At 38.5% G+C, this 144,179-nt stretch overlaps 1 long non-coding RNA gene across 1 annotated transcript; it reads right to left on the bottom strand.

Annotated features, from left to right (window-relative positions):
- Positions 1–37,655: 37,655 nt before the first annotated feature.
- Positions 37,656–96,126, bottom strand: LOC131411189 (uncharacterized). The gene is made up of 3 exons (XR_009221516.1): positions 96,040–96,126; positions 61,037–61,088; positions 37,656–37,877 (listed from the first exon to the last, which is right to left on the bottom strand). It is a non-coding gene; the product is annotated as an uncharacterized LOC131411189 (long non-coding RNA).
- Positions 96,127–144,179: the final 48,053 nt, after the last annotated feature.

The raw sequence follows: 144,179 nt of genomic DNA, 5'->3' as shown, positions 1-144,179 counted from the left end.
CAGTGGCTGCAGCAAGCAGCAGGAGGAAGTGGCAGGGGTGCAACCAGCAGGATCTTGCAGGTGCATAATTATGAGAGCAAGAGAAAGCCAATGCAGATTTTTTTTTTTTGAGGACGATTGGCTCTGTGCTAACATCTGTTGCCAATCTTCCACTTTTTCCTTTTTCTCCCCAAAGCCCCAGTACACAGTTGTGTATCATAGCTGTAGAGTTGTAGCTCTTCTGTGTGGGACACCACCTCAGCATGGGCTGATGAGCAGTGAGTACGTCCACGCCCAGGATCCAAACCAGTGAACCCTAGGCCCCCAAATCAGAATGCAGGAACTTAACTGCTATGCCACCATGCCAGTCCTGCCAATGCAGATTTTTAAATAGGTGTGTATGAGTGTGATGTCTGTGAAAACACTTAACTGCCTGGCTGATGCGTGGAGACTAGATTGGATGGACACTAGAATGCAAGTAGCTGGAACGGTTAGGAAACCATCGCAATAGTCAGGCAAGTGGCATGAATCAGGATGAAAAACGAAGATGGGAGGAGTGATGAATAGTCTAGGACAGGGATTGCAAACACCGGTTTTCCTAAATAAAGTTTTATTGGAACACAGCGACACCCACAAGCTTACTGATTGTCTGTGGTTGCTTTTGCCTACAAAGGCAGAGCTGAGTATTTGTAATGGAGACCATGAAGCCTGCAGAGGCTAAAATATTTACTGTCTGACCTTTTACAAAAAAAGTTCATCAACTTCTTATGTCAGAGGTTAAACTGATATGACTTACATACAGATTGGGTGTGGGAGGTGAAAGAGGAGAGTTTCTGCGTTATTGACGGTATCCACTTAGATGAGACCCTGGTTTGGAGGAGGCAGAAGAGTGGTGGTGTTGAGACAAGACCATGAGTTAACTGCTTTCTAAGGTAGGTTTGAACTGACTTTGAGACATCTCAGGGGCAATGGTCAAGTAAATATGTGGGTATGGAGATCTGAGGAAATATTCATAGACCCCCATATCCTTCCTAGTTGGTGCTCAAGGACATATTTATTGATACATTGGACTAAATCCTATGGCAAAAATATTTCATTTAAGCCCTGTTTTTAAACTCATATTTGTATTCAAATTAATGGAAAAGACAATGCCAGAAACATTGGTTGAAAATACGTGTGTGAGAGATGGAGTGTACATGTATGTATGTTGATATAGATCCATTTGCAATTATTGAAAGACATTAATATTTTAATTCAGCTTACTTCAATTCTTGGTCACAATCTAAACTTCGCAGCCAAAGAGTAGCAAATTCATATTTTAACCTTTTCTCAAATTTGAGAAATATGAGATCTATATTTTGTTATTTATGAGATTCAATCTTAACGGGTCAGAAACGAATGTCAGTACGAACTGATAGAGGTTACTGTTTATCCAAGCTTTGTCAAAGAAACAAGTGAATGGCAGTGACGTTTCTCCTTCTAGTTAACTGCTTGAGATTTCAACTCCTCTTCACATTGCTTCTCAAGGTCAGAATGGGAAACCTACTCAGCATACAAAATTGGGATAGTGAAACCAATGGCTTCACTTGCTTGAGTTATAAGATTCATAAACTTCATTAGATGTGTGGTCAGTGATCAACAAATGCCCTTCTCTCTTGGCCCTAAAATAACCATGTCTCTGATCAAACATTTCCACCATAAGGTTCCTGGTATCTGGCTCCCCAGACAGGAACTCAGCTGAAAACATACTCTGAGATTTGCATCTGTTTTGTGCTTACTGTCTCTAAACTAAGCAACCTGCATCCTCTCTCCTCTCTCTTCCCAGACAAAGAGAATGACACATAGCCCTCTGGTTTATTGCTCACCATTGTACTTACCAGCATTTGGTACAGTCTATATTTTACTTCTTTTGTTTAGTGTCTGTCTCTTCCTGCTAAAATGGAAGCTACCCAACAGTAGAGATTTTTGTCTTTTTTGTTCTTTCCGGTATCTAGAACAGTGCTTGGATTATAATAGAAACTCAGTAAATATTTGTTGAATCGATGAATGGATAAGCAATGGTCACTTGAGATTCAAACTTCATAAAAATCTGTATCAGTCTGATCAACATTCAATCATCATCAACTCTCTCTGAACTGGGCAGGTTTTCCAAAAAACCACGATTCATTGCTACTTAGTATGGAACACTTGAAAATGAACTGCAGTGTCAGTGAGATGGCTTGCAAGTGATCCTAAGCCTAGTAATTCTGTATTGAGCTGCAAGATTCCTAACCTTCATTATCAGTTTAGTAATCAGCTTACTACTTCCTTCTCATCTTCCTGAACTGCTCAATATCCCCACCCCTGGCCCCATGAATCTGGAGAGTGGCTGGAAATAAACTTGGCAGTTTATGAGCCAACATATAAGTTGTAGTTTCTAAACTAAGCTGGTGAACTGGTAGCAGGTTAGCGTACAGCTTGAATCCAGAAATCTCTTGGCTGAAACATAGAGTTGGGCAATGAAAGAGCAACCTTCACCTTCACCCAGGGTTGGAGTCATTGAAAAAAGGAGTTTTTAGACGTCCACTTTTTGATCACACAGATGAATTCTGAGCTCTTTTTGGGAGGTATTAAGGAGGAAGAATGGTAGAGAGGAGTTTGTATGTGCTGGTCAACAATGGGGGTACACCCTGCCCATGTATGCCCTGCTCTGAGACACATCCTCACCACTACTCCAAGGGACAGGCCTTCTGAACTTTGAGTAATCACCAGACTCAAGCTGGGCTGCTCATATTCTCTTTCCTTTGAATTTCTCTTCGGGATTTCATCAATGCTAGTCCCTGCAGGATGTTCTCCGGGAGGACATATAATGAGAGGACCTTTTCTTTGTCATGCACATAGAAAAGCTGAATGAGCTGTTTTGCAGGGAAAGAGGAGAAGAGAAGAATCTGAATGTAGAGAAGCAAGAATGAGAGAGCATGTAGTCCCAGAGAGATAAAGAGAAGAAATGCATTCCTTTTGAGGCCTATATTAGCCAGTGTCGTTTTGTTTGCAAGTGACCGAAACCCAACTCAAACTTGCATAAGCAGAAAAGGAAATGTATTTATTTTGTGCAACCTGAAAGCCCAAAAGTGATGCTCCAGACACAACTTGATAGAGAGACTCAAACTGTGTTGTCAGGATTCTTTCTTTTTCCCAGACTCGGTCTCATTCTATGTATTGGCTTCATTCTCTCCCCCTGCAGAGTTCTCTCTACACGGCAGAAAAGACAGCTGCTTGCAGTCTTTCAACTCTATGAGCCACAGGGCAAGACATTTCATCTCCAGTTCCAAACTGAACAATCAAGATGAAAATCCATTTTGAGTCACATGCTTGTTTCTCAACCAACCCTCGTAGCCAGGTGAATGGCCTGTGATAATTGGCTGGACTTGAGTGTTGTATCCCTTCTCCCTGGGGAGCAACAGCTCTGGCAGCCCTTTCAAGCTCCTGATTGTAGTGGTGATGAATAGTTTCCCATAGGAAGAGTAGGGGAGGTGCTAGACAAACAAAAACTAGCGTATCTCCATGATGCCTTCGCTCATTCTCACCTGGATTTCTGCCACCCAGTCTCTTAGCCTATTTTCTTACTTCTTTATGGGTAGGTCATTCTTTACCTAAAATGCAATTGCAAGGGTCTTTACAAGAGGGAAGCAGAAGGGTCAGATAGGAAGAGGCAATGTGACAACAGAAGCAGAGTTGGAATGATGTGATCAGGAGCCAAGAATGCCAGCAGCCTCTAGAAGGTGGAAGAAGCAAGGAATGGATTCTCTCTTGGAGCTTCCAGAAGGAACTAGTGCTGCTGACATCTTGATTTTAGCCCTGTCTCATTTCAGATTGTTGACCTTCAGAGTTGTAAGATAATAAATTTGTGTTGTTTTAAGCCGCTAAGTTTGTGGTAATTTGTCACAGTAGGAATAGGAAATTGATATAACTCTAATAGCTGTTTATTATACTTTGAATAAATTCCAAATTCCTTACCCTTGCTGACAAGGCTTATGTTACTGGCTCTTTCCCTCTTCTCATTCCATGTAACTCCACTCTCCCAATTCCCTGTCCTCTCATCCTGTATTGTTCAAAATGGTAGCCATGAGCCATTTGTGGCTACTAAGTGCTTGAAGTATGGCTAGTGCAACTGAGGAACTGAATTTTTAAATCAAATTAAATTTTAATTAATTTACATTTTAATTTAAACACTGAAGCAGTATAAAATATTTTTTCCTTTAAACATAACTTTATTGTTTTGGCAGGATTACATTTTACTTTATCTATTGAAAATTTAGCATCCAAATGGAGATGTGTTTTAAGTATAAAATGCACGCTGGATTTTGAAGACAGTATAAAAAATGTGAAATATCTCATTAATAATTTTTATATTGATTATATGTTGAAAAGAAAGGATAACATATTGGGTATGCTAGGCTAAATGAAATATGTTAAAGTTAATTTCATCTGTTCCTTTTTGCTTTTTTTGGATGTGGCAACTAGAAAAGTTAAAAATTACATATGGGGCTCACATCATGTGTCTATTGGACAGCGGGCTCTAGTCTCCCGGCTTTTGACTCATTCCTTCAGCTTGCAAAGCCATTCCCCTAGATTTTGCAGGACTCACAGCTCCAGCCTCTTTCAGTTCATTTAGATTTCAGTGCCAATGTCACCTGTTCACGAAATCTTTCCTCAACGCAAAGATTCCCCTGCTCTCTTCCTCCTACAAATTCCAGGACTTCTATTTTATTTTACTTTGTATAATGCATACTTATTTATCTTGTTCATAGCATCTATTGGCATTTGACATTCTTATTTATTTGTTTTTGTGTTTATCGTCTATCTCCCCCAACTGGAATGCACGCCCATGGGAACAGGGTCTCTGCTGGTCTCTTTCACCCTTAGGCTCCAGCATGCAGAAGGATGCCTGGCAAATTTCAGGTACGCAATCATTTCCTGTCAAGACCCCGTTGTACTTCCCACTGTTGAGTTCCCAGTGATTCCTCTGGATGCTTTGAAGTAAAAGTCCCTTGTTTTGCTTGAGCAAGTTTGAAAGGATTTCTATGACCAGCAACCAAAGGGGCTCTGACTGAGGCAGCGGCTGCACGGAGCGAAGAAGTTGCTTCCCTCCGTTTTCGCAGTTGGAGCAGTTTTGCAGTCCATTTCAAATATAAACATGTAAATCAGGCAAATGATGAGGGAAAAGAGAGTAATAACTGGCCTCTTTTCCTTTCTGTCTCTCCAAAAGGGTAGGTAAGAAACGGTTTCACTTTATTCTTATTTTTTCTTTAATGAATTAAGAGTTTGCTTTAACAAGTTTTCCTCTAGACTTCTGGATGAAGTAACTTTGAAAGAAAACTGAATTTGGGAAGGAGATGAAGTGCAGCCGAAGCTTCTAAATCTACTTGCAGCAACTTGAATGGCTTCTTGCGTTTTTAGTGAGATTGCTCGTTTCCTTTTATTAGTTAACATTGCTGCTGTTATTCACACAGCTGTTAATAGCGTATTTTTTCCTCATGTTATTTTTGTTTTTTCCAATTCTGTTTGTCTGGGCAAATTTGGATGCTGACAGTTTATGTACAGCCTGAGATTTAAATGTGGAGTTGTCAGTTATTAAAAGCTACAGAAATAACAGTTCATCCTCTTAAGATAGAGTGTTCTGGGTGCAATTTTTTGAAAACAGGACTTGAATGACACAGCGACATAAGCAACTTAGACTTTATATTATTAGTCAGAAGGTGGATCTATTCTCGCTGTACTTCTAATTTAAAGATAAAGTAGATTGCAAAGATAGGCCTCCTTTATGATGATATCTTCAATTATGGAAGGAAATTCTTTGGTTTTCCAATTTACATATTTTACCCTAATTTTACATTTTCTCCACTATTCTTTTATCTTCCTATCTTTTCTTTTCTTACTCCCAGTGCTCAACATACAGAAGGTAGAAGAGGAGAAAATCTATTTGGCACGAGAACACCAGGAACTGACCTATACGGCAGATTTAGATTGACATCTCTTTAGCGATAAGCAGCAGAAAGTGAACAACTATTTTTTTTTTAACTTTGACAAGTGATTCAATTTCACTTGCAGAAAATAAATAGCCATGCAGTCAAGAAATTTTCATGCCCCCTTTTTCTCTGGGCATGAATAACTGGGTTTTGTGGGAAGAGATACAATTAATAAGAACCAGAGTTTTTGAGGAGGTGTCTACACTGCCCCAGCTGAGAAATCTGACAATTATTCCTTCAGATTGAACTTTATGGAGGACCACTCTATGCCTGATGAAATTCATAGATTGTGACTATCCACCTTACATTGAATTTCTTCCCTCATCCCCCTCTGCATAGGCTGCATCCTGTATCCTATAGGATATATGTAGTCACCTATGTATTTCGACAAAAATTTCTACTGTGAAAGACAAAAAGCGTAGGATAATCAAGGAACTCATTTTATTCAGCTTATTGCAATAGGGAGAATGTCATCAATGAGGAACATCTCAAAGAAAAGGAAAGGGGACTCAAGTCAGTCGTATAGAATCAAGTAAACAAGGGCATCATCCAGAGTATTATGGGAGTCATTGAGGAAGGATGGAGATGAGTCTTATCTGAGTCACTGAGGAAGGGTGAAGATGAGTCTTAGCTCAGAATAGGTGGGGGCAGAGTGGTCCTTGGAGGTTAGCTTTTTCTCAGAACCCAAAAGATAGGGAGGATTTTTCAACTGTTGCTGCTTTCTGGAAACACAGGGCACAGGCAAAATTCAACACTGTCAGTCCTCCCTTTTGTTCAAGATGAATGAATATAATTTGTTGCTGAACATCTCAGAGGTGATCAAAAACAGGGTCTGAGAAATCATGTCTTGAGGATTCTTGTTTTCCATTTCTCCAAACCAAGCCGAACCATCAGTTGAGAGGTAATAGCAAAGGTCAGGTGTTTTAGAGTCCCGGAGATCAGGCGACTTAAAAGATGAATGCCTAAAATGAAAAAGAAAAATATTAATATAAAAGCTTGTATTCCAGTAAAGAGCCAGGAATTAAATCCTGAGGGTAACCAGTCCAGTGAATTTCAAGAGGTCTATGGAGGAAAATCTGGTTATGCAGTTATGAGATTCTTCATGTTCTTGAGCTAGGATGTTGATGCTCTGGGTGATGTTGTCCACAGTATTGGTTACCTCTTGCACAAATGCATGCATGATTGGACTTCCTTAACAGTCCAGAGAGTAGCCTGTCCAGGGAGAATTCTGGTCCTTGCATGGTTGGCTGCGATGAGTCCTTTGAAGTTTATATCAAGTCCTGGGGCTTCAGCTTGCAGGGCTTCTTGAGGTTTTGGAGTCTGATAGGAATCTGGGCAGTCAGATTTTAGTTCTTGGTGATGCTGAGTGGGAGGGAGGAAAAATTGGAAACACTGATATGGAGAACTGTAGCCAGATATTGAAGGAAACTGTAAGAATCGAAGATTTGGTAAGGAGTGACAATTCAAGCAAGGCAAAAGGTTCCAGTCCAATTTACAGGTAGTACCAACAGAGACAAGCTTTCTATAAATCATTAATCTGTTTATAGAAATCATCAAACGATCAGGCCATGAAGCTAAAGAAAGTCAGTACCTGAAATCAAGTACTCAAAAAGAATAAAAATCACAACCTTACTTTGTTGTCAAGGGACAGGGTCCAGAGCACAGAATCAGGAATTGGACTCATTGTTGGGTCTCCAATCACCAACCAGGAAAGGACTGCCCTTGTTACCTAGCTGAAGTAAGCAGGAATCTGAAGATGAGGTCCAATCCTACCCAAGGCACAGCCCCAAACTGTGAAAGACAAAATACACAGGACAAATAAGAAGATGATTCTATTTGGGCTATTGCAATAGGGAGGACAATCTCAAAGAAAAGGAAGTGAGTTTAGGGTTTTATAGAGGCAGGTAAACAGGAGAATCATCAGGGAGCCTTCTAGGGGTCATGATGAAGGATGGAGATGTATCTTATCTGAGAGGAAACTTAGAGGTGATTGTTGTCTCAGAATATGCGAGAGCAGGGTAGTCCTTTGTGGTTAGCCATTTCTCAGAACACAAAAGAGTGGGGGGGATTTCTCAGCCATCATCTCTACTTTGGGGAGCTCAGATTCAGATCAAGTTCAGCATTGTCTCCATTTTGCAAAGAGCTGTTTCAACGTTATACTGACAGGGACATAAACGTGAATACCTAGGGAACAAACAGCTGGTGTGTGGTTGACTAGGGATATTACTTAGTTGACTTTCTCTAACGTTATCAAGCTTTTTCTTGGACTCTTTTCCTGACCAGGTTCGTACCTAAGGAGGCAACCAATTCTCATCTGAGCCACCTCTGTTACAAAGTTTGCCTTTTTTTCCCTCTGAATTTTTAAAATAACTTTTATCTACATGTCACTTCTAACCAAGGGGAAACATACAATATTAGACCATAGAAATATTACCAATCTGATGTTAGAAAGTACCAAATTTAGTTAGAAAACTATGATTTAATCCTATTTTTAAAATACGTACTGGAACTTTAGAGAAGAGAGTTAGGAACCAAATTGAAATTGCTAGCAAAATGTTAGCAATTTGGATTAATTAGCAAAAAGGTAATTTACAATTAATGAAAATTCTGAATGAGAGAATACAGTATTTAAAAGAAACTGGTTTATTTCTTTCTACCACATTCTGTAACTCAAATTTACTACGGGAACTTGCCTAGAAGATCATCTTAGGAGACCTACTTTAATAAGAATTACTTATAATTAGCATAACAATTTCATATGCAAATGATACTTCTAAAGTACTTTAAATTTACTCCTAAGTACTTTACACATTCCCATTTGCAGTCTTATTTACACCTTTAATTTGAGCTTTCTATGAAGAATGACTTGCCTAATGAAGAGTCAACTTTAAGCCAGCTCCACAAACTCTGAATTAGCAAACCCAAACCAATGAGATTTTACTTCACATATGTTAAAGAGTTCTATATATAACAAAAATACTGATTCCTAGTGATATATTGTTATACTAAACGTCTACTCATATTTAAATTCTGTAGCATTTATATATACATGATTTATTATAGGTTGGGAAAGAAACTAAGTTATTGCAAGTAATTGGATGTGAAAGGCTTTAAAATTCATACTGTAACTGCCTGTACTATATACCATATATCTTCATCTGGTACTTTTAAAGAAATGGCACTTTTGAAGACTATTTTCAGAAAATAGTTCTTCAATGCCCAAAATCTTAGTTCCTATGTAGAATCACTAGGAGAAAACTGTAACCAACACCACATTAATAGGTCTTTAAAACAAACACAAACTAAAATGAAAAAGTACATATTTCTCCAAACTTACATCTAAAGAGTGAAAGAATATGCAAAATAGCTTCTAATTTTAGCTACCTGGGACACTATATCTTTAATTTACCTCTGAGAGAAAATGCTTTGGACTGCTTTGAATTTTTAGAATGTTTTTCCATTTGGCAAGCATCATGGGCCACAATTTTAAAATCTGATTCCTTTTCAATGTACCTTTTGCAGTTTCCAGCTCTCCCATTTATCTCTAGGGACTTACAGGCTGTGTTTACGTTATGCCGAAGAGCTGAAGCAAGAGTGAAATTCCAATTCATCCCCCAGATGTTTCCAAACTCCATGTAGCCATATTTGGAATTGTATATAGAAAATATCCCTATAATTTATTAATTTTTCTTCCGCACCTGGATGTTTTGGCATCAAGTCACTTTCTGTCTGGCAACTCCTGGGAATTTCATATTAAGGCCTGGAATAGGGATTCCTTGCTAATCAGTCTGCTTTAATCTTGAAGTCCAGCCAGGTTGGTGGGGGGTGGTGGTGGTGAGGGAGGGAGGTGGCTAGACATTCTCCCAGTGCCCAATGCTTGTAACTTGGGGATTTTTTCCGGAAGAGTGGGGATCCAAACACCAGGATCAGTGAAAGTGTGGTTACTGCTCCTGAATAGCTGGTGACCAGTGAAAGAGAAAGCTAATTTGCCCTTCATTCCTTAAAAATAAAATGTATATGTGTATATATACGTATATGTATATATATGTGGGTGTGTGCGTGTATACATATACCTATGGTGTTACTTTGTCATCAGAATAAAAAAAGTTTTTCTTCTAAAAAGAAGATAATAGGGCCGGCCCTGTGGCTTAGCGGTTAAGTGCGCACGCTCCGCCACTGGTGGCCTGGGTTCGGATCCCGGGCGCGCACCGATGCACTGCTTCTCCGGCCATGCTGAGGCCACGTCCCACATACAGCAACCAGAAGGATGTGCAACTATGACGTACAACTATCTGCTGGGGCTTTGGGGAGAAAAAGGGAAAAAAAAAAAAAAAGGAGGAGGATTGGCAATAGATGTTAGCTCAGAGCCGGTCTTCCTCAGCAAAAAGAGGAGGATTAGCATGGATGTTAGCTCAGGGCTGATCTTCCTCACAAAAAAAAAAAAATAAAATAAATGAAGTCGGATGTGGTTAGTTAAAAAAAATAAATAAATTAAAAAAATGAAAAGAAGATAATAGAGCTGGAAGCTCTCTTTAGAGGAAATTTCAGTCTGTTTCCGTTCTTTCACAGAGGAGTAAACTAAGCCTAAGACAAGTGGAGTGACTTGTCTAAGTGGCGGAGTGAACCAAAAAGGAACTGAGACCAGAACCCAGGTCTAAATAAGCAGTGCATTGAATGCCTATGCCAGTGTTAGATTTCTTTATGTTGCCTCTGGAAAAACCTATTAGGATGAAAAGGGCTTTTATTATGTTAAATGCCAAATTATATTAGGATAATTCTCATATTGAAATAGGGTGAGAAAATTTTCATTTTGTTTAAATTATACAAACACTGGCATTTTTAGGCCTGAATCAAATCATTCTTTCAGATTGTCACATGTAATTTACACTGGGGTCACATGGAAGCTAAGAGGAATGTAGCCTCTGAGCCTCAGTTTCTCCTGGTAAACAAGAAGACGAATACTGTCCTCAGAGAATGGATGTGTGCATGAACCAAATCTGTGTAAAGTACCTGCTCTGTGCTTGGCACATAGAGTTGTTTTTGTGTGTGTGTGTGAGGAAGACCAGCTCTGAGCTAACGTCCATTGCCAATCTTCCTCTTTTTGCTGAGAAGGATTACCTCTGAGCTAACATCTGTGCCCATCTTCCTCTATTTTGTATATGGGACACTGCCACAGCATGGCTTGACAAGCAGTGCACAGGTACTTGCCCGGGATCCAAACCTGCGAACGCCAGGCCACCAGAGGGGTGCGTGAACTTAACTGCTACGCCACAGGGCCGGCCCCAGTAAGTGTTTAATAAGTAGTTTCAATGATGATCATGACCTGAAAATTCCACACCAGAAGGGAAGGTGATGTTTCCTTGAACATCTAGATCGAAGACAAAAGCATAGGCTATCAATCTTCCACAATAGCAAACTATGCAGAATCACACAGATTTGCTGAACAATGTGTCCCATCTGGAGGAAACCAGCTCATGAATTGTAGGAGAAGATGCTGTGGTCAAAAAAACACAGAAATGTAAGCTCAACTGAGATAAAGAAATTGATTTTATAATGCTGGGGGTGGCAGAGAAGAAAGAGGTGAGGTTTTTTTTAATGTACAAGGTTAATATTCAAAACAGCTTTGATAGACCCAGAGAGACCAAAAAAAAAAAAAAAAAAGAAGCAAATCACACCAAACAATCTAATCTAAACCAACCCACCAAAAGTTTTGTTCTGGGGTGGAAATATATCACATATCACTAACAATGGTGTTGGTTTGGAAATTGAGCACCTATGTCAACTCACACTGTACAAATATGTGCAAATATGTGTAATCATTGAATCCTAAGCTTGTTTTACCATCTCTTTTAGCTTCATCTTCCTGAGCAGCAGACCTACTGATTGTCTTTTATGAGAAAGTTTAAAAAAACTCCCTTCTAGGTGACGTGATTAAATGTCTACTCAGGGCTGAGGAGACTTTTTGTTAAAAGGTCTCATCTCTTCTATGAGCTTATGTAGCAGACACTTGACATTTAGAAGGGATATATCTTGAGACCATTGCAAATACAATTTCAGCCAAAAATTACAGTGAAGTACCACTGAAAAAATTTAAGGAACTCCTTTGCATCCTTAGTAAGAGTTTTGGCATTTGTGTAAAACGAAGTGTAAAGACAATTAAGAGATATTAAGACACTTATTCATGAATGGAGGGACAAGCTCTTGAACACTAAGCTTGCTATACATGAATTTCAAATTAGTACCTGTATTAGTTATCTATTGCTGTGTAACAAATCATCACAAACATAGAAGCTGAAAACAACACAACTTTATTATCTCATAGTTTCAGGCTACAATCAAGGTGTCAGCCAGAGTTGGGTTCTCAGCTGGAGGCTCAACTAGGGACAGTCTGCTTTCCTGCTCGAGATTGTGGGCAGATTCATTTTCTTGTGGTTGTAGGACTGAGCGCTTCATTTTTTTTGGCTGGCTGTCAGCTGGAGGCCACCCTCAGAAATTGCAGGATCCCTGCAGTTCCTTGTCACATGGGCTTCCCCAACATGCCACTTACTTTATGGCAGTGTGCTTCTTAGACAATGCCAGCAATAGAGAGAGACACACATTCCAACAAAGACAGGCACTACAATCTTATGTAATCATGTACATGTAATCACACACAGCCTGTCAACTTTGCTATATCCCATTGGTTAGAAGCAAGTCACATTCCTGTCCACATTCAAGGGGAGGGGATTGCACAAAAGCATGAATAACCAGAGTGTGAGGATGATGGGGGCCACCGTAAGAGTCTACCCACCACAGTATATCTGCACAGTTACAAGTACTAAGGATTATGGTATTTGAGTTGTCTCTTGAATAGTCAAAATTGCCAACATTAATTCTATAAATACCAAAGGCCTTCTGTATTTGCCTAATTGTAAGAGTTCCGACCTTATAAAATCAATCAACCAATTTTTCTTGATTGATTGGCAGCCCTGCCCTCATGGAACTTTAAACTACTGGCCTCCTTATAGGCACATCCCAGATACTCAGTTATGCTTGCTCACTCTTTTCTTCAAGATACTGTAGCAAAAGAGAATTTTCTGCCTGCTTCTCTTACTTGCCTTTCATATTCCTGTCATTCTCTCCCCCATCTCTGATGGGAGAAGGGGTCCAAAGGCTGGGATTTTCTCAGCTTAATCGTGCATTGAAATAATGCTATGAGAGAAGGTCAACATTAGTGTGAGAAGGTATAAGCTTTGATACTCATTTTCCTCACTGTCTATTCAAGTCCCTGGGAATGTGGAGGGATGCAACATGCTAATGGGATGGTGAGTTATAAAAGATGGAGGGAGATCAAAGAGAGGAGAATAACTTATGGTTACCCACGGGAGTTGGAAGCTGGCTGATCTGATATGTGACTTGAGAAGGAAAGTAATGACCTGCCTTATACTTTCCTTAGGACCTGTTAATAATAGATGAATTTGGCCTACATGTCTCTTAGGTACGTGGGCAGGAGTAAAGTTTACAATTCTAATTTCCCCAAGTGAATGTGGATAAGGACTCTTTCACTCTCAAAGGAATAAAGAAAATTTGAACATGACATAGTTAGAGTTTCACTGTAGATGATTCTAGAACATTCTTCAGGATGAGAGAAAACTCAGCCTTGTTATGAATTATTTTAATGTCCTCTCAGGATAGAAAAGATTTCTTGAGAGAAACTCTCACAGCAGAGGAAAGGTAAACTGTTTACATTTGCTCCTTGCCCTGCTCCCTTTGAGTTGAGCGCAGAGAGTACTATCTTGTTAGCAAAAACAAATGAAAGGGGTGCTTTCTTGTCTCAGTCCGTAGGGATTTATGCAGGCAACCCGTATTAGTGTTAATGGGTGTTAGACGTGTAAAACCCAGCCCTTCAACATGATAATACATAATATACCCCTTAATTTTTAATTCACTCGGGTCTCAATTTTAAAGCATTTTCTTGTAGTTTGTCCTAATTATAATCATTTTTAATGACAGCTTAAAAATTTCATCCAACTGTCTTATCACATACGGTACTTAATTTCTCAAGTGAACAGTTTTACTGTACACCATTCTGGGAATTTTAAGAACTAAAACATAAAAGGAGAGAAAGTCCTTTGTATGGTGAAACTAGATGCTAATTGTTCTAATATACATAAAGAGACCAAAGCAGTTTCTTGAAGCGCGGGGCTGGCCTTCCTGCAGAAGCTTCTCCAACCCCTTTCAAGGGAGATTCGCAGAAGCCCAGGGGAAAGGAGAAGAAAAGGATTTTTTTCCCGTTTTGCTGGGTTCTGCCAAAAATCAGAACTGGGATTGAATATTCATTGTTGTATTCTACATGTTGAATAGACAGTCCTTGTTTGCTTAGACCAAAGTGGAAACTACCCAGCCAGAAAGAATAACGAGCTGGCTACCTTAGCCATACCATCCTTGGACCAGGTTATGTGTTAGGTTGTTTGAGGCACAATGAATTTTCTAACATCTGCTTGCAACTCTTTGGGAGAGTTGACTTCCTGGTATGTTATCTAGCTTATTGGCACCGAGAAAAACACAATGGGTCACAGAGTTGTTATACTGCTTAGTTGTAATTAATCATGGCCACATGTAGGATCTAGGCGGGTTAGAAACACACACACACACACACACACACATTTTTAAACTGGCAAGAGACACTTGGGGTGCAGTTTCTTCTCCATCTTCAGCGGTGTTAATGCCTTGGAACATGGCTTTATCCATGATCATGATCTCCTGGGTACTTTTTCCCACTGCCCTTAGCAGTCCGACCTTCAATCTTTCCCTAAGATCCTGCCTCAGGACCTTTGACTGTGTTGTTCCCTCCACCAGTTGCTCTCTTCCCCCACAAATTGAGATCTCTGCTCAAAATGCAGCCCTTCGAGAGGCTCTCCCTGACTATGCTTTTTGTACCCATCTCCCCAGTCATTTTTTACGGCCTTACCTGGTTTTTATTTTTCTATTTTCTATTTTCTATTTTCTATTACCACCTGAAATTATCTTATATATTGTAAAAGGAAAATCGTCCACTTTCAGCAGCAATTGCTGAGTGCTGTGTTTCATCACAGCTGAAGCCCTATGATGTCATGTTGAGTGGCCTTGACTCACCAGCCCCAAGTGAGACCTGGTCCAACACTCTTTCCTGATCACCAACAACAGGGCTTGTTTTAACCACATCTGCACAGACCTGTGGACTCATGGGTCTTAACTAGAGTGCTAGTGTTCAGTCCTTAGTTTGCATAACCACCACGAACTGCCTTTTCTGGTACTTAAAACCCCCTGACTTGCCTTCCTCAGTGAACTAGTCAATGAATTTCGTCACTGATGTATATGCCCTTCCTTAGCAAATAAATAAATTGAATTTTTAAAAATTTTATTTTACCTTACTTATTTGTCCTCTCTGATGATCTTTGTATTACTTGTCAATAGCTTTCCATTTGCTTATTTACTGTGCTTCTTCCACAGAATATAAGCTCCTTGAAAGCAGGCATTTTACTGATCTACTTACTGCTGTGTTTAGAACAGCGCCTGGCATACAACGGATGCTCAGTGAGTCTCTGTTGGATTATTTTGCTAGATGAATAGCAGATTGTCCTTATCTTTGGTCTCAGCTGATATGCACTGACTGACCAGAGCAATTCAACAAGACTGATGGCTATTTCTAGAGTACAAAGCAACTGAGAGCTGAGAAGAGGGCTTGGGAAAGTTTATATTAGATTTTGGTATTATATAAATGACTTAATTGTTTGAATTTTCCATTTTTAATGTGATTTTTTTTGGGGGGATAAGTATAACATATGTACAGAAAAGTGCCAAATTGTCAATTTATCACGAATTTTCACAAAGTGAGCACATCTTGGAGATCAGCACCCAGATCAAGAAACAGAACATTACCGGGCCTCCAGAGCCTCTTACACTCCTTCTGGACCAGTCCACCTTGAGTAACCACAGTAATTGGAATGTTTTCCCCAGTGCAGATCAGTTACTTGGGGCATGATTTTACTGTCATTAGAACATACGGCCATTTAATGCACTAAATTAACTGTTGAGTTGGGAGGAAGCTTTGCATCCTCTGCTTTTTTTTTAGTGTTCTGGGAACTTCTGAGTTTTGTCATGTTTCAGTCACTTATTATTTTTGGAGAAGCTAAAAGTCTCCAATGAATGCCTACTGAGCCAGCAGATTTATGTACTTTGTCTGGTAGAGGCTGTAACATTTAGGTTTCTTCCCTTTCAGTTTACTTGGGTCACTCTGCAAGTGAGCACTAACTGGACTGGGAAAACTCACCTTTACTTGTTGTGATTAACACTGAGGACACATTTAAAAGAACAAAGGAGACACTTGAAAGTTGCGCCATTTACATGACTTAAACTGTGCCATAGAACAAGCTACACTCCGCACAATCTCTACACCATCTGTAAGGCAGGAGCTCATGACCTCTCGTGTGTATTGGGATCACCTGGCATGCCAGGTGGGGTGGGGTGCTGACTAAAAATGCACATTCCCATGAATCATTTCCAAAGACCCAAATTTAGTTGTTCTTGGGAGGGTAGGTTTTATTAAGAACCCGGTATGATTCTAAAGTAAAATGTTGTAAAGAGTGATTTGGGGACCGGTAACCTGGTTGCTCTGGTAGGACTTGGGTTGTGGTTAACATAAAAACAAAACAAAACAAAACAGAACAAATCAAAACAAAACCCAATAACAACAATAAAAAAAATTTTCCCCGGTAAATGCTTGTAACTCTTGTTGAACAGGCAATTTCCTTTTCCTGTAAGAGAAACAACCCTAATAATAGAGTTCCTACACACTCACACACAAATGTTTTCTATACACACACAAACATTTTCAAGCTTTCGTATAAACCACTCACCAGTGGGGAGTAACATGAGTTTGATCAGGAACTTCATATTGAAAGTGACATTTGAAGGAAAATCTGGCTGTGGTTTGACCCTCTATAGTTTGGGTACATCCAGATCTAATGTAACTATTGGGAAAAAGCAGCCTTTTCCTCCATCAGTTTACTCCTGCAGGGCTCCTGTTCCAGATGGCAGGAAGGCACAAACGCTATTTCCGTGCGTGTGCGGTCTGTCTTCACTTCCTTTTGGGAAAGGCCCAGGTTTTTCTGGGTGGTATGTGTAGAGTTCATGTTTGGCTGTGTGTGTCCGCAGTGCATTGTCCACCCGTACACTGATGGCCACGTTGACTCTCTCTGAAAGGGCTCTAGGATTTTCAGCTTAATGATCAGAGCCCAACATTTGCCCAAATAAGTTTACTCCAATCGTGTGCCAGATGGAATGAAGAATGCAGGCACAAACATTTCTCTCTCTCTCTCTCTCTTTTTTTTGGATGCATCTCTCCCATCTATGTGCATGTGCAGTCTGTTTTGACTTCTTTTTGAGAAAGGAACAGGTTTTCCCATGTATTTTATGTAGGGCCAATATTAAGACCAGTAGTGGTGCTCTCCCAATGGCACAGACTGGTCTTATGCTAGTACTAGCCACCCCGCAAGTGGCCCATGGTACGGTTCCAGGGGTGAAGGTGGGTGGCAGAGTGGGTGTAGTTTCTTCTTTGGCCAAGAATGCCGAGGGACTGGAATGGAAAGCCATCAGCCACCCCTGCAGGTGAGCTCATGACCACCAAGGCAGTGGGCAAGAAAGCTAATTGCCCTTCTCCAGTATGGCTGAGCCAAGGCATTCTGTGGTCCTCCAAGAGGAGGGGGAAGTTGCATCCATCGTAAATGCTGGAGGTTAAAAATCACCGCCAAATTAGTAGCTTCCAAATATCATTTTCAATAAAAACTTCATGCTAAAAAGCATGTTAAAACCCAATGGTTAGTGGTTTTTATGACGATGTTAAACCATTTGTACGCAGGCTCTACTGCCTCTGCTGTTTCCTTCTCCGAAGGAAGAAATTGGCTGCTCGTGCAGCGTTGGTGCGCTTTCACTGTTGCTATAAAATCAGCCCCCAGGAGAATTTTAAGTCTTCTTGAATTGCTTTTTAGCACAGACTAAGGAAGTAAAAGTTCTAAAACTGCCTGGTTACAGACAAATCACTTAAAAAGCCAGCTTTGTACTGGCAAAGTCATGCTACAGGAAATGTTTCAAAAGGCAGAATATAACAATATGAAAGCTAAGTATTGTTATTTATTTAACAAATGAAGCAGGCTGTCATTGAAAACTAAGAGCCTCCAGGAACTCTTTAAGGTCATGCGAAATGCCAGATCCTTGTTGTAACAGACGTCCTGCTATAATGTGTGATGATGTTTACACACGTATGTCTTGGCTGGTGGACTTGTTTATACACAGACACATAGGCACATATTCTCTATTCAATAAAAGTTCATTAATCCATTGCAAGTTGATTCAAAATAGTACCTTACGTGAAGCCATTCTCCAGATGGCAAGAATCATTGCATCTTTCAATGAAAAATACAGAATAATCTAGATTTAGTTTAATTCAAGTCTAACATACCGAGATTTAAACTAACCAGATTTAGTTGTGTGTTACATATACCCTGTGTACACAGTGTTTTTATAAAACGGAGTGAAGCCAAACCAAAAGAGTGACCATGGAAGGTCAGTGGCATTCTAGAGGTGGGGTACGTGACTTGATTGAATTCGTGTCATCTATTCCTCGGTGAACCCCTTTAGGACAGACACTGTGTGAATTCATCTTTCTATTCAAATTATATTTCTATTCAAATCTATTCCTTGTTCCCTGGCTCCATGGTGGTATTCTGCACCTAAAAGTGTTCAATAAACAATTTAATGTCAGAAAATTGATGTGGTTGTGTATTCTCAACTTCAACGGAAGGATGCTATTTCGTTTCATTCATTGGCCAAGAACACAAAGATCAGAATTAGAGAAATAATTCTATCCAACAAAATGAAAAATTTGGGCTGGTTTTAATTGATGAACGGTGAGACCCTCAGTCCAGGAACCCATTTAAAAGTGGTCCAATGTAAGCCACTGGGCACTTTGCCACATGCCGTGATGCTCCCTGGCTTACATGCAATGACCTTTGGGTTGGTCATCCACACGTATTCCAAACAACCTATTCTCCCCAAATGTAACAAAGAGCTAGGATTGTAAAATCTGGGGAAGACATTTGAGAAATGATAAACAACCCTGAGGATTTGAGTATTTATTCTAGGCTGCTTATGATGACATATTTTTATAACACTTGTCTGGGTGCCAGGTAATGGCAGGATGGAAAATCACATTCCCCAAATAAGTGAAGGGTGTGTCACCCTGAAATGCTTCCATCTCCAGCAAACTCTATTGATAGCCGAGAGAGTTTCAAGGTGCAAGAGAGATTTAATTCCTCTCAAAATGTCTTTTAAGAACCTTATGTTCAGAGAAGGCTTCTTTTTCTTCCTTTTTCTTTCTTTTTTTTTGACAGCCCGCTCTTAGTGTTTGCTAATTTGTGATCTTTAGAAATGTCTAATGTGTTTTCAGGCCTTCTGTGTACCTTTAGTGAGAAAGGTTTCTCTGCTTAATTAATTTGCCTTCTTTTTTTGTTTGCCAGACAGGGTCTTCTGTTAAAAATTTTTTTTTCCTCTAGGAAGCAAAGAAGGAATTGGAATAATTTTGCATCTCGGTTTTGGAACATTTTATTTGGGTAATTTGGGGATCAAGCTGATGAGAAGAGACGTATAAATCAGATTCCTCTCATTTTCTATCACTGTGTTTCATAGAATATTTTCTAGAAGGTTAACTTAGTCTTTTTTATTAAAGTATGACTTGAAATTGGCATTCCAGTAGGAACCCTGCATATCTTCTAAGCACATTGTTACTTCTCGTTGTAAAATAACCCAATGTAAAAGTTTCAAACACTATACAAATTGGGGATGCTTATTAAAATAGTCACCCAACATGCCTGTATGTTTTCCCCTCAAGCAATTGAATTTACACATGCAAGTTAAAAGCTGCCACAGAAAGAGAAACACAATTTGTGTAAAAACTGGGGCTGGGAAGTTGTTCCTCCTTACTGAAAATTAGAATTCTCCTAGCATGTGAAACTATAATGCCGACTTCACGCTGGTCAAGTAAGAGACCATTATTAGTGACAAGTAAAACCAGGAGATTTGCAATTATGACTTTGTTCAGTTAGGGGTTGAAAAGTGCAGACAATTTATGCCAAATACATCAGATTTCCTGCATTTCTTGATGTTATTAGTAGACTTGGCTTTCACATTTGCTGAAATTTGCATGAGGTATGCTGTAGCTCCAGGGAAGAGAGTCAAAACCATGTTTCAATGACGAAATCTAAACTCATAATCTCCAAAGAACATGGAAAACTGGTTTCTTTGGGGGCTGAGGAAAATCATTTGAGTGTTTCTTAGAGATGTCAGAGATGTAATACAGCAGAAGGCCATTTTCATTCCTCTTGAATGTCCAATATTGAGCATCTGAGGAAGACATGGAAGTGTTCCAGGATATATACAAGTGGACTGTATCATGGAATGCAACTTGTTGCAGTTGCACAAGGTCCTACGCTCAGAAGGGCCTACACTTTTTCTGATGCTCTGCTGTCTCCATCTTGAAATTTTAAATAATTTTATCTTTGAGCCTGTGTTTTGTAAATGAAGTCCGACTGGATGACAGACCGTGCCTGTGAACAGAGGAGATATGCGTAATACGTGTGTTCATCGTTCTTTGTCACCCCATTTGCATATAACCTTCAAGAAGCCCCTTGAACACAGAATTTTGGAGGATCCATGGTGTGTGGGAGTTCAGTGAGACTCAATATGAGTAGAAAGGAAGCAAGTTATGGAAGCTCTGAGTTCCATAAAGAATTCGTAGAATGTGAGCAAATCAAGAAGTGAAATAAAAATAGTAGAGTTAGTTTTGTGCAGTGTTTCTGCTATTCTGGTAAGAATGAAATACATACACATATAAGAGCTACAAAGTAGAAATTGTGTAATTTTGGTGATTCCATGTATGGGTTTTGTTCTTATATTTGCATTTAAAACTGGCACTGCACAATATAAAGATGAACCGTAAAAACCATGCTAATTTAAAGTTTTAACTTTACTTAGAATGATATTAAATGACAAACAAAAAACATTATAACAAGTTGAGAAAGAGAGAGCCATACCATGGAAGAAAGGAAAAAACCATATTTTAGTATCTTTAATGGCACTTTTCCTCTACTTTTTGAGCAAGAAGTCCTGCATTTTCATTTTGCACTGAGCCCTGCAAATTATGTATCTGGGGTTGATTAGGAAGACAGAAACCATGCTAGTTATTTCATTGGAGATAATTTAATATAGGGAATTGGATAAACAGGTATTGATGGGATAAAAAGAAAAAAGAGAACATGGCAGTAACTCAGATAGTAAATGCAGACAACAGTCACCCCTCCTATTGCAGAGAGAGCAGAGGGAGGTGCTGGGGTTATCAACACCTAGGAGCTCAGAGGAGGAGCTTTGTAGAGCTAGGGCCTACATGGCTAAGGAAAGAACAGTGACTGGCTGGTGCTGGTAACTCAAAAACTGAGAGAGCAGCCCCACAGAGCCAGGATTCAGACCTCTGAGGAGTGGACATTGCTTCTTGTGCTGGTACCTGTGATGGAGTGCAGTGAGGCTGGTTCTGGAAACTAGATCATCACTGCTGGAGCCAATTACTGTTGCAGGAACAGCACGTAGGGAAGGAGCAAGGTCCTTCTGCTGCCTTCTGCCTTCTGGTTTACTTTTAGTGCTCTCTATTGGCCAATCTAACAAGAATTCGGGTGGTAAAGGAGAAATATGGTTTGCAGAGTCCCAGTGCCAGCATCACAAAGCAGAGTATATAAGTGTGAGATTGCAGCAGAGAGACTCGCTTAATAAATTAACAATGTTGGGAACTCTGGAGTATTAATAACTTGTTACAAAAGCTGAGTTTTCACTGGTGACTACATACAAAGCTATGGGGTTCAAACTGAGAAGTTAGAGAAGTATACCATTCAAACAACACCCTATCTATGTTCAAGGTTGAACATATTGCTCATCTAGGCTCACCCATTTCCAGCCATGTCCAATTCCAGTGGTGACTTCCATTCTCTTCCATTCCTACCTCACGGCATTCCCAGGTCTGGAACGCTCTTCTCCAGACATTCCCATGACTACCTCCTCCCTCTTCAGGTCTCAGCCCAAATATTTCCCACTCAGAGAGGCCTTTCCTTACCTCAAATCCAAAATGCAGCCTTCCCTCACACCCTGAGGCACTCTTTACTTCATTGTACTCTTCGTCTTGGCAATTATCAGTATCTGAAAGGATCTGCTTCCTTGTTTGCTGTTTTCCCCACACTACAGTGTCAGCTCCATAGGAAGAGAGAGGTTGTCTAGCTGGTTCAGTGCCTAGAAGATGCCTGGCGTGTGATAGGTACTAAATAAAATATTTGTTTTTAACTCCAAGTGGGAAAGAGTCCTATAGCAAATATTTTCCATCGTTAATATTACTGTGTGCAAGCGTAGTGTATGGCTAGGAATACAGTACTGGGCTAAAGTGGTACTCATCGATTTTCTGACTATGGAACACTCTACTATCTTTTAAATATAGTAGAGAATTAATCATACTTAACTCGTTGAAACTTTCTACTTGAGGGGTTCCCAATGTGCATGTATGTGTTTATTTGTGGGTCCAGGCACACTTTTGAATTCTAGAGTTTTTAGTGACACAATTCAAGAGGTCAAAAGATTCAAACCTGTTTTCTGAACAACCCAAATGTCCATCAACTGAATAGATAAACAAAATGTGGTATATCATATAACGGAATATTATTTGGTCATGAAAAGGAAAGAAGTACTGATATATACTACGATATGGATGAACCTTGAAAAAATTATGCTAAGTTAAAGAAGCCAGTCACAGAAGACCACATATTATCTAATTCCATTTATGTGAAACATCTAGAATAGGCAAATATATAGAGACAGAAAGTAGATTCGTGGTTGCTAAGGGCCAGGGTGGTGGTGGTGTAGCGGTGTTGGTGGGATAGGGTAATGATAGCTAAGTACAGGATTTCTTTTTGAGGTGACGAAAATGTTCTAAAATTGACTGTGGTGTTGGGTGCACATATCTGTGAATATGCTAGAAACCACTGAATTGTATGCTTTACATAGGTAAATTGTATGATATGTGAATTATAACTCAATAAAGCTATAATTAAAAATAAATGTTTTCTGGTTCAAGATGGTGGATGAAACATAAAAATTTTATATTGTTTCCCACCCTCTATACCAGGGATGGACACACTTTAGCCCATGGACCAAATCCGGCCCAGTGACTGTTAGCCTGTTTTTGTTTTTTTTAAATAAAATTATATTGGAATGCAGCCATACTCATTTGTTTACATATTGTCTGTGGTGGCTTTCTCACTACAACATCAGAGTTGAATAGTTGTGACAGAGACTTCATTGCCCACAAAGCCTAAAACATTTGTTATCTGGCCCTTTAACAGAAAATGCCAGCCCCTCTTTTAGACGAAAAAGACAGGCAGACAAATAATAGCAACATTATTGAAAGAGCAGATACTTGTCATGCTAAGTGCTATGTAGCATATTAAAACAGAATATGTCGGAAATGGCCACCTGGAAAATTTCCAAAGAAAAGCCAACCTTGTTATGAGCATTTCTTTCTTTCTTTTGTCATTGTACTACTATTCCCTAAATCACTCGATTTCATTGACTATAAGATTCCACTAATTATAAAAAGCACTATTACTGTATGTATTACTAAGGAAGAAAGAAATGTTTTAATTAAAATATAACACAAGGCTTTCCCAGCACATGGAACTTGTATTTTACACTTGTTGGAAGAGCTCATTCAGATTCATTCCGGTGGAGTTTTATCATACATCATTCTTGCACGCACAGAGAAAGGTGGTCATGAGCTGTGGTAACATGCAGAGAGAAACCTCGTTGTGGGTAATTCTGGACAGCAGTCCGACCCTGGGCACTCTATTTCCTGCCTCTTTTCCGTTGCTTCTCTTGCTCTCTCCTTTGTTTCTCTCCATCTCTTTCCAACTGGTGCATCTGTCAGTCTCCTCTGCCCAGATGCTCCTTATCTTCCCTTCCTCTGATCAGCCCCTGAACACACTTCCTCTCTGTCCATTTCTTTCTGCTTCTTCTCACACATCATCCCCATCCCCCTTCTCATGGTGAGTACAAAAGACCTATGGGTAGTGATTATAAGATGCATCTTGATTTCAAGGAGGGTAAAATATGAAAAAAATGTGTGACTTGGAATCCATGAAGGATGGTTTTGGAAGTTTGTAAACAAGATGATGCAGAGTGGTTACAGTGCCAGAGTGCTAGCGTAGCCAGTGCTGTTTGGATTATAAATTGGGGAGATTTTGTATGTGTGTGTATTTTTTTGTTTGTATGCCTAGAGACATTCTTGTGTTCAGCCCCATAAGAAAAGAATCCTTTGAGCCCTTTGCTGGGGCAGGTTGTTGCAACTAAGACATGTGTGAATTGGTTCCTGCTGGAGGTCTAGTGGGTGGAGCCTTGTTTCTGAATTGCAGTTCCTGCTCTGACTGATAGGGGGCTCTGTAGTGACTTGCAGTCAGCCTGAACAATACCCTCTTTCCTCCACCTTCAATTTGCTCTCTAGCAGTGGTTCTCAAAGAGTAGGTCCCAGACCGGCAGTATCAGCATCACGTGGGAACTTGTTAGAAATGCAAGTTCTTGGGCCCAGTCCCAGACCTGCTGAATCAGCACCTCCAAGAGTGGTGTCCCTTAATTGGTGTTTTAACAAGTTCTCTAGGTAGAAGCTAAAGTTTGGGAACCACTTCTTTATAACCTATCTGGAGTGGAGATTGCTATCACCTTTATAGGTTTCCAGCCTGTAGGCCTTCATCTTCTGCCCCATTGGGATTAAGTGTGGCAGGAAGTGAAAATAAACCTAAGTTTTAAAAAATTCCTATCAGGTGAGACTTTGTTCTCTGTGGAGGGGACTGCTCAGTTAGCGGAAAGGGCCCTGTTCTTTTTGCATTGTTGGGAGTAGAAAACTTGCCTTCCCTGGGTGATGCGATAGAACATGACTGAACAGCGACTAGAGACTGGGCAGTCAGAGAAGCCCTCACTGAAGAGGTGACAGGTAAGTGGACTGTGAAGGCCAGAAAGGCATCAGCCTTTCTAAGATCAGGAGCAGTGTCTTTCTTCCTACCCTCTTCTGCATTTCAAATCATCCTTCGCATGGGTGACAAGTTAATACACTTAAAGCACCTATTTATTCATGCCACACTACTGTTCCAGAGATGAATACCGCTCCTGCCAGAGTGCATATCACTACCAGATTTAGTCTACATTTCTCCGTGGGCCACATGCTACCCATCCTTCCTATCCAAGCAGTATTTTTACTTCCATCTCAGGCTTTGCTCATGCGTTCATCCTGCCTGCATGTGCTTCTCTTCCTCACCACCAATTTGAAGGCTACTTACCTATTACTATGTCACTGTATTAAATAATCACATTAATCATGCTTCTTTTACAAAGCCTTTCTATATTACCATGATTTTCCCTTAATGTAAAATCTATTAGCATCTCTATACATTGTCCCCATTACACTATTTATACGTTGCTTTATAATTGTTGCCTTAAGTTGTAAGAAATGCTTACCCATATGTATGTAGGCATGTATACATCCATTTTTCTCCAGGTCTTTTTAAGATTCAGATCAGATTCAAGTTTTCACAGTCTACATAGTAGGTATTTAATGAATGTATATAAACTCAAATAGGAAAATGTGCCTTTAAGTGAGTATTCTAAAGAAATTATTTCCGGCAGAGTTACCACCTAATTCATTTTTTCTTGAGGGCAATTTGTGTTTGGTGTATCTAAAGAAACAACAGAGGTAGGGTTCAGAGGAATCGCAGAAAAACAGGAAGATGCCTGCTTGAGATGAAAGAGTTTCCGAAAGGGATCAGCAAAGTAGATTTTTCAGTATTAGTGATTTCATAAATGGGAATAAAGAAGAAAGGGGAGGAAGAAAAGCAAGAAAGATGAAAGAATGGATTACAAACAAAGTAGAATTTTTAAAAATAGACCTATGAATTAGGGGATTCAATATTTTAAAAAATAAGCACGATAGCCATAGTTTCCTTTTTTTTTTTTTAATTACATGTTTTGAATCTCTCAAAAGAAGAGATTTTGGAAGTTTTTGGAAGTTATCTACAACATAATTCCCCAAGAAGAAGGAAGATTTCCAAATCACCACATAAAAGGCAAAAATCAGGGTTGGGACACGTTCCAGACACCGGATGGCACACACACACACACACACACAAACATGATCTTAACAAGCTTTTGCAGCATCACTGTGCCCATTTCAGAGCAGTGTAAACAAAGCATCAAGCAACCCTCTCTGCCTTAGAAAGTGAAACAACGGCGAGCGGGCTGCAGCATAAGACAGTGGTTAAGAGTTTAGAGTCTGAAATCAGACTGCTGTTGAGTCTGACAGTGGGTGTCAAATATCTGCTCCACCCCTTACCAGCTGTCCGCTCTAGGCAACTTATGGGACTGCTCCTGGGCGTGAATTTAATAGTTTCTTTTAGGTTGTTGGGAAGATTAAAAGAGATAAAGCATGGGAAGCTCTTAGCGTAGGGTTTGGCAAGTAATAAACACTCAATAAATGCTAACTATCATACAAAGAAGAGGTCTTTTTGTCTAACCACCAGATGACATTTCCTTCCTTTTGGGTTCGCAGATTCCACACTCAAGTGATTATAAAGCTATTTGCTATCTCACAGTAAGGCCTGCTTTCACGTTTCAGTTTTATGAGTTTCCTGGCTATCTGAGTGCTAGGAAATCCTTCATTTGACCAATGCGCCAAACCCATTTCCCTGCTAACAAACAAACCAACAGTGTCCTGTTTAAAAACAACACAAAACAAAAGCCCGGGAACTAAGGCATTTTTACAGTCAAGAATAATGAGCACATCAAGAATGTGATTTCTGCCATAGTCCAAGTGGCCTTCAGGCAGGTGACACAGGGGCCATGATGGTATTAACTTCCTAAGAGTAGATAAGTCAGCGGGAGCTACTCAATCACTTGACAGAAGTCAATTCAGAAGGCATCCGAAATGCCTGGCTTTAAAGATAATCACGTTAGGAATCAAAAAGGAGTCTAATGTTTGAGTCATGCCTTTCAAATGCAACAAATCATTATACCTGTCAAGATTTATGGACAGATGTATTTATGTTGACGCTGGACCACTAATACTTTGACAAATGAGGGGCCTTGACATATACAACAGACTTGTCCAACACTATTTCCTGATTCAAAAAAAGGGATGAAGTAGTGCATCATGACAAGCTGACTAGGTGGGCTGGCACGGCTCTGGAGGGCATCTGCTGCCCTGGCCCCACCACTGCCCATTGCCCACTGCAGAAGGCCCAAACAGTGGTAAGCACAAAGGGCCCCTCTCACCAGTAAACAAGACTGGAAATGGCTGATAAGAAAGACTAATAAAGAATGGACTCTCATGGAGGTCACCCACCCACAGCAACGAGTCTGATTCCCTAGGTCTCAAAGGATTTGCGGCCCTCTGTGAAGGAAGTGAGGGCAATTTGATTAGCAGCTGAGAGTCTGAGTGGTGATGCTGCGGTGGCCTCAGCTTCTGAGTTTATTAAAGAGGCTAATTCCTATCAGTAAATTAAAGTCAGGGCTTGATTCATATTGAAATACCTGGAAGAAATTTGCTTTGGAAAAAAACAGTCTGTAAAGAGACAATTAGATTTATGAGCTATCATCAGGAATTTGATAAACTCACAACGGTCAAAAGGGACCTTAGATGAGATTCATTAATGTAACAGAATCCACAGTATTAATAAGAGGGAACTTTGCAGATGGAATTTTATTTCCACCTGCTTGTTTTTGGATGTTGTCCCCTGAATTTTTTAGCAACTCATACATCTTGCCTTAAGAAAGTCCAATTTCTAACAGTTTAGTCCTTAGATTAAAAGAAGGGATTTCTTTATTGTAGGACAACTCAACGTGCACCAAGGCTTGCAGAAGGAAATAAGAGCCTGGAATGTTGACAGTGAGCTTCTCCATGGGAAAAGAGATTGGATATTGGGTATTATTACAGATGGGGAGAACTTCGCACTATTGAATGAGAGGTCCCCATAAGGTACAACAGAGAGCTTGGGTGGAAAACAAGGGTTCAGCTAGTGATATCTCCATGCTTGTGCACAAATACACATACACCTTCTGAATTTAGCTGTGACTATGGAAAATAGAAGAATCAGATGTGTTCTGCAGGGTACAGACAACACTATATCAACATTCACTCATTCCAGAAATATTTATGAACACTCACTGTGCTCCAGATATCATGCTAAGCCCTGGAGATACACCAGTAGAATATTGCAGATAACATGCCTGCTCTCAGGAGCTTACATTCAAGTTGTGGGTAGGGTGAGGGGAAGGAGCATCAAACAATGAACATATAGGCAAATAAAAAGATAAGTGCTGTGTGAGACAGATGCTGTAAAGAAAATAAATACTTGTGGGATAGAGAGTAACACAGAGGAGGTAGCTACTCTAGGAAGGAAGCTTAAGGAAGAATTTATGAGAAGATGCCCGGGAAAAAAGATCCAAAGAAAGAGAATGGAATAACCATGCTAAAAGCTGACATGCTACAGAGTGGGGCCAGTGAGTTGAAAGTCAAAACAGACTGTAATTCCATAGTCAGTTTCTTCTAAGGTTAAAAAAATTTTTTTTTTCTACCATGCACCTAAGATTTATATGGAGATTAATGAAATGGTACCCACATAGTGCTTTGAATTCCTTGGAGGGAAGCAAAGCATTATTATTATTTTCTTTACTCATGTTATGAATTTATTAACTTTTAACTCCTATATTGAGGTAGGTATTTCACTGACAGCTGGGGTCTCATTTAGCTAACCAGGTGCCCATGTTAAACAAAGGTTATATTATTGTTGAAGTTATTATTAAAAAAAATAATAGCTCATGTTGAATACCAATAACAAAACCTAATTTCATATAACTCCAGCAGGCCACTTTAGTTATGGGGCATGGGTAGGTGTACTCAGTGATCATGTTTCTGATACTCAATGTTCTGTTTTCTTACCAGCTTTAAGGGGGTTTGAGATCTTGAGTGATTCCAGCCCAATTCATTCTGGATGATAGCTTTGCACAGTGGTCAAAACCGAAATTTTCTCCAGAATTTTAAGTTAATCTCTTGAGGAAGTGAGGGCTAGCACATTGACAGGGCAAAAGAAAAGAACCCAAATTAACTGGTCCTTAAGAAGTAATTAAACCTGGGAAATTTGGTTATAGGAGGAAGGCAGTTTTAGAATAGGCTTATGATTAAATTTAACAAAACATAATAAATGCAATAAGAATACACAGTAATATATTTTTCATAGCTCAGATGTGGACAAAATCAGAGGTAATATATTACCTGCGACTATTCTAATCTTCCCTCTGAAGGCCTTCCTCCTCCAAAATCAGATTGTACCAGGCATAAATTTCATACAGTTAGTTGTGAGCACCATCACTTAATAGTTGTTTTTTGAAAAAATTAGAGCCTGCAAACTGAATAATATGGCTTAAATGTGGCAATTGTATGCATAAATACTGGTTAATATCCATGTCACCCAGGGTAAAAAATATCCCTTAATATGGACTGTCACCTGTGGAGGATATAGTCATTGCTGTCAGTGCTTGTGTTTGTCGGTGAAATGCATTGTTAGAACCTGAAAATGAGTGTTCTCTGAGAGTCAGGAAATCAATATATAGTTGGAAGATGGCCATTACCAACAGCATTAACCCAAATAATAAGTCAAATGTGCAGAGGAAGAGTTTCCTCCAACTGAGTGATAAGTTGTGAATGCTTAAAAGAGTGAAGCATACTTATCTTTCTCTAGGTCCAGTCCCTTGCTCTCATATTCTATGCTCCCTTCCACCATAGAAGACATTAGTCTTGACTTAGTTGACTACCCAATTTTCATTCTCCTTTTCTTCTTTGTTAACAGAACCTTGATTTTGTTTGGGGTGACCATGTGCCTAGAAAAAATATCCAACTTCCCAGATTCTCTTGCAGCTAGGTTTGGCTGTGTGACTTGGTTCCAGTTAATGAGATGTAAGTGGAAATCTGTTGGATGGGGCTTCCTGAAAAGCTATTGTTTTTCTAAAGGCCAGACTCGATTTAAAATTTTAGCCAACTACCCATTGTCTTCTTACTCTTCTTTGCACCAGAAACATAGATGTGATGCCTGGAGATGGAGCAGACACACTGACAACACGAGGCATCAAGCATGACGATAAAAGCTAATTCACTAAAGATGGTGTAGGAGTTAGAAAGAGCCTGGGCCCTGCTGGCATTGCTTAGCAGCGATAACAATCCTGGATTGCCTACTTCCAGATTTGTTAACGCATTTTTAAGCCACAGTTGACCGAGCTCTCTGTTACTTACACACTATCCTGAAACACTCAGGTTGACCTTCAGCTTTCACTTCATTTGCAGAGCAGCACTCCCCCATTTCACTGTAAGTTTCCTGAGGGCAGGAGCAAAGCTTTCTGCATCTAAGTGTTCTCCATGGTGCCTAGTACAGGCTGATGATCTAGGGACTACTGAAGTAATTTTAGACTGTAAAAGGAATGAGAGAAATCTGAGGCTTCTTCTATACCAGTGATTCTTTTTTTTTTTTTTTTGTGAGGAAGATCAGCCCTGAGCTAACATCCATGCTAATCCTCTTCTTTTTGCTGAGGAAGACCTGCTCTGAGCTAACATCTATTGCCAATGCTCCTCCTTTTTTTCCCCAAAGCCCCAGTAGATAGTTGTATGTCATAGTTGCACATCCTTCTAGTTGCTGTATGTGGGACGTGGCCTTAGCATGGCCGGAGAAGCGGTGCGTCGGTGCGTGCCTGGCATCCGAACCCCGGGCCGCCAGCAGCGGAGCGTGCACACTTAACTGCTAAGCCACGGGGCCGGCCCCTATACCGGTGATTCTTAACCAGGATTGCATATTAGATTCACCACATGTGTATATATGTATAGAAATAAACACACAAACATATACAACATACCAACCTGGAGCTCATCTCCAAACATTCAGATTCAGAAGGTCTGAGATGGGATCCTGCCATCTGTATTAAAAAAAAACAACAACTCTATAGGTGAGATTAAAATCCTTTCTTCATACAATTGCCAGCAAATTTGGCTTTAACTTCATGTACTATACATATCCATCCATCTCTTCCTCTCAAATACTCTCTTCCAGAAATTTCTGCCATTCATGGGCTTCCTAAACTTTTCCGTAATATTTGAAACCTTAGTGGCAAGAAGTCTTCTCTCCACTCCCCCATTAATGAAACATGGTTTCTTGAAATACCCAGAGCCTTTTCTATTTTAGCTATTTGAGAGGAACACAAATTGGAACAAGCAAGAGTTAAATCATGGCTAGCTAATCTGGAGCATTTCCAATGAGAAAGCTTCAAGAATGTGTGTAGTAGGGAGTTATCACTATTGCAGCCCTTAGGTAATTAAAAATTTCAAGGTAGCTAAATAGTGGTTGTCTCTGGAAGGGTTAGGGTAGGGACATGGGGGCATCCAATCAGGTAGGGGCACTCTGGGGCTTCAGAGTGGGACTGTTTCTAAAAGGTGTCCATGGATACTTGCTATCTATATACCTTGTACATGCATTACAGATATGCTTGTGAGTAGGAAATATTTCATTAAAAATATTGAGCAGTTCAGGCAAAGGATATTGTAATTTTTCTTTGATCAAAGAATATTGAAACAAACAAAAGCCAAACAAACGAAAAACTGAACTGTGTTTCATACAAATTTTCCCTAACAGTGAATGATTCCAGTCTTCAGCCTCAGCAGTTTTCTTTTCCATTACTTTAGTACACAAATGTTCCTGATTAAGGAAGTTTTCTATAATAAGATGTAAACCCTGGCCACATTAGAGAACTCACCTCTAAAGTAAGTCGAGTTTTATTTAGAGCAGTTAGGGTACAATTACTTTCCATTGACCCTCAACTTATGAAAGAGAGGCAGGTCATGGAAAGTTGTAGATCTATCTTGTTTTATTTCAAAACAAATTCTATTTTTATTTTTCTATCTTGGACCAGGCTTTCCATTGATCTGCACTGCAGGAGAAGGATGCAAAAGTGTACACATCCCCACAGAGAAGGCAAACTCACAATGGTATAATTTCAAAAGCTGCTTACTTACTATCTAACCCTACATTCTCTTCAGAGTTGGAGCAGAGTTGGATATTTGCATGCATGTCTTTCCTTCCTTCTCGCAAGTGATGGAGGCTGAAGCAAAGCAGTGATAGGTGGCAAGGTTATGAGGGGTAGGCTGCTCCCCCATGGAGAGTCCATGGCTGACATGGCCAATGGATTACAAAACTCTTTCTGACCGAGCCAAACAATGACTCAGAATCTACAACACGGTGCCTCAAACAGTCCCTACCAGTCTGTTGGAGATCACATACTACATGGACCTATTTACAGTCACTGGTGAAAGTTGAAGGCCGATACCCTGAGTGAGTGGGGAATAATGAATTTCCCAGCCACATACTCATACTTCTGCTTTATGACCCACCGCTAGGTGATGTCAGGCATCTGGACGGTAGGTTTTTGAAATGTTAGAGGCAAAATTCACTGCACTGAATGAGGTGACTTCCTCCTAACGTCCTTAAATCACCCAGAACAATAATTTCCCAAATTACCATGCATTAGAAAGACTTGGTGCCCCATCCCCACAGATTCAGGTAGGTATAAGGTAGGGGGCGCAGGTGATTCTGGCACAGGTAGTCCAAAAACACCACCTCTGGATTGCCCCAATTCCTCTTTGGCGTGAGATTCTTATTTCTGGTGGCTCTGAGGACTCATAGGGGTACCACATACAAGGTGCAGTGGATTTCTCTGCCAGTCCCTACCACTCCTACCCATTTAGTTCAGACCTGAAATGTGACACTAGGCAAAAGATTTATCCTAATTCCTCCTGCCACTGATTTACTCACTGACTCACCCTCAAAACAATAAATTACTGACATATAGTAGGTTTTCAAAAACGTGTTGAGTGGATGGATGCATGAATCCAATTTTACTTTGGGAAAGAACTCTTAGAGGTCTCCTGAGATGTGTTTGAGGGTCTCTTGAGGTCTTTGATCTGCATCACCTCTTTAAATATTTTTGCAGGAAAAAAATGTAAAGGTCTTTCCAGGAGCCCACTCCAAAGTCAATGCTGTCAGTTGGAACGTGCTTGGAGTCACTTGATCAGGGAGCATTTCTGCTACGGATAATTGAGAAGAGCCTGGCTGTCAAGTAACCCAGGGACAACCACTGTCTGGAAACTTCCTCTGTTGCACAAGCTGTCCACTATGCATAAAAGAACAAAGGTTGGAGCAGATGTTTGCATGCGAGTTGTCCAGTTGAAAAATTGACTCCAAGTCAAATTAAAAATAGGACTTTATAAAATAGATCACGCTTATTCGATGACAGTTATTCACCTATGTTTGTACCACTGACGGTCAATATCGCCAGCCACTTTTTATATAGGGAAAAAATTGGCTACTGTTTCCCATTATGTGTTTTTAAATTTGAATGCCATATTGTCAGCAAGACCTCATCCCACATAACCATAGGATATCGGCCTGCCATATCTCAGATTGGGACATAAGCCATCCACCACCATAGGGTCCACCTTCTCCTCCAGGGACAGGCGAACTGTCCAGATTCACGGGGAGTGTACTTCTAAATAACGCCAGATTAAAATTTGTTCAGCTTTCAGCTCAATTCAGTTCAGTACCTATTTACAGGGCACCTGCAATTTGTGCAAGGCCCTGGGGATACGATGATGAATCAGCCAAATGTGGTCTGGCCTCATAGAGCAGTTAATCAAGTGCAGGCACCTCTTCTGTACCACAGAGCCCTTTTGAAGTTTGGTGAAGCCCACGAATGCCTTCATGGGAAAAACTGTTTTTTTGGTGAGGAAGATTAGCCCTGAGCTAACATCTGTTGCCAATCCTCCTCTTGCTGAGGATGATTGGCCCTGGGCTAACATCTGTGCCCATCTTCCTCTACGTTATACGTGGGACGCCTGCTACAGCATGGCTTGATAAGCAGTGTGTAGGTCCACGCCCAGGATCTGAACCTGCGAACCCTGGGCCACCGAAGTAGAGTGTGCAAACTTAACCACTACACCACTGGGCCGGCCCTGGGAAAATATTTTTAAATACATTAAATGTATATGGTTGTAAAGATAACCAATGATAATAAAATTATCTAAATAATTTAAAATTTTTGATATAAGTGCTTCTTTATTAATGTATTAAATAAATTCTTGCAGCATGTCTAATGACTACCATAATAGTGATGAGCATAAATATTTCAAGAAATCAGCAATAACTGTAATGTGTTATAAAATATCTATGCTCTATTGTTGACAGAGTCATAGTTACTGCTAATACTGCTGTTTTGTTGCCTTCATTTATACTCGAAGAAAATGATGAATTTAGTTGGAGGTTAGTCAAAAAAAACATGTAATTTTTTTCCATGACTCTCCTACCCCCACCTCCATTTCTCTCCATGGATCACTTGGAAGTTTGTCCAGTCAGGTTAAGAATTTCTGGTCGTGGAATACACAAGGAATTTGGTAATTCTACTAGACCATATCTATGTCTATATATCCATATGGAAATAAAATCTAACACATGGCAGGTGTTCTGATAGGAGAGTACAGGTTTTATTGTCATACCTCATCTAGTTACGGCTGGAGCAAGGCTGGAACTTTTGGAAGAAGTAACACATAGGTTGCGACATAAAAGATAAGTAAAATTAAACCAATGGCAGGGATAAAATGAGGGGGAAGTAAGTACTGTTTCAGACAAAAGAAACCATATGTGCAAGCTCCATAAAACAAAATAGAGCATGCATGGATGGGAGGAGAGAAGTTTCCAAGGCTAGACTGTGGAATGGTGAGGCGGGTGTTGTTGGGAAGGGTTACAAGCTGAGACTGGAGTGGTGAAGATACCAGATCATAAGGGAAGGTAATCCATGCTAAGGGGGTTTAGCCTTTATCCTAAGACCAGTGAGAAACCATTGTTGGTTTTTAGGGAGTGTGTTTTAGAAGATCATTTGATTACTACGTGGAAAGCAGATCATGGGGTGAAAGGAAAGAAGCCGAGAGACAGTTGGAAGGCTACTGGGCTAATGTGGTCACTGACTTGAAGCAGGAGTGAGCAGGCCTCTGGGTGTATGATGGTGCATTTACTGAACATGAGAAGGCAGAAAGAGATGTGGGTTTAGGGCAAGGGAGAAATCCTGAATTTTGTTTCGAATATGGTGAATTTCACATGCCGGTGAGACATTCAAGTGGCTACAACCAGTATGCAGTTGTATCTATGCATGGAATCTGACACACAGAAATAAAATATGGGCTGGAGATGTAAATTAAAATAATCTTTTTCTTGTTGGATACCAAACAGAAGATTCTAAAATTGAAGCACTAATAGTGAATCACATATTGAATAATTATTTTTAAAAATTACCATTTAATGCTGAGTAACAGGCATAATAATATATATCATCTGCATGTATTTTCTCAGTCTTCGAAAAATTGGATGATCTAGGTATATTTGTGCTATATATTCGCAGACAGGAAAATCAGTACTAAGAGAAGCTAAGTAATGTGTAGGTCATATATTGAGTAAGAGACAGAACCAGACTTTAAACTAGGTCATCGGAGGCCCAAACTCATGCTCCTAAATTCTGTATTCTAGAGATTCCCTAACTAATTTCCCTCCATGAGAAAAAAGCATAATGTTCCACTTACGGAAAAAACAATAGAAATTTCAGACTTTCTCTTTATCCCTGAAAAGTCAACCAATTTCTCTAAAGTTTTCTGCACATTTTTGTTTGAGGGTATGGATTATGTCTAATAAAATCTTTTTATCCATTTGGTTTATTTGTACTCAGTATATATTTATTAAATGAATGGAAATCAAGTTTCACCTGAGTGAGATTTATCAAGGAAGAAAAATATGTATGGAAATTTTATGAATTAGGTAGAATTATGTTAGTTGCAAGAGATATAAACCCATAAACCTGATTCAAACTAGTTTAAGGGGGAAAAAAGTATTATTTCCTGAATAATGGAAAAGTTCTTCTCTTCAGGATGGCTGGATCCAGGTATTGTTCAAATGATGTCACTAGATTTGGTTTCAATCTTTCCTTCACTGTGTTGGGCTTGTCACAAGGCTACCCCCAGGAGCTTTAGGTTGACATCCTCTTGGATTCATTTCCAGGAAAAAGAGCTTCTTTATTCCAGTCATTCCAGTACGATTCTTTGAATTGCATGTCTTTGGTCTGGCTAGGATCACACGCTAGTTTGAGCCAGTCTCTGTGGCCAAGAAGAAAGACTCTGATGTCTGGCTGGGTCTGAGTCACAGGTCCACCCTTCAAGTGTGGGCGAGGATGAGGGTCCTCCCAAAACCATATGCACTAAGGGGATTAGAGGGGTGGGACCTCCCCCCAATGCAGGCTCTGCTAATAGTAAAGGGAGGAATATGTGCTGGGCAGGCAAAAACAACAGATGTCCATTACATTTGGCCGCAGCAAAATAAGATTCTGGTTTGTCACAAAGAATGCAGTTTTCATATAAATATCTTTGTGTCTAGAGATAAGAATATTTCAACAACAGCAAGTTCCATAGTTAACTATTCAATCACCAGGCGTTATTTTACAAGAGTTGCTTTGTGATTTTAACTGGAATTGAATAACTTAACCAAGACATAAAATTTTAAGGGCGCCTAACTGCAAAAAATGAAAACAACCATAAGCAATGTCATCTGGCCTACTGTCAGGAATTTTTAAAGCTATATATTCTGTGATTTAAAGAAAAAAATTATCCCTGACACCAGTGTAACTTCTGTGCAAAGAATAAGTGACTAATCTTGGAGCAAAATAAAAAAACCAGCCCTTATTATCTAAAATTTACTTGGTTCCTGAGTTCAGATCGTGTGAGTTATCACCAAGAGGGATACCTATATTGGTTTTAGGGTAATAATTCTCTGTACGTTAGGTAGGAAAACTTTTCCTTTTTGATGTATCCTCGTAAACATCAATGACATACACAATTATGTAAATGTAACATTTAACAAAATAAGAACAAAATTCCATCCGTTAAAGATGAACTATAGCATTTTCGAGATGTGTGACAGTGTGTTAGTTTTGTCTAGAAGTAAAAGCAAAAGAAAGAATAACCAACTACCTAGTCGAAATCATTAGGCAAATGCGTTGTCGTCATTAGCACTGTATCTCTGTGGTGCCAATATCAGGATGCTCCGAGTTGACAGATGTCTAGATATTTCTTAAAGAATAAGTTCATCTCACAGCAAAGCAGAGCAAAATTAGATTGAAGCTTTTCTTCAGTTTTTCTTTTTGCCCTCTCCCTTTTTTATTCTTGGTGCCTAGAGAGAGATTAAAGGAGGAACAATAAGAAGTTGTCCCAGGAAACTGATTAATATAAGTATTTCAAGATCAAGAGAGGGAAATTAATAGGATGTAACTATCACTCATTGAATACCTACTGTGTGCATGGAATTTTGCAATTAAGAAAAATATTTTTTAATCTTGAAATAATTTTAGACTTACAAAAAAGTTGCAAAGAAAGTATAGAGATTTCCTGTTTGTTCTTTCAAGTTCAGCGCACTCTGCTTCGGAGGCCCAGGTTCGGTTCCCGGGCGTGGAACCACACCACTCGTCAGTCAGTTGCCTTACTGTAGAGGTGGCTCACATAGAAGAACCAGAAGAACTTACAACTCTACACAACTATGTAGTGGGGCTTTGGGGGGGAAAAGAAGAAAAAAAAGGAGGAAGATTAGCAACAGATGTTAGCTTAGGTTGACTCTTCCCCTGCAAGAAACAAAAAAAAAACAAACAAACAAAAAGAAATTAACTTTGGAACAATACTATTAACGAAAGTACAGACTTTATTTGGATTTCACCAGTTTTTTTCACTTAAGTCTTTGTTTTTTTCTGATCCAGGATCCAATCAAGGATTCCACATCGCATTTAGTACACTTATTTTTAGTACTTGCATATTTGTCCTTTAGTGTGCATGACTTTCATACAAATTAAACAACAGTTACTGAAAATTTATTAAGATTCCTGTGGCATGATCTCTGATACCAAATGCTGTAATGTTCTTATCCCTATACTTCACTTTGCTTATAAATTTAGAAATTATATAGGGGATATTTTTGCCTAAATATCTTTACCAATTAAAGAACTTTACATTCATATTTGCAGAAATTTCCCCTTTAAAGAGTATGATATAGCCAGTTTCACCACCTGTATTGATCCAAAACTAGTCAGTCAAGAAGATCAATACAATACTACAAGAAAACTACCAGTAATCGATTAATTCAAAAGATAGACATTTCTTCTCCAAGATTCTGAACAAGTAAACAAACAAGAAGTAATCAAGTAGATCTTGTTGTCATTTGTGGCCTTGCATTCATTCCTACTTTTTGATGTACCTTTATTTTTTGGGGAGGAAATTATCTCTTCCCCTTTGCAAATATTGTCAGTAGAAGGGCAATTCCTTGTGACGGTTTCACACTGAAGATGGTGAGGGATCACCTACACTTTCCTCCACCTGGAGAAAGTCCAGGTGTAGGCACAAGAACTAAACTCAACCAGTTGCAAACTGTTTCCCAGAACTTTGGATCCTGAGCAGATAAGGCAAGGATGAAAAGACCCGCCAGAAGTCAACAGCCAGCTCACCATACCATCTCTACTAGGAGATTCTGCTTCCTGTGCCCAATCCTCTCTTCCTGCCTATTTCTAAGCCAAGTTCTCTAGCTCTGCATTAATCTATAAGTTTCCATCTCAAATTTCCTTTCAATGAATTCCCTTTTACTTAGATTAACAGAATTGGTTTCTGTTGCTTGCAACCATGTGCTCTAAGTAAAACATACAAGATAGCCTGTCTAAACATTAATGATTCCTTACATGTTTAGAATGCTTTGGAGGGCTTCAAAACACTTTCTTTCCCAATCCTTCCTTTGTTTAAAACTCTGAATGTTAGCCTCTAGCTTCAGGGGCCTAGAACCCAGTAACTGCCTGTTTGGTCATATTCATCACTCTTAGTTTTCTGGTCTGACTTCTCCCCCGCACGACACTTTCCACGCAGGCAGGGGCTCGGCCACAAGCATCTAGCACTGCATTGGACACACAGCAGCACTCATTAGATGGAAGGGAAAGAAATGTATGATCACAAAAAACATTTCTTCCAGTAAATATACACCCTTCACCACTATTCATGAGAAGTCACATTTTTTACCTTTGTGGTAGTTATTTTCACTTGTGGTGAGGAGCCAACATTTGTGTCCAACTCAAAATTAGAAAAAGCAGATGCTCTTTCACCAAATAGTGAAGAAGATCCCTATAAAGGTGCCAGAGACATGGTCATCATGTAGACTGGAAAGTGTTTACCAATTTTGACTTCACCAAAGGGGCCCATATTATTACTTGGCCTAGGATGCTTTAGAAAGAAACTACTTCCATATGCTATGCTGAATCTCATGATAGATGATTCGAACTCTTAAGGGAGATGCTGTTTTTCTCTGATTCTTCAGAATTGTGGGCTTAGAAGTGGGGAGAAAATTACAGCCAACCAAAGACATAACAACACCGTTTAGCAAATGAGGGTGATGTTTACAAGAGGACTGAATGTGACAGCTTTCAAAGCATTATGTATAGTTCTAGGCACATACATGTATAGCTCTGACAGCACGTCAGTTATAATTTTTGTAATAACGTGGATATAATTTATTAGACTTCAAATATGGAAAAAAGTGAGCACATGCTTTGGCCCAAAGTACTAATTTGTCTATTGCTGACAGTTTTGTATGTGTTTTAAGTAGAAATAAAGACATTATAATTGAATAAATGTTTTCCCCTTGCTAACCATGTCCTCTTAGGGTTAACAACAAGCAAATGGAATAATGTGGAATCCTTGCAAAAGTAACCACAAATAAGACAACTATGGGGGAGAGGTGGGTTTCAGCTTTCCTCGTTGCCTGCCATAGAGGTTTGCTCATATGTGATTGATTGCCCTGGTGAGTAATACCAGTTGGCAGACATTAGTAACACTTTGTCTTACTTTTGGTACAGTTGTTAGCTTTTCTATGTTTAGCATGTTTTCATATTTTAATAAGAATTCTGAAGCTGTGTATATATATATTCAGCATTAGCCTGAAACTTGACACTTTTGATTCTGGGGTAATTTATAGCTTCATCTCTATTTGACATAACTACAAGATGCTTTCAACATATGGAATTATGCTTGTAAAATTTAACCTTATTACATTCCTTTTCCAGCCCCTGTGCATTTTTTTATACACATTTTATTTTGCCTTTAAACATTTTGATTATATATTGTTAGTGGGGTTGGCATGGTTTTGCAAGGAGGCATGGAGGATGGGAGAAAGTTGGGATATGTGGAGTTGTTTTTTGTTTTTTTGACAATTGACCAGGAGTCTCCATTTCATTTATGAACTGAGATGGATGAGGTACCAGCCTGAAATCCTTTGTGATTTCGCCAACAACATGAGTACCAGGAATGTTTTTACCCCTACACTAAAGTATCCGATGAGGTGTTGGAAACATGTGAGCTCTTCCAGTATTTTGCATGGTGCACTTGCTCCCTTCTGGGAGTTGGAACACGTCCACCAGGCGAACCATGTGAAAGGCATGAGCCTTCAACAATGGTGTGATGGAAATTTAAATAGGCAAGGACCTGTGCCAAGTGTGCGGAGTATTGTTTTAGGCTGACTTTAGCTCAAGCCAGTGAGTGGCCTGGCTTGTATACTTCAAGGCAGAAGTTGAAAATGGCTTAGGGCCGTCTTGAAAGTCCTGGGAGTTTCCAGATACTTAATAAAGCACACCCATCTTCTTTAGAAGATAATTCTAAGGACTGGCTTGATCGAGGAAATGGCACAAAATACCCCCAAGAAAGAAGGTTCAGGATGGTTTTAATTCACAATGACAAACTACAACTAAAATTTAATGGATGATAATCCATTCTGTATTTACTTATTTCAGTTCATTACAGCAGAGAAGTGTATTTTAAATGCTTTATTGTGTTCTTTCTATGGAGTTCAGTTAACATTGCCTCGGGCCCATGAGTAGGGGAAACTTAGAGGTTTTTCCTAAACAAAAGAGAGGAGAGCTTGCTCCTGAAGCAGGTTTCCCAAGGTCACGGCCACTTCTAATTACAATTCTAATGAAACATAAGGAGATCTTCCCAGGAGATCATTACTGGGTAATTTTTCAACAATAGCTATACCATCTTCTTCCCTATTTGGAAAATACAGAAAAATGGCCCATCAGCGTCCCTACCATAGATTTCATTTTCATACTCAGTATTTCTGAATCCCTGATTAGTTCTCTGACAAGCAGCACATTTATATACAGTATGAAATATGAGTGTTATCTGTGCCTTGGTCTTAATTTAAAATTTGCATTATACAGTATTTATGTAGACCTTCTCTGCAACCTTTCAAGTACTCAAATGAATGATTCTCCATTAAAAGAGTTTATCTTGAAATATCTGTCTGAGCATTGTAAATAGCATGTTATGGATCACGCGTTTATTTAGACAAGTGAAATACAACATCAAAAGCTATCGCTGAAAAACTAGGCCAATATGGGCATTAAAAATATAGCACCATATATCTTGGGCAAGAAAGTTCTCTGGATCCCACATGTGATGATGGGGAATATTTAGACTCTCTAGCAAAGATTACATGTTTCTTGATTCATCTCACAGCGCAAGTCTACTTCATTTGCAAAGTGATAACCTATTACCATAACTAAACCGCCTATTGCATGGAGGCTCAGAAATAAAATAAAAAGATTAGCCAGTTATCTTATTTACATATATTGAATTGCAGTAATACAGCCCGATCTCTGCCTCTCATTTGATTCTAATTAAAGCGTAGCAGAGAAACTGCAATCCACACAAGAGCTTATTTTAATAGTCAGAGCTGGCAAAGTCCCAATATCACAATGTAGCAATTAACAGCACGGCTGTATTTGCTATTCATGGTTTGATGTAAAAACTTGTTTATTAAGATGGGCTGGAGGCGCTGGTGTGCAATAGACCTGCATGTAATTAGATTCCAATTATTTGTCTGTTTCTGATATTGTAAACTGGCACTTAGCACATCAGTTAAATTGACACACGGCGCTGCATGGTTTACTCGGTAATTAAAACATGTTCTGTTAATTAGATGATGACCACTTTATTTCAGGGCTCTTGTGTTTGGGTTTTCTAGTGTGCTCTGTTTGTATCATGAGCCACCAGACGCTCCTCTAATGAGTCCTTGTTTTGTTTCAATTACCACCTGCTGTTCAAAAGCAAAGCTTGTTTTAACTAAACAAAATTAATGCTTGTCTCTTCCTTTGTAAGAACTTAAACGTTAGACAAATTAATACGCTTATTATCAAAGTGCTAAGCTCTGGTTTTAAAGACTGCTGAGGCAATTAGAAGAAAGTTATAAAATGTTGTACTGTGCGGCATAAATATTGTTTAGCGTATTAAGAGGCATTACAAACAATGAAATATTTGCTGGAGTTGAAAGGAGCATAGAGACTTAGCCTCCCCACCTCCAAATTAAATTAGCTCTTGCAATTTGCAGAGGGATCCAGAAACTGAAGATACCAGGGACTTTCTAAGACAAGGAATTGGATGAAATTGGACATGAAGGTGTGTGGCATGGCTACACATAAATCCATGAATGATATTGTACCATCCTGGATGGCTTCCAAAGCTACATGTTTGCTGCAGGTTCTCTTACATGATATATGCTGTTTCCATGCTAAAGAATCAATCGAGCTATTTCTTAAAACTTTTACTGCAAACACTAGTGGGAAAGCCACTTTGCATTTTCTGGGAGGTTAGGACTTGTCCTATTAACTAAGGTTCTTATTCCATAGCCACCTCTACATCAGCGATTCTCCCATGGAACCTACCAGAGCACAGTTCATCTTGACAGCATTTCCACAGCCCTTCCCATCCCAACAGCTTCTCATTGCACACCATGACTTCATGCCCACTCCTCTGCTCCGGAGTTGAGAATTGTGATGGTGCAAGGGTAGGGAGCAAAGGATGATGACTTTTTCCCCAGAATACCTTCCTCATCAGATTTGGAGAACTCCTTAATGAGGTTAATAAAGTAACGTCAGGCAAGTAAGCCACTGGTAGGTGTTTAAGAAACTATTCTAAATAGAGTCATGCATTTTAGAACGGCTTGCAAAACCACCAGTTCATTTCCTTCCATTGGCACCAGATCAGCCAAGTCAACAGCCAGGGGTTTGTCCTATATAAGATAGCTAAATGCAAGATAACTTCAGGTTTATTCCAATGTACTCCTTTATAAGTTGCAATTCAGAGTTATTCAGGGTTCACGTCAATGTGTTTCAGAGATAATATCTGTCATCTTTAGGAAAACGCACAAACAAATCTGGAATGGCATGTTCACAATATGGTTTCTTGGAAAGGTATTTTAATTCCAAGGCAAATCATGTTTTCCTGTTGCGAGAACTACTTTTATTCTTACAGGTGTATTCTAGAATTTGAAATATCATTTACACCAGAAATACAAGAACAGCGATGTCACAATATGGAATGCCACCCTGAGTTTGTGGACATCAGCCCCCAAGACCACGGCCCCATCAATGAAGGTGATACGCCTGTATACAAAAACTAAATTCTGCATTTCCTCCTGGAACTTTAATTGAAAAAGAATTCACGGTAGATGATTTCTATACCTTAGGGGTACATTTCCAAAGCAATGGGCGGCAGGTGAGCTTCAAGATTTCTATTGATATTAATGGCAGTTGCGGAGCTAAATCACTGAGCAACACTTGGCAAACTTACTCCTTAATGCTGTAGTTGCCTTACATTAATATTTTACAAAGACCTAAAGTAATTAGACTGTGTCTTACTAAATGCTCCATTTACTCATTAGACATTTCAAAATGCATCTTTTGCGGCAGGCCCATTGGGGCACATTAACTTCGCTAAAATATATAAATGACTTCAATGGGACCTTTTAAAAAATGCTGCTGCAGGGGAGGAGCAAGTCTCCTCACTGGTGACCAATTAACACTGACCCATTAAGGTACACACTGTTGGGACTTAAAGGACACGACTTGATCATGACTTGATCATCTGGATGCTATCCAGATCCAGGAAGCAATGAGTTATTTTTCAAGCATGACTCATGTATAAATTTTAAATGTAAATCTTAATTTATATCCTTGTGGTGTACATTTGCTGTTTTGGCCTCCCAGGGTCTATTCCCCTTTGTCTAATTTCTTATTTGGGTTCTCTTCCTTGCCCAGGGAAGCTGATTGCACTCCCATTTCTGGAGGGAGAAGGCCAAGTTGAACTCAGCCCTCTTGGCTGCAGTGATTGGTTCACAGATGGGCATCTTAACCAGGATGGTCCATCCCTGAAGTTAAAGATATTTATTCAATTGTTGAAGGAAGAGATATTTTCTTTTCTGCTGAAGGGGGGCCTGGAGGGGAAATTGCCCCAACAGTTGCTAGTAGATATCTTTGATTACATCTTTTAAGCAAAGGGCCAACCCAGAGGAAGCCTAAGCAACAGAAGGAACTCAGTCGTATCTGTGACCTGTATCAAGCCAGGTCTGAAGTCAGTGCTATCCCTAGATTTATGTGAACCATTATCTCCTCCACTACCTTCAGCACTATTTTTCATCTTTTGTACCTAAGCCAGTTAAGGCGGTGGAGGGTTTTCACTTGAAAGTGGGAAAATTCCTAACTGATACAACCCTACTTTTCACATCACATTATCATGCTATTTTACCCATTCCTTTCCTGAGGCTCAAGAGAAGAACCCTTAAAGGTAGATTCTTCACCTGGGGTCCAGGATGGATTTTGGAGGATTAATCAATTCCCTGGAATCATAAACAATGTTTTATGCTATGTGCCTTTTTCTGGGGAGTCAAAATGATTGTCAAAATGTTCTCCATCTCAAGAAATTTTAAGAACCTCTGTTACTGGTAGCAAAAATCCTGGAAGGTCAGCAAGCAGAGGAGTAACTAACATGAAGAAGGATTTTGTATGAAATCACCTGTTTAACCTTCAGTTCTAGGGTCCTTAACCGAGCTCAAACATTCCAGAGAATACAGAGGGCTTCTCTGAAGAGATCTGCAGAGCCAAAAGCTAGAGCTTTTTAGAAACTGGAATTGTTTGTCCTGGGAGATAAAGGAGGCAAATTGGGGCTGCACATGGGAGAATGAAGTGGTGCTTTTAAAAAAAGCCCTAATGATTCGCTTGTCTCAGAGTTTGCTGCATCTATGTATGTACAATGTGTAGAATATACTACATATAATTTTTTTTCCACATAAGGCCACACCAAAATGTCTGCAGCAAGAAATACGTATTTATGGTCCATGTTGCACTTGAAAGAATGTATAGTTTCGACTTCAAACGCACTTAGAAAAGAGGCTTGCCCCAAGCTTCTGTACTCAGAGAATAAAAGCAGAACAAAACTCAAAATAGTTGTAATGCCATAGACACGGAGGCCACGTCTATTACATCATCTTCTCATCTTCTCTTGGATGTTCCTCAACATCTGTTTCATCTGATCTAGATGAAAATAGGTCCCCACTACTCAATAATGATATTATAAGAAAAATAAAGCAAAACTAAACTAAACACACAAAAAACAATAAACCAACCCTCCCAAACTTATCACTCACTTATACTTTGGAATTCTACATAGTTATTGTGTGAAAGGGATTACTATCATGGGCTCTCAAGTCAGAGGGTAAACTCTAATTCTGCCTCTACCACTTTCTACTTGTGTGCCCTTGGACACGTGAACTTACATTTCTGTAACTTAGTTCACCATCTAAAAAGTAATAATAGGCTAAATTACGTGAAATGGCTTGACATTCATCTATATCTAGAAAGGGCAATTTTGTGTGGCTCAAACCTACCTATATTAGTTTCCCGGGGCTTCCATAACAAAGTACCACAAACTGGGTGGCTTAAAACAAAAGAAATTTATTCTCTTACAGTTCTGGAGACTAGAAATCCAAATCAAGGTGTCCGCAGGGCCATGACCCCTCTGAAGACTCTAGGGAAGAACTCTTCCTTGCCTCTTTCTAGCTTCTAGGGGATACTGGCAATCTTGGGTGTTCCTTGGCTTATAGCTGCATCACTCCGATCTCGGCCTCCATCTTCACATGGCACTCCTCCTGTGTGTGTGTGTGTCTGACTCTCTGTGTCTCTCCTTATAAGGACACCAGTCACTGAATTTAGGGACCACCCTAATCCAGTATGACCTCATCGTAACTTGATTATATCTGCAAAGACCCTATTTCCAAATAAGGTCATATTCACAGATAGTAGGGGTTAGGAATTGAACATATCTTTTTGGGGGATACAAATGAACCCACTATACTCACTCACAGGGTTGTGATGAGGATTAAATAAGTTAATGTATGTCAAGTGTTCAGAGCAGTGCCTGGCACATCATAAATACTCAGTAAAGCTGAACCATTGTTGTTGTTTCAGCCGATCCCAACCTGTCTGCATTAGACAAAGCTCAGCCCCTCTTAGACCCCAGATACCTCCCTGCCCATCCCAGAATCACACAAGCTCCCTTTCTTCCCTATATTCTCAAGGTAATTCCTTATGTACCCTTATTGATCCAACTGTATAATCTCTCATCATAGAGATTTTAAAAAAGATTAAGCTGCAGAGTATTTTCTTCAAAGGAAATGTGATTGGAAGGCTAATATCTAAAACTAGATGAAAGGGGAATTGCTCTTTGAGAAGGTGGGGACTCACAAGCAATATTGCTTCCTCATCACTTTGCACCCCTCTGCTCTACACCCCTCCCCCCAATGGCCCCTGAGATCCTTTTTTGGAACATAGAAGGCTCCGGAAAAGACAGTCTGGAAACTACTCCTCAGTCAGAAACAAGCTCATTTCAAGCATGTGGGAAGAGGTGGTCTCTGGACCTTTCTTCTCACTTCCCTTTTAGCATCCATCCCTTTCTTCCCCCGTCCACCCTCCCCCAGCTCCTGTGCCCCTACTGGGTCAAGGAAGGAGGGGTTCCCACTCTGGGCAGAATCTAGGATATTGACTGTGGCATATTTACCAGTATTACTCACACTACTGGTTTGGTAACAAGGCTGAGTTTAACACAGAGGCCTGTGCTTCTGTGTGCTGGATTGTGCTTGGGATTTCCCTAGAAAAGTCATCCACAGAAAAGATTCTAAGGTCTAGATTCAGTTGTGCACAGAGGGGAGGACTTGCTCGTACCTTGAAGCCAAGCTATATGCTCTCATGCAGCTGTATCAGAGGTCCGCACGTATGGCACTGTCTTAGCCCATTTGGGCCGCTGTAACAAAATACCACAGACTGGGGAGCTTATAAACAACAGAAATTTATTTCTCACGGTTCTAGAGGCTGGCAAGTCCAAAATAAGGTGCCAGCATGGTTGCTTTTTGGTGAGAGCCCTCTTCCTGGTTCATAGCAGCCTTCTCACTGTATCTTCACATGGTGGAATAGGGGAGGGGTCTCTTTTATAAGAACACTAATCCCATTCATGAAGCCTCCACCCTCATGAGCTAATCACCTCCCAAAGCCCCACCTCCTGATACCATCACATTGGGCACTAGGATTTCAACATATGAATTTTTGGAGAACACAAACATTTAAACCATAGCAGGCACTTAGGAAGAGGCCCAGCTAACACAACAATGGCAAAGCCTTTCTCGTTTGGCTATTGTTCCTTGTATGTAAACCTCCTGTGGGCAACTGTGAGGAGGAGGAATGATTACCAGGACTGAGTTGGGATTCCTGTGAGGCCTAGCCAAATGTTATCAACTCTCTTTAAAGAACCGTTCCTCCATCACCCTCCAAATGAAATCTGGGTTTTCCTAGTGGATACTACTTTGATTACAGGCTTCTCTTGTTCAGGAAGCTGCTTTCTCAGTATCCTGTGGGCCTTGGAGCCACAGCAGGTTTAAGCTGCTTTGAGGGCTCACTGTTTATTCCACCTCATGACTTGTCAATTCATTTAGAAAGACCCATCATGTTATATGGTCTTTCTTCCCTCTCTGCCTTGTTCTCCTTTTTCCTCTCACCATCATTCTCATTCTCACCCCCAAATTTCTGTTCACTGGGAAGATAGATGAGTTAAGTTGTAGCTTTGTCTCACTCCTACTCCTCTTGGCCACGCACACAGGAATATCTTCCCCAAACAAAAATGGTGCACAGGTATGTGTTAGTCAGTGTTCTCCGGAGAAACAGAACCGGTAGCATGTGTCTATTTATAGAAACAGATTTGTTATAAGGAATTGGCTCATGAAATTATGAAGGCTAAGAAGTCCCAAGACCTGCAATTGGCAAGCTGGAGACCCAGGATTGCCAATGTGAGTTTCAGTCTGAATTCAAAGGCCTGAGGACCAGGAGAGCTGAGAGTGTAAGTTCCAGTCCAAAAGCTGGCAGGCTCAAGACCCAAGAGCAGCCAGTGTTTCAGCCAGAGTCTGAAGGCAGGAAAAGACTGATGTCCCAGCTCAAGGCAGTCAGGCAGGAGGAGTTCCCTCTTACCTGTGGAAAGGTCAGCCTTTTTATTCTATTCAGGCCTTCACCTGATTGGGTGAGGGCCACTCACATGGGGGAGGGCAATCTGCTTTACTCAGTCTACTGAGTTCAATGTTAATATTATCCAGAAATGTTAATCTTATACCCTCACAGATATACCCAGAATAATGTTTGACCAAAAATCTGGGCATTTTGTGGTCCAGTCAAGTTGACATTTAAAATTAACCATCACTAGATGGTTCTCTCCTCTGAGAGAAGTTCTGCAGACAGCTCTTACATTTATTTTTTTTGCCACTCTCCTTAGATTACTGTAACAGTTTTCTAATTGTGCCCTATTACCAATTCTCTCATACCAGTTCATTCTCCACGTAACTGGCAGACTAAACTTTCTAAAAAAAAGCTGGTCTAAAAGACCACACTCTGCCTCTGTCCTGTCTACTCCACCCCACTCCTTGAAGAAAAAAAAAAAAGAAGAGAGAGAATGCAAAATCCTTAGTCTGGCATACAAAGCTATCCTCAAATTAGCATACAGAGCTATCCTCAAATATTTTAGCCATTCTTTCCATGCGTTCTGCCCTCCTGTCACATTGAATTTTTCATGTTTCCTTAGAGGCCCTTTTGGTATTTTACTCTCACAGAAGCCCTTCTCTTCACCAGAATACTCTTATCCTCTTGCTCCCCTGCACATTGAACTAAACTCAGGTAAAACTACTTGTTCTATTTGCTGTGTTTATAAGACATGTTCTCCACATCATTATAATGAAACTTCCAATTTTTAGTCTGTTTATATATCTCTCCCTACCACTAACCCAGCATTTCCCAAAATATGTACCCGAGAATGGTAGCCCCAGAAGAGAGTCCCTTTTAAAAAAAGGGTTTCCTATTTAAAAAATTGCAAAATATGTATATTGTATTCCCCTGTAGGAATTTTGTAATGTATATGCTCAAGACTCTAAGAAGTTCTTCAGAAAAGAAATCTATTTAACTTAGTCTAATCTAATATTTGACTTATCCTAAGTGTGGTTTATTTTGCATTTATCCTGGCTGGGATCTGTTGAGTTTCTTGGATCTACGGGTTGAAGTTTTTCGCTTCATTTGGAAACAAAATTTCTTCAAATGTTTTTCTGTTCTAGTCTCTCTCTATTTTTCTTTTAGGACTCCAATTATACAATTAGATCATTTGGTATTCTCTCACAATGCGTCTATGCTCTCTATGTTTAAGTTTTTCAACCTCTCATTCCCCTTGACTTTAGTTTAACTACTTTTTATTGATCTGTCTTTATTAGTCCTTTCTTCCAGTTTGCTACTAAGCCTCTCTCATGAACTCTAAAAAATAACAGATATTGTAATTTTTTGGTGCTAGAATTTCTTTTTGGTTCTTTGGAAAGTTTCCAGTTTCTTGCCAGAAATATTGATTTTATATTTTTATAAAATTTTATAATTTTATAAAATTATATCCATCTGATCCTATAAATTGTTTCATGTATTTATAAGAGTTATTTAAAGCCTTTGCTAATTTCAGTGACTGGCTCATCTACTGATCTGCTTCTATTGACTGTTTTCTTTTGATTATGTGTCTTATTTTCTTGCTGCTTCTCATACCTCATAATTTAAAATTTTTTACTTGACTATATAAAATGTAAAGAGTTCAAAAGATGAAAGGTATTGAGGACAAAGTTTTGGCTTTTCCCCTTCTCTCCTTGTGGAGAATGAAGGTGGAATGTTCCATTATCCTAACCAAGCATGGGGGCTTCAAGAGACTCTTTCCTAGAGATGGTGGGCATCTACAAGAAAGAAAGACTGGGACTCCACGTTCTGGTTGGACATTTGCTTGTACGTCACCTTTGCTGATCTGTCTTTGTGCCCTTTTGAGCTTGAGAAAATGAACAGGAGAGAGACAACAAGGTGAAGAAAGGACAGCTGTGAACCCACCTATACTGCCACCCTCAGTGCGACAAGAACATGTGAGCTTTGTGTGGGTCAAGCGGGCCAACCAGGCTTGTGTTGTCTTGCTAGCTCTCCACCCTAGAGGGCTGCCTGACAAGAGGCTGGGGATTGGGACTGAGGGTGGAATTCAGGTGGAGACTGAGGCATCAGAAGAGCTTAATCCACATTGGGGAAGTCTCAGTGGGGAGGATTCCTGTAGGGCTTTCTGGATAACTCATACACGGGTACCATTGTACCCTAAAGGGATAGGAAAGGAAACATGGATAGGGCATACCTGAAAGCAATGATTGTACCATTTCATGGCTGTACTACCCCGTCAGGGTTCAGAATGCCTAATAAACTGGTTACATTAAAGTTTCTGTCTCCTACAATGAGCTATAAGCCATGGCTTGTGTCTGTCTTGTCTTCTACTCCATTCCTGCTGCCTAGCACAGTGCCTGGCACATAGTGGGAGCTCAGTATGTTCCATAAGTATATTTTGAATAAATGAACAAATGAAGCAGAGCGTCCCCACTTCTCCCTATACCCTCTCTTCACTTTATTTTTCTCCCTAGCACTCACCACATCTGACACATAATATATTTACTTATGCATTTGGTTACTGCTTATCTTCCCTATAGAATGTAAGCCCTATGAAAAGGGGGGCTTTGTTTTGTTCACTGTGTGTCTCTAGGGCCTAGAACAGTGACTAGCACCTAGTATGTGCTCAACAAACATCTTTTGAATGAGTGCTTTTGCAATATGCCACACTCAGAACACAGAATACAAAAATGGGAGAGGGGACAAGCTTAAAACGTACAGTCATGGCAAACTTGTGATGTGTGTTTTGGTAGCACAGATAAAATCGAGGCAGGAGAGAATTTTTATGCTAAAACATTTTCTGAAAACAAATTGTGAAGCTGCTCCCATGGACCTTTCTTTAAAAAAAGTCCCATAAGTTCTAACGTGTATCTTTAAACAGTCACCTTTGCTCAAATCTTTTAAAAATTGTAACATTTTAATAATTCATTGTATGCCAAGGATAAAGAAAGAAACAGTTCCTGATTGATAGGATTACAATCTAAGAAGTTAGCTGAACACCAAATATTTTAAAAACCAGGTGAAAAGACATTTGAATACTGGCTAACATGAGGTTTCATACAGTAATTACTGAATCTGCTTAAGCAGATAGAGAGAATATTAGCTTTGGAGAGAAGATTTTTTTTAAAGTTTTAATATGCAAAATGAAACAGTTTTATATTGAAAGTAGAGAATTGTTTAATCTAATAATATACTTGTGATATGTATTTGCTTAGAATATTTCTTGACTTACAGACTTGCCTCCATCTTGCTCATAGGAAGGGCATGGAACCATAAGCCGGGAGAGGCAACATGCCTGGGGTAGTTTGTGACTTTGGAATAAACTGGTTTTAGAGTGTTTGTAAAGAGGGCTGTGGCTGACCTCAGGGTCACTATTGGTTACATCATGCACAACAAAGCTAGTCTATGAATATTTCCCTGCAAGAGAGAAAAAAGAGAGTCATTAGGCTTTTGCCTTATGACATTGAGCTTTAGGTAACAAATCTCTTCCCCTAGTAAGCAATCAACGGTCCTGGTGAGCCTGTGATCTAGCTCTTTGCTTCCCCTTATCATCATCTGATTAAGCTTCGGCTACCTGAGCATAAGGATTCTCATCCCTGATAGCCAAAAGATAGGATGGAGGGAGGACCACCAATCACAACACTACGTTTCTTTTAGTCAATGATAGGTTAAGTGGAAGAAACATCTTTGAGATTTTGCTTGATATTATTTAGATACTAAGTGACAAATCTTAAGGTAACACCGGAACTTCAGGAACACCTATTTTAATAACCACCCTTCCTAAAAACATGCGCTCTGACGTCAACAAGGTATTGTTTCACCATGCAGGAAATTAACCAGAAAAAGAATCTGCAAGTGGCAATTTCTACAGTAATAGATTTTGATGAATATTTTTTTCAAATGTTCTGCTGATGCTTGACATCGTAATGAATCATGCCAGATTACATCAATCATGTGGTGTCACTTAAAAAAAACAACAACCCCCAAACCACAACGTGGCTGTTGAAGATGAGTTGTAATGGGCCATAGTTAGGAGGTATCCATTTTTAGGAAGAAAAAACTACTGTAAATACTTAATACTTACTGCCCAACTACCAAATTAAGAAAGGCTTTCAAATTCTCTCTGAAAGGCAGACGGAATAGTTTCACATTTAATTTTTTAAAATTAAATATACACTAAGGAAAAAGGATTATTTAGAAACAAATATTTTAAATTACATAGATTACAAATTCACAAATTCAGCTTGATTGGGACCATTTTCAAAAAATGGTTCAATTCTCTCCAACTTGAACACAATTCTTAGCTTATCAACCAGGTGGAAACATTCTCATGTAGGAACTAGCTTGTACCAAAGAATAATCCATTGGAACAAGATACAGCTGAGGATGGGGAAGATAAAATTATCCTGAAAGGTTCCATATCACCCATAAAGTTCTCTGTTAGTTTGACCCACTTAAGTAGTATTTCTGTAGGATGTCAATGCTCTCAGAATCAAGGAGCATTTCCTTCTAAGTCTTCCCTTCAATAGTGTTTTTTTTTTTTTTAAAGATTTTATTTATTTATTTTTTTCCCCTTAAAGCCCCAGTAGATAGTTGTACGTCATAGCTGCACATCCTTCTAGTTGCTGTATGTGGGTCACGGCCTCAGCGTGGCTAGAGAAGCGGTGCGGCGGTGCACACCCAGGATCCGAACCCGGGCTGCCAGCAGTGGAGCGCGTGCACTTAACCGCTAAGCCACGGGGCCGGCCCCCTTCAATAGTTTTTTAACTCTATAGCCTCTTTTTTTTTTTTGGTCCTTAATAGAAACAGAATGGCATTTATTATATTATATATTTTTTTGAGATGCAAAAATTGCATCTTTTTTTCTTTCTCTAAAACTATTATATTCAAACTGTTTTAGCCTAAGAATTCTCTGTTCAAATAAAATTTTAATATATAAACAGATCAAAACTGCTCAGGGGCTGGCCCAGTGGTATAGCTGTTAATTTCGTGCACTCCGCTTTGGCGGCCCGGGGTTCACAGGTTTGGATCTTGGGTGCAGACCTACCCACCGCTCCTCAAACCATGCTGTGGCAGGCGTCCCACGTATAAAGTGGAGGAAGATGGGCACAAATGTTAGCTCAGGGCCAATCTTCCTCAGCAAAAAGAAGAGGATTGACAACAGATGTTAGCTCGGGGCCAATCTTTCTCAGCAAAAAGAGGAGGATTGGCAACAGATGTTAGCTCAGGGCTACTCTTCCTCACCAGAAAACAAAAACAAAAACAACAAAAAAACAAAACTGCTCAAGTTGAAGGAGATGTAGGTGGTACTCAAATCTTTCTTACAGGGAATATTTCATTGACCCTGTCAGGTCTACAAAGAACACCTAGAATGTCGTGTGACATTACTGTTTCACCTACCTTTGTCTATTCAGACCCAATTCCTAATATTAGTAATATTTTTACTCTTTTCTACTCCTCCACCCTCCTGCATTTTTATGTGTGGAACCTGAAACCGAAGAGTCTTGAAAAAAATCATGCTGAAATTCTGGTGTATGAAAATGAATGCCATGGATGAACAATGTGATTCATGTAACTGGTCTATTCTTTATACTGCACCTATATTTCTGAATACCTTTGGGGACATGAATATCTCCATTAGTATTTTCTTGTTTCCACAATTTGTGATTAGGTGAAAACTTTTTGAAGTCTATTAAAAATTCTTTTTCTGTATTTTTAAAACTCTAAGCTGATTTATCAAATTCTTGGATCTTATATATGGCTGCAACCATCCTAATACATGCAGGAGAGAGAACAGGAAAAAAGAAAAGCAATTTATGTGTGTTAAGTTGACACACAAAGAAAGAAAACTGCACATATACTGAGGGAGTACAGTAGGGCAGTGGGGGTCAATGTGAGATCTGTAGTCGGTCTGCCTGGAGTTCAAATCCTCACACTAATTACTAGTGGTAGAACTTTGGTAAACTATTTCATCTCTCAAAGCCTATTTTTCATCTGTAAAATGGGAATATTCATAGTGCCTGCTTGCCAGAGTTATTGTGAGGAGAAAAATGACATAGCACATAATACATTTGACAAGAAGGCCTTACTCTCAGCAAATACTCACATGCCATCTATATTTTACACCTAGTCTAAAAAAACAATAGTCTATTGTATTTTTTCACACCACTTTAAATTTTTCAAGGTTCAAGAATGTAACTAAATATTTTTTTCTAGCCTTTCCCAAGATTAAAAAAATCAACCAATCCTAATCATAGACTTTTATTAGAGGATCAAATGCTCTACAAACAAGTATTAATATTTTTATTCATGACTTGTAAAAATATAGGCAGAGAGACAATGTAGTTTGACTGCTAGTCATGGTTAAGAAAATGCCTGATTCTTCATACTTCTCCCTTTAATCACCAGAAAATATTTACTCTAGTTCTCCCATGTTATTGGATCTCTTGCAGCTTTGACCTTTGGGCATTGGTTAGCATGTTTTTGGATCTTCTTCAAATGAATGGGATAAATTCTGGATTGAAATTGAAAGTTGGAGAAACCAGAAATCCTTCATAGTGAATTGTGGCCTGGGGGCCTTGTAAAACTTCTCGAAGAACATCACAATGTACCACCTGCTCTTACTTGTCTGCTTCATGAAAATTGGTGGTGTGTTGGGTGGGTGGAGGTGGGTGGGGACTGATGATTTACAAAGAGCTGCTTCCACTACCCAAGTTTTGCAGCATGTGAGAGCGAGTCACCTGGGAAGGAAAGAGAACGTAGACTGCTTTGATGACGCTTGGCCATTGCCAAGGAAACTGCTCCCTTGGTAACCGTGGTCAGTACATCTGTCTAGTTGCATTTCTAAGACTCATATAGTAACTGCCATGGAAAATGTATTTTAAAACACAAACATATAGGAAAAAACAAATAAAAAATAATGGAGTTGATAAAGAATTCTTTGCTTTTATGGCAAAGTTGTTAGGACAGAGTTACGGTGTTCAGCAGAACATGTTTAGGGGTGTTAACTCATAAATGGAAACCAAAATGTCCCCAATTTAAGCCAGCCCATAAAACAAAACAAATCTAAACCAGATAATCATTTGGTTTATTATTCACAATACACATGGGTTTAAGACTTCACAAAAGTATTTATAAGGAGCTTATTTCAAACATTGAGCACTCCCAAGTACAGTTAAGCTAAAGTTTGCATAATTTTATCTATCTTAAAGAGAGATGTGGGCAAGAGTGAGGGAGATAAAGTTAAAGACCTGTTTAGGGACAGGGTAGAATGTTAAGATTTATCATAAATTAAGAAAAGCAACTCTGAAGTAAAAATCTAAGATGGTAGAAAAGACGATTCTGATTTATTTGATTTATTCACAGCTCTTCAGGAGTAAGGCAATATGTTGGGAATGCCTCTATTGAATTTCCATTGACTTTGAGATGCTAGAGAAAGTTACTTTTTGAACTTAAAAAGTTTGAGTGAAGAGAAACAAAGATTTTAATATACATTAGCTACTTGAATTTTATGGAAAGCTTATTGTTTCTATGAAAATAATTTGTGAATTACAATTAACACAGTGAATAAGATCTGCATTGAAATCATCATTTGAAGAGTTTATACCAAGAAGGAAGGGCGTAAATTCCAAAGGAGTGTCCTTTACAATTGAACACCTATATTAATGTAAAAGGCTAAATAGACAAAAGATACATAATGTTAGTTATATTTTATATTCTGAAATCACTAGACAATGTTAGGGAATTGAGATAAGCTGTTGGGTTATATTTTCACATTCACCTTAAGCAATAAATAGTATTTAACAAATTCTTGATGTAGTTGTTCACATCTTAACGGAGAGCATCTTAACGTTACTGCAGACTAGGCGGTGGCTGTGACAGAGTTATCATCTGTGCTTGCTCATGAAAATTCATTGCGTGAGAGTGTGTCAGCAGCTTAGAAGAAAGTCTTGGGGATAATAATGGAGCATTCTTTTAAGGCTGCTAATGTTCATGATGGCACAGAAGATGAGAGAACATGGAAAAACACAAACATCAACAACTGCATCAAAAATGAATTCAGAAAAGTTGGACTATAAGAGTTGCAAAATTTTAGGAATACTTTAACCAATTTATTTTACTTATGTTTTACTTTTTATGTTTGCACAAGTGTGAAATATGATAAAAAATGTGTCTAAGTCTAAAACTGTTCTTTTGGTAAGTATGGAATAAAAATTCTAGGTGATAAGAAAGCATTATGTTATAGTTTCAGCAGCACTATTTTTTCTTTCTTAGTGGTAAATAAAAAAATGACCCACCTTACAGTTGATAGTATCTTAGATTCAGTGAAATAAGGGACTAAGTTTAGACATCACCTTTCATTGTCTAAGAAGTGAGGAAAAAAGAGAGTGAGAGAGACTGAGATGGAAATTCTGACTGAGAAGGACACTACACACCTCTCTCCTCCTCCCCAACAAATGGAAAAAAGCAAAGATAAAAAAAGGTATTCAATGAATTGCTGATTAGTAAAGATAAAAGTACAAAGTTGGTAAGCATTTCTCTATGGCAAAGCATGTGACGATTAAACAAATGATTAAATCGATTTCATAGATGACCTTGGTGTTTAATCTTAGTCTGCCTCTGTCGCTTAATCTGAAATCCAATTTAATGTCTGCTTTGTACATCAAAGAGCAACACAGGTCCATGCTACATATTTTCTCAAGGGAAAAATTTAAATTAAAAGAGAAAAACTTTCCCAAACGGTTAAGGTTGATGTAGATGCGCTTAGTTAGAGTAATACTAAATGTGGCAATTCTGTAGAGCAAGTTGATTTTCTCTCAGATAAATTCTTCTTCAAGAATATCTTCAATGTCGAGCCTAAAAAGCTGTCTTTACAATACTGCCAGTCAGTTATTGTACATGTTCTCTTTCAACTGATTTATTTACCAGGGTCTTTTTGCACCTGTTGATTGAAAAGTCAACCCTGCATACATTCCATTTTCCTGATCTATTTGACAGAATCTAAGGGCAACATTCAAGGAAAGGATCCTGCTTCCATAGTTACATCACTCTGAGATTCCATTGAAATTCAGCAATAGATAACATCAGTTCCAACTTTATAGTATAACTTCCATTTTGTGGAAAGCTATTTTCATTTTGGCACATTAACTAGTACAATATGAAAATGAAAAATCCTAAAGTGAATATGTAAATCTGTATACCCTCCAGCTGATTCTTCAAAGTTCATTTTCAAAATGTACTTGTTTTGAGATTTTCTGCAGTAGGAAAACTGTATTTACCAAACCACGTAGCACATTCCTAGACAGACACAATACCACTAAATCAGTCCATTTAATGTTGGCACTTGCCTTACTAGAGAGTTTGGTTTTGAGCACTGTTCTCCTTTTCTCACTGATAATATAATTTTTGGAGTATCCAATAACTGCTGGCAAATTTTAGTTATCATACCTAATTGTAGCAGAAACAAAACTATGTGTGCACTAGGGAGGCCACATTTCCCAGCCTGCATTGCAGTCAAGTGGGATCATGTGACTCTATTCTGGCCAATAGAATGTGGACAGAAGTGATATATTCACTTTCAGGCCTACTCCTTTTGTTTCTTTGCTTGTTGGATGATGGATACCAAGGATCCAGGGAGGACTCTGAGACTTAATGGAGGGATGAGCGGTAGGAGGAATTAGCCTGGGTCCATGTATGACTCCGTGGAGCAGAACAAGCCCACAATCCCAATCCCCATTTGACTGCCAAGAGTGAAACATCAACCTCTATTGTGTCAAACTGCTGAAATACTGGAGCTGTTTGTTACAGCAGCTAGGGTTACTTAACCTGACCAGTAATGATGGTATAATAGAGAGGTCTCCAACTATATTCCTTAGGAGCTCCACCAGACGTTATATAATATAGATATACGGCCTTTGTAACATAGGAAAACATAATCAAAATGTATCTGGACAATTATTCCCTCACCTCAGAAGTATTTTTGAGTACCTATGTTCTAAGCATTGGGATAAGTTCAGGAAATATAATAATTAGCCAAATAGACATGATTCTTTTCCTCACAGAGCTTATACTCCAGGAGGTAGACATTAGGCAATGGATTGTACATATAAATGTAAAATTATAACCATGATCATTTTTATGACACAGAGATTCGTGATCTTATCAGACACAAAAATAGGAGTGTTTGCCTTAATTACAGAGGTGCCCAGGAGGAAGGATTCTGTGCTGAGGGGGTCAGATATGCAATTACCATGTGGAAACCAGATGGCGTGAGACAAAATGAAAGGGGGACAGAGTAGGTGGAACAGAGAGAATGAAGGGAAATGGTGTAGATGAGCCTGAACGAGAGTGCAGGGGCCAAACCAGGCTAGAGTAAAGATTTTGCTCTTTACTCAGATACTAAATGATTAGATTTGCCTTTTGCGCTTTGAAAAAGGCCGCTCTGGCTGCCTTGTAGGGGAATGGATTGAACATGAACATGTACCTATAAGTACATGAAGAGAGTGACAATATGAGTATCATCTATCAATATACGTATATCCCAGAAATAAAAGGAAATATAACAACAGTTCAGCACTGGAAAAGTTTTTGAGATTGGATGGTTGTTTGGTCAACTTTAGTTACTTTTAGTTTTGTGCCATTTTTTTCTTTTTCATTTATAGGTGACCTAGTAGTTCAATCTGGTAAGTCTGAGACAGGAGACATTTGCCTTACGCCACCGAGAACATCCAAGGCAAATGAAATTGCAGCAAAATAAGAGGCTGGTTTGAGTGAGATTTTTTGTCTTCATTGGCTCTAGCACTCAATCCTCATTGGGAACCTACAAGTCACTCATTCATACCAGCCGCCAAGAGGGATTCCCCATAAAAGGCATTGGGATTTCCTGACTCTCATTACTGGGAAGACATTACGACATCTCAGTTTCTCCACAGAACATATGAAGGATTATGCCCAAAACATGAAGGAGAAAGACTTCCTCACCTTCCCTGATTTACCCACATTTCTGTCACGGATGACCCTGTCTCAGACTATCTCCCAATCCCTGAGAGAATTATATGCTGATGACTTGAATTTTTTATACTGATCTTTTCTCTCTGTGTATGAAAACCACTGCCACAGAGGCTTATGATTAAATAATCATCTTGAGATGTTCCCTGTCCTACTCTGGGCCCCAATCCTACTTCTTGACTTTGCGATTCAGGCAGTGTAACCTGGCAAGCACACCTTCCCCACCACATAAACATGAGCGTGTGTTCACACTGGGCCTCTCTCCTCCGCACAGGCGAAAAAGAGCAGGATGCTAACTCTTCCTTGCTTTTCATTTTTAGACACACTTCACCTTTCTAGAAACGATATATAGAGAGAATGCTAAATAGGCTGCCCTGCATAGAGATGCTTCTAGAAGATGTCTTTTCCCTGTAAGAAAGGATGATTGATTCCAAGTAGTTATATCCTAAGGTACAACTGTAGACTTTCAAAGTCAGGCTGTTAATTCGGTGATATTAACTTTTGAGTCACTTGACTAATCAGTTGAGGAAGCAACAATTCTCTTCAAACTCTTATAATTACATTTGGACAAGTTTGCGCGTAGGACCGCAAGTCCATCAGCTTATTATAACCATGGCACATTTCACACACCATCTTCATTATCTTGTGCTAAAGAAGAGAGCACACACTCTTCTGTGGGTAATTTTAGATTGGCCACTGACATACTCCGCAGTGTTTATAAAGAAAACAAAACTTGGATGTTGGCCCTTTTAATTATAACTGGCAGAATTGCTACACCCAAAAATCACATAATCTCTTCACCATATTATATCTTCGAAGACATCTGCTTGCAAAGCAGTAACAAGGAACTTGAAATCTAAAAACAAACTTTGTACTAGATTGATTGGTTTGGCGAGCCGTGCTTCTGAAGTTCTGACGGATTCTGAAAGATATATTCCTGAACTTCAAGAAAAGTTTAAAATATGCTATAATGGAGCTACATCATATTGTCCTTGGTCTGGACAGGCAGATTAGAGCCTGTTATTAGAGTGTCTATTAGTGCTAAGGGAAGTCCACTTGCCCAATGGAAGATGCCATAAATTTCACCGGTTATTTCTATATTTTTGTTTCACAGTATCCAAATAAATGTCTTGCTAATGAAACATTTTGATAAGTTCAGTGCGCTGTTTCACCTGAGAAATAGTCACCTCTAAGGTGCTATTTTCTAGGTGCTTTATATAGTATTTTAAGGACAACAGAACATTAGACATTCCACCAAAGGATGAAGCTGATCTATGACCTCATCTTAACTATTCATCAAATATGTACACTCTTCACATAGATTTAGACACGATCTGAGCTCATCTTTGAATAATTACACTGTGATCCTAGTCACTTACCTCTGGGCAGATCATTTTACAGCTCGCAGCTTTCCCAAACTTGTACTGCAACCTGAAAGATAAAACGGAACAATTAATTAATCTGTGCTCTGCAGAGGAGTAAGAATCTTTCCTTTCGTAGGTGACTTGTGCATGTGTATTTGAATTAGGAGTATGTAAAAAAAAACCTATGCAAAAGCCTGGATTTATTGCCAAAATAAAATTGCCTACATCTTGTGTAGTCGTGTAATTCATAAGGTCCCACCCTTCTTCCACAACACTAGCCAAAGAGTCTGTTTTTCCTTCTCTAACACAGTGTTTTCTGGAACCCAGGGCTGGTTGTTAAACACTAACATGACTTAAGACGGCTGCTGGAAAAGTGAAAGCAATCTCATTGTGCTGCATTAGTTCAACCAAAATGACCAACAAATTTCAACATCTAGAATATTCAATTGGACAAATATTTACTGCTCAGTTAGTAAGTTTATTTTAAGAATCTTAATCCCAAATTTCTTTGCTGGTGTTAATGCTTTGAACATTGCCTACATCTTAGACAAAGTGATTTTCCCCCGATGTTAAAAATTACATTTATAAATAGGCGTGTTGCCTAAAAATTATAAAATTGTGTATATCATTTTTTAAATGTCAGAAGTGCTCAAAGGCTTCACAGATGTTGACATTTGTTGTCATTCTAAAACTAATTTTATTAGTCGAAAGTATTTTTTCCCAAATGTTTTTTCCGAGAAGCGCAGAGTAACTGCTGCTACCCCAGAGCACTGAACTATTAACTGTTAACGGCAGGGGAGTTTTCAGCTTCTAATATTTCAGCTGCACTCTTGGATATAAGTTATTTTGTTCATACATCTCCTTCTTGCAAATACACAAGCTGAGGAAGTTAATAATTTTGATGTGAATTAAAAACTTCTGAATGTCTTCGTATATGTAGTACAGATTCAGGAAACATTAGAAGTAGCCAACCAGTAGGATGATAGAAAGTGTGACAGCAAAAAAAAAAAAAGATTACAGCACTAAGAATGATTTATTTTAATGGAGCTAGTTCAGCATTTCCATTTTGTGTATTTATGGTGAAGTTATTCAACATGTTTTCTTTTTTTTTTTTTTTGGTAGGTCATGTCAGGGAGACTTCGGCTGAAGAAAATCAGAACAGACTAGAGAGAATGCAAAAGAAAAATAAAACCATCCCAGAAAGATGTTATTCTAGAACTTTCTGTTTGCCAGGGAATGAGACCAGGATGTTTGGGGTTAGGTAAATTTGGGAAAAGGCTAGGGTTCTCAGGACTACCATGGAACACTGGGGGTAAAAGACTAGCAGGAGCATTTAATTACAAGAGTTATGTGGCATGTGCTGAATCTTACTTTCTTTAGAGTGTGTAGCTTTGTGCCCACAGATAGATGTCCCAGTTATAAGTTCTGGGTGATTTTATGCAAGTCTGCTTTGCAGGACTGGTCTTCTTATGTGTTTTTCCTGGGCCAAGTAAAATCTTGATCGTCAAGAGAGGATAAATACATATGAAACTACTGCAAATTAATTTGTCTCAAAGGCTGCTAACACACAAAATTCCTCCCAGGCTCAGAGAATCTAGAAAAGCCTGTGACTTCTGCACGGCTCTCTCAAACGTGAAGGAAGCGAGCACGACTGCTCTATGATTCTCGTAGGAAATGTAAAGATGTAATTTCTGTAGTGAGTAATGGTACAAATGAAATTATGTTTATTATTATTTTATTCCTGGCATTTAATTATAGAGGGAGATGGGTAGTCAGATAGCAAAACAGCCATAAACAAGGGAAAGGCCCCTCTGTTCTTTAAATGAATGCCCTGAAACAACTGGGGAGAGCATTATAGAACACTCAGCTACAGACAGACTCCACAAGCCTACGTATTCACTTGGGGTTCATCAAAGAATGGACCGCTGGCCTATTTTTCAAGCCATTTCTCTGTAGTAACTTGACATTTGATAGAATTACCTTTGGATTTTGGTCTGAGTCTCCGCTGTGCCTGAGAAGATTGTCATCTTTTGATTTAAAGATAATAGAGCTGAACATGTGAAACTGTTCTGCAGAGAGTCAACCTGTGACTCATAACCAAATATCAAAAAATATTTTGTCTACAGTTTGCTTTCTTACCTCACTGTTGTAACAGAAATGATCAAATGACTAGTTTCCATTATAAACACTATATATTTATTTTATAAAAACGTTTGACATTCTTCAGAGATGAAATATAATAGTATCATAAAACTCGGGGGCAATTCTTTTCCTGAAGACTCAGAGCATTTGCTGATTATAATTTTAATTCAAAAGTTTCACCAAAAAAGGTGAATCAATTTTGCTTAAGCATAACACCAAACGATTGAAAAAAAAAATCTGAACAGGTCAGACGTAGATAAAAGCAAATTATGAGGTGATGGAATTGTAAACAGGGCGTAAACAACACACACGTAAGCAATGGCAATGCAATTGACCATTCAAAATAGACTTACTAAGTTCTCAAACAGGCAAGTTCGAGTTTTAAAATTAAGCCTCCCAATGCCAATTTCAAAAAATATAATAAGTATAGAGTGGCCTTTTTATTATGCATGGTTTTATGTCTTTGGATTTTAAAATTACCTAGCATGCGTTTTCAACTTTGCTACAATTTCTGGGCTGTTTTCGTTTCTATTTAAAAAAGCCTAAACAGTAAGATGTGCCTCTGCTTTGCATTCTAATTGCACGTAACTGATTTGCACAGCAGAACAAAAAACTCATTTTCAGATTAAGAATCGTGCACCAAGAAATAATTATTGTTCTACTAGAAAAAAAATATTTTCTCACTTTCTTCCCTCATTTATGTGCACTGTTTGCCGCATTCCCCTAAGTTGATCTCTTTTATAGACCACCATGCATTGCTCTTTAGGGACTAAAATAATGTAAATGGAAACAAGGAACATACAACTGTTTTGACTACATTCTTCTGCTTGCAACGTAACACTTGCCTTTTATTATTTTATCCTCAACAATCAAGGGGTGACTAAATGGTTGCAGGTGGTGATGAAAATAAAAGCCATCCATCATTATTTATTAGGCATGAAAAAGATACACAATAATGTAATTTAATCTCAGAGCATACAATTATTTCCACATATTGATAATACAATGTGAAAACTGTCATGAATTCTAATATGATATTTTGGCTTTATTGGTGCACCACGGCAGTGTGACAAATAATGAAATTGTATCAAAAAGAAAAAAAGGTAATTATGTGCATATGTCAATATCATGTGTGGAACACATACCACCAACTTTTTAAAGCTTCTTCATTACAACTTGACCAATTCAAAAGTCTGAAGTGGAAAAAAGTACATTTTCAGTTTTCACTGTTTAAAACACAATCTATTAGGTTCACAGCACAATCTATAATCTGAATAAACATTGACTATGTAAGTGTTTTATCATATAAAAGTTTTGAAGGCAGCCAGTCTGCTAAAATATTTGCAAGGAGTACATATATATACACTATTGGGTCAAATTTCTAACATGTTCTTTACTTCACTTCAGTCTGGTAAAAATCTGCAGATGAAAACTCTGTGATCTCGACTTTGGGTAGCATACACATGACGGTTAAATGCAGCAAAGAACGTAGCTTTTAGCCAAATAAAACAAGAAATGGTTGAAAATAAACATCTTTGGTAGGAAAAATCCTGACTGATGAAATGCTTGGTCAAAAAAAAGTGAAGGCTAGTTTTTCGTTATGTTAAATAATTCCTCTTTCCACTTGGTTGTGGAACTGTACCTCCAAACAGGCTTTGGTAGATGAAAATATGACAAAAAAAAAAACAAAAAAAACTAGCATTTGATCTCTGTAGATGGAAACCAAAAGCATTGTCTGACTTATATTTGAATAGATTTTGGTTTCTGTCTGAAGAATGATCACGATTAGAGACTTTCCTAGCTAGAAATAAATGAGATGGTTTTTAAAGTGCCTGTTCATTATACAGTATACACACACAAGACATACAATGTGTAATTTTATTAAAAATTAATAACAAGCCTGGGACCAAACCTATGTGTTTACGGTGTTAGTAAACTCCATAAACGTATACACAGCATGCTCTACTCTTTCTTGGAGACTAATTTATTCACAGTTCCCATGTAGATTAGAGATACAAATATAAGCTTATTGGATGAGATAAATGACCTCTTCTTAGAAAAATGCCTTTTAGAATTATTAAGGAAGGAAAATATTTTAGACTTGGCTTTGAGCGGTGGACGGGACCTGGAAGAAAAAGTATCTCTGAGTAATCACAACACTGTGACCATTCTGGGCTGGGAGAGAAAATTTATATATCATGTGGTTACTCAATTTTATAAAGGGAACCTAAGAACAAGTGTAGGCACTGGTTAGGAAAAACAAATGAAAGGAATAATTTAAAAAGTCAATAAGCCACAGGAAATCTGGAGACTGTTTAAAAACACCTTATTGGAAGCCTAGCAAAAGTATGTGCCAGAGATCAAAGAGACACTTGGAAATGTGGCCCAAGTAAGGAAACCAGGGAGATCCACGAACTATGGCAGGTCAGGTGTGAACAAGAATGCAGGCGAGCCAAAAGAGAATTCAAGAGTACCTTGCAAGCGACTCCAAAGCTAATAAAAATGTTCTTCAAAATATATCCATGGCAGGAACCCAAGTAAAGAACTAATGGGCTGATCAAGTGACCCACTCTGGGCAGGAGAGATATTCTTCTTGAAGGATGGAAACTCTTCTGACTTTACTAAAGATGATTCATTCATTCATTCATTCATACATTCACTTTAATTCATTCATTTCATCATCCATCCATGCGTCCATTCATCCATCCATCCAATCAGCTATTCATTAAAAGAAGCAATTATAGAATACTTACCACAAGCCAGACTTTAGCTTCAGTACTGGGAATTTAGAAATACATAAGCCATTCATTCATTTATTCAGTCATTCTTTCTTTTCATTCATTCATAAATTCATCCATCCATGCATTTGATTACCTATTCATTCAACAAAAAATTTACAGAACACATATCATGAGATGGACCCTGGGTTAAACACTTGGAATATGTAAGTACATAAGACATTTATTCAGTCAGTCAACAAATATTTGAGTGTCTACCATGTCTAATTCTTTTGAGATAGATCAGTGAACAAAAGAGACAACGTCCCTGCTTGAAAGTAGCTTGCTTTCTAGCAGGCAGTAGCAGTGGAAGTAGGCAACATATACAATAAACAGCTAGTCACAAAATCAAAATCAATCATTTAGTATGATAAGTATTGAAAAGGACAAGTTTAGGCAGCTGAGAGTGCCTGACAGGGGTCCTGTCTAAGGCAGGAAGCAGCACCCTAGGGATAGACCTGAAGGAATAAGAGCAGAGAGAGTAGCAGGAGGTGAGGACGAGGCAATGACACAAGAGTCACATCATTTGGGGCTTGGGAGGCCATGTGAAGAACGCTAGACCTTATCTTAAGAGCAAGGGAAGCAGCTGGAGGGTTTTAAGCAAGAGTGATCTGCTTAAAAAGTTCAACATTCCTCTGCTCAAAACTTGGTGATGGCTCCCTACTTCAGAGTAAAAGCTGAAGTCCTTACAATGACCTACAAGACCCTCTGTATTCTGTCCTCTGTTAGCTTTGACTTAATTTTTTTTACCTCTCTCCCCTGCTCACTCTAGCTGTCCTTGTGCCCGCTGGCTATTTCCTCCTCCAACCCAATCCAAATGGATCCACCCTTACCTTCTCCAAGTCCTTGCTCAAACCTCACCTTGTCTTTGAGACATACCCTGAGGACAAGACTTAATATTGTAACCTCCCTGCCATCTCTACTTTCACCTTGCTTTGCATTTCCCCCCTTGCAGCACTCATTACCTTCTGATGCACAGTACACTTCACTTATTTATTATGTTTTGTGTATTGTCTATATCCTCCTAGGAGAATGTATTCTCCATGAGGCAGGAATTTTTGTCCTTTGTTCACATTTATCCTAGTCAACTAAAATGGTGCCTTGGACACACAATCAGTAAACATTTGCTGAATAAATAAATGAATGAATGCATTGGACAACATGATTGCATTGTCATTTAAGAAGATTACTCTGGCTGAAGCTTGAAGAATAAGTTGGGAAGAATTAAGTGTAGATGTAGAAAAACAAGAGGCTCAACAACGAGGGTCTAATAAAAAAGCAATGGCAATTTAGGCTAGGGTGATGAAGCTAGAAATGGAGAAAAGTAAACTTGCTTAAGAGATTGTTAGGTAGAATCATCAGGGCCTACTTACAGTAGTGTCCTGGAGCTGGCTTGTGCTGGTTTGCAAGAGCTGATGGTTAAATTTTCAGGACTTTTGTTAGTCGGTTGTTAAGCACAGACCTTATTAAAAATTAAATTATACAAACTTACAATTAAATAAATTATATGAAAACAAAGTTAATAAATATTCAAAAGTAATAAATTCCTAATTATTTTACTGTTATTATGCTCTTGAGGTTATTTATATCTATTATGTTTCTATGGGAAATACTATCTGATGGTGTCCTACTGCGCAGATCTTTGCAACTTGACATTTAGTTGTGTCACATTAGTAGTTTGAAATCAGTCATAGCAGGAGTATTTATTTCTTGGTAATTGTCAAACACTATAAATCAGGGTTTGCTTTATTGTATTGTTGATTTTCTAGACTTAAGAAAGTGATAGAGAAAATGTCAATAATACAGATTAATTTTAGAAGTGTGTCATGTCTGCAGATGTTTCATTGTTAATATCACACAAAATTGAGGAAATATTCCTCCAGTATGTGAAAACAATTATCTGATTCAGCAAAGAAGTCATTCACATCATTGACAAAAGAATGAAATTCTGACATACATCTTTGTGGTTTCACTCTTGTCTTCCTTTAACGTAAAGGAAACTATCAACCAACATACACATCAGAAATACACTCATTTGTTAGTTGCAATCATAAGTTACCTACGGATCCAAGAGTTTGGCAAAGACACAATGAAAGCATTCTATGAGAATCTACTGGCTATGTGAAAATACAACGAAGAGTATTATATATTTTATTATTATTTGTAAACTGTGTGCTACACATTCTTTATATCAATAAACCCCATGATAAATTTAAATATATATGCATACATTTTCTTTTTTGGAGAACTGGTTGTTAAACAGCATACCACTGCGTATATATGAGTCAAGAGAGAAGGATTTGTCAAAGATGGTGCCAGTTTCTGTCTTGTTCAACTGCCTAAATTATGATGCCCATTCCCTTACTCAGGGAACATTAGACAAGGACTAGGTTTGATTGGTGGGGATAGGGAAAGCAGTGTCATGGGTTAGGCTGGGTGATATTGAGTTTAAAGAGATAGACTACATGATCAGGTAGCCAGTTGGATCTATAGCTCTGGAGCTCAGAAGATAACTCTAAGCTAGAGCCATCATTTGTGTGATGTCTGTGAAGAGCACGTAATTGAAGACTTGAGAGGGGATGAAAATATTCTCAGTGTTTCTTCCAAATTAACTTCTGAAGCAGAGTTTGGAGGCATTTAGATAAAAGCAGTAAATGCTGTATGTTCTAGTTCTGGCTGACAAATTAATAGTACATACATCATCAGGGCTAAACAATATCCTTTAAGATTATTAGAGGTTTCCATTAGCAATATATAGTTCCATGACCAAAGACATGTCCTCCCTTATTACAGAAGGATGTCTTAGTTAAATGATTAGTGTCAAACATATAGGTCATTGTTGGGAGCCTGTGATAAGTGGGAGACTCCGGCCGGTGCCACGTGTAAGTGGACTTGAATTATTTACTTACTAGTAAACAAGGATTCTGAATACTGTGAGTAGGATTAATCACTAATTGACATGAAATGTGGGGGTCAGATCTTCAAAAACAGGATCTTTCTTTGAGGACTTCATATTACCTTTAAAAGTCAATGAGGACAGACAAGAAAAAAAAAAATAAATAAATAGCAGCCCCAAACAAAAGCCTACTCTCTCTAGTCAGGAAAGCGGCAGCCTAAGACAGAAAACTTTCAGAAAATAACCATTCTATTCCAGCCAAACATCACAGAAAAAAATGTGGTTCCACCCTACCTACACCAGCAAAGACCAAGTGGGGAGCCTAGATATCCACCCTTGTGAGACTATAACAAGGCTCCCCAACACCATCACTGGGATGGTGTCAGAGAAAGCTGAATAGGAAGTTTAAACTCATCCCCACCAAGCGGTAATGGCACCCCTCTTTCCCCATCCCTACTCCTGGTAATGTTGATGGAGACCACTAGCAGAGCCTGGACTTTCATCCCCACTCAGCAATAATGTGAACCCCACTACCACCACTGGTGTTAACAAAGGCTGAGTGGGGAGCCTGGACTTCTACCTCCATTTGGCAGTAAGGAGGCACTACATCTTCCCTTCTCTTGTGGGAGCCATACCAGAAAAAGTAAGCTAAAACAGAGGTTTAAATAAGATCCAGAGTCTCATAATATGTCCATATTTCAATGGAAAATCACTTGTCATACCAAGAACCAGAAAGATCTAAATCAGAATGAAAGAAGACAATCAATAGATGCTAACACCAAGATGGCAGAGATGTTAGAATTATTAGACAAATAGTATAAAGCAGTCATGATAAATATGCTTCAATGGGCAATTAAAAATATGCTTGAAACAAATGAAAAAAATAGATGTCTTAGAAAATAAATAGAAAGTCTCAGCAAAGAAACAGAAGGTAAAAAGAAGAACCAAGTGGAAGTTTTAGAACTAAAAAATATAATAAAAATAAAAAGACCAGTGGATGGGCACAACAGCAGAATGAAGGGGAGAGAAAACAATCAATGAATGGTAAGACAGAACAACAGAAATTATCCAATCTGAATCACATAGAGAAAATAAACTGAAAAAATTTAAGATTCTCAGGGACCTGTGGGACTGTAACAAAGTATGTAACGTTCTTTTCATCAGAGTCCCAGAAGAACAGGAGAAAGAGAACAGGCTAAAATAATACTCAAGAAATAATGGCTGAATAAAAAAAGACAAAATCGTCCCATTTGCAACAACATGGATGGGCCTGGAGCGTATTATGTTAAGTGAAATAGGCCAGAAAGAGAAAGACAAACACTGTATGATCTCACTCATATGTGGAATATAAACCAACACATGGACAGAGAAAACTGGACTGTGGTTACCAGGGGCAGTGGGGGTGGGGGGTGGGCACAAGGGGTGAAGGGAGTCATATATATGGTGATGGACAAACAAAAATGTACAACCCAAAAATTTCACAATGTTAGAAACCATTAAAACATCAATAAAAAAAAAAAAAAAAAGAAATAATGGCTGAAACCTTCCACATTTGCCAAGACACATAAAACTACAGGTTCAAAAGCTGAGTAAACCTCAAATAGGTGAAAACTTTCTTTAGGATTAAAGGGGAAATCGAGATGATCTTAGATGAGGGAAAACTAAGAGAATATGTTGCCAGCAGATCTCCTCTAAAAGAATGACAAAAGGAAGGAACTCTAAAACATCAGGAAGGAAGAAAGAACATGGGAAGCAGAAATATTAGTAAATGCAACAAACTTTTCTTCCCCTCTTGAGTTTTCTACGTTATGTTTGATGGTTGAAGGAAAAATTATAACACTCTCTGATTTGGTTCTAAATGCCTGTAGGAATATTAATACAATTATATTATAAACAGAGGAAGGTAAAGGGATGTAACAGGAGGGTCAGGTTTCTATATGTTACTCAAACTAGTAAAGTGACAACACCAGTAGACTGTGATAATTTGTGTGTCCATGATGTAATATCTAGAGCAACCACTTAAAAAGCTAAACAAAGAGAGACACTCAAAAACACTAGAAATAAACAAATATGTTATCTGAAAAATGCTCAAGTAACCTACAAGAAGGCAGGAAAAAGAACAAACAGAAAAAAAAATGACAGACTTAAGTCCTAATGTGTCAATAATTATTTAAATATAAAAGGTTTAAATATACTAATTAAAAGACAGAGATAGACAGAATAGATTAAAGAACAAACTTATTTCAAATGTAATGACACATGCAGATTGAAAGTAAAAAGATGAAAATAGATATATCTTGCAAATATTAATCAAAGGAAAGCAGAAATGGCTGTGTTACTATCAGATAAAGTAGACTTCAGATCTAAGAATATCACCAGAGGTAGAAAGAGACATTATGTAACGATAAAAGGGCCAATCCATCATGAAGGTGTATGAACCAAACAACAGAGCTGCAAAATATGTGAAGCAAAAACTGAAAGAACTAAAGAAGAAATTCAAAATTATATATGTATATATATATTTAAATTATGTGTACACACACACATATCTCATTTCCACAATTAATAGAACTAGAGAGAAAATTAGCAAGGATATGGAAGAAGTCAACATCATCCACCAAGTTCTAATTGATATTTGTAGAATGCTCTATTGAATAACAGCAGAATGCACATTCTTTTCAAGTGCCCATGGATGATATGCCAAAATGGATCATATTCTAGGCCATAAAACAAACCTCAACAAATTCTCAACAAAAGAACTGAAATCGTACAGAGTGTGATTTCTGGCCACAACGGAATCAAGGTAGAAATCAATAACAGAAAGATAAGAAAATCTCCAAACACTTGGAAACTAAACAACACACATCTAAATGATTCAGGGGTCAGATTGGAAGTATCAAGGGAAATAAAAAATACATTGAATTGAATGAAAATACAGTATATCAAAATTTGTGGGAAGCAGCTAAAGCAGTGTTGAGAGGGAAATTTATAGCACTAAATGCTTACATTAGAAAAGAAAAGAAGAAAAGTCTCTAATCAATAATCTAAGCTCTCAACTCAAAAGCCTAGAAAAAGAAGAGCAAAATAAGCCCAAGGCAAGAAGAAGAAGGGAAATAATAAAGATCAGATCAGAAATCAATGAATTTGAAACAGAAAAACAAGACAGAAAATTAATAAAATAAAGATTTGGTTCATGGAAATGATTGTTGACAAAATTATAGCAAGACAGAGAAAGAAAAAAGAAGATACAAATATCAGGAACAAAACAGAGGGTATTACTACCTTGCAGACATCAAAAGTATAAGAAAATACTACAAACAACTTTACACACATAAATTTGACAATTTAGAAGAAGTTGACTAATTCCTTGAAAAATACAAACTAGTATAACTCACCCAATATGAAACAGATCATTTGAATAGCCCTATAACCATTAAGGTAGTTGACTTCATAATTGAAAAACTCCCCCCAAAGAAATCTCTGGTCTCAGATGATTTCACCTGAGAATTTTATCAAATGTTTAAAGAAGAATTAATACCAGTTATACACAATATCTTCCAGAAAATCGAAGAGAACTTCCCAATTCATTTTATGAAGCTAATATCACTCTGATAATGAAACCAGAGATAGTGGAAAACAAAACAAAACAGAGAGAACAATATTCTCATAAATATAGATGCAAAAATCCTTATCAAAATATTAGCAAATAGAATTCAGCAATATATAAAAAGAATTTACACCATGACCTAGTAAGTTCTATTCCTGGGATGCAAGACTGACTCAATATTTGAAAAATCAGTGCAATTCCCCGTATTAACAGGTTAAAGAAGAAAGTTCACATGATCATATCAATTGATACAGAAAAAGCATATGACAAATTTCAATACCCACTCATGATACAAACTCTCAGAAAAATTGGAATAGAGGGATCTTCCTCAACATGGTAAAGAGTACCTACAAAAACCTTAGGCTAATATCATACTTAATAGTGAAAGACTGACCTCTTTGCCCTAAGACTAAAACCAGAAAGAAGACAAGGATGTCTTCTCTTGACACTTGTATATGGCATTGCACTGTAGCTTCTAGTCTAGTAACTATTCAACTGATTTTTGACAAACGTACAAGAACAATCCACTGGAGGAAAGACAGACTTTTCCATAAATGATGCTGGAGCAAATGGATGTCCACAGGTGAAAAAAATGAACCTTGACCTAAGACTCACAACTTCTTCAAATATTAACTTAAAACGGACAGACTTAAGTGCAAAACTATAAAACAACAACAAAAAAAGGAGAAAATCTTCAGGATCTAGGACAAGGCAAAAAGTTATTACACTTGACATCAAAAACAAGATTCATAAAAAAAAGTGGATAATTTGGACTTCCTCAAAATGAAAAGTGTTTGGTCTGAGAAAAACCCCATTAGGAAGATGAAAAGACATGCCACAGACTGTGAGAAAATGTATGCAAACCACATATCTGACAAAGGACCGGCGTTTAGCTTAAACAAAGAACTCTCAAAACTCAACAGTAAAAACCAAAAATTCCAACTAGGAAATGAGCAAAAGACGTGAAGAGACCTTTCACCAAAGGGGATGTACAGGCGACACGTAAGCACATGAAAAGATGTTCAACGTCATTAGCCATTAGGGAAATGCAAATTAAAACCACAATGAAATAGGGGCCGGCTGGTGGCGCAAGCGGTTAAGTGCGCGTGCTCCTCTGCGGTGGCCCGGGATTCGAGGGTTCAGATCCCTGGCGCGCACTGATGCACCACTTGTCAAGCCATGCTGTGGCGGCGTCCCATATAAAGTAGAGGAAGATGGGCACGGATGTTAGCCCAGGGTCAGTCTTCCTCAGCAAAAAGAGGACGATTGGCAGATGTTAGCTCAGGGCGGATTTTCCTCACAAACAACAAACAAACAAACAAAAACCCACAATGAAATATCACTATATACCTATCAAAATGACTAAAATAAAAAATAGTGACGACACAAAATGCTAACGAGGATGTGAAGAAACTGAATCACTCATACGTTGCTGGTGGGAATGTAATATGACAGAGTTGCTCTGGAAAAGTTTGGCAACAGGTGAAATAAACTTCAACAAATTTTCTTTAATTCAATATGCCATATTATTTCAACATGTAATCAACACAAAAATTAATAATGACATTTTATATTCCTCTTTGGTAATTATTTTTCAAATTCTGGTGTGTATGTCACACTTATAGCACATTTCAATTTGGACTAGTCACATTTCAGGTGTTCCATAGCCACTCGGGACTAGTGGCTAGTGTACTGGGCAATTTAAGTTTCCCTATAAGATTTGAAAGGCAGAGGAAAAGCCTTAATCTCCAGCAGAAGCTGCAGTCAGTCATGTTGTCATTGGCAGACAGGAGAAAAGGGGTTTTGCCAGCAGCTTCTCTGAGTCCTACAGGCAGCTGAAATCATCAGTGACAGTTTCCTGCCATCCTTGCACTTGCTGATTTCCTGAACGTGAGCAGTGTCCTGCCGAAGCTTCACTTTCCCTGTCTTTCAAGTGGTTATACATGCCTTTTAATGTCCTGTGTTAAATCCTTTCCTACTTGAAATACTTAGAGTGGTTTCTGTTTTCCTGATTGAACCATGACTAATAAGGTTGGTAGGGATATTTACTCATCACCAGATATCCATATGTGTTCCTACATTTCCTAGCTCCCTTGAAGTTATGGGGCCATGTAAGTAGTTCTGGCCAGTATGCTATGAGAATTAGGGATGTATTAGTTATGTTATTTGCAGTCTGAAGCTTTTAAGGGTTATGTGGAACTTTCCAGCCACTCCCCCTCCGAAGCAACCTTGGTTTCATATGCTGATAGGATGGTGTCATGAGATAGAAGCCACTGGATTGCATGAGTCACCGCATGGGAGACATGTCCTGGAGAACTGCCCAACCCACAGTGGACTTTTCTTAAGCAAGAGATAAATTTTTTTTGTATTAAGCCACTGAGATTTCAAGGTTTGTTTGCTGCCATACCACAATTTATTCCAGAAATTAGTCCTGGAATAAATACGACAGCATCAAAACCCTAAAATATGTGTCATTTACTTGGTATTCCTGTGAAAGGAGAAAGTTAACTGACACTTCATTGCTTACGAATAGAAGATGCAAATGAAGAAACAGTTTAATCTGATCTTGTGGAAGAATGGGAAGCTGTGCTGGGACTTTGGAAGGAGAAGCCAACATATTTTGAAATCAGTAATACTGAGAGAAGAGAATATTGGGATATTTCAGACAGCTATCAAGACGTGATTTCATAGACCCAAGACTAGATTGCACAGAAAGTGTCAATATGATCCCTTACACAGAGTGTAAGAGATTATGCGTGAAGAATGAGTGTCTCCTCAGAAGTAAACTTGATTCCACAGATATTAACAAACAGAAAGAGGAGAGGGAGAGATATAGAGAAACGCATGTTACCATAGAGGAAACTTGTTCTGGTATTAAGATTAAGGAGAGTTCTATATGTTCAGAAAATAAAATATCTTAGAAATAGGGAAGAGCAGGAATGATACATAGACTCGTCTTGGTGTTGAGAAAGGAGATAACAAACAGGCTTGAGAAAGTCTAGAACAAAGTTGATGATAATAACTAGTAAAATTTCAATTGATTGTTCAATAAAAGATAGCTATATGAAAAGAAAAAATAGATCAAACATTTTCTCTTCTGACACTTAATAGATTGGGGATCACTGATCGAGAAGAAGACATGAGGTATCATATCCAATTTGTGGATGACATAAAATTGAAATGATAGTATTTAGGATGGAAGAGGCAAAATTTTAAATTACTGATGGAGAAAATCATTAAGATAAAATAAATTTAAAAGCTAAAGTATAAATATAAATTTCTTTAGATAACTCTCTCCCCCAATAAATTAAGCACAAAATAAAGGCTGTTTAAATTAACTTTTGCAAATATGAAAAATCTGGGATTTTATTTGGCCCATATTAAACAAGCACCAAATAATCTGTTATGAATTTACGCATATTTAAAGCACTCATGGGAAAAATTAATAGGATTACTGTTCACATTGAAGGATGTAATAATCACTAACCAGACCACACTTGAAGGTGTGTGTGTTCAAATTTGAGATATTGGCAAGTTGAAAGTGAATTCTGATTCCAAGCAAGGAAGAACTTTCTAATAATTGTTACTACTTCGTAACATAGTTTTCAATTGTTTTCTCCTTCAGTGGGGGGCCTATTTCCCCCTCCTCCCCCAAACCTTAAGCTTATTAAAAAAAATAGATACAAACAGAGCTGCCTTACTTAAATCAAGCTACTTGCACCTGTTAGCTCACCCTTGGCCTTCCCTTCTAAATGAAATTGCTCTCAGGCGTAGAGTCAAAGCTAAGGCCAATCCCTCCATTTGTTCTCTGGATCCCTTTCCCTCTTGTCTTCTCAGTGATGCTGGTCCTGCAATTATGCTTTCTTTCCTACACCATTAATTTCTTACTCTCCTTAGATTTTGGTATGTTCCATCAACAAACAAACATATTCCAATGTCAACCTTCTTAATCCACATTCCTCATCCCCAAATTCCCCTCCATCTACAACTCTATTGCTCTACTCCCTTCAAAGGAAAACTTCTTGAGAGTTATTTATAGTCACCCTTTCTTTTGTCCCAATTTTTTCTTTTTTTATATCCATCCACATTGGGCTCTTGCCAAGGTGATCATGACTTTCACATGGAGAATCCAATGGCCAGTTTTCTGTTGTCTTTTTACCTGACTTCTCAAGCAGCATTTGAACGAGTGACTCCTTCTTTCCTTCTTGAAGCATTCTTTTCCCTTACTTTTCTAAAAGTAACATTTACTTGATTTTCTGTATACTGTGCTGACTCCTTTTCAAGCTCTTTTATTTGTTGCTTCTCATCAGTTCATTCAATCTCTAATTGTTGAAATGCCCCATGGCTCAGTCCTAGGCTTCAACCTTGCTCTATCTACCCTCTCTCCTAGATGATCTCATAAAGTTCCACGGCATTAATTATAATTAGTATGTTTAATGACTCTCAAATTTAAATCTCCAGCCCTGACTTTTCTAAACTCTGATATTCAGCTTTCTACTCGATATCTCTTTTTGGACAGTTAATGGGATTCTCAAACTTAGCATGGGTAATCAGGACTCTGCTTTTCCCTTTGTGAATCTCTTCCTCTGGTTGTTTCCCTCTGAGTAAGTGGTCCTTTCCCCTACTTGGTGAAGTGAAAACCTAAGAGTGATACTTGATTCCTTCCTTTATCTCAGCTCTCACAACCAACCACTAACAGGTCCTCTCAGCTTTTCCTCCAAATACATCCCAATGAAATCTAGTTCTTTCCAAGTCCCCTGCAAACACTTTCATTTCTAGTCTAGATTATTTAAGAGTTTCCCAACAGCTGCTCATCTAGCAAGCTAGCCTATTTACAATGACCTTTCCACATGGTTGCTGGAGTGACAGGCAAAAAACACTCAAAAGGCTTACCACAGCACTCAGAAAAAAAAAAATTTCATTTTTCTTCCCATGATGTAAAACACCATGTTAATGGGCCAAATCGAACTTTCAGACCATGTGCTTTACCGCTCCCACCTTCTCCCTCTGTGATCTAACCACACTGGCCATCTTCCTGACCCTCAAACATGCCCACCTCCATCCTGGCTTAGATCCTTTACACACGTCCCTCTTCCTGGCCTGATTGGGCCAGCTTCTTATCCTTCATGTTTCAATTCAATCTCACCTCCTCAGAGAGGTCTTCTCTGACTGCCATCTAAAATACATTTCCACCCCTATTGATGCTCCAGATCATATATCACACAAATATTTCATCAATACACAACACGACATTATAGAAACTTATACATTATGTTGTATGGTCTTTATAGCATTTTCAGCATCTGAAATTTTCTCGTTCATTAATTTTTTAAAAATACAAATGTCCAGGTTACTTCCTCCTTTCAAAAATCATTAATGGTTCCATGCTAGTAATAGGGAAAGTCCAAACTCTTTGGAGAGTCATCCAAGACCTCCATGATCTGACCTATCTGACTTGTACTCATCTGCTGCCTATATCTATTCATTGCGCATGACCCTCATCCCATTACGTCCTATACTCCGTCCCGTATCCATCCCCCGAGGTACACCAAAATGCTTGCCTTTCCTTTATCTGCCAAGTGACACTTGCCCTTCTTTTATGACTCAGCTCAGATGTACTTTTTGAAGTCCTCAGGAAGAGTAATTTACTCTTCATCCCACACTCACAGAGCTTTAGATACATGTCTTTTGGTATAGCACCGCTCTTTGTCTGCCTCAAATTTTCCATTCCTAATGAGTAGGAAAATGGTTTATTCATCAGAATATTCTCACCACTCACATTGATTCCCACTCACATTGATTCCTGAACAAAGTAAGTTTTTTTTTATAGGTGACACATGCTTTTAATATCCTTCCCTAGCCTGAATACTCTGGTTTCTCTTCTTTGGGTAGTTCTGGTTTACCATCCTAATCTTGAAATATGAGGCTCAGAAAACTGTGATCATATTTGGCACATATGATTCATATCTGTATCCCTAGGCTCAGTTCCTGGCACACAGTAGCAGCTCAACAAATGTTTGAGCCATTGCATCCAAACGAACACGATGCTGTAATACATGTGGATTCACTAATCACACGGAAGCTGGATTTCCATCTTACCTGTCTTCTGAATTCATGTGTATGATTAGTCAAGCCTGGTCACATATCACACATATATTTTATTTTAATAAAATATTATATTTTAATAATATACAACATGATATTGTAAAATTTATAATTATTAAGATGGTTATTTATCAGCAATCAACAAATGCCTGTTGAGCACCTAGTATGTGCCTCACATTCTACTAAGCATTCGGGTTGACAAAACAGATTGCATTAGTCAGGCTAGGCTAGGCTCTGCTGGGGTAACAAATCTCCACATGTCAGGGGTTTAACAACACAAAGCTTCCTCTCTTGCTCATGTCCCAGCCCAATTGGGCAGTCCTTCCTGAGATCTTTCAGTGATCCAGGCTTATCCCATCTGTTGGCTCTGCCACCCTCCAAGGACTTTGAGTCCTTTGTTGGAACTCTTGAATCCCATCAGCTGAGTGAAGAGAGAAAAAGCTAAGGACCTCACAGGAGATGGAAGTAGTATACATAATCTCTGACCATGTTCCATTGGGCAAAACCAGTCAAGCAAACCTAAACTAACTACAAAAAAGTTTGGTAGTGTGTTCTACAGGAAGAAGAAAGAGGATCAGCAGAGACAGGTTCTGCCACACTGATAGGGACCATATCCTCCTGAAAATGCCAAGCTATCGTAAGATGCTTCAATCTGATCCCTTATTCAAATTTAGATAATTTGGATAATTAAGTAGAAGTTTTTCTTTTCCTACATAAAAATATTTGCCAGCGTGATTAATAATATGATAAAAGAAATTTCAAGAAAAATCCTTAAACTGCTCAAGGAAAACTATTAAAGCAGGGGTGGGCAAACTACAGCCTGTGGGCCAAATCTAGCCTGCCGTCTTGTTGCACAGCATGCAAGCTAAGACTGGTTTTTTTTTTTTTTTCCTGGTGAGGAAGATTGACCCTGAGTTAACATCTGCTGCCAATCTTCCCCTTTTTGCTTGAGGAAGATGGTTCCTGAGCTAACATCCATGCCAATCTTCCTCTACTTTGTATATGGGATGCTGCCACAGCATGGCTTGATGAGCAGTGTGTAGGTCTACGCCTGGGATCTGAACCCACATACCGCAGGCCGCAGAAGCGGAGCATGAGAACTTTACCACTATGCCACCGGGCCAGCCCCCTAAGAATAGTTTTTACATTAATAAATGGTTGAAAAAAAGAAGAAGAATATTTCATGACATGTGAAAACTGTATGAAATTCAAGTTTTGGTGTCCATACATAAAGTTTTACTACAAAACTACTATATATATTGTCTGTGGCTGCTTTTGTGCTATGATGGCAGAGTTGAATAGTTGTGACAGAAACCATATGTGCCACAAAGCCTAAAATATTAACTCTCTGGTCCTTTATAGAAGAAGTTTGCTGATTCCTGTTTAAAAGCATTTGAATAGCACATATTTTAGTGTTGACAATTCAGTAACCTACTTGTAAATCACCCTAGTATTTGCATTCATTTTACAGGGGTGGGTCCCAGAAAACAGATGGATCTGAAGATAGGAAAACAAAAATTCACGTAATAAATAGTCCAGAGTGGGAATGAACACATTTTTAAACCGAAGATCCAGCTCAGGCAAATAGGAGTATTTACTTGTAGATTATTAGAAGAAACAAAGGTAAAATCTTTTCTCCTGTGATAAACAGACGCTTCTATGCTCAGGTTATTTATCCAGGAACTTACAACCAGGTGTTCCTCACTGCCAAAAGCAAGGCCTCTTGTACATTTGGAATGCCAGCTCTTGGCTCTCAAAATTTCTGGACACAGAGACCTGTACCTGGAGGTCATAAGTCAGAACTCCACCATTTACTAAAACAGACAACTCGTTGTCAGACACAATGCGAATAAATGCTAGTGAACCACAACCATTTCAACAAAGTAGGTTTCCAAAGAACATCTAGTAGATATTTTAGTTTCACTCTATTTATAGTGGAAGACTTTAGAGTAAGTATCTAAAGTAAACAGTATTTCTTCTACAGACATTCTGCAATTCAGAATTTATTAGTTCACGCTGGCGATATTTAATGGATTATCTAATATATTCAAATGAGAATGTGGATCAACAAAGTCAAACTGACTTATTTTGTTTTTGAGGAAGCTCCAACTCTGTTATGGGAATGGATGCAACATTGCAACCCAGGGAAAATTCTCTACTTGATCTGTTCTCAATTGTTCCCTTTGAATTCTGCTTTGGAATTTCAACAAATGCTTCTCATGAGTTTATTTTTTTCATTCAGGACTATCAATATATAAATATTTCTATACCTAACTATGAATACATATATTCATATGTTTTTATTCGTTCAAATTGCCTTGTTAGTGTAAACTAAATCCATTACTTTATTTTCAATAGAAGTAGTAAAAATGACTGAGTTTTGGCCTATTTCTGTATCATTGTTTGCCTCCAATTACAATTTTTTTTTTTGTTGGTGAGGAAAATTGGCTCTGAGCTAACATCTGTTGCCAATCCTCCTCTTTTTGCTGAAGAAGATTAGCTCTGAGCTAACATCTCTGCCCATCTTCCTCTATTTTGTGTGGGGGATGCTGCCACACATGGCTTAATGAGTGGTGTGTAGGTCCAAGCCTGGGATTCGAACCTGCGAACCCCAGGCCACCAAAGCAGAGACATGAACTTAACTGCTACGCCACCAGGCCGGCCCCCTCCATTTACCATTTTGAAGTCCTCATTTCCAAATAGTATCCTGACTGAATTCTTGCTATGAGAATTTCATCTAGTCTAGTGAATGAGGCAAGAAACATTAAGTAAAACTTTAAGTTTACTTTTAAATCTCACACCTGCTGGTATTGATTTGGCATGGCCCAGACGGAAGAGTGATAGGTTTGCTCATTTTGTTTTTGTCTTTTTTGAATTGGGCACTTTTGATGGAAAAAAGATATAACTGATTTTTAATTCAATAGAATGCCCTAATTTTAGGTCTCTCAGGGCAAAAACATGTTTGTTAAAGTTTCTATTGAGGAACCATAGCTATAAGTGTTCAGGGATTTTGTGTTCCTGTATATAAAGCATTTTAAAAGAATGACAATATTGGAGATTTTTTCCGGAATACACTCACATTTATTATTTGTTGTTATCAAAATGAAAACTCATATTACTGAAGTTTGGGAGATTAATTGTGATTTTAGGACTTTTATTTTGACTCTCTCTGCAATTCATTTTAAAGTTTACTTTACTTTCCAATCATCTACTTTCTCCCAATAATGTATATACCATTCTAACTATTATTAAATTTGAACACAAATGGGCCATTCTTATTTTTATTAATATGTAATTACATTTGGGCCAAATATTTGTTTGATAGGAGAGCTGTAGGATGCGGCATCTCAGTTTTGAGAGATGAATGGCAGACTACAAGTTCATGAGAGCTTATGGTTTTTAAAAAGAAACAGAAAAAAAATAACCTAAAATTTCTTTTGGATGTAACCGCAAAATATCTTGAAATTTTATAAAATTCAAAGGTAAAATACGGGAAATGCTGGCAAATTGTTCAGAGTAGCTGAAATTATGCATTACAAATATTTTTGTGTGTGTGTGAAATAACTGACATTTTGTGAGGATCAAAATTACCACAGAAATTTGGCCAAGTCAGCATCAAGTGATTTCACACAATTATTGAACTTTTCTCTGTTGGAGATGTTCCCGGCCAAATCCTTCCTTTTTGGAAATTTCCTGGAGCTCCCTCGTCTGCCGCAGAATAGCACTGAACGTCTCTCATCCAACGACTGGGGGAGACATTAGTTGCTCCCTTTAGTTTTCAGTCAAGCCTTTATCTTTTACTTCAGGACAAGCTTCTCAGTGTTTTCCTCTACTCTTGATTTTTGCACGCTGTTCAAGCAGCTTTCTGGACTGACCTTTCTCACCCATCCGCTTGGCTAATTCTGCATCTCAAACTCTCGAACAGCACTTTCCAATAGAGCCTTCATGATAGTGGAAATATTTTACATTTGTGTTGTCCGATATGGTAGCCTCCAGCCACATAGGGCTCTGGAGTACTTAAAATGCTAGTACATTAGAGAACTAAAATTTTAATTTTTAAATTCAATTTTAATTAGTTTTTATTTAAATAGTCACATGTGTCCACATTGGACAGCATAGCTTTAGATGGTCTCTTGCTGTACAGACTTGCAACCCTTTTAAGAACAAGATTATAAATTCCATGAGTATAGGTCCATGCCATATCTGTTTTGTGCACTGTTGTGTCAACAGCATGTACCACTATGTTTGGCACATAACAGGCAATGAAATATTTTTGTTAAATATATGATTGAATGGATGAATGAATATATGAAACTTGAGGATAAAGATAAATTCATATATGGTCAACTAATATTTGACAAGGGAGTCAAGTATGCTCAATGGGGAAAAGAATGAAACTAGACTACTCCTTACACCACTCACAAAAATTAACTCGAAATGGATTAAAGACTTAAATGTAAGACCTGAAACCATAAAACTCCTAGAAGAAAACATAGGAAAAAAGATTCTTGATACGGCTCTTGGCAATGATTTTTTGGACAGGACACCTAAAACACAAGCAACAAAATAAAAAATAAACAAATGGGACTATATCAAGCTAAAAAACTTCCACACAACAAAGGAAACAATCAACAAAATGAAAAGGCAACCTACAAAATGGGAAAAAATATTTGCAAATCATATATCTAATAGTTAATATGCAAAATACTGTATACAAAGAACTCACACAACTCAATAGCAAAAATACAAAGAAACCAGTTAAAAAATGAGCAAAGGACCTGAATAGACATTATTCCGAAGATGTTCAAATTGCCAACAGGTATATGAAAAGGTGCTCAACATCACTACTGATCAGGGAAATGCAAATCAAAACCACAATGAGATATCATTTCACACCTGTTAGAAGGGCTATCATCAAAAGAACAAGAGATATCAAATGCTGGTGAGGATGTGGAGAAAGGGAACCCTTGTGCACTGTTGGTGGGAAGGTAAACTGGTACGGCCCCCTATGGAACACAGTATGGAGGTTCCTCAAGAAATTAAAAATAAAACTACCATATGATCCAGCAATCTCACTTCTGGGTATATATCCAGAGGTAATGAAATCACTATTTTGAAGAGATATCTGCACTCGTATGTTCGTTGCAGCATTATTCACAGTAGGCAAGACATGGAAACAACCTAAGTGTCCATCGACAGATGAATGGAGAAAGAAGGATCCATCCATAAAGAATGGATCCTTCTTTATTGGAATACTACTCAGCCGTAAAAAAGAAGGAAATCTTGCCATTTGTGACAACATGGATCGACCTCGAGGGCATTATGTTAAGTGAAATAAGTCAGACAGAGCAAGACAAATACTACACGATCTCACTTATGTGTGAACTCTAAAAAAACCCAAACTCATAGAAAAAGAGATCCAATTTGTGATTGACAGAGGCAGGGGTAAGGGGTAAGGAGTGGGGAAATTGAGTGAAGGTAGTCAAAAGGTACAAACTTCCAGTTCTAAGATAAATAAGTGCTGGAGATGTAATATACCACATGATGACTGAGTTAACACTGCTGTATGGTATATTTGCAAGTTGCTAAGAGAGTAAATCCTACAAGTTCTCATTACAAGGAAAAAGAATTTTTTTGTAACTATATAAGGTGATGGATGTTAACTAAACTTATTGTGGTAGTCATTTAGTAATATACACATACGTCAAGTCATTGTGCTCTACACTTTAAACTTATACAGCATTGTATGTCAATTACATCTCAATAAAAGTGGAAGGAAAAAAAAGATAAAATTCAAATAGGGAAGGAAAAAAGGATCTGCATGTTCCCTTTTATCTTAGAATATATTAAATCAATTCCTTTCAAAAAAGATGATCTCTTTAAGGTAATATGACTGTTTACCCAAACTCTGGGACAAAAACAGGTGATGAGTTTCCACTCGCTGTGGATTATCTTCCGAGCTCTCGTCGCTTAATCAAGAGGGACTGTGTCAAATATGTATGAAACTGGACTGGAGGGTGTTTTCATGCATCAGGCTTGCTCACTGGGGCATATCAAACAGTTACATCAGTGGCTGGCACATATTTGCTCTCAATAAACGTAAATTCCTGAGAGATGAGTTACTGCACCTGTTGACTGCAGCTGTCTTGACATCTATAAGTAGGAAAGAGATAGTGGGGAGGTGCTGGAGAGGCTCGAAGTATGGTTTTCACTCATTAGCTCAGTTATCTCAATATTGCTGCTTTTCACCTCTTGTATCACTAATTCTGGCCTACCATGACCAAATGCAAAACAAAATATCAACAAACACAAAGTGAACTCTTAGGCAGTAGAGTTCTACCTTATTTTATGATAGGAGAGCAACCAATGCAATTGTATTTGGGAGATAAATCACACTCCGGATGAAAATAAAGAGATTTGTTCCTCTGCAATACAGCCAAACAGTTTTTTAAAAATAAATGGCTTATGAACCATGCTATCCTTTTTGGCAAGGGGTATTGTAAAATAAAAGAGTATTTAAAATTCAAGCCAACTTGCAGAAAGAATCAGTGCACATGGAAAAAACCAAACTCATGTGTTTAAAGTTTATTAATATATAACAAAACACTTAAACATAGAACAGTTTGAGGAATGATGGTACTAGATTATTGAAAATTTGAATTTAAAGAAAACTATAGGCAAACATAATAAATAAACTCTTCTGACCATATCTCAACCGTGAGCAAATAGTAATCAAGGTGGCAATTTAGCAATAACGAAAAAAAGAAGTTTATCCTTAGCATTTAAAAATGCAATAATAATAATGGCTACTTGTGATCAATATTTTCATCTTTATTTTTACATAAATGCAACAAATTTCATGATCCTTGAAGCATAATATTGGAAAGGCCACTGGGAAGCTGGATTCCAGAACCATGTGGCATTGGTCAAATCATTTCCCCTGTCTGTCCTTCCTTCTAGTTTACATATTGTGAGCATAATAATGGCAGCTGTTACTTATGACCGCTTAACAAGCTCAAGGCAGTGGACTTGATCTCATTAGAACCTCCTAACCTTGAGGTGAGTATCATTGTTTACTCCATTTTACCGGAGGGGGAAATGAGAGCTTAGAGAGGTTAAGTACAAGGACACAGCTAGAAAGGATGTAAACCCCAGCAGTCTGAATCCAGAGCACGTGCTCTCAACCACTGCACTGATACCACCTCTAAACTTGCGTGATGATACAAAAGTATATGTACTTCAGTTCATCTCTTGTTAAATCATATTTTGAGTTAGTCAAGGAAACATTCTATTTTTCCAGCTTTACTGAGACATAATTGACAAATAACATTGTATGATTTTAAGCTGTACAACATGATGATTTGATACGTGTATGTATTGTGAAATGATCTCCACATTAAGGTTAGTTAACACAACCATCACCTCATATAGTCAGTCCTTTTTTTTTTTTGTGGTGAGAAGATTTAACATCTACTCTCTTAGCAAATATCAAGTATACAACACAGTATTGTTAACTAGATTCACCATGCTGTGCATTAGATCCCCAGAACTTATTCATCGTATAACTGGAAGTTTGTACCCTTTGACCAACATCTCCCCATTTCCTAAACCCCCCGGCTCCTGGTAACCACCAATCTAGTCTCTGTATCTACGAATTCTACTTTTTTGATTCCAAGTGAGATCATGCACTGTTTTTCTTTCTCTCTCTGACTTATGCTAAGTGAAATAAGTCAGACGGAGAACAATCTTTTTTTAATGTTTTTTTTTGTTTAGTTTTAAACTTACATTTTGACATAATTGCAGACACAGAAAAAGTTGCAAAAATAATACAGAAAATTCTGTGTAACTATATGAGGTGACTATTAATATCTGTTTGTATTTATTTTACTTAATAACAAAGCCCTCTATATTATAGGGGGCAGTAATGGGTCTAGTTAGAAGACCACACTTTCCAGTCTCCCTAGTATTTAAGTAGGGCATGAGACTATGTTCTGGTTAGTAAGATGTAGGGTAAGTTATTGGGTACACCTTCTGGAAAGGCTCCTTAAAGCGGTGATAGACAGACTAAGCCCATTTTGCCTTCTCTTCTTTCTGATTGAATGTAGATGAGACAGCTTGAGCTCCAGGAGCTCCTGATGGTGATCAGGTAACTCCAAAGACAAAGCCATGTGCTGGGGTCGTGGAGCAGAAAGTGAGAAGAAGCTTGGGTCCCTGTGACAGTGGAGCTCCACGCTAGTCCTAAAGTACCTGCCTCCAGACCACATTTATGTGAGAGAAATAAACTCTCTTGTTTAAACTTCTGTTATTTTAGGTTTTCTGCTTTATACAGTGTAACTAATCTCAACTAATACAATCATAAAGGACCTTAAAAAAAGACCTGAACAAAAGGAGAGCTATTCAAGAATATGGATAGAGAGTCTCAATGACATAAAATTGTCAGTTCTTCCTAAATTATGCAATTGTTGTAATTCAAGCAAAATCCCACAAACTGTTTATAGAATTTAACAATATGAACCTATAATTCATTTGGATGAAGAAAACGGCATGGACATCTAAGTAATTTTGAAGATGATATTAATGGTGGGGTGGGGAGGAGCATCACATACAGGGTATGTAGAATGATTATAAAGCTATAATAATATGGCTTTAGTAAACATGGTTTTAGTACAGAGCCACAGCATAAACTAATGGAACTAAATAGAGGGCATCTTTATTGACGTGAGGGGAAAGATGGACTACCCAACCCATCCTGGGACAAATGGTTACCCACAAGCAAAATAATGACAGACAAATTCCAATCGGATCAAATACTTACATATGAAAAGGATAAATTTTATGACCTCAGAGTAGAATTTTAAAGAATAAAACATGAAAACCCAGTTTAAAAGTAAAAGATTCCATAAACAGTGTTCAAATACACATAGGCCAGAAAAGATATCTGCAACACATATAACAAATGATTATGTTCCAGAATATATGAAGAACTCCTAAAATCAACAAGGAAAAAGGAAAAATCAATGGAAAAAGGGCACGAATAGGAAGACACAGTTCTCAGGAGAGAAAATGTGAATGGCCAATAAACATAGTAAAGAGGGCTGACTTCGCTGATAATCAGGATAATACAAATTAAAAGTCCATTTCATGCTTACCAGATTTTCCAAAAATTAAGAAGTCTGATAATATCAGGTATTAGGACAGATGAGGAGGATTAGGGATTTCCGTACATTGCTGGTGGGAGTGTAAATTGTCAGAGCCATTCTGGAGAGCAACTTTGCAATATATTGTCAAGTTGAAGGTGTGCATTCTGTTCTCCCTTCATCCCAGCAATTTCACTTCTAGGAATATATATGAGAGAAACTCTGTGTATGTGCACAAGGAGACAGGCACAACGATGTTCATATCATTATTAGTACAGTGAAAAACTGGAATAAATACCCATTAACCGAAGAACGGGTCAATAAATTTCACTATATTCATACAATAGATTATTATACGGGGTGAAAGTGAATGACATTACATATATTAATATAGATAAATCTGAAAAATGTTAAACAAAAATAGCAATTTGTATAATATTGTATGAAGTAAGATACTACTAAAAAAGGTGAAAACCATCTGTTAAGTTTATGTACACTTATATATGTGGTAATGGTATAAATATCTGCGTGGGCATGATAAACGTAAAATTCAGAATAGTGGTTACTCTGGAGAATGCTGGGCTTAGGCTGCAAATAAATCTGTAAAGTTTTATTTCCTCAAAATCTGAAATAAATATGGCAAACTATGACTTGATAAAAGATAGTACTATGTATATGAGCATACTGTTCTGAATATTTGAAATATTTTGCAAATAAATCATTACTATTTTAGAAATTTAAAAAACCATTCAAACTAGGATTTTTAACATTAAAAATGAAAGCTTTTTGCCTATCCCCATCTGACAGGTGTATCAGGAAGAGTTAACCTGTAGAAATTGTTCTTGCACTTGGAGATTAGGCTAGGCCAACAATTTACAGATATTTCCAAACTGAACTCAAGTAGTTTTGGACATATAGTCTGTGGAGTAAAGGGAGGAGGATGTGACAGGTAAATTGAGACTAGGAGGTGACAAAAGAGGATCTGACTCTCTGAGATTGTCTGAAATGTAAAATCCAATTCTACATTCTCCACAAAAAGGAAGCCAGGACATTTGAGAATGACACACTGACAAAAGCTGCAGACTGGCATAGATGAAGAGGCTCTTGTGATACAAACTTTAGAAATCACGTCAACTGCCTTTCAGAGGGTATTTATGTGCCAGGCAAGGTGCTAGGGGAATTCCATTTTTCATTCACAGATAATATTTCAATATCCATTATGCAGATGAGGAAACTGAGACCCATCTGTCCATGATCGTCTAGTTATGGAGTGGCAGAGCCAGCATTCAAACCCAAGGTTGTTTGATTACAAATGGATGGTCTTCCATTATTCTACAAGACGCTAACACATTATGAACAAAGAAGTACATTTTCATGCGAACAGAGCCTAGTCCTGTCTCCTTAGAATGCGTATTTCTGGGCCTCATATTATCTGAACTCCTTCTATCAAATAAACATAATTTTAAGGCACTTTCCTCCATTACGATAGTTTTCTTGTTTGGGAAAACTTCTCTTACTAAGCAAGGAGAATAGCTTCTGTATTGGTTGACTATCTCTGTTTTCACATTTTCCATTCAAACAATGAATAGGTTCCTTGTTCCATATGCTAGAACTCTCAAACTCTAAATTTAAATTAAAGAAAAAGGAAGGAAGAAAGAAAAAGAAAAAGTGAAAACTTCCAATTAGTTTCTTCACTTATTGTTCTTTGGCCTGCCAACGATTTTAGCTAATCATATGCCTTTACTCAAAATGGCTTTTACAGGGAACATCTCCAAATCTATAACCAGTTACTGAATTTATCAAATCATGGAGGGGTGAGGGAGAAAATGAGGGTAGAAGAGAAACATATGCAAACAGACACACAAGAGCATATATATTTTAGTGACTTATCCGAGACCACACCCATTTTATCATTTAGCCATTCTACAAAAGAGCTTGACTCATTTTTTCAAAAGTTAGATTAAAGAAAAAAATCCATCAACAATCTTATTTCTTCCCTACTAATCACTTGAAAAGATCAGTTGACATTGTATTCCCAGAGGAATTCTTCCCCTCTCCAAGATTAATTTTCATTTTTCTCAGATACATTTTCTGCATAAACCTAAGCAAAACAACATTCTAGATGCTCATGGAAAATTCTTTTTCCCTCTGCAAATATTATGCTAAAATCTGTCATTCACTCTATGTCCCAAATCAACAAATGGTAAATATTTCAATATAGTTGTCTGGTATATTTTGGTATCTTCCTCTCTAAATTCCTTTTGAAGAAAAAGTATGCCCTTCACTTAACTAAAGGTATCTGCAAAGAAACTAAAAACAGTCTGGGGAAAAAAAAGTGTCTTTGTTCTCCTTTATTGTCTCACACAAGGACCTTTGTACTTACAATAATGCTGTGGAAAATGTCTTCGTGTTCTATCAATAATACATTGAGGTTCAGTTTATTTCATTTTATGTTGTTTTTACTCTGCTTGGCAAATAACACTCTCTCGACTTGCTCATTCTAATCAAACTGTAGAATGCTAATAAAACAAATCCAAACTAATAAAGCCCATTTCCTCTACATTACTCCCCTTAACGTTATTAGGGACTCACATCCCTAGATATGAATAGTATAATCAGGCAAAAATTAGGAAGATAAAATATGGATAAAGGGACGATGAACATGCGAGAGTATTAAGACAAAAACATAATGACAAAAGCTGGCCTGAACTTGATTATTTAAGACGTGTTGGGTGGAGACTGCAGGATACAGGAAACATCTAACGCTGTTGAACCCCCCTGACCTCTGCATGAGGATTATTTCAGCATTCATAAAAAGGATTTCTTAAGTTTTATTTTTACATCGATCGATTTGTTTTGAAAAAGATTTCATCCTGCGAACCACAAATTTGATAATTGTTTTCCTAAGTGCTGAGGATGACTGAACCACTCTAGAGATTCTTTGCTTTTCACAAAGAAGAATTTCCTCTAAAATCTAGTTTAGTTTAATTATAGCAGTCTGGGTGTGATTTCTGTTTATATCCCTCCGGTTGAATCTGCTCTGGCTGGGTTTGGGTCAGAGCTATTTCTAGGAAATGCCTGCTACTTTTTCTCAAACTAAAACTTCTTTTTCCAGCTTAATGTCTTTGTTACTTTAGTAGGAGAACAAGTGATCCATGTGCACGTCTATAACTAGGCACGTGGGCATGATACTTGATGCAGCTAATTCTAAAGGAGGTTGGTGAGTATACGAGTATGGTAAGTATTCTCCTTGAACTGTTAAAGCCACCACATTAGTTAAGACTCTTTGGTTCCAAGTAACAGCAATTAAGCTTAGTTTAGGCAAAATCAACCAACCAAATGAAAAGCAAAGAAGGACAATGAATGATGATGATACAGAGATGTCTGGTGGATTCCTGGGCACGAAATCTGTTGGGCTTCAGGAAGCGCTAGACCCAGGATCCCAAAGGTAGCCTGGAACCCGTGGAGCAACCTCTCCTGCTCTCATGGCTGATTGGCTCCCTCGGTCTATTTCAATTTCTTTCTTCTATCAGATCAGCTTTATCTGCTATACAATGCAGACAGAAGATGGTCCCCGAAAACTCCCGATTTCACAGATAATAGTTACTTTCTCATGGACAAATGAACTTGCCCTTCTTCCCAGATCAAAATTCCTAGGAAAAGAATCTGATGGGAGGCAAATGTGGTACAAATTTCCACTCCTTACAGTCCAGTTGTTCAGTCAACTGTGACTGACAGATCAGGGCTCATTGTAAGAGGCCCGCAGGGGGAGATTAGGGTGGCATTTAAGAGCGCTTGTTGAGAGGGGGTAGTTGCTCTATGAAGTTTCCCTGCTGTTATGAGGAGAGAACACGTTTACACACATAACAGAGTAGTGAGGCTGGGATGAGCACTACTCCCACGGGCACGGGAGCACACACAGTCTTGTGAGCTTCAGAAACAACTCGGCTGCCATTCCGAGATGTTCAGCCAAGCAAACGGTATTGCCTGAAGCAGTTCATGGTTCTTCCCTAGGCGGGATCTGCTCAGCATGGTATTCCCGGTTTTGATGCTCTGTTGTATTGGGATTAAATTCTGCCCAGATCTGAGATGTCAACTTGGTGTCCCTCTAGCTGAGAAGACACTGTACTCAAGACATGGGATTTCTGTAAAGCCATGTGAACTTCATTCCAGAAACTTAAGTTGAATCTGATACCTCAAAGGAGATTTCATCATGAAAAATTTCACACATTGGTGTGTCCAGACCAAAAAGAAATCAAATACAAATAGAAACTTAAAAAACAAAACAAAACTGAGATTGTACAGTTCACATTGTCCCCCCCTGGCTCCCCATTAAAGACATCTTTCCTTTCTTTGCTGAAAGATAAGAGTAGGTTAAAAAAAATTCCTTTGCACTACATCATCGAAATTCATCCACCTGTACCAATGAAAACTAATCAAAAATTCAAACTACAGTTATTCCTAATGCTGTGATTTCATCTTTTCCTCACCCAAAGTGGGCAACAGGAACTTATGAGGGCATATACTAGAGGGAGACATCGGCAGCTTACTACCAAGCAACTAATAGTGAAAGACACTTCTGCTCAAATAAGCCTTTTCTTCTTGACTCTTTGAAGGGAGAAATTAGTTCCTATGCCTATGTATGGACAGATCCACATTGCCCCTCCACTGAAAGCAGGGAGCATATCCCTGGCTTTGGCCTGTAACAAGCATTGAGGGTGGTGAGATTTGCCTTTTTGCCCTTCTCTCGTACAGTATTCAGTGAGTTACACCACAATTCTACATAATGGTCATGTTGAGGAAGAGAAATGAGCCTAGAGAGGCATCCTGTAATTTACCAAGATGCAAGGGCCTCATTTTACACACACTCGCACACACATGTTTTCTACATTTTCCTTTATAGATTTATTAGATTTGGTAATTATGCATTTGTTTTGTGTGATTATTGGATTGACAACTGTCTTCCCACAAGACTGTATGCTCTCCAAGGACAGGAACTTAATATGTCTTGTTGTTTAGTAGCAAGTAAAGCCAAGAGTCTAGTGCAGTGCCCGGCAAGTTAGTTTTGGAGTAGGAACATGGACTCTGGAGGCCAACTGTGGGGTTTGAATCTCAGCTTGCCGCTTACTAGCCGTGGGACCTTGCGTCAACTACGCAACCTCCCTGTGTCTAAGTTTCTCATCGATAAGACAGAGATACTATCTGTATCATAAAGATGCTATGTGGATTGAAATGAGTGACATATAAAGCACTTGGAAACAGTGCTGGCACACAGTAATTGCTGTGTTAGTGTTTGTTAAATAAGTAACAGACCCTTTAGTATTTGTTAAATGATTGTTTAACAAATTATAGACAGAAAGGAATGAGAGAGGCATTTACAATTTTACAAGATCTGAGGCCTGGTATATAGTTTTATATTTTGCCCCCAAACCTCAATCTGTTCTTCTTTTCCTGCATATTATTTTTACATACATTTAAATCTAGGGCATTATTTTTTCGCCCCCAAAGGGCTCAAGCAGCTTTATGCTCTAATGTGGCTGAACCTTAGTTTGTCTGCTCTATGCCACCTACGGGGAGAGCATGGGGAGCATCTCTAGTAGGAGAGAAAAATACTAGTATGTTTTTCAATCACCAATTCTCTCCAGACACAGGAAAAATTGTTGTGTCTTAGTAAGTTTAATTTCAGTTTCATCATAAAAAGAATACATGTTCATTATAGAAAAATTTAAAAATAAAAAAAAGTTCATAGAGAAATAAAACAAAACACCCTTACTCATGCTACATTGAGAGAATCACCGCATTGTAAAAATGTTATGTTATACTACTCAGCCATAAAAAAAGACAAAATCATGCCATTTGCAACAACATGGATGGACCTTGAGGGTATTATGCTAAGCGAAATAAGTCAGACAGAGAAAGACAAATACCATATGATTTCAGGCATATGTGGAAGATAAACAAACAAATAGCACATAGATAAGAAGAACAGATTAGTGGTTACCAGAAGGGAAGGGGGTGGAGGAAGGGCGAAAGGGGCAAAGGGGCACATACGTATGGTGATGGATAAAAACTAGACTATTGGTAGTGAACACGATGCAATCTACACAGAAACTGAAATATAATAATGTACACCTGAAACGTACACACTGTTATAAGTCAATATGACCTCAGTAAAATAAATTTTAAAAATGTTGTATTATATCCCAGTTTATAAATAAGAAAACACGTTCACTTAAAAATTGAGCTTATAGTAAACATTTTATTCTAGTATATTCTTCATTTACCCCATGAACATTCCCCCATGTTATTAAACAATCTTCAAAATGAAAATTTTTAAATGGGTGTGTATTTTCCCTCACATGGACAATTTTTGATTCCAAGATTTTTGGATACATATAAGGTTTATGATTTTTCTACTATAAATGATGCTGTGATCAGCATCCTCACAGGAGGACAAAAGGGGCTTTAGCTGAAAACATTAAGAAATGAGAAGGAAAAAAAAATGCCCGTAGATGAGAAATCCCTGCCTTGATATCAATCTAGAAGCCCGAGGAATGTTTATTTCTGGTTTCAGATCTTCCCATCAAATTTTATAACCTTCATATTCTTGCAAAGTATTCAAAAAATGCTGAAAATAAGTTTACAGGGCCAGGATCACCATCTCTGCTCAAGAAATACCTGCTGAAGCATTGACCCCTATTTGCTTTCTCTGTGAAAAGTTTTAGAGTTGAATCCATAAAACAAGATCCAGAAAGAGAGGGCAATTTGAAGGTCAAGATATTGGAGCACAGCTGAAAGCTATGCAAAGAATAAAGGCAGAAAATGCACGGAAAAGAAGTTTTACTTTTCCACAAATGCTTAAGAATCAGGAGATTTGAGCTGTTAGTTTAATGAACACTTAAGAATTAGTTCTCTCTTTCACACAGGGTCAAGAATTTTAGAGGTGAAAGGTAATTCAGTCTTACTTTATTTTGTCAGTAGTGGAATACAGAGGTGCAGAGTTTAAATAATTTTCCTAAGGGTTCATTTCGGTTAAAATCTAAACTCTTTGCCCAGGTTTACCAAACCCGACCTGACCTAACCCCCCGCTATTCCCTGCCACTTCTCATGCTGCGCTCCAACATTAAAGGCTGTGTTCCAGGCACGCTGGCTTCCAGGAAACCAGGAGCCTCAGGTGGGCCCTTTCTGCTGGCAGGCAATCACAGGGATCCTCACTGCCCACACACTTTGCCACTTTCACACCTTCCCTCTCCTCTAACCCGCAACACTCCCTCCCCATCCCTCCTCGCTCTGCTTGCTTCCTTCCTACTAAGAAAAATGGAAGCAACAAGAGGAGAAACTAACAGACCCGATTAACCCATGCACTCATCCAGCAGCCTCTGCATTCTTGGCTGTTATCACAGTTATATCTTCCCTGTCCCTATCTAACACACCAGTTCCAAGCCCTCTTGCCTACTCAAGGACATTGCTCCAGCAACACTTCCGTCTCTCTGCTATGTCTTCAATTTTCCCTCTCTACTGGATCAGTCTCATCCATACACAAACACATGCTGTTATTTCTCTCACGTTAAAAAACACGAAAAACCCTTCTCTTGACCACACCTGCCCTGCCCACTACTTTGCTCCCCCTCCCAGCAAATCTCCTTCAAGACTTGTCTGTATTTGCTCTCTCTCATTCTCCTTTCAACTAACTGTGATCTGGTTTCCTCTTTTACCACGCCAGCCAAATTGCTCAAAGACATGCTGTTAATCCCTTGGTCACTCTGTAGGCCTCCTGCTACTTCACTTGTCGGCAGCATTTGCTGCGGTTGATCAATGCCTCCTCTCCCACATTTCTCCATTTGGCCTCTGGGCCACCAAACCATCTTGATTTTCCTTTTACTCCACTGATCGCTCTTTCTCAGACTCCTTTTTGGTTTCTCTCCTTCTCTCCAACCTCTTAATGCTGGGGTGCCCCAGAACTTATCCCTTGGCCCTGTTTATATTTCCATATCACCTACTCCTAAGGCGTGAAATACCAGACTCCTCTCCTGAACTTTAGAGTCTTGTGTCCAACAGCCTATTTAACATCTCCACTTGGAATGCCTAATAACATCTCAACACCAACACGACCAAAACTGAACTCCAAGGCCATCCCACCCTTCCATGCCAAAGCTGTTCTTCCCTCAGGCTTCTTAACCTATGGCAACTCCGTTCTGCTACTCCCTCAGCCAGTAATCCTTGACTTTTCATTCTCAAGAATCCCGTATCCAACCCAAAAGAAAGTCCTGCTGGCTCTACCTGCAAAACACATCCAGAATCAGCCATGTCCCACCACCCCTACAATTCTGGTCCAAGCCACCATCATCTCTTACCTGGATTAATGCAGCAGCCTCCCAACAGTTCTTTCTGCTTCTACACTTGCCTCCTTAGAGTCTCTTTTCAGTTCAGCAGCCAGAATGGTCCCTTAAAATCATAAGTCAGATCATGTCACTCCTGTGCTTAAAATTTGCAATGGCTCCACATTTCACCCCAAGCAACATTAAAATTCTTACTTTGGCCACAAGGCCCTACCTAATCTGATGCTCTGTTAACTTTCTGACCTTCTCCGTGTTACTCTGCTCCAGCCACACTGGCCTCCTGAAACATGCTAGGCCTGCCCCTGCCAGAGGGTTTTTTGCAATGGCTGTTCCTACCTGCTTTTCAGTTTCCCTAGATAACTGCTTGGCTATCTCTTCATCATTTGTTCAAAACTTCTTCTCAATGAGGTCTACCTTCACTACCCTGTTAATATTGTAATCTGCCCCTGGCCCTCTCACCACTCCTTGTCATTTACTGTCTCAATCTCCCCCTACCATGCACTATTTTTTATAACAGTTCTCAATCTCTAATATGAAATATAACTCATTTATTGTACATATTGCTTATTGTCCAATTCCAACTCTAGAAAGTAGTTGCTGTGAAGTAGAGATCTTTCTTTGGTTCACTGTTGAATTCTAGTGCCTAAAACAGGGCCTGGCACATAGTAAGACTCAAAAAGTGTTTCTAGAATGGACGTATGAATGAATGAAAGGTCATTGCTCTTTAACTATTCTCTTCACACTAACTGTTCCTTTGTCTGGAATATTCTTTCTTCATTGTCACACAGTGGCTCATTCAGACCTCAAAGACCTCAAAGGAGTCTTTCTTAACAACACAATTTGAAAGAGTCACCAGTTACTTGCCATCACTCACTCTGTTTTCATAGTTCCTGTCACTTATCTAATATTTTCTTATGTGTCATATATTCCTTGTCTGAACCCCACTCATTCTTATTCACCTCTGAATACCCAGGACCTAGAACACTGCCTGGCATACAACAGACACACATTTATTATATGAAGAAATACCACATAATTAGTGTACCATCTGGAAGGCATTACATGAATTATATGTTAATGGCAGAATCCAATGCAGAATTCTTTCCAACTGCAGGTCAAAGCCTCCCTAATAGGGGTACTGCCAATTGAGCAACCAGAAGAATGCTAAACAAGAGGATAAACTATGATATTACTATTTTTAGTTGACTGTAGCCATCATGATTTATCTAACTTAGTCAGGACCTAGCATTTAAACATGTGGCTCAAACCCATGGAGTGTTGCAAGTCTTGAGCTCAGTTACTCTCCCATTTCATAGGGTTTCTATTACATTGACAGGTAAATCTTTTCTTTACTTGACATTTCCCTTACCGGTTATAAATGTATTTACCTTTGCTTCATTTTATCCGAACCAACATCTAGAGGATCTCAACCCATTGCTGTTTAATCTATGTTTCAACAGCAGGCAGTGAGGGAGCGTCCATTTTTCTATGCAGAGTCAAAGCCATGAAACGATGGATGGTGACAGCATTCTATTCTTGTCTATACCCTTCTTGGAGTTGCATTACGGGCAGAAAGGCTCATATCGGAGCTATGTATGGCACATGATGAACACAGGAAGCTTGATGGATATTAATAAATATTCAGGGATTATGAATTCAGAGAAAAGGGCTCAAATCAACTGAAATATTAAAAGCAGAACATATCTTCAATTTGATGACAATACATACTCAGGTTTTAGGTGTGGGTTTCACCATTACAAGTCTCCTGTTACTCTCTCTCTTAGAGGTAGTGCAAAGTTATGAGCGTCTTTGACCACTGAAAATGTGTGGTCTGTCACAGGGTAATTTGGGGGACTTTGTAAAGTCTCAGGGCCTTTTGCTGAATCATCCAAAGGCAGCATGCAGGCTGACATTGCAGTGGGAAGTCCCCTCTCCTTCAAGTTAGAAGATTAGCTGATGGGGATGCCAGAGGTGCTCACCTAAATGGCCCTCAATGGCTTAGCTTCCACATGACCCTCAGGCATGTTCCCCACGCTGCTCCATTTTCTCTTCATGGGGTTGTCCCAGGTCTGGCACTCTCCTCTCTGACACCTCTATGCCTGGCCTTCAATGCCGTGTTCTCATCACCTTTCTGTCTCCCCTTAACCTATGTGACTCTTCTCTAACTGTTAAGATTTTAGCGAGCAACACAATGCATGTGCAGAAGAAACAGGAGGGCTTCCCTGGGAGGAAATTCTATTTGTTAAAATCAGTGTTGAATTACATATCTGAAGCAGCAGGGTAGGAGGCGGTAGCAATACCTCTGAGCAGGTGAGGAAGGATAACAATGAAGACCCTCACCAGAGGGGTAGAGGGAAATTAGGGCCTGAGGGAAATTAGGGTGGGGAGGATCCCAGAGAGAGTGGCAGGAGAAAAGAGGTGGCCATACCCCTAAGCAGCAGCTACCACTGGTCAATGCATTGGCCTTTAAGCTGAACTGCTTTAGAAGAATAGAAAGGGGGCATGGGGTAGATATAGTGTGAGCACTTAGGTTTTAGAGAAGTATATGTGTCTTTTAATAAAAGTCATTTAAACAAGTCAAACACATATTCTACGATAATAGGCACTAGGAAAAACCAGGGCTTGCCCCTGGGTGAATGTCCCTCACTACTGCTTATCACACTAGAAACCACTGGAGTGAGACACTGGGCACATGCAGGAACCTGATTTTAGCACGTGCAGTAGATGGTTCTGGTTTGCCAGCCCAGCATCCTGTCCCTCTTCATTTGGCAACAGACTCCTATTTAGGGAATCACCACCTCCCTACTCTCAGCCCAAGGAGCCTTTACCTCTTCACTTACGTGGATGACAGTGACGTGTGATGCAGGTGTGGTCTGAGTACCATAGTCGTCATAATTCACAGATGGGCATGTGACTGAAGGCTGTCCAATGAAACATGGTCCTGAGAGTTTTGTCTCCCAGGACTATAGGAAAGGAGAACCTCTCTTTTCCATTGGAGTTAATGCTGGAAGCCTAAGATTATTTTTTCGAGTGAGGGGGCACAGGAGAGAACTTACCTGAGGGAGAAGCCAACACAGAGAAAGGCAGGAGAGAGAGAGAGAGACGGAGAGAGAGAGAGAGACAGAGAGAGACAGAGAGAGACAGAGAGAGACAAAGAGAGAGAGAGAAATCTGAAGAAATAATTTTTACACTGGCATCCGGTTGTATTTTTGTGATTTTAAGTTCATTGAGTCAATGAACCCCTATTGCTTAAGCCAATTTGAATTGGGTTTCTGTCACTTGCAGCCAGAAGAGTCTGACAAATAATAAGTATTAGCTAACACTTACTTAGCGCTAACCGTGTGCCAGTCACACTATACCTTTTATATTCAGACTTGTTTCATCCTCTAAGGACCCTACGAGGTTGATGCTATTGCGTCCCCATTTTATAGGTGGGAAAACTCTGTGACCCCAAGCTCATATAACTAGTCACTGGTGGAGTCAGGATTCGAACCCAAGCAGCCAGCTCCAGAATTGGTGCTCTTGACCCCTGCGTCTCACTAGTGTAATTGAGCATAGTGTCAATTTGAAAGAGAACCTTTATGGTTTCCAGAGTAACTAGTCTGGGCCACACTTAACTAGGGTAAGAGAATTTCCTCAGAGTTTTGGCTTCAATAGAGTGTAACCCCTATAGGGCAAGAACTGCATTTCATTCTTTAAACCCCAGTGTCTAGCACATGCTTGGCTTATGTTTATACAGTCAAGAGGATGCTAAACTGAAATGGAAGGCAAGATCCCTTAAAAACAGGCTTGTAGTTTGCCTATAGGACAGAGAATAAAGACCCAGAGCCAAGACCCCAGATAAAACTGTGTGCACATACTTGCACATGTGAGCAGTCTTGCAGAGGGATAGAGCTGTAGGAAAAATTGTAAGTAGGACTGCATAATGAGTTATAATTCACTTTAAAAAATTCTGGATAATTTTTTTTTTTTCTCTGTCTCTCTCATTATCACTAGGGCTGCTGCTTAAGCCATTGAGGAAATCAATTTTCTGAGCTCTCCCTTGGAGTGCTATGCAGGTTCCAACCACACCATCCATGGGCTCAGCAAGCTCTGTTCACTTTGTTGCTTCTTCCCGGTGGATCCCGAGCGCGGGTTTTCTTCTCTTCTTCCTGTCTGTCCTCCCCCACAGCCCCCACCTTCTTCCAAATGTCCGTTCTGATCAGATGGACAAGTCAGGCTTTGCCCAATTACTCCACTTTAAGTAGCTTACCCTGTACTTTATTAAAAGCAAAATCCACATTGGGTTGACAAGATTAGAGGAAAATATAAAAATAAATTACTGTATTAAAATTAATTAAATGAAAAGCTGTATCTAATACTAGGAAATGATGGACTTCACAGGAGCAGTGAAGCCCTTAGTTCAACAAATGATTTTTAAAAATCCTGAAAATTCCCAACCCAGGGCAGAATTAAATATTCTACACCGAATGCAAAAAGATGTTAATTTTGGCTTTTTGCACAAAGTGAATAAAAAGTTCATTCTGCTCTTTGCTCTGTAGGAAAGTTCTTTTGATTGCAACACCCATTCACAGGCTGAGTGTTATAAATAACACCTTCTTGTACTCAGAGAATGACTTTGGTCTGAGGATCTCTAAGAATTTTGAAAACATTCGTGCAAGTGCACTGACGAACAAATAAATAGGGCTACAAGTTCAAGGGTTCAGTGTAATGCTTACTGAGCACCTATTAGGAGCCAGGTTCTACGCTGAGTGATGGGCATACAAAAAGGTATGGAAACCAGAAAATAGGAGTGAGGTAACCGGGATTAGAACCCTACTCAAAAAGCCATATGCTTTGAATTTTTTTATATCCCGTCATCAATTATTTTTAAAGCTTAGTTCTTGATAAGTTCACATTCCTTCATTCACTCACAAATAGAAGGAACTAGAGTAGGATTTTAATGGGTATGGAATAAATTGTGGGAAAATAAAGTCCAAGATGGAATATAATGGAAATAGCTAGATCCTTGTATTCTTCATTTGTATCTTGGCTTTCTGACACTACGTTCCTTTTAGACACCAAAATGCATTTTCTACATTTTTCTTCTGTGTCTGTGTGTTGATGGCGACAGGGCTGGGTGAGATCTGCGAGATGGGGCTGAAGTAGTCAAATAATGGGAGAGGTTTCCTTGGCTGCCTCATCCTGTTCTGAAGCAGGTCTTGATCAACTCCTCCACAGCCCAGAAAGCAAATGCAAAATTGAGTGGAGCTCAGAACCAAAGCTGCTTGGGTGGACCCAACTGCGTCACTTAGGAGCCCTGTGACAGCGGGCCAGGACTCAGCCCCTCCGAGCCTCTATTGCCTATCTGTTAAAGAGGATCATCAGGGCATCTGCCCTCTAGGACGGCTGTGCAGATGAAATAGGTGGATATATGTAAAGCTTCCAGCACAGTGCTTGGCACAGAGTAAGGGCTTGGGATATTTAGGTCCCCAGTTGGGCTGGTACTGTTGTATTTTCTGGGCCTCAATAAGATTTCAGTGCATCGTCCTATTCTCCTCCCCTGGAGAGACTTGATCCCTCTCTATTCCACCATCTCCTCAGCCTCCGCCACTCTCCATCCCCACACTCTACCTTATTTTTCTTCATAGTATATGTTACCATGAACATGTATTTCTTTATATGTTTACTGTCTTCTCACCCACCTCCCTGGGGTAGTTACTGTGACTCTTACAAGTGAGGACACAAGTTACTTTTTCACCCCCTGCCACTGGAACCTAAGCTCTGTGAGAGAAGGGACTGGTTTGTTCTGTTCCCTGATGCACACCCAGATTCTAGAATAGTGCCTGGCACACACCAGGCACTTAATAAATAGTAAGGGAATGAATGAATGAGCTAGTTGTTCTCAAGGCCTTAATACTTTGTGGCACAAATCAGACCCCCAGTCCCTTCCTCCTTGAATCTGAACCCATCATGGAAAGGGTGCGCAGGCTCTGCTCTGTATTTGAGGAGCCCAGGTTATCAGAGTCTACCTGGATTCATGATGAGTGTTGTTTCTCCAGTGTACTGGTACCTTGCAATTCCCTCAGAACATTCTCCTATGGGCCCATGCCTCTAGGAAGTGATCACAACCTGGGCTCACAAATGTTTGTGTGTGTATATTTAACAATTTCAGCAAATATGTAAAAACTGGGAGATTTCAGATGAAAATGCACAATTTCCCTTTAAAAACCCAAAGGTGTGGCAACACTGGGCCCACACTCCCGGGCATTAACCGCTGGCTCTGAGTGGCTGCACCTCCATTTAGATGGAGTATGTGTCTCTACTTTGCTACAGTCTTCACCCCTCCTTCTTGTCTTTCCACCATTGTGGGCAAGTGTCAATTGCAATTTATTATTGCAATTGTGCAATATTTCCTAAGATAAAGAAATCTCTTAATCAAAAGTGGGAAAACAGAAGACATGGTGCTTTAAGAAAATGGGAGAAAGAAGTTTTTTTGTTTTTGTTTTTGTTTTTTGCGAGGAAGATTAGCCCTGAGGTAACATCCTTTGCCAATCCTCCTCTTTCTGCTGAGGAAGATTGGCCCTGAGCTAACACCCATGCCCATCTTCCTCTATTTTATATGGGATGCCGCCACAGCATGGCTTGACAAGTGGTGCATTGGTGAGGGCCCGGGATCCAAACCTGCAGACCCTGGGCCGCCAAAGTGGAACGCGCGAACTTAACCGCTACACCACGGGGCCACCCAGAGAAAGAAGTTTTTTCAATAAGGAAATAGGTAGTTCTGATATGCTTGCTACGAAACTGCCCAGTAGGCTTGACTCTTTATGTTACCTGGACCCCTAGATATTCGAGTTTGCCACCCTCCTGCAGGGACAGGGCCTTGTGGCTTGGATCACTCAGTCACCTTAGGGTTCTGCTAAAGTGATGAATGTTTAGCTTTTTTTTTCCCCTTGCTGATGTGAGTAAGACATGTTTGGATCTCGACTTATTTTCTGTCGTTTAACTTTATGGAAGCAATACTTTGAGCAATACTTCTGCAGGATATTAATTCACAAAAAAATTGTGAGAAATTGCTGTTCCTCCAGGATCAGAAATGGTAATCTGATTTGAATGCATTAGAGCATTTTATTTCTGATTACACTCATATGCTTGGATGTGTTTCAAGAAGTCTCCATCAGTAATAGGTATTGTAGGAAAAATGGGTTCATGGTTAAATAAGACTGGAAAACACAAGATGAAGTAAGGTTCTACATGTTTCTTTATTGTGAAATTATCTTTACTTGCTTTTTTTAAAATAGGCCTCGTGAATCTCTAAAGGAGTGAGAGCTCAGTGGGATGGGAGGGGGCTGGTATGTATTATTTTCCAAACTTTTATTTGGAAGACCCCATTTTTTATTTAGAGACCCCCGATTTTTTTAAATCACAAAAGGTCAGTTGGGAAGTATTACAGTTTTTGATCTTTTACTCTGCAGAGAGTACGTTCCCTACATTTTGCAGGTTAACTTTCAGTTAAAGTTGACCTGCAGATGACATGAAAATAATAGTACAAAGATAACACTCACATTCTGGATTCCCAAGGACAGCACTTATCTAAAAGCCTAAACAGCCTTTAGACAATAATCACTAATATTTCACATTCATTAGGATCTTATTATATATAGGATCTATATATTATATATAGATATAGGATCTTCTGGGCATTGTTCCAGGCTCACACTCTCTCTATATTCTCTCTTAATCTTTATAACCCCCCATCAAGGCAGGTAAGGGTATTATCCCCATTGTATAGATGTGGAAACTAAGGCTTTGGGACATTAAATAATTTACCCAAGATCCCACCTTGAAGGAGTGAAGTTAAACTATCAGAAAATGTTTCACATATGTATGTTTTCCAGACATCTATTCTCTACAAGGATATAAAGAAACAGCCAGCATTTATTTAAATGCTTATTCGGAGTCTCGCACACATGGATTTTATACGTATTATCTAGTTTAATCCTCCTACTACGAAGTACGCCCTACCATAATTCTCATTTTTACAGATTAGAAATTAAGGGTGAGGCAAGACTTGTAACTGTTGCATCATCACACAATCAGTAGGTTGTGCCAACTCCGTGCACGTCTGTGGGGATGCTGACGTCCACATGCTCAACTGCTATTCTGGATGCTCCAGAGATGTGCCTTGAGCATCTGTTCCTTACAAAGTTCCACGATAAATACTGATCTTCAGCCAGAGTGTAAAAGCACAAAAGAAAATAAAAGGATGCTTATCTAAAGCGTCGGAACCGTATCACTATGATGAACCGAAAAAATTCCAGTTGATCTTTTAACCACTTCAGTGAAGGGTTTCTGGTCTTTCGACGTGTGATGTATTTACGTATCTCTGTGTTATTCTTTGTGTGTAAACTTTTGCCCGTGAGATTTTCCATTAGAAAAACAACAACAACATTTCGTCTGAATGAATTCCATGTGAGAAATCGGACATTCCACCGCCCACAGGTGCTCCCCAGCGTGTGGCTGCAGCCATCTGGGGAAGGGAGGTGCCTTTGCTCTTGCTGATGTCTTTTCACACCTGGAAGGGGGTGTCTCAGCTGTAAGGTGTGCCCAGTGTTGCCGTAAAAAGGCTGACAGATTCCCCAAGAATGTAACAAACGCCTAGAAGAAGGCATCCTTGGAGAGAAAATTGGAAGTGAACACCAGAGCTTTACCAAGAGCTCCCAAAGTAGGCCCTTGTAAAAGTGAATAATGAGCTGCATAGACTAGTTCCTTCACGCTGAGCTCAACACACATCTTTAAACATAAGATTGTCCAGGAAGCAGATACTCGGAAGCCCTTTCATCTTAATTAAAGTTATGTGGGCTATGAAATACTTTTCCTTTATATTAAGCTCTTACTCCTGTGGAGAAATTTCTATTTGTTTTTATCTAATTTGAGCTTCAAGGTTAATCTCGGTTTAAGACTTGCACTCACTGGGAGAGACGGTCCATCCGGTTCGCCCCTGATCCCATGTATATGCACGCATCCACCAGGCTCCTGCTGGGCTCCCAAGCCTCTGGCTGGCGGTGCATTCTTTACACTGTTCCCTTCCACGGAAAGAATGAGCTGTGTATCTGGGAAGGATATATGGAATGGGGAGGATTTTGAAAAGGTCACAAAGCTTTCTATTTTAGGGAACGACATGCCACGATCCTTAAATGTGGAGTTTCTGATAAAACTTGCTCTGGGATGTAGAGTGTAAGGTTTTCAACGGTGGGGAGGGCAGAAGGAAGAGGGAGAGACTGGAGACAAAGAAGGAGAATGCATTTTATTCCAGAACAAGGTTTTCGCAGACTTGGAGACAATTGATAGATGGGATTTCTTGACACAACACGCTCCCTCATTTTCTTTAGTTAATATATGTTTGATTGAATTAAACTGATGAGGGAAGTGACTTATGCTTTTGATTTCAAAGAGAAAGCAAAAAATCATAAATAAGTTGCAGAAGATCTAATTTAGGGTCTAATTGGAATTTCTTAGAATTTTTTGTTTGAGTGTCTGCCTTCCATATATGGTGGTAAGGTATCTTAAGTGTTATCCTGTCATTAGTGCCTGAGAAATAATACATGCTAAAAAGTTGGTAAAATGAATAAAAGTAGATTCTGATGTATATGGTATGTGTTCAGCCATAGCCTGAGATTATGCACATGACAGACATCATTAATCTATCATGGTACTTCTACCTGCAGCTGGATGCAACCTCAGAATGCATAACAATGACCTTCAGTTACCAGAACCAAGTAGTCAATGCTGGCACAAAACATGAAGCCTATTCATCATTGTGGGCCCCAAATTTAACTTTTCTAAGATGTTTCAAAAACGTTTGACCTTTATGCAATATGTACAATTCATACGTACAATTTCCTACTGATGTTGACCCCATTTCCTTTCCTTCCCAGTTTTATACAAAGCCTCTACCAGCTGGCTAGGAATCCCATTCTCAGTTCTTTATCTCGCCTCCAGGAGTTTATATTGCATAAATCCATGAAACTTCTGGTAGACCATTGAGCAAGGGGAGGACAGAATTCTGATTAAAGTATTCACATTTATGTCATCATGAATCAGAATGGTATTGAAAGGATGTCTGTGGTTAATGCATGAGGTTGTATCTCTGGTAAAGGAGTTTTCATCAAAGAGAAATAGGCTTGCTGTATGCACAATAATGTACTTTGAGTCAGGAAAACTGGATTCATATTCTGGATAAAATACCATGTATGTCACCGTGGGCAAATTACCACAGAAATCAGGGCCTTGGTTTCCCCCAGTTATGAGGAGAATGGGCTTTATGCTTGCCAAGGTCTCTTCTTGGGTCTCCTGGGAGAAGATGTGAGAAGTTAGCCCCTCAAGCCATTCCCAGGGTATGGAAGATAGGCCCTTTTGCAATAAGGAACCATCTCTTCCCTGATCACATTTCTGAAACAAAATCTAGATAATATGAAAAGAGACTGGAGGGATTCCACAGAATTTTAACTCATGGCTCACCTTCATAAAGGTTAACATGTGAATAATAACTTTTTTTTTTTTAGTTGTTTTCTATTTTTTTTCTATATTTAGTGGCAATACAAGCCCTGCAATATCAATTTCACTACATTTAGAGTTTATTTGTTAACTTTGTGATTATTTTTAATTAAATCATTGTTTTTGTAAAGAAAATTTACTTAGTGGTTCAAAAATAACAAAAAAGATAGATTTCCTGCATGCCCTTGAATATAAATATAATTCTTCTCCTTTTAAAAACTATATATATATACATGAACACTCTTTTGCACCTTGCATTTTTTCACTAAAGATGCCTTGGGATCTAAATCAGTACATGGGAATTTTCTTATTTTATTTTGAAAATTTTAAATATTGGCATAGCATCTCATTATACAGATGTACCATTCTTTAACTGATCTTATTGATGGCCATTTAGGTTGTTTGTAATTTTTTGCTATCACAAAAAATCCTGCAATGAATATTCTTATTTATACATCATTTTTCATGTGTGCAACTTATCTGTAGGAGAAATTCATAAAAAGGAAAATTATTGAAGGATATATGCATTTATAATTTTGATAGATATTGTCAGATTGCTTCTATAGGGGTTCTACCAATGGACAATTTCACCAGAAATGTATGAGATTGCCTATTTCTCCTGCTTTCCAATAGTAACTTTGTAAAAGTCCTTTTAATATACGTTTAGAAAAGTATAAAAACTGTAAGTGTATAGCACGATGAATTTTCACAAAGTCAACGCACACAACAATCAGCACCCAGATTAAGAAACAGAACATTCTCATGACCTGGAAGCCTCCCTTCCAACTCCAGCCACTATCCTCCACTCCAAGGGAACTTCTATTCTCACCTCTAACAGCATAGATTAGTTTTACAACAGTTGGTAAATTTTAAAATGCTTACCTCAAAAGTGGTTTACCCTAAAAATACTTTTTGCTTTGCTAGACATACTACATGTCTTGGCTCTAAGTACAAAAAATTCAGACAAAACTCTTTCCCACCGATCACCTGCCTTTTTGCCAAACAGGTCCAACAAAGAATTTCCCATTCTTTTTTTGTGTGTGTGAGGAGATCAGCCCTGTGCTAACATCTGCCAATCCTCCTCTTTTTTTGCTGAGGAAGACAGGCCCTGGGCTAACATCCATGCCCATCTTCCTCCACTTTATATGGGACGCCGCCACAGCATGGCCTGACAAGTGGTGCGTCTGTGCTCGCCCGGGATCCGAACCGGCGAACCCCGGGCCGCCACAGCGGAGCGCGCGCACTCAACCGCTTGCGCCTCCGGGCCAGCCCCAGAACTTTCCATTCTTGCACAACGACATTTGAGATATTATCCAACCCTGCCCATTTTATTTGGGTCAATCTGTAGTTGCAAAGCATTTTTGTCTTCTTCAAACTGGAAAATTGAGGGGTTATAAAATGATTTTCACCAAGTGTAGCGAGGTATTTGGAATGATTTCTGATTTAAAATATAGAGTATTTGGGATAGATGGAATTCATTCTAGCAGGAGTACCTTGGAGGGAACCCAAAGACACAGGCACCCATACTCGAGAGTACCTTAAACTGACGTGGAACAAAAGCAACCACTGTTGGAAAGAGACAGACCAGATATAACAGGTGCTGCGTGGCAAGCAAGTAAATGAGGGTTTTGAATATGAACCCAAATCAAAAGTCAGAGGGTACATGCTTCATATTGCAGGTCTTCAGTTGCCATCAAGAAAGTTTACACGTGGGCAACTCTATTTATCATTCTCCAGAGTGAGGAGCAACAGGAATTTATGTAAGCATGCTTAGTGATTTTCTTGTGATTCACTAAGGATGCTTAGTGATTCTCTGAAGCAACAGAGGGGAACCCAGCTGGTAATAAATAAGATGCAGCTCTATGCTGCTTCCTCTCTGAAATTTCCACACTGTTGTGTTGTATATTCTCGGCTCCATGCCTGCAGGCTTCAATGACTTCCCTATGAATATCCTGCTCTGCTGGTTGAATCCGTACCTTTTTGATATTTCCAGTTCTCCCCTTCTCCATTTTCTATTGAGCCAAACTTTCATAGTCAAGAGTCAAATGAATTCATGCTGTAACACTTTATGAAGAATTTATAAGCATTTCACAAATATATCTTAGAAAACTGCCTATCTGAGAATCTGCCTATCTGATTTCCCTGAAGACCTGCCTGGCTTATTAGCTAATGTGAGCAAACTAGAATGTATGGTCTCTAGACTATAGTAATTTAATTTTTTGTATTATATCTACTTGGTTCTCTGAAAGATTTAAGATGATTTACAAAAACATACTATACAGCAAGATAAGGTAAGTTAGTATAAGTAAGAAAGACCAGGGAAAGGAACAACACTGGTTCCTTTAAACCAACATTAAATGAAATGAAGAAGGCGATCCAAACCACAGATGTTTATCATTAAATCCTTTGCACTGTGTGGATGACAAATTTGACTTTAAAATTCCTAGAAGTTAACATCAATCGGGAAACAAGAAAAGCTACAAAAACTGATATTGTCCATAAGATAAAAAAAGCAAATCAGCTTTTTAGGAGAGGACTATTCTTCATACTAAGACAAGAAACAAAAGCTTCCAAGCGTTCTCATAAAGAAGATGCTTAGTAATGTGAATAACAAGGTCTACATAGCAGGTGTAACAGTGTTTTAAAGGCTCTAGCTTATTACTGTCTTCAGTACAGTTGGATGGCATTGTATCAAAGACTAGTGTGGCTTAGGATCACAGCTTTCTCATGATCAATGATAAATATGAGGTGTTCCAGAAAAAAATGGATGAACCACATATACACCATTAAAAAATGGTTGGAGATTATTAATTGTCTGGATGGTGGTTCATCTGGGTTTCTGACATCTGGGTTGCAGACATAAGTTTTAATAGTATGTTGAGCTCAGGAAAAAGGGTTGATATCTTTTTATCAAAGAATGGGGGCCGGCCTCATGGCTTACCGGTTGGGCGCACGCGCTCCGCTGCTGGCAGCCTGGGTTCGGATCCCGGGCGCGCACCGACGCACCGCTTGTCCGGCCATACTGAGGCCACGTCCCACGTACAGCAACTAGAAGGATGTGCAACCATGACACACAACTATCTACTGGGGCTTTAGGGAGAAAAAGGGGGAAAAAAAAGAAAGGAGGAGGATTGGCAACAGATGTTAGCTCAGGGCCAGTCTTCCTCAGCAAAAAAGAGGAGGATTGGCATGGATGTTAGCTCAGGGCTGATCTTCCTCACCAAAAAAAAAAAAAAAAAAAAAGAAGGACGCACTTAAGAAGGTCTCATAATTGCCCTGAAGACAACTCAGCTGCTACTCAGAGGTAGTCAGGAGCCTCGATTTACCTAGCACTAGGACTAAGATTTTCCTTAGAAAATAATTTTAGATTTACTCTAATTACTGAAAAACGGGCAATGGAAGACCCAAAGATCTAAACTTCAGAGCTTGAGAACCATTTGAATTTGCCTTACATTTAAAAGCAAAAAATCTCAACCAGGTCCCCAGAGGATGTCTGTTGTCAGCCATGAGATTTCCTGGTGTCTTCTCCTAGATAAACTAGTCACACAGCAATGTATTACTCTGAGGACATAAATAAAATCTATACAATACTTAATCTGTACAATCATGCATTATCTTAATGGCTAAGTTCCAAATTTGATACAATAAAAATCTTTTTCTACTAATTGCAGAATTTTTCTGATGAGAAGGAAGTGTAATGTAGGAACTGAAACTCTAACTGTAAAAAAAATATTCCCTAGCAGAATGAGATAAAACATAGATCTACTATTCTTTCTGCACTTGGTCTTTTGTGTTTGATCATAAATGCACATTGTGAAGAGATGCCTCATACCTCCAAGCTAAACACTGTTTGCTACTCATTAGTGATTTATAAATGATATTTTCTCCCTGGTGACATATCTTTTGATATGATTCTCTAATAATAACATCCACCAATATTAAAATAAGAACATCTCCATGTATTGTGATCATCTTCAACCACATTTCCTCACGAAAATTAAATTTTAGCACACCAACTGATATTGTATGCATATATTTGTCTACCATCATTATAAATCTCCTAAGGGTCTCTATAAAATGATAGTTTTGCCTCTTTGCAGTAATTCTACCTAATGCTCCAAAGCAAGAAACTAATTACATGCTGACTTTTCACTAACTTTGATCTTTCAAATACTATAGTATGGAGGTTCTATAGGTAATCATATAATTACAATTCACTAAATGAGTTGAAATTAGCCATAAACCTTTTTATTTAAATTGTATTAACTGTTTCTTCAGTAACACTGTCTGCAGTTCTATTCTTTCCTACATAAGTTTGCCGATATAAGGTTTCAAACTACAATCTGATTATGGTCACTAATGTTTATAACAAATGCCTCATTATAACACCAGAAGCGCCAATGAAGATGAATATGCGAAGAATTTCTTTAAAATATGCTTAAGGAAAGGCCAAGGATAAACTATAGTTGTATGAGGAAATGACTGAAATTTCTCAAGGGAATGGTTTAGTCGGCAAGAGAAAAAAATGACCTCGCTTGTGTTTTCCCCTTGAGTTGGTGCAGTATTTCCTGAAAGAAAAATCGAAGACAATTGTTTCTTTCAGTATACCATAAGACCATGCGTAGAAGGAGAAAAAAAATCCAGGATTTCATTTTTGGCAAACACTAATCCCCTCATTCCAGACTGATGAGAGTAGTAGCTAAGGATTGCCATTTTTTTTTTTAAATGATCACTTAATTAAATTTCATTTGTTCAAAACAGTCATTATCGTGGGCGATGTTTAAGTTCCTGTTGTAATTTTCTAACATTTCATATGATACTATTTTTGTGGGGCGTTTTACTTGGCATTGAAACTTTCTTTTCTTGTTAGTATATTCAAAACACTAGACCATTGGCTCTCAACCAGGGGTGATTTTGCCCCTCAAAGGACATTTGGTAATGTCTGGAGATACTTTTGGTTGTCACAACTTAGGAGGTTCTACTGGCATCTAGTGTGTAGAGGCCACAGATGCTGCTAAACATCCTACAATACACAGGACAGCGCCCACAACAAAGAATATCCAGTCCAAAATGTCAATAGTGCTGGTTGAGAAATCCTGCCTTAGACCACATAAAATGAAGTGAGTCTAGATTAGTAACTACTTTGAAAAGCCTTAAAATGAAGAAACTCAAACCTTTTGAGTGGGCAAACTGGTCATGAATTTCCCCTTTAAAGTTGATCCCGAAAGGTATGGAAAGGAAACATTCCATTGTTTGGAAAACAGATCTCTACTTTTACCGTGTTTATGGACCTTATTTATCTAATAACATTGAGAACCACACAAAACTCTGACCACCACGTTCACATGAAAGCTGAGTAAACAAAGTGTGTTTTGACTTGTCATCAATCGTGACATGTGATCACAGGGAATATTGTGTGCGAGAAGCAGTTGTTTTATCTGGAGCCTCAGCCCTCAAAAAATTCAAAACAGTAAAGCTGTTTATTTGACACCACTCTTGACCTGACTGCAGTGCTTCATTCTAAGAGAAAGTAAAACACACACTGCCTTCTGATTATTTGTAATTACATAGGAAGTCTATTTCTCTGGAGAACTTTGCTATGGTCTTAGGACCGGAAAGAAACAGGAAAAGCTTTTAAGAAAGAAAACAAAACAAAACAAAACAAAAAACTCCCAAGGAAAATAGGGTGAGTGTGATCAAGCATTATTTCCAAGCCACGTGTAGAACCAATGACAGCTCTCATTTTATGAGTCTTTGGGGGTATTAGGGTGGATCTAGCTCTAGGAGTTGCATCCCTTTGGAGTCTTTTGTTCCAAAGAATGAATAATACACACAGGAATACTAATCTGAAAACGGAGCTTCTGAAACACATCCATAAACCTAACACAAAAATTTGGGTTTCACTGAGGTAGATCACCAGCGTTCTTTCAAACACATCCCTTACCAGTTTTCCAAACCTTCTTGCTTTCTTTGTTCAGACTCACCTTCTATATCAACTCCTTCCATTCTGTCTGAAGAATGTCTTTTACTAACTTTGGTGGCCTACGAAAGAAGTGTTTGTATCCTGGGGCAATAACTGACCTTCCAGTACAGTGCTGAGACATCTGGCCTGGTTGACACAAGACTTTGTCCTAACCCTGTTTCTCCCACACACCTACTGAGCAATTAACTTCGGCCACTTGGCTTTTCCAGTCAATGATTGGCAGGATATCAGTCTTGGGCTGATATTTTCTTTGATTCTTTTGGATAAATGCACGCAAATGCAACAGTCATTTCTTTCTTATGAAGGTTGTTACAATTACTTATAACCTACTAAGAAATTAATGAGCATAACTAAAACCTGGTTTTCATGAGCTAAAATTACCATGTAATGAAGCTATCACCCGAGTTCAAGGACTAAGTTAGTATTTTGACATATTGGGGTACAATGCCTCTCCCCACCCCACATGTACACACGGAGGAAAACCTAGTGGGCCCTGATGAGTGGGTGCCAGGGCCATGCTTTTTGTTTGTTTGTTTTTAATTGCTTAAGTGGGATGTGGTCAAAAACTTTACAGAGTCACTGTTCTAGTCTCTGTTTTCTCATCTTCAATTTAGGACAATTGGACTAGAAGATTTCAAAGCTACATTCCAATGATTTGGGGAGGGGGTACATCTACAAATTCAGGTCTACCTTACTTCCTCTTGGGTCAAACATACCTTATGATAGGGCTGGGAAGGAGAAACATAATACTAGCAAAAGGGGCATTCTATATTATAAAAAACAAGGCAATATTTTGGATGTAAGGATACTCAACATATTTATTTTGATTCAGCAAATTACTTTGATCCTACTTGCCTGAGAGAGTGCATACTTCTCTCTCTGCTTAGAATATGTTACCATCCACCCTGTCAAATGCTTCTTATCTTTTGGGACTCAGCTTAGCTGGGACTTCCTCTGTGAAACTTCCCCCGTACCAGGGGGTCACTCCTTCCTCTGTAGCAACCACAGCCCTTAGCATATATCTACATCCACAACTATCATACTAGTCTATATTTTTAACAGCTTTATTTGAGGTATTTTTATATATCACAAAATTCCCCATTGAAGTGTACCGTTCAATGATTGTTAGCAAATTCACAGAGCTGTGCATTCATCACCACAATCCAATTTTAGAACATTTCCATCACACCAAAAAAAACCTCATGCCCGTTTACAGCCACTCTGCATTCCCAGCCACCCCCAGCCCCAGCTACCACTAACCTACCTTCTGTTTCCACAGATTTCACGCTGTCCCATATTGTTTCCTTTGTGCTTCCCCTTGAGAAGATTCTAAGTTCCTTGAAGGCATGGATCATGATTTTTTTTTTCTGCCTTTTCTTCCCAACTCTTAGCACAACTGCCAGAACACAGGTAATAAATAATAGCACATAATATTTATCAAAACTTCCATTTATTTGAAGTATGCAATTAAGAGCATTACAAATTCCCTCTACTTTAATTCCTAAAACAGCCATTTGATAGGCACTACTTTTATCCCCTTCAGAGATAAGGATATAGTCTCAGAGTGTTTAAGTAACCCACCCAGGATAATGTTAGGATTTGAAGCCCAGGTTGTCTGACTCCAAAGCTGAGTGGATGAATGAATGATGAGGATAGGAGTTCTTAATCTGAAACAGAGCTTCTGAAGAGACGATTCTAATAGAGACCTAACGAATTTGTTTGCAATGTTTTAGGTGCAAAGGGCGTACATTCTTGATGCAATCCATAGATTTCATTAGGATTTCAAAGAAGCCATGATCTAAAAATGAAAGTGCCTCCTTGGGCACTTGAGAGAGGCTACAATAGTGGTAATCATGGTCCTTCGATGTGCTTCTATCCTCCTAGGATAACAAAGGGAGACAATCTTTACCCTCTGTGTTATGTGGATCACTGTTTGAGCAAGGTTTCCTAAAAACCCACTTGTCCCAAACCATATTCTGTGTTCAAAATAAGGAAGTCAACTCTACCTCACGTATATCAAAGGAAACACCTTCCCACTCTTTGCCCTTCCTTTGTTTCAAGCTGCCTGTCATGTCAATAAAGTTGTTGGGAAAAAAAATTCAAATGGGAGAAAGACTATAAATGGAGAACCCCTCAGATCCTTCCTTCTCCCTTGCGTAAACTCTTCCTTTTCCCCCAGAGCAGGAGTAAGTTAATTGTATTTGAATGAATAATTCTAATAAAGCAGTGACCTTTAATGCCAACTGGTGTTTTTAATTTTGATTCACTGTCAGTCACTCCAACGTGAGCCACCCCAGGATGTAAGCAGTGGAAAGGCCAGTATGTACAGAGAGGAGAAAAACAAACACACAGAACGGGGTGCCGCCCGCAGGTAAACAAGTGGATGGCAGATCTTACAAGGAGAGGCAGGCCAGAGACTCCTTAACAAAGGAGCCAGGAAAATGGTGGAAATTAGAACCACAGGTATGTTGAAATCCAACTGGAAAATTTCCTTCCTATCAATAAGATAACAATTCATTGTGCATTACGTAAAATTTAGAAAAGGCAGAAAAGCAAAAAAAAAAAAAAGTAAATGGAAAAAATAAAATAAAAGCTGTCTGAAATCTCATCACTTAGAGACAACCACTGTGACTACTGTTAATATTCTGGAATATATCCGTCCAGTCTCTTTTCTATATTTATTCTTATATCTATATATTTGAAAATTGAATTATTGTGCATATTGTTTTATTACTTACTTGAGAATTAATTCTTCAGTTTTTTTCTGTGCCTTAAAATTTAGTTTTAAAATTCCTCAGTCATGTGAATTACAAAAATAGTAGATGCCACTTCTTGGGGGAAAAAAGAGTTCAAGTAGTACAGGATCATCTAAAGCAGATTTCAGAACTCAAATCCTACAGGAGCCAGACTGACATTTAACTGAGGGCAGAGATCCAGGTTGCGGCTGTGGTGATGGGACAGGTGGCCTGTTTCATTGAGGCAGCCCTTACTGGGGCCCAACAAGAATTTGGGTTCATCGTTGCCCGCTATACTCACTTGAAGTAAAAATTCATATTTTGAGAAATCTTCCCATTTTAAAATGACAGCAGCTAATTTAAATTAAAATAAAAATATTGCATTGACCAAATAAATCCTACCTCCAGGCTGGATTTTGCCTCGGGACTGACAGTTGTCAACTCCAGTCTAAAGTAAAATGGATAGCTCCACCCCCAGCCCGTCCCTCCACTGCACTCACCCATCACAACCAGTGTAACAATACAGTATTTATCCTTCCACAGAAGCTGGTTGGTTTTACACAGTGTATATTAAAATTTAAACAGAATATAATTTAATATTTTAATATTCCATTTTAATTCCTTTCTCCTTTTGCAGCTTCTCAATAGTAATGTAAAATAAAATGGATGTGGTGTCTTCCTTCAGAGGGTCTCTTTCAAAAGGTATTAGAAGATTTACTATGAGACAGCCCTCCATACTAACATATAGACAGTATATATTAATGGCCTCATTGCAAGCATTTTATTCCAACTCAATAAAATAAAATTTCTTGTGCATCTACTATATTTAGAAATAAATGGAACCACTGACTACTTCATATGCAAAAGTGTGTGCATTTATTTATTCATTCAACATATAATTGAGTTCCTACTGTGGAGACACTGCTCCAAGCACTGAGTATAGAGCAGTGAACAGATAATAATGTGTAAGTGTGTGTGTGTGCGCGTGCACATGTGTGCTCTGCCACAGAGGTGGGGTGGTGGCAGGCAGTAGGAAGGAGCTGCAAATCAGCCTTCCCCATTCTCTGCCACCAAAGAGACCCCATTCCACAGAGCAGAGTGCCTGAGGGCCAGGGTCTCACTTTGAAGCTACAAAAAGGTCTCAGCAAACCAACGTTTCTTACCTTAACATTCCACACGTATGCTGGACTCTGTTGTATATCTTTGTTTGCTTTTAATTTAATAACAGTGTTTAAAAATACTCCTCAAATGATTTAACTGCGTGAGACATCTTGCCTGAGAAAAGAACTAGTTATTCCCGGGTTCTGAGACTTGCACAGAGTAGCTGTTGCTCCTTGTGGGCCCACATGCCAGGCCTGCTTCTCAGACACTCCAGTTCCCAGCCCAGGCACACCGATTCTCAACCTCATTCCTTAGAGGGCACACACATAACCCAATAGGCCAGTGAGTAGCATCCGAATTAGAATTTTCCACTACAAACAAATGGCCTTTCCATAGACAAATTGGCCGTTTGGCTTCGGGAAGAAGCCGAAGAGTTGGGAAGAGTTCATAAGCACAGTGAGCGTTGCCCTACTTGAGACGCCATTCTAAGTCCTATCAGCTCCTTACATTATTGGTATTAAAATATTTCTGCCTCTCTCATCAGATATTACCTTGCTTCACATCTGCATCTCCACCATCTACTGTCATGCTTAGGCATTCAAATGCTGAATAAATGACCTAAACTTATGAGAAATGAAATATTTTAGGACCTATAGGTGTCTTGACCCTATGGTATAATCCCTTCATCTTAAACACAAGGATATTGCAGCCCAGAGAGGCAAAATGACTTGCTCAAATCACACAGGCATGTCAATTTAAATGCATATTTTACTGGGAAAAAGAAAATTAGTGAACTTTATGCCGGATATGGAAGTTGGATGTTTTCAGTAGCCAGTAGAAATGGCGGTTTTGAATTACCTAAATGCACTTGTAAGAAAGCAGATGGGTTAACAGGAAGCATATATCTGATTTTTCAAAAAATTAGGAGTGGCAAATATTCATGATTTCTGTAGGGATAATGCACAAGTACAGCATACCTCTGTGTTTGAGATTTATTAAGACAAAATGAAACAAAACCCACACAGTATAACATTAAATTGAAGAAGGTGTTCAATATTATCTCTGTTGGCAACAGAGATTAGGATATGGTTTTAATGTCTAATTTGAATCCAAATGTATTTCTTAGTGAGAATCTAAAATGATTCACTATATATGGTTTTCACTAAAATAATATTTTGTTAGACTCTAATAGGATGTTAATACCCCTATGAGGCAGGCTGGCTCCATTCAGTGTTCATCTTAATTAGCTAACATTAACCATCATTAGGGTTTTATATGGTACAACGCACATTACTTCATAACTTCCACCCAGATCACATGCAGCTAGATCATAATACATGTTATCAATCATCAACTTCCCTGGGCTTTCTTAACACCTAGCTTTTATTTTAAAAGTTAAGGTCAATGTTAAGTGTTACACTTCAGCTGAAAAAGTTTAAAAAAATCAATGTTAATTAACAATGTTAATTAAATGTTAATCATGTAAATGAAAGCATTTTTCATTCACTTGCCTAGTAAATTATAGTCAGGTAGTCTCCCATATATTATTTGAGATGACATAGGAAAATGGCATCCATGACTAGAGAATTTTCATCCTAGACAAGGAATAGAATTGGATAAATCAAAACAAAACAAAAATTTCCGCTTGGAAAGTAGGCTTTTTTTTTGACATGCAGAATCTATCTTTATTTCCAGAGATCTCACTAAGTGATATAGGAGAAGGATATAGAAAAAATAAAGATGTATATTTTGAGGTAGTGTGATATGTGGAAGGTCTTTTCTCCAACTAAACTAATCCTTGCCTGACAAAAGATGCAGACCATATACACTTGGCTTCAGTATTCTGAGTTAATACAAATAAATGTTAAAATATTGTTTCAAAATACCTTAAGAGTATTACAAAGCAGCCAGGGATGCTTCAACCAATAAGACCATTTGGAAAGGTTAAACATTCCTAATGCGCAGGCCTGTTTTATCCTTGTCCTATTGGCAATAATCATTGCTGCCAATAGGGAATCTAATCAGAAAATTAGGTCTTCTGTGATTTTGCAAATGGTGTTGTGGTTTTGAATTCTAAGGTACCAATGGCAAACTTTGTAATGACACTCACTCCTGTGAATGTGTAAGTGCCTGCCATACGTCAAATCCTGTGGAAAGATATGGATGGGAATTGTGTGTGTGTACAATCCTTTCTTATTCTAGTGCTAGTCAGATAAAATTTAAGACATTAGACTCTGAAATGCACACACACACACACACACACACTTAGAATTTAGGGGTCACTTAGGCTACTAAGTTAATTTCACAGACAAGACACTGGAGGCTCAAAGATGCTAAAGGATGCAGCCAAAATAATAGCTATATAAGGTTGGACCAAAAAAGTTCTTTGTATTTTTATCATTTATTCTTGCATATCATCTAAAAGGAGGCTTGCATTTGTTTGCTTATTTGAGCAGCAGGCCAAAGCTACTTGTCCAGGTTTCTCTTCAACCTGACCCACGGGATAGACAATTATAGTGGACATTTGTTATTTTTTGACCTTCCTCTTTGGTATGAGCACGCAATTTCCTTTTCGGAATGGTATCTCTTCGATTGTGCATAATCTTGATGGCAGCCAGTCACGGCAATCTGCCCTTCCTTGGACAGTTGGTGACACATGACTCATGCTGAGCCAATCAGACCTTTTCTCTTGCCAGGCTGAAATGTAGGAGGAATGACTCAAGGTGGAAATGAAGCACAACACAAACAGAACCAGAACCAGCAGATTAGTGTTGACCAAACTGTTCAACAGCTCCACAGCTGCACTGCAATCTGCCTTTCCTGATTTCCTTCCTTTCCTTTGATTCCATGAGACACATAATAACCTGCTATCCATTCCTTTTCTGAGTTAGAGAGCGTGTTTCTCTTGATTGTTATTCAAGAATCCTAACTAAAGAATTAACTCTCATGGGTCTATCATTTCGGCAGAGAGAAGATTGGCTGAGGTTTATAGGAAGTTCTGAGGGCAACAGCTCTAACTTTATCCCTACCTGTCCATACTGGAAGTAAGGTGATTGAGAAGGATGTATTCAATATAGGGAAGACTTCTTTGCTCTACTCAACAAAGTAGTTAAATTACTCAACAGACTTTTATATTTTGATCATTGTTAGTAAAAATCACTTGTATTGCACGTGATTTGAGATCTAGGCATGCTATAAATTTATATTGTGTCACATCTCAAATCATCGTGTCATTTGATGCTTTAGGCTTAAATTTCTGTGATCAGAAAAGCAGGAATGACGACTCTCTTCCAGAAATGACTAAGATGAATGATTTCCAAGTGCTAATACTTTAAAGAGAATATATTTTTTTCTTTGATTAAAATAGGTTATGAAGTGATTTAAGAAAAATTGAAATATCCAAGTTATGTTAGAGGCTTTTTACATTTAGAGGTTCTAGCCAGGAAGAGAGTAGGAGAAACTACCTCTATTTGAAAACTTTTGACTTCTTTCTCTCCAGTCTCTCTACCTGGAAAACACATACACATGTGGATTCCAAGAGGAAACTACTTTTACTTGGCGATGTAACTCTTGCCTTTCAAATCCAATAACTTCTTCGATCACAATTTCCTCCTGAAATATCTGGGCATACCTATATCTGTTATTAGAAAACAAGTTATTTAAGAGAACTTTTCAGTCTTAGGGTGACTTTCAATGCCTTCCATTTAATAGTCATAAACCAATACCACTTAATTTGCCAGACTACTGTTAAAATAAGTCACCATGATTGGTGATCAGGAATGCCTACTCAGTTTATGAGTCTTTTCCCACCTTTCCCAGGTAAATATATCGATTCTAGAACATAGTAACTTGAAATTTGTGTATTTGCTGTTGAAAAGCCAACGCTGAAAGTTAATATCTTAAAGTGATTTTTATTTCAAGAATTCTGCCTAGATTGGCAGTTAGATTCTCAGGTTAGTTAACTGAAGTGCCAATTTGGTGGTGTTCAGATGGAGGGCCTGTCACTGGGCATGCATAGGAGTAATTGGTGAGGGATAGAGCAGAGGGGCACCAGTTGGCAAAGATGAGGGCCCTGGGGACATGGGTTAGCTCTATGATTATTAATGGAAGACGTACCCCAGACAGAACACAAGTTGGAATCCTCTGTTGTGCTGGGAACCAGGGAAGGGAGCAAGTGGCAATTTTTTGTTTTGAAATTAGCAACACTATTTAATAGACCCTGCTACCCTCAGAAGCCTACAGACCAGAGGAGTCAAACATTTAAAATTAATTTTTTCCTTAATTAGTAATTCAAGTCGTGATGATAGTGAAACCAGAGGAAAGGACATCTAGAAATTCTTGATTTTATTCATTTAACGCACTTGCTTATGTAGGCTCATATGGAATCAGAGACACAACAATCACAAGCAGCAGTTTTGATGGTGTGATTTACACTACTTGTGACTGGGCTTTTGAGGTGGAATTAAATGTGGTGATTTTGTTCCCAGTAAATTTATTTTTAAGGGGCATACTCATAATTTGTCTTTGGAATTTTGATTCAAAAACGAGATAAGAGAAAGTAACACCTGGGAAATTTGCATGCCTCAGATTATTTCCACTCCCGACACTGCCTCCCCAAGATAAACGCACTCATCTAAAAGCAGTTAACTTTATTTTGGAAGCATTTTTACTTCTACAAACAAAAGAAATAGTGAATAGGAAAAGGAAAAAATGACTATTGATTGAGTGTGTCACCAAGGAATTTAAACCCGACAGCATTTGGAAAAGGAAGAAAAACTTAATTTGTAAAATCAGAAAACAGTAAACATCTTAATCGTATGTTATCTAGATGGGGAATGAACATGTTAAAATCTTCTTGTTGGTAACCAGTGGAATTCTTTGGTCATCAAAGCATTTTATTTTTTGATCGGTAATGTACCTTATTTAGAAATAAACTATTCCCATGTAATCAGAATACCTCTCCTCACCCATATCCTTCCCATCCCCATTCAGTCATTTCAAGTCCCTTATTTTTAAAGGAAACTCTGGCTGTGTCTATTTTATAATAATAAGAATACAAGGAAAAGCACATGAAAATATCTCAAGCATCCTTTATGGTTAAGAATAAACAATACGAGATTTCTCCCCTGCCATTCACTCATTTAAAAAAATATCTGAACGAGATGCTTGTTCTTAACCTCAAAGTCCTATATTTTAAATATAAAATTTCCTCAGCTTTGATATCACAAAAGAATGATGCACAAAGCAAAAATTTTTAGTTACTTAAAGGGATTTCTCCCCACTCCTTGATTTATTTTATTATTATTATTTTGTTTGTTATTTGCCGCAACTGGCAGTATGAATTTATAATGTAATTTTGGTCTATAATGTATAAAATGTTGGCTAAAGAACGATGATTTTTTGTTTGATGCCACATTTTTTTTTTATTAAGGAAATAAACCTAATCATGTGTTGAGTCGCTGCTGTAGAACACTCAATGTTTCGTAATCCTGGGGGGCAAGCTGTGGCTTGGCTGGAGTCTCAGATAATTGTTCTCTTTCCCTTTCTTAAGCACTTCGGCAGTACTTTGCTTATGGATTTAACTTAGTAACACTTTAATTTGTTGTGTTTTTCTGATTTCCTTTATTAAGTTACCAAACCCTTAATGTTAAAGCATTAAAAGAACGTCTCGGAAGACTGAATTCTGAGAAGCAACAAAATACTGCATTCGAGGAAATTCTCCTTCCGCTTTCGCTACCCGTATTTAGTCCCTACATTTTCTGTACTGGCATCACCATTTCAACGCCAAGTAACAGTAGACATTGGAAGTAACATGACTATGAAGAAGGTGATGGGTGCTGTGTTAGGTCATTGCCAGGCGCTATGTTTCTATTTTCATTGGGATGTTGATTAGGACCAAAAAAAAATGCAGGATAGTTTCCTCTAGCCATCCAAGAGACCAATCTCTGGAAATGCCGACCCTAAGAGGGAAGAGAATGGACTCATTTTGGAAAAGTGAGGCACTAAGCAAATTTGTTAATTCTTAGAAAAATTGCTCTGGCCGTCTGTCTCCTTGGCATAGCAACAGGGGAGGTGGTGCCTGGATTCCAGAACAGAATGGAACCAAAGAGGATGATATAAAATGTGTCGTTTCCCAAACAGCTTCATGTAAAACTCTTCTTCTAACATTTTTTTTTTCTTTGCAACATCTTAATAGCATTCACTTCTGCATCCGAGGCATAGACAACTTTATTCTTTAAGTGGCAGCAACTCAGACACACGACTCAGAACCGCCACATATAACTCCTGCTGGAGAGTGTGCAATACTTTACCCAAAACATAAAAATGGAGTGTTTGTTTTGATAGCTCTTGAAATATTTTTTCTTTATTTTTGCTCTGAGAACTTTGGCATTTGACTAATTTACCATGCATTTAAGGCTGGTAGCAATATTGGGAAAGAAATATGATAATCACTTGCTGCCACAAAGTATTCTATATACTGTTCTCTTTTTCAGCTCTAGTTTCACATGTGTTGGTTCAATGGAATATTCAATAGACATTTATAGGAAATAAATTGAGAGATGAATGTAAACCATATGGCATCTGGAGGTTTATTTGCAAAGTCCTTGCATCAAAGCTTTCTCCAGATCACACCATATTAGCTATGTTTTTCCAGTCCAGCAGAATCAGGAAGGTAACCACAGACTTCCTTGATGGAAAACACATGAAAAACAGAGCAAATCTTAATATGTAGCTTGAGTTGCTGGTCAAGGAGCATCCCTTAAAATAATTTTATTACCAGTGTTTTCAGCACATTATTTAGAACTGCATTAAAAACATGAAACACGTTGATCTTGCTTAGCATTTCCTTCAAAATTATAGGACCAATTTCTATTTATACCAATAAAAATTATATCACTTCAGTAGCATTTTATTAAAATCTCAGGACTATTTTTTTGGCTCATGTATGTAAAAAGAAATTTCAACCAAAAAGAAATGCAACATTTAAATATATCATGTCTACAAATGTACATTAGAATTTTTGCGAATAGGAACAGAGCATGTACATATACGAATACACTCGCGTATACAAAGGCCACCATACTAAGCTTTGGAGAATCACATTATTGTAAGTAATAGTTAAAAAACATCGATTGGACAGAATGAGAAATGGTCCTCAAACTTAATTTATATATAAAAAATTTTCCTCAACCTTGAATGCTCTCTGCTTTGTGCAGTTGGTGATGGCTAGCATTACATCTGATATCAAATTAATTCTCATGCAGCCTGTTATATAAATCATTATGAAATGTCAAAAGCTCGTACATATATTTTTTTAAGTTTTCACTTACTTTCCAAATAGTTTCCATTTTTCAGTGTCACAGACTTTTCAGCCACTCAGTCAATTTTAATGATTTTTTATCACTCTAAATTTCTCCCTCATTTACAGTACATTTGTGCATGCCTATGCGCACACACGCACGTTATGCTGTGGGATATAGGTGATGGGCACAATGGTAATCTGAAAAATAAATTGAACGGTCAAATGATTGGCACAGAGAAAGAATAAAATGTTGCTACTTAAATACGCAACATCTAAAGATTGCCCTCTATAAATAAATATTACAGATTAAAACAATAGCAAATTGACTCCCTGTCCCCTGCTGCCCAGAGTTTCCATTTTAGGACAGTTGCTAAGGAAAATGGTGCCTTGCACTTTGTGGCAATTACTCAATCACCCATCTCAATGAGGGTCTCCTCCCTTTACAGGTTAAGCTTCAAAAATTTATGGCAGTAAGTTAATGCCACTCACAACTTAAAAAAAAAAAAAGAGTATGTGAGCAACATCACTTAAAAAATATGTGGCTAACTGCTGGAAGCTATTAAAAACCAAATAAACAAAAGAGATTACACTTCAAAGAAATGTCAACAGTTTTTCCTCTCTCAGAACAGACGAGTTTTCTTTACTTATATCCACATCCACATCTGGAAAATGCTTATGGCTTTATACATCTTTTACGGTAAAATGAATTTATTGAGTTTTAAAATTTTTGTGATGGATTAATGCAATCTTCATAAAAGGTAAAACCACACCTTAGTAAAAATCTGAGTTAACATTGAAGAATGATTTCAATAATAAATAATAGTCCAATGTTAATTTCAAGGAGCAAAGTAATTTTGAGAAAGCATTTTAACCAAATGCTAGATTTTCTTTTTTTATATTACTACATGCAAATGAAAATGCAGTGTCTTGTTCCTTATGACCTACCTTTATGTTGGCACAATTAATTCTTAAGTTGAGAGGAAAAATAAAAGAAGCAATGTGTATAGCCACCTCTAAGTGTAACTGAATATACCCACTCCCATCAATTAACAATAGATTTAAAGAACATAGTAAATTTACTGAAAGCGAGATCTCCAAGAGAAGATTTCAAAACAGTTGATGGATTTCTACAGTTCTTCACAAAATTATATAGCACTGCTTTTGTGTATTTAAAAGGTGAGATTTAATTTCTCATACAAAAATACGTGCCTTTTCCGGAGGTCCCAACAATCACCTTCATATGCTACACAATGTTCTCTCGTGGCCCCAAACGGACTGCGTCCATCTGATATTGTTTTACAATTAACTGGGTAGTAGCAACTTGTGCTCTATACAAGCTTGCCAAAAAAAATACCACCTTGGTATCCAACCAAACATCCACATGATGACAAAAATTGAACGATTTGCAGTTTTGATGGCGGGGATACAGACTTGTAGTATGGGAGAAGGTGTCATCTTTATAGGCCAGGCCAAGAATTAAGGGGAAAAAAAAACCCAAACTTGAAGAATGTATAAAACGGAACAACATAATTTGGACATAAAGTAAGTGGTCTGTTGTCAATAAAAAAGAGAAAGAAAAAGAAAATAAACTCCAACTAGCCGGCTGCAGAATAGGAAAGTAGATCTATTTTGTTTATTTATAAGTGAGTAGCAAGTAGATTCTTTCGCACTAACTAAACCAGACAGTAATTATAAACACAGGTTGGTTAAATTCCGTGCACCCTATCAAAGGAAACAAGCTTCTTTCTTTTCCAAACATTGTCCTTTGTTTATTGAGCCTCTTTGGGGCTTGGTTTCATTTAAAACTATGTAAGCATACATCTGTTACCCCCAAATAATGTCAACCTTTTTAAGCCAAACTTGAATACTTATTACACAAAAATTTGCAAGTAACCTAACAGCAATTTTTAGAGTAGCCAGTTAGCATACTGAGTAAAGAATTTGGATTATTTTTGTTCCATTACAGAAAAACCTTACATTATAGTGTAATCATACAGGAAGAAAACAGTCGCCGCCTCAGTAGTTTCGGATAATTAGTTACCTAAATTTTCTGAGGTGAATTCAATGTACTTAGACTGAGGAACATTATTGCTTATATTCTGAAATACTACAATACAATCTTGGTTAACAATGAAATTATAAATATTGGAGTAAAACGTCATTTTAGAAATCATTAGGTTTTATCAGTACAGTACAACTGAGTCCCTCATTTAAGGAACTGTTTTATTAAAAAAAAGGGGGCCTGTGATATTGCTTATATTAGCTCATGTCAGATATCAGATTTCAAAAAACTAGAACACAGTAGACACTATTAAAACATCATTATTAGAGTTGTCATGCTTGGGTGGTTTGAACTAAAGTGAATTTCATGTATTTGCTGGGAGACAGCAATAATAAATCCTGGAGTCTGCATTTCTAAGCAGTGACCTAGAGTCCTGCAGAACTGACTTAATGAACCAACAGGACAGTCGGGTAAGTACAGTGGGTGGAGGTTGCTGTGGGGTGGGGCAGAATCTGATAAAAGTTCACAGGGAAATACAGATGTGCCACCCAAACCTCCTTGGGCAACCATTCTAAACAGAATCATCTCTGTCTGCTTTGATGTCTGTGCCACGCGTGGAATCCACATAAGCCATGATGACAAGGTCAGCAAATCTTACGTTACTGTACTCCCTCCCTCAGCCATGGCAGACATATCTAATTGATCACCAAACTCTCCCTGGAGCCTGAATGGAGAGTCATAGTCTTTCTCAATGCAACACATCAGTCAGCCACTTCCAATCTATCCATCTGCCAGCCTGGCATTAGACTATGAGTGAGCTCTTACAGAGCAAGTTCTGTATCCCTAGCACCTTGCACACTACCTGGCACATGGTGGGAGCTAAATAAATGTTTGCTTAGGAAATGACTACCTAACTCACCTCAGATGGAAGAATATAATACAGAGAATAGAGACTGGTGCCAAACTGTCTGAGTTCAAATTTCAGCTCTGCCAGTTACTAATTCTGTGACTTTGGGCAAGGTACTCAACTTCTCTGCTTCTCAGTTTTCTTGTCTGTAAAATGTGAGGACGTAATCATTGTGAGGAATCAATGGGATGGCATATGTAGAGTGCTTAGAAGAGAGTCTGATACATGATAATCAATAAATGTTGGCTGCTGTCACTACTTTCCCCATTATTGTTGATTGAAATGCCTTGCCTACATGAAAAACGTTACCTGTAGCTTTTTCTGTTCATGTACCCATTTAGTACTCAATAAATCTTCTCATAGATACTAGAGATACCCTTCAGAAACACAGATCTCAGGATACTCACTTCTTTAAAATCCTGGAGAGACTTCCCATTGTTGACACAACAAAGTCCAAAGCAACCTATATCGCCTTCCAAAAGGTAAGACCAATCTATAATTTCAAAACTATCTTTGGCTCCCAGACTCGAAGTCCCATCTCCCTGTGTTGTCTGCAACCTTATTCATGGGCCATGCCTAAATTCTTCTTGCTCTGTGAATGAGCGATGAGCTCTCACTCATGTTGTCCATTGAGCCATCCTACTTTACGTTCAGTTCCACCTGGGCAATCCCTTTTGTACCTGACAAACACCGACTTGTCTTTTGAGACACAATTCAAATGTTACCTCCTCTGTGAAGCATTCCCCAAATCCCTCAGTGAACTAGTTGCTTCTCAGCACATTTTATTTCTCTTCATTATTGCATTTTTACATTGCCTTAGTTGGCTTCTTGCACTGGCCTATTAGTTCCTTCTGTCCTGCTAACATGTGCGCCCTTGTGCTTAACACATAGGAATCACTCAAATCTTTGTTGATAAATGTATTAGCCTCAATCTCAAAATAAATTTTCTAAGGCAATTTTTCCTTAAATTGTTAAATGTTAGGTACTCTTTACTGGTTTTCAACTTACAAAAATAATACATGCCTATGGTAAGTGTAACAAAAGCTAATTATTATTCCCCCATGTCCATTCAATCCTGCTGCCTGACATAACCAATACTAACAGTGTGGTGTACAACCTCACCTTTCTTTTTCTTATGTGAATACATACGATCATGGGTACCAGTGGCCAAACTTTTTCTGTAAGCATCTAGATAGCAAATATTTTAGACTTTGCTGGTAATATAGTCTCTATCACAACCTCTCAACTCTACCCTTGTAGTGAAAGCAGCTGTAGACATGTAAACGAATAGGTGTGGCTGTGTCCCAAAAAATTTTATTTACAAAAATAGGCAACCAGCTGGATGTGGCCTATAGGCCATAATTTGCTGCTCTGTGATTGAATATGTATAAACACACACACACACGCCAGTTTTATCTGTTCATTTGCTTTTAAATAGCATAGCATCATGCCATCCAAATTACACTGCAGTTTACCTTATTTTATACTGTATTAACTTTCAATAAGTTAATAGAAAAGTTAATAGATTCAAATAGAATTTTTCCGCTAATTTTTCATACATATATGACACATATATATACACAATATACACATGCCAAAGTTCTCAATAAACGGGATATGTCATGTACTTGGTGTGTGAGTGTGTGTATCTTTTCCGTTTCGTATACTTCAAGATTTTACTTGTCTCTTGCATGCCGTAAGTCTTGTTAAATACTCTCATGTGAATTCTTCCTTACTTTCCTCAATGCTCATCTATCCAAATATGAAACACACACACACACCTTCCTGCATATATTGTTAGCTTTCCTAATATGTGACCATATGGCGCACCTGTCTCTGCACCTCACTCCTTCGGCTCATAACACTCTTGGAAACCCTCCCAAGTCCACTGGAAGAGAGCACGAATCCATTCTTTTCAATGGACACGTTATACAGTGTGGATGTACCAGAAATATTATGAGCCATCCATTGCCTCTAGCTTTTTGCCGCTATGAATAACACTGCAATGTGTGTCTTTGTACTTACAGACTTGCATACTGGTGCTTTTGTATCCATGATATAGGTTCCCAGAAATGGGTTTGTTGGTTTGAACCATGGATACAACTTATTTTTCATGGATCTTATTGGAATTTCCATTTAAAACATACCAGATTGCTTTTTTCTGTGCATCCCTACAAGCAGTTGGTATTATCACTTTTAATAACTTTCTTTGACAAGCTGTTAGATGAGGTAGTGTCTCATTGTTACTTTAACCTATACCTCTGAATACTCATGACCTAGAGCATCCTTTGGTGATGGCTTTGCTCTTCTTGGATTGCCCACTCATTTTTTGAAGCCAGAGGTCTTTATTATCAATAAGCTTGAATCACATTATCTTCAGTTATCTTGATGCTTTCTCTCCATGGCTCTTAACTCTCAATAAGGTGAACAGCCTGGCTCTATTTTCCTTTTTTTTTGATCCTACTGTCTGGTGTCCTGGTGCATGTACTCCGATTAAACTGACCAAGGTATCCCTATTTTAACTATTTCTCATATGGCCTGAATTCTCTGTAGTAGTTTCCTTTTTAAGTAGCAATTTTTAATTTTTGCAGCTATTGCAAGTTTTAAAGGTGCACTGACTGAGGTTTAATTTAATGGAAATGTAATAGGCTTACCATTAATAACTGTATTTAATGAACAGAATTTATTGAGCTTTTATTCCATAACACACAGTGCTGAGCACTTTATATACAATATCTCATTTAATACTCACAACAATCCTATGAGGCAGAGCCTTCCATCACCTACATTATGGTGATGGGCTCTTAAGGTTACTCTCACTCAGGTCGCCCTGATAGTCTGATTTACCCCGAAAGCTCAGCTCTTAACACCGTATTATCTTACCAAATTTAAGTCATTCAACAGGTAGAAAACATGAACATATTTTAAGTTTTTGTTGGATAATTTGGACATATCATAAGTTTTACCTGGGTTAATTTGTCTGATCAGTCCACACATTCTATTTGAAAGTAAAACTTTTGTCAATCTAGATCTTAAAAGATTAGTCCATAACACCAATGTTCAGTTGAGAATCTAATAGTAATTATCAGGGAGCAATCTATTATGGTTGAGAAAAAAAAAAGCACTAGATTTGGAATTAGAAAACCTGAATTCCTGACCTGACTGAATCAGCCATTAGCCACGGGATCTTGGACAGTTCACATTTCTTAGTCACATCACTCTCATCTGTAAAATAAGGCTATCACTTTTTTTGTGTGTGTGAGGAAGATTAGCCCTGAGCTAATGTCTGTTGTCAATCCTCCTCTTTTTGCTGAGGAAGATTGGCCCTGGACTAACATCCATGCCCACCTTCCTCTACTTTATATGGGACGCCGCCACAGCATGGCTTGACAAGCAGTGTGTCGGTCTGCGCCCGGCATCTGAACCTGCGAACCCCAGGCCGCCAAAGCAGAGCGTGGGAATTTAACTGCTACCCTACCGGGCCAGCCCCTATCACTTTTTATTGTAACAACTTCACTGGGTTTTTACGAAGCCCCAACAAGGTGAACTATAAGGAAGCACTTTCGTTGTTTTCTTCTTTTTTTTTGAGATTTAACAGTTGTTTATATTTTGCATATTTGCATTGTTATTTTTGATGAATACTTTTAAATAAATTACATTAACATTTCATCTTAAATATGTCAGAATATATCTCAAAAAATAAGTACAGTAGGAAGCACTTTTTAAACTCAAAAGCATGATTTAAAAAATAAGGTATTATTATGACTACTACATACAATCCGTTTTGAGGAATCTGTTTAACTTCCTTGTACCACTGAATTCCACCTATATCATCAAGACACACTGAAGAGTAATGTCATGTTCTTAGGCTGCTGAAGAGCTTCAGAAAAAAATCCACAGTACTTATAGAATCATCGTCTATTCTTTCCATCTAATGGCTGTAAAAAGAGAACCCTCTCAATTATACTTTTGAGGCAGAGCACCATATTAAAAGCAGGACACCATTCAATAACTCAAGTTAATATGCTTTGGTCTGTCTGTCCTTGCTAACGCAACTGAGGGAATTTCAAGTAAGCAGAAGTAAAGGTTTGCCACTTACAACATCTGAAGGAATGCAATAAAATTTACACTCCTGGATCTTAGAGAGAGAGAAAACTTAAAACTTCCACATCTTTGAATCTGCCCTGCGTAAGCCCACGGCACCTGGGGACAACCCCGTGCTCCCTGGAGGAGCTCAACAAACATTTCTTGATGAAGATAAACACCTGCTGTATTTAAATACGAGATGAAGAAGTCAGAGCATAAATGAATTGAAGAATAAACTGGGTGTGTGTGTGCACACAGCTACTATTAGCATTATGGGAAATTACATTCCCGCTATTATTATGATTATCATTCTAATGACAAAGGGCTACACACTGAGAAGGGGAAAATTATGAAGAAGAAAGGAATAAATCAGTTAAAGAGGAGAGTGAGTTTAAAACACACGTATACTTATATGCCCAAGGGCCTCCAAATAAAGCAAAGGACTCGGTTTTTATAGTAGAAATGATGGCAGGGGTGGAAACAGCGGTAAATTCCATGAGCTCACGGGAGGAAATAGCTTAAAACTGCAGGAAGATATAGTATACCATGTCCTGCATTAGTCCTCTTTCCTTCTCCCTCCCACCTGAAATGCCTTTGTCCAACATTTTCTATTTAACAGATGTCTCAGTGTCTTCTTTGTGGTTTGTTCAGATCAGCAATGACTGGAATTAGACTATCAAACAGGAGCTAAAGTAGAGAAGCACACAAGTTTGCATGGGCAGAAGAAACAAGAGAAAGCATGGCACGAAAAGTTGCTAACAAAGAACGGAACTTAAAAATTGTGCTGGCTTTTCTAGAACTAGGGTAGACTCTATCTACTTAGGAAGCCCACTGTGAGCTGGAGTTTGAATTAACGAGACCACTTTCTCATGCTAAGGAGTTATTGTTTTAACAAATCATCTCTTTTCCCAATTATATATTCCCAGTGAATGCCATGATTTGAGAATATGACTTGATTGATGACACTGTGAAATTTCCAGTACCTTGGTGCTTGCTTGTATGCATGTAGGGCAAACTTCTGAATCCAATCCAGTGATGAGGCTACCTAGAATATTGTACTACAATTCGGCCTTTCCCGGAGAAGATTGATCTTTCTAGGAGTGACAACCACTTATAAACAGTACTTGAGGAAAAACCAAAGTTACCTGCTTTCTCGCAGATGAAATGGCTCCCCAGTGAATGAGGACAATGCTTCTAGAAATAACTTCTCAGGGCAGAGGTCTGACAGGAGTTGGCAGGCAACCACTTCTCCAGGTCTGCTCTGACCCCTCTGTATTAGGATGGGCTGACAAAACCAAACAGCACCAGCCCAGCACAAAGAACTTAGTAGGGCCTAATGCTGTGGGTAAAGAAAACAGACAGGAGTATTGGGAAATCTAGGCCTCTTATTTTTAAATGCCCAAATGTTTACCAGCTGACCTTCCCCTTTACTGCAGACTGGGAAGCAAGGTGCATACAATAAAGTTCAAACCAATCAACTGTTTTCAGCTGTTCTTGTGCAATGAATTTTTAAACATTTGGTCATTAAGCCCTATATATATGCAGGTCAGTTTTTGAACAGGATGGGAACAGTTTGGGAGCAGATGTCCACGGTACTGCCTTGTGGAGAGAGGATAGTAAAGAAGCACAGAGGATATTTGTGTGGCTCCACCCACCAGGTTCAATTTCTCCAGTTCCTTTGCCTCCCAGCCACCTCTATACGTTGCTTCAATGATCAGGAATAGTTATTAACTTCTGTTGTCACTTCTTTTCATTAATTGAATGGCAGCCTGAAGAGAAGACCCTGGGCCAGTTTTTTCTTAAACTGGACTTTCCATGAATAGTCTGAAGGTGGGGTAGCTGAAAATTGGCCTTGTGTGTTTGGTGAATGGCATGTTGATTTGTTAGTTTCTGAGCAGTCTGTGCTAGATTCTTCAACTGATTTTTGAACATCAATGAGCTGAAAGCTTTCAGTGGTAAAGAATTTAAATCACTTAACCACTTCCCTTTGCTACATTCTGGCGGCCATATGTATGAGGGTAGCTTTAATGCTGATATCATGGGGGTCAAACACAAGATTGTATTGAAGATGGGAAAATAATAAGACACAGTATCCTACAAATCAATTTAAAAGGTTATCTTTGTTAGCTCAGACCAGCAACCTACTTCAAATGATTGTATTCCTCCTAAGGAACTTCTAACAGCAACATTCACCAAATTTTATAATATGCATTGCCCCTCCACGCCCCTAAAGAAGGCAGGAGGGGAAGTTGCTGGTCATGTTTCAGATTAGGACATACATAAAATCTCATCTAGAAGTTACCCCAACAGATAAAACTCCAACGTGGCCAGGTATGTTTGGATGGTGGAAAAACAACCAACCACAGCTTGCTGATAAAATAAAGAAAAGAAGTCATGGGCAAAGGCAACGACCAGCTTTATAAGGCACAGCTGGTTGCGTATAGGGTCTTTTGTATGACTACAGCAGCTGGCTGTTTGGTTTAAATAATATTTGAATAGCCAGTAATCTTGGTACTATCAAAATCGTAATAAAGCAATAAAGCCAGAGTGCTAAACCCTTTTTTTGGGTGTTTGGTAGCAAAATTCTGTACTCCTCGTGAACTCTCAGAGACATAGAAAATTACTCATAAATGAATATTTAATCAACACAAATATCATTATAGTATTTGGTCTTAAAATTGTTCAACCCAGAACATTTTCATCAAGAAAAACGAATGTGTTTTACTAGGGGAAAATCATTATTGATAGATATCTTTGTAGAATAACTGTGGGAAGGGAGGTATGGGGCAAATTGTTTATATTTTAAATAACCAAATCTCTAAAAATTCTTAAAGAGTTGATAGCATGTGTAGACTTTTTTATGCACTCTACATATCAAAGTTTTCCCTGAAAAATCAAGGAGAACTAGTAAACCAGTAACCTTACGAAAATCTACTTTAAATACAAGAGGATTCATTTTGGAGTTCTCATTTGAGGAGAAGCCAAATCATAAAAGAAGTCTACAGGAAACAGCATTGAAGGGTCTCTGAGTTTTTCTTAGAATAGAGATCTATGTGTGTGATAAAAGCAAGATTCCTTTGATCAAGAGAGAGAAATTTCATATTTAAGACAAATTTTAAGGAATGAGGCTACACAATTGCTCTCTCCCCACAGATGTGGAGTATGCTGCAATTCATTACTGCTGGAAAGGAGGGAATGATCAAGAAAAGGCAACAGAATGAGCGAGAGGAATTTTAAGGGCCCTTGCTGGAACTTCATAAATACAAAGAGATAAACTGAGAAAAATCATCAGGCCAGCTCCTTTCTCCCCATAATAAAAATATTTTTCCTAAATCATTACTCTGTTTCTGACAGAATTTTAAATAAGAAAATATGACCTATTTTAATAGTTATTACCTGATAAATGCCTTTCAAAATCTAGATACAGGGATTTAATTTTTTTTAGTCTTATGCCATGCCACCAAGAAAGTTTATTTTTAAGAGCCATTTTTTATGTGTCACAAAAAACAATGGTTTGTGCTCCCTCTGTTGGCTTTTCAGCAGCAGTTAATTCATAAATTCCGTTCCTGGAGGCCCCCTGCCATAGCTGGACACTCCTGCAGCTGCAGCCAGGGACAGGATATGTCATTAATTGAACTTTATGTTCCCATTAAATACGAAGTCATTCTGATTTCATTTCTTGCAAATAATGCAGAAAGCAGAAGATATTTTGTAACAGAGCAGAGCCATTTCACAACTAAAGAAAATATGGGGGTCTCTAAAATATCAGGTCAGATGTGGAAAAGTGTATAAAAAATACTTCTTGTAACCATTCGAGTCAGTGAGAAAACATCTTAATGGAATAAATGATTTTTCATTCATTCTCTTGATTGCTTTTGTTCCTGTAAGAGATGCTTAACATAAAAGGACAGATAGTACTACAATAAGAAACAATTCATTTTCACACTCTGGTCAGGCTAACTTGATGGGAAAAAAATCTAGAACTTTATTTATTTCATTTTCCCATGTAAAAAAATGTAAGTTTGGGACTCAGGTTATTCTATGTACTTGATTACCACTCACTCACCTTCATTAGCCTGGTAAGGACTCCTAAGGCTCTGGATTTGCTGAGAAAAACCTGTTCATGATGAGTGTGCTAGTCTCCAAGATTTTTCTGCAGCTATTGTTTAATTGTTGTGTCTTAGGCTTTAAAAGCTAGAATATTTACTCTGAGGTTTTCAAATCTCAAGTACGTCAATATTTCAGGCTCATGTACCTGTGGTTTAAATTATCTAACTATATAACTTGAAAATCTTATTTGCTTTTGTTTGTAGATATCTTGTCAATGTTGGATAAGTGGGTTCTCTTAAAAAGGTGATCAGAAAATCATCATAACCACTGCTAACTGAGCGTGTGCTAGGTGTCAGCACCATGCTGAGCACTGCATGAGCATCATCTCACTTCATCTTCAGGAGAATTCTTTAAGGGTTATCAAAGGTATTATCATCAGGCTCATCTCGCAGGAGAGGGACACGGGATGAGAGAGACCAAAAACATTGCCTAAAATCACAAGCCTGTTGAGAAGCAGAACTGAGCTTCAAACCCAGGAAAAGTGATGTCAAACCCTTGTTCATGGGACAGTGGTTCTCCAACTTCAGTGATCCAACAAACCACCTGGAAATGTTGTTAAAGTGCAGATTCTGTTTCAGCAGGTCTAGGGTGGCCCTGAGATTTTGCACTTCTAAGGAGCTCCCGGGTGGCGCTGATGCTGGGGATCCTGCTAGCGTACTTTGAATAACCAGGCTCAAGGCCAGCGGTTCTCAAACTCTAGTGACCTCAGAATCACCTGGAGGCTTGTGAAAACACAGATTGCTGAGCCCCATGGCCCAGAATTTCTGATTCAGTAAATCTGTACTAGAATGTGCTAATTTGCATTTCGAATAGTTCCCAGGTGAGATGCTGCTGGCCCAGGTACCACACTTAGAGACCCACTGCCATAAAAGATGAAGCCCTACCCATGAGAGACTAAGTCTTCATGCATTGGGAGGGGCTCGTGAGCAGAGTTTTCACAACAGCCCCAGGTGACTTTTATAATCAGGTAAATTTGCAAAATATAGTTCTATTGTAGAATATACATGTAGCATCTTACATTAGAGCATAGTGTTCTATAGTAAGGTTATGATATAATAGATTATACTTTATTACTCGCCAAATCCAATAATACTTTATATTATTCAAAGAATATGCTTACCATAGAGAAAATCCTCCCCTTTTTAAAAAATAATAATTTCCTGTTAGCCGTCTTTCGGAGGGAGTTTCTTTGAGGCTGTGCAAGTTTCCCAGAGCAGTGTCTGACGTGGCAGTCTGACATTTGGTGTTTTCTTCTTTTTTTTTGGTGTCAATGTGGTATATGTTTCTTGAAATGCTGGCTATTTAGCAAACATCCATTTAACCTCTCTTTTTGGCGGAATTCAATCCGGTAGCTGTGACATTGTAATTACACTGATGGGGCATGCAAGATCTGTGTGTGTGTCTGCCGCTCTGTGCAAGCTAGAACAATCCTAATGGAACCCAAGTGGGAAAATCGCTTGCAGAGACATTGGCTGAGGCAAGAAGTCATGCGATGCTCCCCGGACTGCCCCGCCAGCAAGCCCTGTCTGCAGAGGCACTCAAGGCAAAGCAGCAGGTGCTGACCTCTCCACGCTCAGAATTGTCCAGTTTGTAGGCTCTCTGTCCTTTTCCTCGCACCTAGCTGTGGGTTGGGTGTTGCTGCTATTAAGTAAGTTCACCTCTCATTTAAACATGCACGAACCAAACTTCACTGCCGAAGGGGCACTGCAGGAAGTGAAGAAAGATTGAACGTTCCTTCTGAAAACAATTTAAATGTCTATTGACTAAAAAAGAAAACGGGAAAAATAACCCTACATCTATGAGTCTAAGCTTTATTCTCATTGACTAGAAAATTGGACGCTTTGGAATGTTCTATCCACGACTGACATTCAGCAAACATTCTCAAATATTTTAGATATACAATAAGTATATAGAGTAACATGACAAATACAAGTATATATACCACTGAGGTTAGGAAATAAAACATCATCAATACAGTTGAAATCCTCAGTGTTCCTCTCCTGGATCATTTCCCCCTGTCTCTCCTTGGCAAACACTATCATGCAGAATTGATATTTTTCATTTTATTGTATGTCTTTAAGCTATTATTATATATGTATGGAGGCTTAAGGAATAAATAATATTGTTTTGGAGGTTTTAGAACTTTACATAACTGGTTATCACACTTTACATATTCTTCTGCAACTTGTTTTTATCACACAATATACTTTTATGTTAAGTATGGGTCTAGCTCATTTATTTTCATGCTCTATCATATTGTATAATATGAATATACTACAATTCATAAACTAATTTTCTTGCTGACAGACATTTGCATTGTTTCCATTTTTAAAATTTTTGTAACAAGTTTGCAATGAATATTCTTCAAACTCCTGGTGCACAATTGTAGCGGTTTGCTTGGGTACAATAAAGATTTTACTACATGTTGACTTGTGCTACATTGTCCAATATATGGTAGCCACTTCCCACATGTGGATATTGAGCCCTTGAAATGTGTCTAGTCTGAATCGAGGTGTCCTGTAAGTTTAAAATGCACACCAGGTTTCAGAGACAGCATGAGATAATATAAAATATCTTAATAATTTTTTAGATTCATTATGTGTTGAAATGATAATATTTTGGATATATTGGTTTAAATAAAATGTATTATTACAATTAACTTTACCTGTTTCTTTTTACCTTTTTAAAATGTGGCTTGCATGTGTGGCTCACATTTTATTTTTATTGGGCAGTGCTGGCCCAAGAGATCTCCAAGGTAGGTATACCAATTTTGTCTCCCACTAGCAATGTTTAGGAACTCCCCCATATTCTTGCTAACACATGGTATTGCTACACTCTCATTTTGCCATTTTAGCTGTGAAATAATATCTATTTGTGGTATGATTTTGCATTTAACTCATTATTTATAAAGTTGAAAATCATACATATTTATTGACTATTTTGGTGTCTTCCTCTGTGGATGTCTCTTGACCATTTTTCTATTCGGTTATTTGTTATTTTCTTATTGATTTGTAGGAGTTCTTTATATTCTCCCAGTGTATATCTTAAAAGCTTTTTTTTTTTTTGGTGAGGAAGATTCGTTCTGAGCTAACCTTTGTCAATCTTCCTCTTCTTTTTGCTGAGGAATTTTAGCTGTGGGCTAACATCTGTGCCCGTCTTCCTCTATTTTGTATATGGGACGCTGCCGCAGCATGGCTTGATGAGCAGTGCATAGGTTCGCACTTGGGATCCGAACCTGTGAACCCCAGGCCGCAGAAGTGGAGCACGTGAACTTAACCACTATGCCACTGGGCCAGCCTCCTTAAATGCATTTTTTTTTTAATGGTTTCTTTTGATATATAGGAATGTTTAGCTTAATGTATCCAGTTACCGACTTGCAGAACTTGATCTTCTCAGTAAATAACTTTTTTTTTTTTTGCTGGGGAAGATTTGCCCTGAGCTAACATCCACTGCCAATCTTCCTCTTTTTGTATGTGAGCCGCCACCACAGCATGACCCCTGACAGATGAGTGGTATGGGTCTGCACCTGGAAACCGAGCTCGGGCTGCCGAAGTGGAACGTGCTGAACTTAACCACTAGGCCACCGGGCTGGCCCAGGAAATAGCATTTTGAAATGTTTTAACAGGGATAGGGATTTTTTATTTGTTTTAATAACTGCTTTATCCCCAGCACCTAGAACAGGGCCTGGTACAAACAGGCACTCAATAGATATTTGTTGAATGCTGCTTTGCCCCCTCTCTGTGGTTTTCTGGATGCCATATTGTGCCTTTGTCATTACCTTCCTTCCTCAGGATCTAGAATCTCTTTCCTGTTTAACTTAACGTGCATTGCTTTCATTCCCTTTGAAGTTCATTGGTTTCATATCTTTTTTTTTTTTTTGTGAGGAATATTAGCCTTGAGCTAACATCTGTCGCCAAGCCTCCTCTTTTTTTTTTTTTTTTTGGGTGAGGAAGATCGGCCCTGAGCTAACATCCATGCCAATCCTCCTCTTTTTTTGCTGAGGAAGACTGGCCCTGGGCTAACATCTGTGCCCATCTTCTTCCTCTTTATAGGGGTTGCCGCCACAGCATGGCTTGACAAGCGGTGTGTCAGTCTACACCCAGGATCCGAACCTGTGAACCCTGGGCCGCCGAATTGGAGCACGCGAACTTAACTGCTACCCCACCGGGACGGCCCCCGGTTTCATATCTTTAGCTCTACTGACAATTTGTACTTATATAGTGTTTCTCAAAATGTATTGCCTGCAATAGCAATTCCAGAGGATGTTAAAAATGTTATGTGAAAAACAGATTATCATAGACTAATAGAGTTTGGAAACTAAGTTGGACAGTTTTTGGTATTACAGGACTTCTGGAGCCTTTGATGTGCTAATATGATTGTGAATATCTAAGAGTGAGGTGGATACAGGTTACAGCATTTCCCAAACTTATTTCACCAAAGGCATGCTTGTTAAAAAAAAAAAAAAATGTTACTGTGCATCTCCAGCTCCAAAGAATATACTTTTTAAAAAGCCATGGATGGACCTATTGGAGGACTGAATTAAAAAACCCAAGACTGTGATTATACACAAAGCAAAATGTTGAATGTGGTCAATAATTTGGAAATACGAAGTTTTGAACTTCACACACATTTAACTCATATTAGGGGCTGTACTTTAATGTAATTAATAGAACATGCTAAAAGTTAGCTTTTATTCAAGTTAGAGTATTTTGGAAATAAATGCTTTCTAATATGAAAGATATTTCTGTACCCTTTGAGATTTCTCTTGCATCAATGACTTAGGATACGTAGGAAAATATTTTTAGTCCTTTTTTTGTATTTTTTCTGTTTTATTCTAAATTTAGCATTTGTACTGAGAAAATATGCTCTCTTTTAACATTATAGAAATTAGTCCTGTGAGCACTGGGACATGGTGTAGGACAGGCAGAAAAGCATAGGTTATGTCCTTGTGTACAGTGGGAAGAAAGTGTTAAGTTATAAAAGTCTCTTTCATTTGTTTCTGGTCTTAGGCTGCTAACTTTCGATTTGGAGGGGGTGAGAGATGACATGATCAAAAAGCTGATCCACTTGAAGAGATATCAAACTGGTAAAGCCAATTTGGAAGGCAAGTTGGCAATAATCATGAAAATTAAAAATGGACATTCTCTTTGGTCCAGTAATTCCATTTCTTGGTATCTACTCTAGAGAAAAGAGAAATCATTGATGTATGCTAGGGTACATATTTGGAAATATTCATTGAAATATTATTTGTAATAATGAAAAGTTGTAGACTACTTAAATGTTTGTTACTAAGGGAATACTTTAAAAAACTTGATATAGACATATTATGGACTAATGTGGAGTGGTTAAAAAAGACTTACAACTGTATCTAATGATATGAAAGATCTCCAAGATATACTTTGAGAGGAAAAAGCAAGTTGTAGAACAAAGCATACCAAGTCATCCCATTTTGCTTTAAAAACACAAAATGTATATTTCTACAGACATGTATGACCTAAAGGTAGTGAGTAAATACAGTATGAAAAAACAGTAGTTATATCTGTTGAGGGTACTGGAATTGGAAAAGATGGTCAAGGGAGATGAAAAAACAACCTCTTGTATTGCTGGTGTAATTATACATTAATGGACAAAATAAAAAAAATTTTTCTTTGTTTAAATTTCTTTTTAAACTTTTACACATTTAACTGTATCGTATCTCAAATTTTGTAAAAACAACTGATATTACTGGTCTTTGCTACCTAAAAAAAGGCATAACTGATAATTTTCTGCTTAGCCTTTAGATCTGCATTCTCATATTATTTTAAGGACAATTTCCTGAAGACAAGGGACATTTCCACAAGACAATGGGGGAGAAAATGGAGGAGAAAAGCCTTTCTCTCAGTGAGATAACAAGAGCTCATTCTGAAGATTCTCCACTTGACGATTTTTCCCCAGGACAGGACATGTAGCAACATATTTGCCAACAACAAAGCCAGTTCTGGCTTTTAGAAACAGAAAAATAAAAGCGGCCCTGAGTGAAATTCCTTTGAAGACTACCCGAGTCGTCCATTGTCGACATTCTTCCTCTGGAAAAGAATCAGCAAATATATATGCGGTGGCTGCATCCCCAAACCGGGCAGTAGATTAAAAACACGCCAAAGCACGAGAACTAGACGCATGCCAAGATCTGAATATCTTGGGCTGTAAAAACAGGTAGAGAGGCCTGCTCAGTTGAAACCTGCAATTGGGTATTAGGGAGAGCAGAGAGGCGTTATGGGGGAATTTATGAACCTATTTGAACATCATAAGTCTGAAATTTCCAGATGAAATTGAGCCTTGTACGGTTCCATTTATCACACTTTCCATTTCAGGCTGGCTGAGATGGAGGGAGTTTAAGTGACAGCTTGCTCACCCTCACTCCCAGGCCACCGGATGAAATTGTGGAGCAGAGCCTGCCTGGCACGTAGGAAGCAGATGAGAAGAAGGGAACTAGCAGCAGGGGAGTGTGGAATGAGGGAGCTCGTGGTGGTACAGAGCAGGTAGAACGCTGGACCAGAGGGGGAAAAGAGGCTGGGGAGGGCTCTGATAGGAAGACCTGAGAATGAGAATGAGAAGAAGACTTGCAGAGGAGACCTGTGCCAAGAGAAGGATAAAAGGGGATGGAGCGGGAGGGCAGGGAGGACAAAACAGCCCAGCTGTTCAAGTAGAGCCCTTGAAATGGAGGGGAATGTTGATTTAGAACAGTAATCAGTCAGAAAAGCCTGAACAACAAAAGAAACACAGGAAGGCGGTGCCTGGAGGAAGAAAGTCTCTGTTGCATTTTTATTGCTGCTTTTAAAATGGGACAGAGCTGTAAAGGTGGGTGGAATGATTTCAGCATCTCTAAACATGTGGCTACCTGCCTTGCTGTGGCCAGGATGTTTGCTTGGCTGCCTATCAGCTCTTATTGCCTTAGAAAGTTGGAGAGTTAGCTTATCCATTCCCATCAGATGGGTGGAAACCGTTCTTTGATACAGATGTAGCTGTCTGTGCTTCACTGGGCAAGAAAAAGGGACAGAGTGAGAAAGTTTCGGTTTAGCAGTTTATAGCTTTTTTTCCCTTCTGTTTTACCTCGGACTACCATTTCTCTCTCCACTTGGAGTTTCTGCTAAACACACTAAATACTTCTGGTGTGTTTTTGTTGTATTTTTCAAGACCTCCCAAAAAACTTACCTTTGGGTAGAACGTATCACGGACTCCTAGAAATTCGAAACTGGCTTGGATTAATCCAAGGCACATTTTTTTTTTTTTTTTTGAGACGGTCACTTGAGATGCATCAGTAATACCAGTTTGTTTTGGAATCACATTTAGCAGATTTTTTTTTTAAACCATGAATAAGTCTGTGTTTTTCATGAAAGCAAAGAGCAGATTTTGCAAACAAAGGAGGTCATTTATCCCCAAAATGAAAGTGTTTTGCATATAAACAATATGATGCTTTACCTAAGAAAATAATTGTGATGAATTAATGACAGCAGATTCTATTTATTAGTTACCTCCCTATTTACTGATGGTGAAAAATTTGCCTTTGAAATAAAGTGTAGTGCTTTCTCCTCACCGATTCACAGAGCTATCAGTCATTTTGTGAAATGGAAGTTGATGGTGTGATAAGCAATTAACATGTGCTTCTTTCAGATAGAGCCAAATGTTTCGTTAGATTTTTAGATAACAGCATTTCAAGCCTTTCACTCAAACATACATGTAGTGTATTAGAAATGGTCCCATCTGATGCTATTGCTGAGACTACAAAGGAAGACCATCTCTCTCTCCAGCAAAGCACAACAATGGGCCTTTTTCACCTGAGCTTTTGCACTAAAACTCCAGGCCACAGTCAACAAGAATCAATGTCCCATGAGACTGCCCAAGTTTAAGTGATATCTGTTGGTTGAGATGGTCATGAAGAGCTTTAAGTTGTTTTCAAGCGCATCAGAGAGAATGCACGCTACCAAGAAAGTGAAAAGAGAAACTGGTTCAAGAGTGCAATGCATTTGAAAATAACTTAATCTAAGCCATACTATAGACTTGTGGCTAACCCATCATTCTCTGAAATTCAGAGGGGGAGACAGTAAAATTAGCTGCTCCTTTGGAATTGAGTGTGCTGATCCAGAACTTCCCTTGGATCCCTACCAAGAGCATAAAATCTGTGCTTTAAAAATGTCAGAGGCAATACTCTGGATGGGACGCTGTAAGATACTCCGATGGCTTGCACTTCACTTCGGATCGACTGGAAAATGTGTGTTGGAAATCTCTTTCACAATTACAAAATTTCACTTCCAATGCAAAAATATCTTGCAGTCTAAAAGAGAAGTAACACCACTCTAGAGAAAAGCATTGGCTGTCTCCCAGATTAATATAGGGTTATGGTCCATGATTGGGTTAGATGAGGTAAAAATTTCCCACCACTCTTCCAGATATACAGGAAATTGTTGTGCTTGAAATAGATTTGGGCTTAGTAACTAATTAAAAGAATTTGGATCAAGAAATGTGACATGGAATGTGATGTAGATATTTCCAGTTCTTATTCAGGAAACCTTATTGCAAAAAGGTTGAAAGATAATTGAGAAAATAATTTATATGGTGGTGAGAGTTATTTGTGTGAAGATAAAATACAGAGTCCTTTTCATTGAGACGGAGAAGCTGCCAAATAGCTCTTGGTGATAATTCGATGCACAAAATTTTCATAGTGGGCTTCAGTACCTTGCCAGATGAAAGCTTTTGCTCAGTTTAAAGTTGGAAAAGAGATTTGAGTCTCCACCAAGGATAATGTGTTAAGCTTGGTAATTAAAGACTGTTTTTCATAAATAATGCCAAAAGCACATTGGGAACGTTGGGCTCATCTATTACTGTACTTTAAAGAAATCGAGGACCTAATAACATTCTTGGTAGGATCACACACACACACACACACGTACACACATAATTTTTCTAATCAAATATTATTAAATGATATTAAAGGAAAGTATGTCTATAGTATCTGTAAATAATACAGGTTTTTAAAATATAGTGAAAACTTTCAGTTATGTAGTCCAGTGCAACTCAAAGTGTGGTCCGTGATCTGGTGCTAGTCCATGACCAGCCCACAAGAAAATAAATACAGAAATTGAGACCAAGCATTTAGAAACTGTTACAGCACTAAGTCGATGACTGTTGAATGTCTTAATTTAAAAATGGGCCTGTATGTTTTATTTCTTTATTTCAATTTTCTATTTCATATTTATTCTATTTTACAAATGCATTGGTCCACAATGTTAAAAAATATTCTCCTCCTTCAGAGACAATTTGAGAAACACTGACATTAACTATACTTTAAAAAATCTCAATGCTATTATTTGAATTCACATTATCTTTCTGTTGTAAGAAGGTACATAATTTAACCT

This window comes from Diceros bicornis, chromosome 2 (assembly GCF_020826845.1).
Source record: "Diceros bicornis minor isolate mBicDic1 chromosome 2, mDicBic1.mat.cur, whole genome shotgun sequence".
NCBI classification, from domain to species: Eukaryota; Metazoa; Chordata; class Mammalia; order Perissodactyla; family Rhinocerotidae; genus Diceros; species Diceros bicornis.
The sequence above is the reverse complement of the archived record's forward strand: the minus strand, read 5'-3'. Positions and strand labels throughout refer to the sequence as shown.